The following is a 144,179-nucleotide window of genomic DNA, read 5'->3' as shown; positions in this document are numbered from 1 at the left end:
CCAGGGCTTTGGGCTCAGCTCTTCCAGAGCTGCACATATAAAAACAACAGCTAATAAATAAAGTGTTTGCTATTTCTTTGGCAAAAGAAAGAAAAGCTACAAAGAAAACACCTACAATAGATTTTATTTTTTTTTTTAACGTGGTTGGATGAGAGCTGAAGGTCTGTCACAAAGACGCTTCTTTGGCTTTGATTTGACACTAGATTTCAGTTGGTCCAATGGAATTTTAATGCTATGGCCAAATATAACATCAAATAATGAAAAACTTCAATGGTAAACATTAACACAAACAGGCATCAAGTATATTAAACATCTTTTAGAATGCAACAGGCCAAATCTGCAAATTGGGAACAGGTCCCTGAGCTGGCACACTATAAAAGCAGGCTTCAGTTTGCCATCTCCGGGACCTGTCGATGGAATACAGTGTATATCTGAGTTAGACTCCATTACGTGTTCAGATTAAACTCTGTGTAGCATTGATTCAGCTATTTATTTTGGCTACAAGGAGCCAGTGTTCAAACATGGGTGCCTAAATGGGATGTCCATAGCCCAAATCTGCACTAAGGGGACTAAGTGCTTATTTTGTAAATCTGGCTACTGAGGCCAGCAGCTGAGCCCAAGCCTTGCAAAGCCAATGTTGAAAATGGGGCCAAATTTTTCAAAACTCAGGGCCTGCAGTGTGTGCATGGGGTTTTTCAAAAATGCAAAATCCCTTGCAGCTCCCGCGGGGTGCAGGTGTGAGGGCTGACAGCCGGACCATGAGCAGCGAGTCCCAGCCGGGCTCACAGCACCTTTCCTGCCCTGGGATGGGCTCAGCCCTCAGCAGCTGCCCCTGCCGGGGGTCCTGCCTGCTCTGGCTGCGCTTATCTGATGTGGTCACCCTCAGTGTATAGACTAGAGACTGGCCAGATCACTGACTTGTTTAAAATTTGCCACACCAAAATAAACTCAAAAATTACCACATCTCAAGTTTTGTCCAGCTGAAATGGATTAATTTGTTTCTCTTTGACTGCCTAGGCTTTAAGTGATTGCTACCATGCATTAAGGTTGTAGTCATTAATGGCTAAAAAAGCATCAGATGGGGTTCAGCTATCCTGGTTTGGGGGACACTGCATGGGTTTTGGTGACTGGGAGTCCGATGGTGGAGAAATGCACTGGATTGAGGAGTGGTGCTTCTGCTTTTTCCAGTAAGTAAATAATAAATAATATAATAAACATGCCCCATGAATAAGTCTCTGTCATTAAAATAATTTCTTAGCTATAGAACCAATTCATGCGTGAACCCCCCATAGCATGCAAAGGCACATACGTTGTCGCCTGAGCATTATATCCTTCTGTAGGCAACTGGGCTATATCCCAAATGCCAGCTTCCAGCGGGGTTATTTTCCCCACTTTGATTCATAATTACTGATCACATGGGAGGATGGAGAGGAAAGGCCCAAGGTTTTTTTGTTCCTCGTTTAATAATTTAATTTGTATTCTGATCTTCAAATCCCAATAGCATCATGTGAAGCAGAGAAGCTCGGCAGGGGAGGGGGGAGGAGGGATAGTGGAGGGAGCCAGGGCTTTCTATTTCCATATGGTGAGCCTCTCCTCCTTGCGATCACAGCTTGTCATCTGTCTTCTTTTAAACTTCAGATCCCCTGTAAAAATCTTCCCAGCAAAGAATGGGCCATAAATGTGACACAAAGACAGTCCAAGTGAAGAGATTACCATGGGGTAATCATGAAGCATGATTTCATTAGAGCGTTTCTTTACATGCGGGCGTGGACGCAAGAATAACCCGAGCCACGGGAACCGTGTATTTCTGAAGTGGGGCACAGTGGCAGGAGTCTAACTAATATTCTGGGGAGATAAGCCTGTATAGTCCCCTTTCGTTTACATGGCAGACAAAATGATACGCGTCTTTCTCGTAGTCTAAATTGTGGTCAGATTAAATGGTCAGATCAAATGACCACCTTGATTTACCTGGTTTTAAAATGGATAATCATCATGGCACAGAGGAGCTACTGACCCCACTGCCTCTCCCTGCCAGGGACAACTCAGTGTTAATAACCCACCAGCAGAAGGAAGGAAATTGTTCTAGTTTAGAGACTTTCTGTAAAGTAACAATATTGTCATCTGATGTACAACCATGGGAGAACAGAATAAAACATTGCACCTGGTTTTTCTGTGACCCAAATGCTGCTCACATGCAATGCTTCTGAGCGCCTTTCTTTATCGAGTTACTTCATGCAAACTGTACTTAAAAAAATGAAGTTAATAGTTTATAATCTAATTCAGTGTAATGCAGGCATCTCTGCAGTTGATTTTCGTGCATGCCCCATGCAGTGGGTCATTCGCTGTGGAGTCGGGGGGGGGGAACGAGGGGGACAGGGTTCGCTACAGCTCATTTGTTGTGAAAACTCTGGACATCGTCAAAACAGAACGATTTCTGCGGAAAGGCCTTGTTTTCCTCCTGTGGCTGAGAAGGGTCTGCTCTTGCAGAAATGGTCTGCATTGGTGGTGGGGCAGTAGTGCTGTGGGCCAGGTCCGGTAGCAAGAGGGGAGTTGGGGAGCGGCGAGGGGGTGCACGGCCAGAGACTCTCCCGGGGGGTGAGCAAGGCTGCCAGAGACCTTAGCAGCCATGCCACAGACTGCCTGGGCATCTCACGCATGGGGACGGTCTGCCCAATTCCATTTCTGTAAGGAGGTGAATAGGTTAGGTGAAACACATACGGGAACTCCTGGTTTGGGTCAAGGTGTACTTCTGATTTTAGCTACACCATCGACTGCTGGAGGTCCCTGGGTGCTGGCACAGCTGAAACATGACTTTGTGCCCCACACAAGAGTCCAGACCTGAGCCATCATTTCTTTCTCTCTTTCTCCCATAGACGTGTTGCAGAGAAGACCCAGAAGACAGAAGCAGAAGGTGCAGCAGAACTCTGCTATGGTGAAGGCACGGCACCCAGCTCGCAGCTTGGCGAGGACTCTGCTGGAGGTGGCTCAATCCATCCAGGTAAGGTGGTGTGGATACAAAAGCTCCTGTTGGGAGCTACAGCCGTGCAGCCCTCCACCTACCACTGCTTCTGCCCTCCCATCCCTCCGTGGGACCACACAGCCCCTTGCATTTAGCAGGTGCCTCTTTTTCCTTCTTTTCCCATCTGCGCAGGCTCAGATGAAGATGTCCGGTCACCTCTTTGCAGTACCTGCTGCGGGCAAACCCAGGTCTTCACCCTCTTAGAAACTACACTGGACCTACAGAAACTATTGCAGGAAACCAAGTGACCAGCTGGACCAGCCCCAATGGGCCACAGCAGCTTGGTCTGTGCCAGGCTTTCCCCATATTACCGCTCTGTTCCGATGAAACATTATACAGAAAGATATAGGCAAAGCATTATGCTCACAGCCTTTGCCAACAAGTTATGTTTTAATGTAATTTAACTGTAATCTCAGAGTGTTTTTGTTAGCTATAATTAGTAAAATATGTCTGTTTTCTGTGTTCCTTGAAGACGTCTGAACTCCTGCCAGTTCCCTATAGTTTTCCTGACATGCAGTGTAACAAGCAGACCACCAAAATGTATTTACCAATAACTGTTTATTTACATTCCATGAAATCTAATAACATTTGCTGCCTTCATTCGGGATAAATGCTGGCCAAAGTGTAAAGCATAAAAAAATAAACACTGCCTTAATTTCTAACCCAGTCCACAGAATATTTTATTTTTGCTCAATTTGCCCTGCCTGTTAGCATTTTGGCATTCTGCTGCTTGGAAGTTGAAAAAAAAAGTTGAAAAAGTTCTGTAATGTATCTTCCTGTTCAGTCCAAAACCTTGCAGGGATTTCCTGGACATTTTATTTTTCATTTCTAAAGTCTGCACAAGGCTGGCATTTAATTTCTTTGTTTTCAAGCTCTCACAAGCATTTGAAACCATATTGCAGAGAAAACGTCCAGGGCACTAAACGGCAACGGTGGTTGGTGTCGCACCAGTGCCAGTGTAAAGCACTTATTCTCCCAGAGTCATTGGCTTTGCTGGTGTAAAAATAATCAGAATTAGGTCTGTATCTTGTTACTAACCCGATCTGCTCTTGTTCAAGAAACTGTAACTGAGGGCAAAATCGTCATCTCAAATCTTAAACAGGTTCCTCTCCTCCTGTATCTGGTTTTGTTTATATGAGTACATGCTTTCTCAAAGCCCAGATAATTCAGATGGTGTAGGGAGGAGAGGTCACATACTACAGCTGTGGGCAATACCTGCAGCTGGCAAAATCTGATGCAACCCTGTTGATGTCAGCGATGCCCGGTCCTAGCCCAAGCTGAGGAGGTGGGTTGGTGTTTCTGCCTGGTTCTGTAATGCCAGTGGGCTCACCCAGGAGAGTGCCAGCAAGCGCTTGTGTCCGAGAGCACTGCAGGAGCCAGACTCGTGGGCAGCTGGATGGACTGTGACAGGCTGCGTGTGCATAGCGAGTGCCAGACTTTCACGGTGTCGCTGGTGTGTTGCGCTAAAATGCAGGCAGAGCTGGGTAGAGCAATACGCTTGCTGAATTGAGCAGCAAGATGGGTTTTAGAGTGAACCGGAGCGGACGAGTCGCCTGTGCTGATCTGAGCGACGTGCAGCAAGCACAGAAGCTGAATGCCACCATGTCCCCTCCCAGGGCAAGGAAAGCCAGCAGAGCCCCGGCGGCTGCAGCTGCGGGGTGCGTAAAGACCTCATACATTTGGCTGCCATTGCTGCTCCTCAGCTGCTGTGCCAGCGCCCAGCGCCTGCTGTTGCTGAGCTTCGAGCTGTGCCTGGTGTGTGGAGCACGGAACCAGCACGGTGCTGGCCCTCCACTCTGCAGCCAGCACCGGGCTTTGCTCCTGCCCAAAGGACCCTTCTTTGCAAATTCACCCAGCCCAGCCATCTCTCCCCGGCACAGGATCTGGGGTGCCTGTCACCATCTAGAGAACGTCTCTTCACTAAGTCTGAGGTCTGAGATATCTCGGTCATGATTTGGAGAGACAGTGGTGTGCCTTAGGTCTTGATGGGGGTGATAGTCCCTTTTTCTGGGGTACAGGGTCACTGCTGTGTCTTTGGAGGAACCAGCTCCTAGAGGCACCCCAAACCACAAGTGAGACCATGGTACGGCTGCAGCTTTGGAGAACTCATTTTTAAAGCTGTTCCCTGAAAAGCAACCTCCACCTTTCTTTACATCTGACATAACTGGTATTTTGTTAAGGCAGAGACCATTTGCACTTTTCTAGATGCTTTCAGTTAAGGAGCTCCAGACACTGAATGTTTTAACGAGTTAATGAATTATGCCTCAGATTAACAGAGTTGTCCAGGAAATGCTGAGCAGTCCCATTCTGTGATGGAGATCATAGGACAACTTCTCAGCTACATGTTTCCAAACTGCCTTGGGCTCTCTTGTCTCCATACTCTCTTAAATTGAGAGTAAAACTTTCCCTGCCTTCAAATGAGAGCAAAATTTCAAAGATTTTGGAGGGCTTCCTTGAAAAATTTCAGGCTCAAAGGTAATAAAAGTAAAATTCAAAATCCAGTCCAAGCAAAACCAGACACTGGTGTGGGATGAAGAGCCTGCCCTGTTAGCATCTCCCTCTGCACATGGCAGTGGCAGCACAGTGCTTTTTTCCCCTGACAAATTGCCCATCTACCCAGGCTTCTGGCAGAGCTCAAGTATAGATCCTTTGGGATAATTAAGAAAAAAAAACCCTGAAAATTATAGGTTACCCAGTTTTGGCTTTTCTTTGATTGCATTTCTGGGTTCCTGTCATTTTATACATTCAATTTTCCTGTGTGTGAGCCTTGCTTTGTAACTGGTTAGATGGTTGTGGAGTGGAGGAAGGAGAGGGGTTCAAAATGCATTAAAAATCTCTGAGAAGACTGCTCTCCTGCCGACCGCACTCAACAGACAACACACGCCACAGCATTCCTTCATTGTTCCGGTAGGATGCTTGGTAAATTGAGCTGTAAATAACTCCATAAACTGTTTACTGCTAAAATCATGTTTCCAAAAGCAGAGAGCTTTCAAAACCAAGTGTGTGAAGACACAGCACAATGTGATGGGGATGGAGATGAAATCAGCCAAGATGCGGGCGTGCACGTAGGGCTGGTCCTGCCCGTCCAGCGCCTTGCCGTTCAGCCCGGCGCTAAGTTGGCAGCTGCTTTTGGTTACAATTTAGTGGGTGGTTCATGCTTCGCTAAACCGGGTCCCAGTGTGTTGGACTCAGCCGATTGGGGAGCTGCCATGTGACCCAGCCACCAGCCAATCAGCAGGGCTGGTTTTGAATGTTAAAAAGCTGCTATAAACCAGCCTGGGCAAGTTAGAGGCCAAGAATGTTTTCCAGAGATAATTATAAAAACTGAGAAGCGAGGAAAAAAGAAAAAGAGAAAATTTGGGATGTGCTGACAGAAAGAAAAACCAGAGCAAAGTGCTTTCACCCCGTGTTTATAAACAAGCCATCCCGCAGCAGTTGATGGGCTTAGTGAAGGCATGGCTTTGGAGTGGGAGAGGAAATCATCTTAGGACTTTTGGACCACATGAAAATTTTTTGGAGACAAAGGCTGAAAACAACCAACAAAAACAGCAATAACAAAATCCCTCGGTAGAAGAGATATTTCCTTCATCGTGGGGGAAGATTCACACGGATGTGACTGAGCGCAATCCCCAAGCTGCTAGTCATCAGACACTTTATTGCAAATTGTGGTTCTTTCTCATTTAGGCTGGAAATTTCTCAATTTGATATCTATAAAACCAACAACAGAAACCCATCGTGACAATCTGGGCCCATTGACAGTGGTGGGAGATTTGCCATAAATTTCAGCAGCCCCAAGCTTGTGCCTGTGGTCCAGCTTTACTGATTTCAGCAGCACCTTGGGACTGTCGAGCACGGCAGGAGGCCAGATCCAGTGTGGGGGTTTGTTCTTTAATTTGGGGTTTTTTTATGAAGAAGCAGCACACTCTTCCTGTGAGGTACCTGCTAGCATGAGACATTGCCACTCAGCTTTCTGCTAGGCATTTGTATGTAAATACTGCCTACATTTTAAGGTATTTCCAGAGTATAGAAGTATTTCAGTGCATAGAAACGATTTAAGAAGACCAGCTTTTACACCATTTTAGCTGAAACTGCAACACGGCAAAAAATATAAATAAAGTAGCCCAAGAGCTTGAGTTGTTTTAATTTACTGGGACTCGTTAAAGTAGACTGGTCTACTTTTTTCACTTGAAATTGGGATTCTCCGTGGAGGTGTATGGAGAGCGTAGAACTGGAGGGGCTTGAAAGGTCGCCCAGCTGAGAGTCCCACTGCCCCCAGCCGAGCGTCAGCTAAATCCCTTCGTAAAACACTCAGCAGAGGAGGTGGAAAAAGTAGGTCAAGCTCTGCTCACAAATACACCTCTTACATGTCGCCAATTCTAATGAAATTAGGGAATGAATCAGTATTAAAACCTGGGCAAAGGGGATCAAAACTTGGTCAAACTCGCATAGGGAGAGTGAGTCCAGCTGTAACTACTGACTAGTCCGTGTCTAAAAAAGCTGTAGAAATAAAGTAAAATAGTCCTGTGTGTTCTTAGAGGGAAAAAACAGCAAAAGCCAGGGGAAAAAAACAACCACCTTCATGCAGCATGTGGTGCAGACATGGCCCCGGAGCTTCTCCTTGTCTGTATCCCCACCCCCTGCTCCTTGCTCCCTCTTTCCAACACTCCAGCTATTTTTTGGTGATTTATTTCACAATCAAAAGCTGCTTTGCAAGAAAAAATAAAACAACAACCCAAAAAGCTCTCTGACTCATCCAAGCAGGACCCAGTCTAGTTTGGATGCAAACACTGGGAAAACAGCACGGGGTTAGGGAGCAGCTGCCGGAGGAGCATTTCTGGGATGTCGTTTCAGCCCTGACCAAAGTAACTTCTTCTTTTTCTTTTTTTTTAAAGTACCCTGACAATTAGTGGTAAAAAGGTCACTAGTAAAAATGAGTTTTGTGGTTTTGCAACTTTGCATTAAAAAAACCACCACACTTCTGGCACCGTGTCCCCTGGTTGGCAGCCCTTCCGCAGACCGAATTGAATAAGCGTGCAGGCTGAAAAGCCCGTTCAGATCGGTCCCTCTAGGTCAGGCTTTCGTTACGTTAGCAGGGTATTTGGGAGTTTGTGTTGCACCTGCCTGCAGTACATCTGGCTGGAGAATTAAAAAAAAGCAGGGGTTTAATGTTCCCTTAGTCCCAGCTTCTCACCCTCCGTGAGCCCTGGAATATATCATTTACAATTAAAATATAATGAAATCAAATTGTGAGATCATTTCAAAGTTACTGACCCTAGTGTTTAACAGGTTGTGAATGTTTTCTCAAAGGCTGAGGTGGTAGAAATATTTTATTCCATATTCTTTATCCTTCAGAGACCTCAGAGTAATAAACAATTAAGTTGAATTCAAACTAACTGTGGGTAGCACAAATTCTCTTTTATTGGGTGTCCAATACATCACTTTTTTCTTTGCGCTTTTACAGAACTGGGACCCAGGCTTGAGGTGTTATCAGAGATGATGAAAGCAACTGAAAATTACAGTTCCACTTAAGGTTTTGCAATGAGAAGTGACATCAGATACAGCCTGGAAAGGATCTGTTGCTCTCTAACAATCCAGTATCTCAAGGACTTCGAAACTGGCATTATTTCAGGCAGGTACATTGGGGGTCAGGTGCCTTGTTAATGCATTTAGGACCTCTCTGAAGCTTCAGTGAGCTTCATGGAAGAAGCAACAAGTTGTCGTATGAGGTGTTGAACTTCCAAGCCTAGTTTCTCCTGGGTTTTGTCTTCCTTTTGGTCTCACCACACTTCCCTCTCGTCTCCATGACATAACCCGGCTGCCTCCCTCTGTAGGACAGCCTCAAGTGTAGTTGCGTCAATGGGGTTTCTCAGTAGGATATTTTTACCAAAAAATAACCGATGCCAATGACCAACCCAATCCATCTTTGGACTGGCTCTGGTCTAGAAGTGAAATTATGTTTTCTAAAAAGTTGTTATAGAGATGTAATCCATTTTCTTCCTAATGGGTGGGATGACTTCGGCAACATTTTGATGGAACTCCAGACACATTGGAAAGCAACAGCAGCAGCATTTTTCTCCTTTAACAAACTAGAATTTCATTTCTACACTTTCAGAGAAGGTCATGATGGGATCCATAGCAAAACAATTAAGTAATATAGGCAAAATCCTGCTGGGTCTGGAATCCAGTTGTCAGAGCACACCGAACTGCTGAAATAAAGGCAGGGTGCAAATGAAAAGCCAGCTGCTGGGATCAGCATCCTCAATGTACCTGGCTTGTTTGCGTAAGCCGGGGAGCGGGATTTCTCTCAGAATAACTAAGGCCCAATTTGCCTCCAAGCCCTTGTCTGAAATGCTTGAGCAAGCCCAAATTTTGTCTGTAGTTTTTATAATTTATTTGTATCTTTCTAAAACACGGCAATGCGACATGAGTAAACAGTGATGTATTCCTCCTGTAAGCAAAGCATAACACAAACGAAACACCCAGGGTGCGTGTCCTCCCAGGTACAGCCAGCCCGGGGGGATGTGCACGCTCCAGGACGGTACGGGGCAGGTTGGGTTGGAAACAACTTGAAACACATGCTAGGGTCCGTCACGTTAACAGGATCTGAATTCATGCCGATAGCTGAGCCATCGTGGTTCAGCATCCTCCTTTGGCATCACAGACTGGTGCTGAAATCCCAGTTGAAGCAGTTTGAGTGAAGCTTATCAAAGGAAACAGCTGGTGGGGCTGTAGCCAGTACCAAGGAGACGTGGCTTGGCTTGGCCATTTCACCTGTCACCTCGGGGGAATTGCTTGTGGTGTAGAGATCAGGGCTCAGCACATGAAAAAGGGGGGAAATAACCAGTTTTCTCTCTGGGTGCTGCTCCCTGGGGATGAGCAGATTCCCCCCCAGCAGCCTCCCACCCCACCCAGCAGTACCATCAACCAGCAACTTTCAATGGGGAAATCATTAAAATGTTGAAGCTTGCCCTCACTACCGTAACTGTGGCAGGATTTACAGTGGCATTTTGGGGGAGATTCATGGTGCTGTGGTCCGTCTGGATGGAAGCGCATCGGGGCAGGTGGGGGCTGGTGCCGGGGAGGGAGGGGAGCTCAGGTCGGGCTGTCTCCTCCTGCTCCCAGCCTTGGTCGCTTTTGAGATGCACACTGCTCTTCTCTCATCTCTTGGATTCAAATCCACCATAATAAATAAAATTCTTCCTGTCTGAAAGATACATTAATTTTGGTGGTCTCAAAAGTAATGAAAATAAATACTTGACTTGGCATGCAGAGCCCCGACTGGAGCGAGGAGCAGAATGTGTGTACTTGGAGTTGTTTTTACAAGAACATAAGCTGTGGAAAAAGCTTGGCTTTTAGCTCACGGGCTCTGTAAGTCTGAAGAGAAATGGAGAGATTTGAGAAGTTCAATCAAACATGCCGAAACATTGTCAAATAGAAGTTTTCTATCTTGTTTTAAATGCTTTGAAAATGGCACATCAAAGCTTCGCAGGGGGAGGCATGGTCTGAATTGAGGCAGGATGCTCAGGCCAGCCCTGGCACAGCACTGGCTCTGCCGATGGAGAGGTAGCAGGGCTGACCTGTATTGTTTCAGGCCTTTTTATAACACATATGGGGAAATTGCAACAAAACCAAGATTAACTCAATAAAAGAGAATCTCAAACCACCATTCATTGTAGCTGCGGTTGTAAGAGCCTGATCCTGTAGCCCTGGGGCTGAGTCGCTGGGTGCTGGGGCGAGCTTGGAAGCCGCTGTGCTGGGTTGCGCCCGGCATGGCACTGCTGCAGATCCACGGGAACCACGCTTGGGAGCTGGACAGCCTCCCTGCACTGAAGGCTCATTATTTCAATTAATTTCTTTTTTTTATAAAGGTAATTAGTATCCACTAGCTAACAACTTTGTACTAACCAGCGCTGGCCCCAGCATTGTTTCTGCATAAGGCAGCAGTAGGAAGGGCTGGGAGAATGGAGATGGTACCCTAATAAAGTGAAACACGCTCCCAGCTGGTTGGTATTTGAGTTCATCCTTTTCTTCCCAGGCACCTGGTAGGGTGCCTTGCCTGGTACCCAGGCCGGGGGGTGCTGCCAGCACAGGGAGAGTTCTGGGTCCTTGGGACTTCTCCATGCACAACTCGGAAGGAAAATGTCTGGTTGTGCTCCAGCTACCTGCTCTCTGCCGGTGTTTGCCGGCACGGGGATTTCTGGTCCTCCTGGGCCAGGCATGTGCGCACACACATGCATACAGGCATGTACACGCGCATTTACGCACGCACGTATACATGCACACACCTGTCTCTCACCCCCGTTGTGCCACGCTGAGCCCGTCTGGTGGGGCAGGAGGTGCCTGGGCACTCAAACTTCTCTTCTGGAACTGCAGGGAGTTTGGATGACGGCGTCAGACATTCGAATGTGACACCCACCGGAGGAAGGGAGGAGGAGGAGGAGGAGACAGCAGTGTTTCTGAAGCAAGCACGCACCAAGGGTGAGCTCGGCAGCTAAGTCCCTGCACGGCTGTTGCTGCTGCAGCGATCGAGGTTGCTAAAGCTGCCAGTGCACCCACTAATGCATCTGACCCCGGTGAGAGGTGTCGTTAGCACAGAGGATCCCAGGACAGTTCTCCCAAAGACAATGGGTGCAATAGCCCACATCACTGAAAAGCTGAGCCCATCACACAAACGGGCTTTATTGCTATTTAGCGTGAAAGTGGGTTTAGCAGTCATGTTTCTAGAATAAAGCTTATTATTTGAGAATAGATTAATTGTTTGTCATGATCTGTGCGTATGTGCTATTGCAAATCATATTTCTATTATCCAGAATATAGACAGAAGCTACTGTTAATTTTGGAGCACCTCTGACCTGCTAACAATTATTTTTTCCTTTGTCTAAAAAAGATGTGTGCCTCAGGGTGTGTTTTTCTTGCTCTGCAAGCTGAATAAGACCTTCTCCCATGGAACATACAAGCAACAGGAATGCATTGATGTGACTGGTAGTACAGTGAATGATGAAGTACAAAACTGTGTTTTAATAAGATTTGTAGAAAATATCTGGCATCTAAATGTCATAGAATGAGAAAGACGTTTCAGTCTTGAATTAATAAGTTGCATCACAAAGCTAGCTCTGAGGCAGGCGCAGATATGAATATAAAACAGCATGTGTGTCTTACAAAGAACCCAATATCCTATAAAATGCTACAGCATAAAGATGTTAATAAAAAGCACAGCTTATTTCAGATTAAAGTAATAGTCAGTCTCAGGAATACATCCAGAATTTCTTCTCTCTGTTGATAACCAGAATCCTTAAAGGGCATGTTCTGGGAGGGGAGCCTTGACGAGTGGCACCTACTATTAAAAATAACATCCAGAATCACTGTCAACATAAATGAAGGAGAAGGTCCCACTCTTGCAGTGAGCTGCATGCGTGCGAGCTCTGCTGAAGGTCTGCTGATGGTGGGGCTGCCCTCACTGCAGGTTAACGAGAGACACAGCTACAATTGGGTGAGAGCTGTATACAGGGTTCATTTTTTGAGCCCACTGAGTTCCCTTCTCTGGAAAAGCCAGTAGAGACCATGGTAGACTGGAAACAACAGTGGTTCATTCAACATTTCTGGCAATACTTTCAGCTGTATTTCAATGACTTGTTATTATGATAAACAGCATACATGCCAAGACCTTTCAAGGTGAAGAAGCGCACGGTCAGCGTTTCCCAGAAGCTGCAGCATCACATTTGGATGCAGAGTTCATGTGATTTCATCTTCAGAAGCTGCTTGGTTTCATTATAATGTTGCTTTGTGCTGGTTGTGATTTGAAAAGTTGGCTACTGTGGTGGACCCAACCCATGACAGGGTTGAGAAAGGGTCAGTTTAGATACAAAACATCCAGAAAAACCAGCTGCAGGGCTCGGAGCTCACTGTGTCAGCTCTTTTTAGCACAGGCAGTGCAGCAGTGATGACACAGCACGCTCTTAGCAGAGGGAAAGAGTACTTTCACCAGCAATACAGGCTAAGTCAGTGGTGGTACTTGTCTAACCATGACCAGCCAACTTGACCAAAGGAAGTGACTGGTGGAGACCATCCCTAAATCAGGCATTCAGGCCTCCATCCAGCACCACCAAGTGGTAGCCAGGCAGTGTGGTGAGGGATGTTGAGGGAGGACATCGCCTACTGGCAGATGATTTGGTTTGCTTGTGGTGGGTTGTGTCTCCTCTTCACCTTCTTCCGTCTTCCAATGGTTGCCTCCAAATAGTCAAAAATTGTAAACTACTGTAACAAAAAACAAGCAAAAATGGGAAAGCCAGGAAATAAAAAATATATCCGTGGTACTAGAGAGGTGTCTAGTTGTTGAACGTGCCAGCAGAGCACCGAAGTACGCACTTAGCTTTGAGGACGTAAGGAATTGTACCAACTAAGTGGAGGCTACTGATTCAGACACAGAAAACCACAAGGTCGTCTGGTCTGGAGTTGATAGAAATGCTAAGCTGGGCACAACTGTTACCCACGCTTCTCCCGTGGGAGCCAGGCTAGCGAGGGTGATGCTCGCCTCCCCCTTTCCCCTGTTCTCACACTGCCTCCCAGTCTGCACATGACTAAATGGGAGAGGAGCTTTGGAAGTATAATTTCAGGCAGGTTAATTCAAGATTTCAACAAAGAATTTAGCCCCAGTGTTCTGGGTCAGATGATACTCATTTTTTGTGTTTAGCTTTGGGAAGGAGAAGAATTAATCAGGCTGTAAGTACACTGATGCAAAAAAAGCTGAAAAAAAAATTTAATAAAAGCTACAGCGTTAACAAATACTGAACTAATGACCTTTGATATATGAAGCAAATGCTTCATCCACTAGCCTATACAACGTTTCATTACCAGCCATGGGAATTTACAGGTGTTAAATTAGCTGCAAGATAGCTCCCATATTGTTGCCTGACTGTAATAGAACATATTGAAAAAGTTAATAAGGAATTGAGCATAGGGGCTGCAAAGTTCAAACAAAACCTACTTGCCAGTTCAGTCTGAGGTCTTCATCAAGCTAAATTCCAGTACAAGCTGCAATTTTATGTGTAATTCTGTTTGTTCCCTTTCCTAAGCCTGAAGGACAGCATCCACCAGAGAAGTACCTACTGCCAGAGAAACAAAGCCACAAGAGAGGTGACAGAGAAGGGACCTTGCACTGCTGTAGTCAGATTTAGTACTGACACATCTTCTCTGATGTTTTTTTAACCTTTTTACTACAATCAACAGCTATGAAAAACATTTTAAATGGGAAACCTGAAGTTCCTTTTCCAAAACTGTTGCCATTAAATAGTTGGGCAACTGTAGAGATTGAAAATTAACCCAGACTTTCCAGTTAGACAGCTGTAATCAAAACGTAGCTAATTGTCTCCATCCATAAATTTTACAGTTGTGTATTGAAATCACACACAAAATATATTCCATGTTATTCACAAATCAAATAGAGACAGTGCACTCACATCATTGCTTGAAGTCTTTCAGTGCAGTTGGGGCCTTCCATAAATGTTCTCATGGCTTCCATTGAAGCCACTGGTAACTGCAGGTGTGCAGAATTTCTTTGCCTCATGTCCTATGTACTATGTAGGTTTTTCTGCTGGGAATGGGCTCGGGCTCACTGTTAAGAGTAATTATTTTTTCCTCTCTTGGAGATAAAATTATGTTTAAAAAGCACAATGTATTACAACTGGGGGCAGCAAGGAGAGGTGAAGGGTGGGATTCTACATAAATAGGACTCTGAAACTTCACTATCAATTTTTTTCTTAAAACAAAATTTTGTGTATTCAGAAATCCCTTGGGATGACCAAACCCCCAGATTAAACACTCCATTTCATCTAATAAAATGAATAATTTAACAGTACCAAGTCTTTAATATACATCTCATATACATTGAAAAACATGGACTGCTGGTACCATCAGCGGCAGTACAAATTGTAATAAAAGGGGGGGGGGGGAAACTAGAGGAGGCATTTCAGAAAGCCTTTTTAAAGCCCCAGTGTGTGCTCAGAGCATCCCCAGGCCTTTCTGCTACCCAGACCGTAGAGTCACAGCCCAGTTTTCGTGGTGGGAGCAGGAGATCAGGAGTCAGCTCATACTTCTAGATAGATACTTCGTATGAGAAAGAATAGTCAAACCAAGAGGCTTTGACTGAATTGAACAGAAGCAAAGAAAACACAGGAAAGGCAGGGTAGGGAGAGCAGATCCACCTGGTTATTGCTGTGTCCATTTTTTTTTCTGAAATCAATTCTTCTGTTGCTTAGTTTGCGCACAGAGCTTAAATGGCTTCACCACCAGCGAACACAGTGTGCACCTCTCCAGTGGAGATGGAGATCCCTCAACTGGGCAGTGGCAATGCAGAGTGGATGACTAAATTAATGAGCAATTACAGCTCTAACTTAGGTAGACGAGACCACAAATCAAGGCAAAGGAGCTGGGGTAGGAGGGGAGGGGGCAGCCATGTCCATCTGCTGACATTTGTGTTTGCTGACTTCATACATTCTCCTTGGTGCTACAGGGAAGCCACATGTTGTTCTGCAAATATAGTGTTCGTTTTCCATAAACAACAGTCATACAATTTTAAAGCTAAATTAGCCTATGTGCATCATGCAATGTCCCCCTGTAAAGAGGCAAAAATGTAACAGATGGGAAAATATAATAAAGTAATTTTATGACAGTTGTAACAAGCCAAGAAACTATAAAATGGCAGCAGATAGAAAATAAAATTATAAAATGTATGCATTGTTAGCTCTTTTCACTGGCACAGAGCTGGTTGGTGAAACCTGAAGATAATAACCAGAAGTCCCAAACCCAGCAGCCTCCGGTTGCCCCCCACACACTACTGGCACCCCGGGAGAGACAGCAGAATGCCCCAGATTTGTGAGGGGTGCCACAAAAGTAGATAATAACGAACATCCAAGTGCTGTTTGCCCTCAGAGAGCTTCCAAGCATGGAGGAACTGTTCTGCATTTGCTATTTCCTGCTGCTCGGGGTTGCCTTGCTGACCCCTCTCCTGGTAAATGAAACACCTCTGGCAGCGCAGTGAGTTTGATTAAAAACCAGGAAATATAGGAGGCAAGACGTTTTCAATAATGCCTTCGAAACTGCGGCCTGATCCAATGGCCCGTAACTCACCAAAGTCAAGGAAGAGATCATGTAAGTAAGAGATGTGCGCTCTCGTCCTTGGTTTGCAATGAAATCAGTTTTGGAATGAATCTCAATTGTTTTTCTTAATCTTTCTCCTTTTTTTTTTTTTTTGTTTTAAACAAAAGCTCTATATGATTTTCTCTTACAGTGTCTCCTGGGGGTTTGCGTTTTCTCTGTTCTTTAGCACTGAATCACAGTATCTTACATTTATATGGTACCCGAAGGATCCCGAAGCATGCAGAAATTATAAGCCAAATTTTGCTCTTGGAAGCATGAGCTCAGCTCATACCAAAGTTAATGGGAGGTGAGCACAAACATCTAAAGGGAAGAATTTGCCCTTTCAGACAAAGAGGAATCGTTTCACCCACCGCTGAAGTGCAGCTGCCTGTGAGGCAAAACATGGCAAATGGTTAAAGGTTCAGACCTAGAAGGTGCTGATCTCTATCAGCTCTTGAAGACAACGAGACCTAAGGATAGTCAACACCAGCAGCAGGGTGCTGAGCTGTGCTTCATTTGTCTCGAGGCACTGTCTCATCAATACGCAACTTTCTTGGCTTTTACAGGCTAAAAATTAAAGGGCTCTTAAAATTAACTTTCTTTGTTTCTATTTTGAATTGACTTGGACTTTTCAACTTGAAACATTTCATTTAGGGGCTTTTTAAGGCCAACGTTTGCAGACTGGGAAGCCTGAATAAAGCCCTTTGGCGCTTGTGCAGAAACCATCATGTCAGAGAGCTGTGCTTGTTCCACTTGCACATCTGATGGAAGATTTATTTGTGCATTTAGAAATGATATGTCAATTTTTGGTGGTGGTGGTTTTTTTACTCTAACGACCTTCAGGTGGCACAGGCAGATGATTAGAGAGGGAATTTAAGTTTCCTTCACTGGCACTGAACAGGGTATGACATTAGAGGATGGTGGCTCATGGCACATCAGGCCGGCTGAGGCGCTCCCTGCCTTTCCTCCACTACCTGATGGCTCCAACGAGTACAGAGACAGATCACAGGTTCAGATCCAGAGTCCAGCACATCAAGTAGCAAAGCAGAAACTCCCTTCCCGTGCTCTTGTTTTCCTTCAGTTTTGCTAGCAATGGCTGAATTTCCAACTGTTCTGAGTTCTTTTTTGGATAACCCACCCCCAAGATGCAATCCAGATGCATAGCCAAGTGCCTTAAACCTCTGAACTGACTAAACCAAATTATATAAAATCTTCTGAGTTTGCAAAATTGAGTTGGGAATCTCAAGAAAACAGGCGTGCTTAGGGGATTTCCAGCGTTTCCTCCTCCTCCTCCTCAGGTTGGCAGTATCACAGAGCAGCCTCTTCCCGTGATGTTCTGGCACTCCGGGGCTCCATCCCAGCCAGCAGAGTCATTTGCAAAGATGCCCAGAGTTAAAAAATTATGGGGGGAAAATGTTATTTGGCCTCTTCAGAGCACAGAAAGCTTCTTTTAAGCATGGGACAAAATGATGGCTTATTATCCAGACAGGTCCACCTTTCCCTGACTCTGTGTGATGGTTAAATAAGGAGACTAGTGCTCGAAAGCCAAGCGCTGCAGGGACCTGAAAGCAAGACCAGAAGGCTTTTTTTCTTCCCATTTCACTAGTAGATGGACTTTAACCAAAAGCTAAGAGCCATATTGAAGGAAAATTGGAATAAAGAGCCAGGACCAACTCTCACAAAAGGCCTCTCACTCTTCATCAGCGTAATTAAAACCCTGAGGGCAAACCTAAGTGCTGGGAGCACCTGAAGGAAGCCCTGAGGTCTCAGTTCGTAGGCTCAGCTACCCGGTGGCATTTGCTAGGGCAGTCTGGCACTTTGCTAAATGCAAATGTAGCTCCACTCACATTTGCAGAGGAGCTCTAACTCTCTCCAAGCTCATTGCTTTATTCCAAAATTCAGAACAAGCCAGGAGCCAGGTCACCTAATACATATATGAGCTGCACCCACTCCCTGTCCCCCGACCCAGTTCTGCTCTTGGGAGTGCAAAATACCCCGCTGTGCTTTGAGCGGGGATGTTCAAACTCAAGTGCTCTGAGCTCCACTGGTTAAGACTTATCAGCAGTGTCTGGTAACTGGCCACAGGATTGCTGCCAAACCAGTGCAAATCCACAGGAACTATTTTAGTTCAAATCCTACGGCTGAGATGAATAGGAGCGTGCGTGCACGCACATACACACAGAGTTGCTGTGGCTTGGCAGATGAGCGGCAACTCATTAAGTTGCAATAACTCAATCACCCGCTATCGTCCCAATCTCTAGTCTCTAACGCAGTGGTTTGATTTTTTCAAAGGCTGGGGAGTGCTTGCAGGTCCCATGGGCAGCGATGGGGCTTGCAGGTGCTCCAGCCTTCTGAAGATCAAGGAGTTTTGTACACATGGCTAAATATAGCCCTGTGCCTGGTTCAGGGTGCCCAGGTTTCAATGCCCTGGCACTAACCTCCTGCATTAGAAGCAGCTACAGTGCCTGTGTAAGAAGAACTGGTGGGATAAGCACTTGCAAAGCACAAAGAAACAGGCTTGGTTTTGAATTAGGAAATGCAATACTGGCCCAAATTGTGGGGGATGGGGCAGGGGGGTGCGCCTGACCTCGGTGTGACTCCACAAACCCTAATGTCGATTTATCGTTGTCATTCTGAGCTCGCTCTTTAGGCTTACAAATGCAATGAACCAGTTTCCCTGAGATCATGTTTTAAATATACTGCCCCGGGGCTACTCTTTAAAATTCAAAACATTGGAGGACACACAGAGAGGGCGTTTCGAATCATTTTTGACAAGCAGAAATTCTCCTTGACAACCTGAAAGGTGAGCATGGGGAAGCCCTGAACCACCACCACCCCCCCCCCGCAGTGCAGCACAGCATCAGAACAAGACCACAAAAATGCAGTTTTTCTCCTAAGACACCAACTTCTCATCTACACAATTTGCCCACAAATCTGAACCACGTTGCCAAAGGTTTAGATGCTGGATAACCCTTATGAAGGAGCAGAGATGGCAGGGGAGCCTCTGTTTTACACAGCCTGCTTCAGCAAGCTGAAGAAGCGATGGTGCTGAGATCCAGAAGGACCCAAAGCAAGCTAGGGAAGAGCTCAGATGATGGACAACCTCCCTTCCCATCTTATGCACAGGCCATTCAGTCTACCAGGAATCCAAATTGTGCGCAGGGAAGATACAGGCAGGTAGTGGTCTGTGCCTTCCCGTCAGAGCCCTGGACCTCCATCCTTCTCGGTGCAGGGCTAAGGCAAACTGGCACGGTTAAAGAAATTATTTCAGAGTTCAATCAAAGCTCTGCATTTCTGCCAGCAGCCATCCCAGTGGATGGACCGTATACCTTTAAGTGCTGCTCACTTGCCCTCTAAAAGGGAGAAAATAACTTAAAAAAAAAAAAAAAAAAAAGCTGTTAGGAGTTATATTACCTGCAACAGCTGAATTTAATTAGTACCGCAATCACAACAAATATTTAAAAGGTCTAAAAAGCTGTGAAGGGAAATTTGCTTTCCTAGGAGAGAGACCTGTGCCTCGTGTGCTCCGTGCACAACAGAGCACTGCCATGAATGACTCACGTTGGAGACACTTCACACAACTGTGGATTTTTGTAATCATGGCGTGAGCTGGAGTATGGAGGCAGGAGGTGGACGTTTTGGTACAAATCAGAATTTCCTCATCCTGTTGCCATGCCTTTTCCAACCGCTGGCCCATTTCTAGACACACGGTCTGTTGGTGCTCTGTGTACTCCGGTCACTGTAATCTCTCCCTTAGCTCTGCCTCCAGATGAGAGGAAAGTTTTTTCTCCAGTAAGATAAAACCTGAAAAAACAGAAACAACAAGCAGAGAGTAGAAGTTTTCGTGCTCAAGACCCAAGAGTAGCACAGCAGCCCTGTGGGAGACACCAACGAATACCGGGACAGTTGAGCCATTTCTGTTCCAGCGCTGGGCTTTAGACGAGGAGGGATGGAGAGACTCTCTGCAGCCATCTCCCCAACACCCACATTGGATCAGGTAGAAACCAAAGATGTTTGGCCAGTTGGGTAACACCAACACCTCTATTCTTACCAGGTTTCCGTTTTGTGTGTGTGCCTATGTGTATCTGCTAGACCATAAAAGAGTAAGTATAATGGATTTCTCCTAGAGATGAGCACAGCAGACAACAGCCTCAGCATCCCCTAAAAACCTCATGGTAGGAAAGTATCCCTGGTGGGGAAGGGGTCTCATCACCGCCTTGGGGACTCAGGTGATGTGGGTTGTGGCACTGTCCCAGAACATGAACTTGGAGCATCCAAAGAGTTACATTAGTGATACCAGAGTAGTTTTGTAGCCCTGACTCCAAACAGCCCAAACCCTTCTTTGTCACCGGTCCCACTGGGCTACACCTCCTCATGTGAGCTCGCTCTCCAATATTCACGGCCAATGATCAACATCGTTACTGTACTGTGCTGGGTGCCAAGCCCAGTCCCAGCATGGTTGCTGCATCCAGCGGTACTTTCTCCTTCCCTGAAGAGCCACAGGGCACCTTCTGGTAAATCATACCCAGGATCACAAATAACAGGGGACTGGAGACACATGTCCCTGCGTGGGGAGCATCAGACAATGAGCCTGATTCATCACTCGCTTCTTGCATCCTCCCACCCATCACACCCCTGTGGAAACCCTGCTAGGAGCATCCCTCGTAGCAGAGAGGCTACCATAGGATGAGACGTTGGTGCAGGCAGCAAGGACGCAGTTCTATCAACAGCTGCTTGCTGGGCTGTGTCTCTCAGCACTGAAAGATTTCTCAATACCTACCAGAGCAGACATGGAAACATGCAGCAAACGAGCGAAAGGCCAAGCAGAAAGGCTGGCTGCCCTGGCAAGGAGCAGCGATATCTACTAGCCTGGGATGATAAAAATGAAAATAGCTCCACATCTGAGCAAACAGGAGAAAAAAATAGCGCAAGTGATGAAGGCAGTGTAGGCAGCCTGGGAGTATCTGGTGTTGCTTGTTGCAGCCTCTTCCAGCCACCACCGCATCCGTGGAAAGCATCTCCTTCGTGGCAGCGAGCTGTGCTGAGTCCCTGCGCAGGACCAAGGGAAACCCAGGTCTCTGGGAAGGAGTGAGTGGGTTCCTGCATTCCATATCCTGCTGGGGTGAATTCCTCCCCACGGTTGCCCTCCCATGAGCTTGGTGAACTCGGCAGGTGAGGAGGGAACGTGGATTTCATGCCTGCGCAAGCACATCGCATTGCCACACACAGGCTCGCCGCCCCGCGCAAGCTATCCGGACCTTAGGTCTAGACAAGAAGCAACTGCATGTTATGTCCTGATTTACTTCTTACATCAGATGGGTGAGTAGGAGTGGGGAATTTGAGGAGGTTTTGGTTTATATCCTGCTCCCATTTCCTGCTGCATCTAAGCACATCATGCTTTGCTGTTGATCTAACCCAGCTACTCTCACCTCAGGGCAAGGAGGAGGAAGGAGGACTCAAAGTTCACACTGGAGCAGCATCTCCAGGAGGCCTCCTGAGGCTCTGCATTTCAGTCCTCCTTCCTCGGGGTGCTGTGCCACAGGCTGTCCAGGCAGCTTGGTTGGTCCTAACCCTGGCCAGGGAAAAATGGATATCCATTCTATGCTCAACTAGAGGGTCCCTGAGTATCTTCTCACTCAGTAGTTAGAGCTAACTTTTTAAACGTGTTTAGGCACCTATGCCATGACTTACTTCTCACTTAAGTATTTCCTTTTGGCTGGCTCTAAAATTTCAGAGAAACCTTAACCAACAGTATGCACAGGAGCTTAGGTGGACCTTTGCCATGCAGCTCTGGGCTCTTACTCACTGAAATTAGAAGGACCTCAGTTCCTGGTTACCTTTAAAAACCAGCAAACTAACCCTTAGCTTCTTCAGGTCTCGTGTTTGTGAGGTGAATGTACAATCCTTTGCTATGACAGGAACAGCAGACGCGCGGCGTCACACACTGCGAGGCATTCGGGTATTACAGGCACGTCAGACCTTCAGAAGAAGGTCACAGCTTCTCCCCTCCTCCCAAAGGACTGCCACCTAGCTCAGCAGGAGAAGTTTGCTTTACCTTCTTGGGATGGGATGAGGCTTCAAGCAACTGAGATCCCCAGGAGAGAGGAGTGGCTGCAGTTTGGTACGCCCCATGCCTACCCCCCCTTCCAGTGAGCACCTGGGAAGCCACCCAATTCTGTCGTGGCTTAACACGATTTCTCTGCTTAACACCAGTTTCCCGGTGCCTCCTGTAGAACACCTCTATGCCAGGGAAGGACACGAGAGTCCCAAGCTTGGCCACCTCTGCCCAAACCTCCGGCAGCTGGGGCCGGCAGGCGGAGCAGCAGAAAGCTGAACGCAGCCCCAGGTTCTGCAGCGGGGACCCTCTGATCGTGCCTGTCGGTCCCATCGCCCAGCAGCCCATCCAACCTCATTGCCTGCCTTCTGCCAATACGCTTCTGAGGTGGAGGGGGAAAAAAGCCTGGAGCCAAATACAATGTTTGGAGCACTTGCTTTCCTGTGGGATTAGGAGCAGGCCCTCTGCCAGGCAGGGCTGGCCAGGGCCATAGGCTTCTTCAGAAGATCTTGGAGAGGCAAAGAGCCCCTAAAGCTCCCCCGGACGCCAGGCAGGGCTGAATCCCCTGCCTGCAAATATGTTGGCAAGCCCAAAATTTGCCATTTCCACATGCCCTGTGCCTTTCCCTTCATGAATCTGAGGTTTTTTAGGTGCAGAGAACAGACAACACAGACTTTGAGTTCATCCAGCTAGACTCAGTCACTTGAGAGCAAAAGCCCAAAGTGTCACTACCCAGGCAGGGTGACCATGTGCCACACGGGACGGGGCACGCAGGGCTCCAGCTGGTGCCACATCGCACGTATAGAAAAAGGGGCATTTCTCTGGCACGTGGTTGATGAGATGCTGGGAACTGCCTGATGGACAACTGGGTCAAGGATCTGGGTGGTCCAAATCCTTCCCAAGGTAAGAATCAGGGGTCACTTGCAGAAATGGAAGAGAAAGGGGCTTTTTTCCTGCCCTCTTGTTCTATTTTAAGGAAAATATATGACACAGTATGTGATTTAACATGCTTAACATACCAAAAATGAAGTGAGTATAAAGGAATCATCTGTTTGGGGAGGGAGTCTGCTAAAAAAGGAACCAGCGTGGGGCAAAAGAACCACAGAAATAGTTAACTGAAACAAGACACAGTTTGGTGCAGCTTGGCTCTGTTCATAACCAACACATGGGAACTCTGGGCAAAACCATACAGCACGAGTTACAGACTCATCTCATAGACTTAGAGATGGAAAAGACTTATTAGGTCATTGAGTCCACCTCACCTGCCAGTGAAGGATTGTTCCCTGCAGAATTTTCTCTATTGCTTTGTACAGTCCAATTTTAAATGATCCAAGCAATGTGGTCTCAGCCATTTCCTTGGGGAGACTCTTGGACAGATATATTTTGTTTAACTCAATCCTTTAAATGGTTAACCCTTTTCTTTCCCAGCTCACCTCCCATTTTCATTTTATGTTTCAACTCTCCAAAACATGAAAAGTTTCATTTTATGTTTCCCATGTACTGTACTTACACAGTTATGGCCATACAACTATCACTGCTGCCTGCTCTGAAACAGAGCATCATATCCAATGGCTAAAAACACAGTAATAATGTATTGCAGAAAATAAAACAAATTTGCTTTAACCGTGTATGCAAATTATCTCCTCAAAGCCACAAAACATTCAGGATATTTGAGTACAACACGGCTATCAGAATAGCGTGGATGCTCAGGTATGTTCCTGTTTGGTGGAAAATTAACCAATTTCTAGCTCAGTATAGTTCATCTTCACAGGTAGGATGTAAAGCCAGTATAGTTCAGAGCTCAATAAGGTTTTGAATGCTGGCAAACTCATATGAGATTATTCCTGTTACTTAAGTTCCAAGGGGCAAAATTTAACCCAGGGGCCAGCCTGGCTTGTATTTTCCCCATCTCAATGAAAGTGATTCTTTAAGAAAAATAAAATTCTAGCTAACTACAGGCTTGTGCTAGGTATCAGGAACAAAAAAATCCTGACCTGGCTCCTCATTATTCCTCTGTCTTTCTCTAATTCCTTTCTTTCGGCATTCCACTGTGAAGTGCACCATAAATACTCATCATTAACTATCGGTGCACAGAGCTGCTTCAGTTGCTCATACAACTCAGCTCCCGTGGAAGCATGTGAAAACAGACCTCCGACGCAATGGTGAAGGAAGGGACTGATGCAGGATTCCTGAATGGAGGTTTTTGGGTGTTTTCTTCACATTGAAAAATGCGAAGAAATCCAAGACATCCAGCTCTGTGACTTCAGGAGTTGCAAAGAAGGAGTACACAGAAGGAGGACGATATATAGGTGATATAGCAGCGTTCATCCCTGGAACTCCAAGAACGTTCCAAAGGATGTTGCAATACCTTGCTGGTTTCCCACGTATCAAAGGTCAGGGTTTGCACCATTAATCTCATAATCCATAGCAATTACAGAAATCATGCACTGTACCTTTCTGGAAAGGAAGTTTTGCAGAGATAGAGGTAGTATATTTTATCAGACAAACTGGTGTAGGTGAAAACAACCTGCCAAGCTTTTAGGCCTACTGGATAGATATGTAAAATACTACTTCTGTCTGAAAAGTTTGGGGTTTTATTCCCCCAGCCCATTGTGGTGGGAACACAACTGCTAATGCTTTAGGACAGGGAGTTTTTTTACCCTTTTCCCTTACATAAAAAGCAAACCGGTCCTTCCAGTTCAAATGCTTTTTCCTGTAAGTGAGCATCAACAGAAAGAGCAGAGGATAACCTGCAAGGGGGGCAGCCCAAAGCACGTGCTCTCTCTAAGGATCTGCAGCCTGGTCTGTGTTTGAAGTCTTTGTAATCCACGTGGAAAACTCTCACCATGAACAATTCTGGGCTGGTATTTGGGTTTATTGATACAAAGAGGCATGCATGTTGGGCAAGGGATCAATCAGCCTTGGAAAAGGCACAGGAGCACCAGTCTGTGCAAGCACTGAGCATTACACCAGCATAATTATTTCTGTACACAAACACGCACTTAGGACAATGCTGTTCATACCAATCAAATTTTCCAGCACACTCTGGGCTGTAGATTCCTAGAGGAAAGCATCTGAGCGGAGCATTGAACAGCTCCCCACTTCAGGCAGCAGTGCCTGTAGGGGTTTGATGACCTGACCACGGGAGCACCAGCACAGCTATTAGGTAGCTGCATCCATCCCTGCCAGACACTGACCTATAGCAAAAGGCTAAAGGAAGGAGGAAATTAAAGTGCTGTGGAACTTGTAAAGAAAAGCAAGAGATGGCAGAAGCAACCTAATAACTGGGGCAGCCAGACAGTGAATCATGATGGGACAGTAACTTCAAAGCATTCTATTTGGCCGAAGTTTTCTTCACTCAGGGCTAATGTGACTAAGGTGAGCTGGATTTGTTCTGTTCAGTGAGGCTGCCACTGCTTGTCTCTTCTGTGAAAGCCTCCAGACACGCAGCGTAGTCATGGTGGCACCTTGTCATGCCAGTAGAGTTCCTGAGACTCCCACGTTGGCCCAGCTCTGGAAGCAGAGAGCCGGAAAGCTGCCAGGAGAGACCCTGCGAGGATCCAGAATATGGGATTTTAATATCAGACAAGTTATTTTCCTGAAATATAGTATGTATATACTTATATACATACTAATATGTTTAGATTCTTTTGTTGTTGCTGCTTCTGAGACCTTTTCCCCAGTTACCCAGCTGTTGATCAAACAGTGGAGGTGTCACACCTAAAGACAATTTTAGTTCCTGGGTGTTTCAATGAACATTTTGTCTGCTTCCCAACAGCAAATGCAACCCAGAGTGCCCAATTCATCCCACATTGCTTAAGTTGCTGGAGAACAATGTTCCTCACGTGATGAGCAAGCTGCTTTAATAACCACCTCCAAGTTTTGTTTTCTTTACCAATAACACAGAGCTCATGTCTTGCTGTAGCTCGAAAGGGTGGGGACGGGAGAGGCATTACAAAGCCTGTGCTCCCTCTTCTGCTAGGACCATCTCAAATGGCACGCACCCATGGCTGTGCCAAAGTGCCATGCCTGCCGTGTCCTTCGCTGGCTTAGTTCTGTGCCGTGCATGGCGATGTCTTTGTGCGAAAGGTGGTTTCTCACTCCAGGTAAGTGAAAGAAAAGCAGCGGAAACCGCAGCATTCCGCTGGGCTTTTGTTTGTTTGTTTGTTTGGAAACTCCCAAAACCACAGAGCCTGTTTTTAGAGGGAGGATCAGGAAGCGGTGGAGGGGGAAAGCTGGAAGGTAGGCACAAGGTGAGAGCCGGCGGCGGGAGGGGACTCCCGGCCAGGGATGGAAAACCACGCAAGAGCCAAACAACTTCGCAAGAGCGAGCTCGGCCGCCAGCAAGAACCCGGCCCCCAGCTGCGAGGAGCTGCCGGCGGGGGGACGGGGTGAGGAGGCCAGCGCTGCAGGAGCAAGTGCCGGGCGGAGAAGGAGAGGGGAGATGAGGTCAGGGAGGTACTGGTGGGTGGAGTGGGTCCCAGGAGGGAGGTCACATCCAAGAGTGCAATTTTATATAAGCCAGAGAGAGCGATGGATTGTTCTGTTTAGTGCAAACAGATAACAGCGAAGGAGGCTGAGGCTGTCTCTGACTCAGGTTTCCTTATTCTGAGATTTCTAGAAGATCACCTTTGATTGCCTTGTCTGCAGCCAAGCAAATAGATAAATAACCCTATGACTCTCCCCCAAGCCTTCTTATCATAAGGATGTGAGTAAGCCTTGGTGCCCGGATCCAGATTCATGCTCCCAGCCTTCTGGGATGTCCATCACGCTATCCCATTCAGATTTACCTGCATCCTGAGGACTTGAACGTACCCCCGCCATGGGCTGTTCCATAAACCCCACACGACTTTCCACAGGAGACCTTCTAGGTGTACTTCAGTGAGTCCTCCTACAGTCAGTGGGGCCCCGTGAGCTACGTAGTCAGAGAAGCCATCTATCAGATGAAAGGAGGTTCTCAAGTGTAGCAGGATCCTTCCAGACTTCATATCCAGTTAGTGATCAATTATTAATTCTATCACCGAGGGGCGGAGGTGACCTGGCCGTTGAGCAGTTTGTTGGGCATTGAGCAGAGCAAACCTGCTGCAAAGAACCAAACACTCTTGCGTGAACTCATCACCATTTCAGTGAAGACAACAGCTCTCCCCATCCACCCAGACCCTTCTTGGTTTTACTTAAAGCAGAGCATACGTCAGAGCACTCTCTGTTCCGGTACAAAGGTGGAGGTGCGTAACAGTTAGTAGCAAGACCCCAATCTCAATGGCTAGATAAGCATTTTGAGGCTTGTGAAAGTGTTGATGTAAATGAATGATAACAGTTAAGATTAGACAACCGCAACTGTGTAAACACACTGCTGCTGCTAGCTCACAGCTCTGCGTAGGTGACCCACCCGGCCAACAGGTCTCACCAGCTCCAGGATGTGTAAGCATCACCATCCAGAGCTAAATCAGTGAATCCAGCTTATGGGGCTTCATTACCATCCTCCAAAGCCCAACACGCCTCCTTCCACTACAATCAAGTTTCAAGTCTTTGAAGGTATTTAGCGAATCAATGGGAATTAGGGAGCTAAATACCCTTGAGGATCCTAGCCTAAGGCCATGGTGTTCAGAGAAACATTTAAACCTGTGCTTCACTGTCAGCGTGTTGGTAAGTGTTTTCCTGCATACAGGGACTTACCCAGGCAGTTAAGTGCTTTTCTGCATGGCTTCTGGCCATGCTGTTGGACCAAGCCCTTGAGGGGTCAGCCATGGTCCTGTTACCGTAGCTAAGTTCACCGGGCAACAGTAACCGCCCGGGTGTGCTCTCAAGGGCAAACCCAAACTCATCAGGTCTAATGACCTTCCCAGAGACCCGAGCTGACCTGTCATAACTTGTCAAACCATAGTAACTCCATACGTCTCTGCCCCAAGGGGAGCTCGCGTACTCGCCAGCTGGGTGCACACTCCTGGCCATTGCAAGGCAAACCAGGAGCTCCCTGCAGGGCAGCCGTGGGTCGGCATGGCTCTTCTGGGGGACAGTTACGTGTGCTTGTAGGGCACGTGTACACGGCTAAGCAACCACACTTGCCCTGCTCACCTTGCTGAAGGAAGGTACTCCCCAAAGACATTGCCGCCTGTCAATTTCTGCTTGGCAAAATGAAATCTGCTGGTCCCTTCCATGCAACAAGTGCTGCCCACGGGGGTCTTGGCCACTCCAGCAACCTCCCAGCTGAGCCTGCTCCTCCAGACATAGCATGAAATGCCTCTCCTCTTGTGGAAGTAACAGAGCTACCCACGGGCCACTTTTCCTGGGCATTACAACATATATTTGAGAGGGCAGGAAGAGCTGACTACAATGAGTGTGCTTCCTTGCTCCACCAAACTCCAGTGATTTTAACATGGCTTCTCAGATTTTAACTACACAGAAGCCAATCCCTTCATCTGTACATATAACAGTGCAACAAATGGTGATAACAAACCAATGGATGAAAAGCATGTTGCTCCTACATTGCAAGCGATGAAGTTAGTAAAGCATATATAAAATTCACCACCCTTCAACTGGAATGTACCAACCTTCAGCTGAGATGCAGTAGCAGCAGTTTGGATCCTCCTAGCAGGTACAAACGTGAAACAAAATGGGATACTACCGCGGCTTGGGCTGCACATCACCAGTTGCCATATCTCAACCAAGAAGCCAGAAGTCAGGAGCTCCTGACCTAATGCAAAAAAGTGCCAAATGCTCTTGATCCCTTCCAAAGGAAGCGGCGGAGTCAGCACAATCCTCCCTACACCCGGGCTCCAGCAAGTCAACTCCAGATTGGAAAATCCCATTACCACCCATTGAGACACCGTTAAACAATTTCCCAGACCATGTATGGGCTGCAAGGGAGCCCAGGCTGCAGCAGTGCTTCCACACTTACAGACTATGCCTGCCTGGGTCACGCAGAGGCTTTCCAAACCTGTTAAATCGACCCAATTCACTAACACACCTTTTTGGCCCAGCCAGGCTGGGTGGCGAGTGCTCAGCACCACCTACAACCAGGCTTGCTCCTAATCTGGGATTTTTTGGCCTGCTACAGACTGGGCCATGAAAATACCGAACATACCATGCAAAGTGCTGTGCACCTCAGTGCTCACTTGGCTTGAGGTAGAACTCTTCCCAAAGCAAGTATTCCAGGCTTGCATATAAATTAAAGGTCATAAATCAGTGGAGAAAAAAATCTTCTCTATGGAAATGGCCAACTTGTTAGAAGGGAGTTAAAGGCTACAGACAGTTTTCAATGGAGCCTTGCTGGCTGTCAAGAATGCGCGAGGCAGTGAAGTTGTTTGGGTTGGGAGCTCGAGTCGGATTTTTCTCCCCTCTTTTGAGGACAATGAAATGCAACAGCTTTCCTTCCCCTCCGAGCCACACCGAGCGACCCGAGCCGGGAGACAACGGCACAGATACAATCTCTGGAAATCATGAAGTGACTGAAGAATGGCTGAGGAGTTCTGAATAACTAAATAAAGTCCTCTGTGTTTTCTTTAGCAAGTAAAGAAAATACTTTTAGCATTTTAGTGTGACTTTTGGGGTCAAGGGGGAATCTCAAGTCCAAATACAACAAACCGGTGTGGAAATTACTGCCAAGAGTCTGATAGTTAGGCTGGGAGCTTGCCTTGAGGCTCAGATGTGTGAATACCGCTCACGGAAGGCAGGCTGAATTTGAGGTTTTGCTCAGATCATGGGAATCCGGGACTTGCTGTATGTCCTTGCTTTTAAAAAGCTGACTGTGCTGAGTGCCCCTCAGCAGCCCATAGAAAGGGCAGGTGCCGACGCTCCGTCGCTCTCCGGAGATGGAGGGGCACCCACGAGTCTAGTGTCGGGTCTTCACATCTTGCAGCACATGTAGACGCATCAAGGACACCGAGCACAGAGTCACTATTTTGCAGCCTACAAACACTGCCCTGCCACAAAACGCATCTCCCCCTTGGGATTCTCAGGTCTGCTGCAGTACCCCTGAAAATGAGGTGCTCCCAAACTGTTAACCTTGGGGCAGTGCAGAGCAGCTTGACCCACTACCCGGTGCAGATGACTGCATCACTAGCCAACTCATTACAACATCATTGGTTTGTTAATTTTTTTAGGAAATAGATAATCAGCACAGAGTGATGGGATCAGGGTCACAAAGCATGTTGAAGGAAGAGTCAGGCGCCAAACTCAGACGTAGGGACTGCAGAGACAGAGGTCTGCGGAGGCTGAGGCTGAATATTTTTTAACTGCAGTTTCTGACTCTCATCTTGTTTCTGAAAACCAAAGACCCTTCTGTTTTCACCAGTCTCTTCCCCAAACAGGGCCTTTCAGGTTTCCTTCTGTGTCTGCCGTGATGAGAGCAGCAACAACTGTGACACAGAAGTAACAGTGTCCAGGGAAACACGTGAGCACCAGCACAATATAGAGGTGACCTGAGAGGAACTAAAAGGCTTAATAAAGAAACAGGAAAAGAAGAATTCCTATTTCTTGGCTTTCTGATTTTTGATGCATTTTACTATTGGAATTGCCATCTCTACCCGTGCCCCATAAAGTCTTAACCTTTGTTTGGCTTGCACTGTTAAAACAGGGCCAATCTTCCAGTGCCATATTCCAAATAAAGTAAAGATTAATAATTATAGCTTCAAATATACATTCAAGAGGTTTTTCAAGGGGATTTTTTGTTTGCTTAGGTAGTAAATGAATACTTGTATTAGCCCATCCACCAGAGACACACCAGGCCTGGTTCCAATTTCATTTACCCCGCCTGTCTTCATTGGCATGGGTGGAACAACCCTGATGATACCATAAAGAGAAGAACTGCACTTTAGAAGCACACACCATTTATTTCTTATGCTAGCAGTAGTACTGCTGTAGCCACCATGGGCTTTTGTTAGACCAATATAACTGGAAAAAACAGACAAGCTTTCAAGCCTACAAGGGCTTCTTCTGCTTTTCTGGTATCATTACAGTTAGCCTAATAAAAGATATTACCTCTTTCTTCAAAATGGTCTTATTATTCATGACATGCAGTCAAATGAAATCCAGATTACAAGAAATCGCATGTGTATTTTGTCTTATTTTCTTCTGTTACATTACTGTGTCTGTGAATGGGGAGCACCTACGTTCCCACAGCACGGCCCGTACCTCTTGGGCGGTTACACTGCTCCGCTTCATCACGAGGCCGTCTGCTCTCACAGAGAAAGCCAACATCTGACATACCACGTACCATGAAACAGCCTCCAAAGGACAGTAGTGGGCAAATGATACCCTGCATCTGCTCAGCTCACATTCATTTCTAGCCACCTAAGGTTTGGCTGAAACAGCTCTTCTAAACCCAAATACATATGTTGGCTTAGAGGCACCATAGTAAAGTAGCCTAACAAACCAAAGCAATTGGTTTTAATAAGAATCTTGGCTTGTTTTGACAATGCTCTGAATCTTCATGTTGGCACCAAGAATGTTTTTTTAGGAAAATGTATGCATCTTTGCAGCACTCAGCAACTAAATCCTCTCTTCACTTCATGGAAAGGGTTTCCTGGCTATCCGCTTTCTAATGTATTCCAAGTCCCTCGCAGCTGATTGTTGTCTGGGCTGGAAATACTTTTATATTAAGCTCAACAATTTGACCCCTTTGCATACTGTGTGCGGGCCGGAGAGCGGGGCGTGCGGGTCACAAACTGTGTCCTTCGTGTTTCCTAACGTGCTTGCAAAAGCGTGCAAGGTTATGGAGGCATTTAGATGCTTCCTGCATCACGTTGTGCAGATGTGTTTGTAATAGCTACGGAAGCGGCTGTCTCCTGCTACCCGGCCTTATTACAGGCAGTAGCAATACTCCCAGAGTTCAAAGGCATTTCATGCTCACTGAGCGTTTTTCAGCAAGAAATCTGAGATTAAATAAACTTGAATCCTCTCTGAGGAGAAAGCAGAAGATGGAGGGCGAGGAGCTGACTCTCCGCTGCACAGCATGCATCTCGGTGTACCTTGGAAAACACCCAGGCGAGGTGCACCTCAAACCCACGTCTGGCCAGGACATTTCACTACTGGGGCCAGATTTATGCCTGCTGTAACGCTGTGGATTTTAATGGGTTTGTGCCAAGGCTGCCAACCTGCTCAAAATCTGAAAATCACACAAGAGGTCTTCTAGCCTTTGTCCTAACATCTCTGGGCTGCCTCCTGAGGGGCTTGCTGAGGATAGGATTTACATTGGTTTTACTGCTTTTCTCCCATTTTCATTCATAAAAGGTGATGTTAGTCTGTCACCCACAGAAATATTTAACTTTTAGTGAGTACGGGCACAAGACCCTGTCTCTCTAGAAAGAGTAACTGCTGACCTGCTCTTCAGCAGAAGACCACATTCTGCTCTTGTGCTAAAGAACCAGGGCCCAGGGCACGTCAACGGCTGTGGACAAAAAGTTGACTCTGAGCGTTGCTGATCCAGGATCCAGAGAGCACAAGGAATCAAACTGTTCGATGATTTTCCTCTCCCTAACAACTCTGCCTCTGTGGGAAAAAGAAAATATTTGAGTCATACAACTGACCGAGGTGTCCTTCCCACTGACGAGGGATGTTTACGGAGTCTCGGCTGGTAAAGCACTGCCCTTAGCAAGCTGGAAATGCCATTCCTGGGCACCCTCCGCACCCCAAGCCGGGGTGGGCATGGGCTCCCCAGGCAGCAGCCGAGCGCACACGAGCTGGGACGTTTCGTTTCAGTACATCTGCGAGACCCAGGTCCGGAGGTGAGACCGCTCCCCAGGAGCTGGGGGAAGCCACGCGTTCCGCTGCCTGGCTGGGGCTCGCCATCACCGGGCTCGTAAAGGTGTTTGTGCTCCTGAAGGTGCAGAGAGCTGCGCAGACGTCTCCAAGAGAAGGGGGCATGGAGACCCACACCCTCAGCACGCTCCAGTGCTTAACTCCCATTGACTTCACTGAGACAAAGACATACAATGCACTGAGGATCTGGGCCCAATGTGGTTTGGAAAATCCCGCTAGATACCATTCCTCATCTTTAGGTGACTAGATACTTCCGAAATGCCATCCCAAATAATACCCTCAGAGACTTTGGACAGTCTGCACTAAGTCTTTCCTGGGCTGCCCAGCTGAAGGTCACCATTACAATGCTGGAAAAACTTTCCAGGTTAGGCCTGACCTTGAAAAAGCCATCAAGCTCATAAGTTGAGAATGATGCAGTGACAATTAGCACATCTTCTCTGCTCTAGACAATACACTGCAAGTCTAGGACAAATCTAAAAGCCTGAGAGGCAGACATACAAGAGTGTTATGTCCTCTGTCTGAGAGCCGAATCCCAGGGAGGGTGGAAATAGCAATGTAGGACAGCTGTGAGTATGCTTAGTATTAATATCAAATATAATGGTAATTCAAAACAGAGTCTTTTGGTACAGATCTGAACTGCACAAGCCAAGTTATGAAATGATATTAGCATCTGGATCTGAGAAGCAGCTGAGACTAAGCTGGCCAGCATTTGCCATATGTCTCATCTGCAGAGAATATTTAAATAAGTAAACACAATGAGTTAATAAATACATGAAATAACTTTGCAAGATAAGCACCTCTCTGTGCTAGTGGCATGGCAGCTTGTCAGAACAATCACATCCAGTGGAAAATCTGAAAGGGGAAAGTTTAGATGGCACAATACTGGGGGGGGGGGGGGGGGAGTATTCAATTGACTGAATAGCATAGCCCAGAATGGTGACATTTACGATGATCCTTATCTGCTGGCAGGTGAGAGAATCCTGTTGCTGTTGCCAAAGCCTTAACTCATCAGAAAATCAGTGGTTCTTCTTGGAAACATAAGCTGAAACCTTTCAAAGACCTTCTAGCTACAACCCTGTGTAGGCAAAAGGGACTATCATTTTAACAGCATCAAAGGTATAGAAAGTCATGCTGCTTTCCAGTAATCCCCTCATAACACCTAGAGGGTGAAATAAACCTGCTGGTGGTCTAATCTGAACAGAAGGGGGGGAAAAAATGCTAAATGCTGATTCTGGGAAAGAAATTATTCCTTAAAAACAAGCCAGACAGATCTAGTGTCCTCATTTCATTCTTATTTGTGCATGTATCTAAACGTCTCCAGCAAGGACTTAACCTAGAGAGGATTTCAGGATTTGGCCCAAGAGAAACTCTTGAGGGAACACCAGAGTTCAGTTTTTTTATTAAGAAATCTCTCCCCTTTGAAGAGTGAATCGAAGGCTTGAGCACAAGGTCAATGGCATCCAGTTGCTTGGCCATATCCACAGGCTTCTAAACCCATCCAACCCCCCAGGCAGTTCGCTCTGACTCTAAATCACATTCCTTTATTGATGGAGAAGGGAGAAAACTATTAATTGCATAGCAAGGACTTTTTTACAGAGAAATGTTTTGTAAGCTCAGCATCTCCCTAGAAGATGTCAACAATTTGATTCTAACAGGCTCTGGCAATGCATCATACTATCAGTTTATCAGCCTCAGCTTTTTTGCTTTGGGTGGTACAAAACGTTCCTGAAAATTGACGCTGCTATTAACAATAGGTGCTCAAAGTGATCACGTGCAGTAAGTTTTAGAAAAGTTCAAAGACTGAGTTTATTTTGGCTCGCCAAACTAGAACACATAACATGATTTTAATTTAGAACAGGACCTTGCTTCAGTTCTTGCATGGATGGATACAAAGAGGACTGATCATCTCAAAGATGCACAAGCTGAGTCCTCCTGACTTCGTTCTCGTTTGCTCCCCTTTTCCAGAGGATATGATGAATTGGGTCATTCAGTAGAATCAAACCACATCCATTCAGGTTTCCTGGGGTTTATTTAAAACAGGTGTAAAATCCTTGTTTTACACATGAAGCAGTAATGCCTCTCCCCACTAAGTCTTCCACCACTGAGAAATGGTTACCCCATGACAAACAAGGCAGGAAGGCAAGCAGATGCATAAAGATCTGATACACAAAAGTAGGTCATATCTGCACAAACTATCAATATAACCTTTTCCTTGCCTCTTGCATATAATCTGTGAGCAAAGTTAAATTTTATATAGGCTGATTGGGATGTTTAGTGGATTAAATGGTTATGATGCTTAGTGGATTAAATGGTTATGATGCTTAGAGGATAAATGCTTTAGGATTCAGTCTGAGTGGTAGAAGCTGCACAAATAAATTCAATTGCCATTCCAGCCTTCTTTCCCCATTTTTCTGCCTCACAGGGAGTTGCACATCTGCCAGACAGGTAAGGCAGAAGAGCTCTCCACTGTGGGATTGTACTTCAGTTCACTAGACCTTCCCACTTCTCCTATCTCTTAGGCAATAACATGAAGGCTCCATACCCACAACAACTGACCTCAAAGGTAATTTGCATTTCCACCACCTGAATTGAAGATGCAAAGCACATTGAGTGGGATTTTGTTAGTGATACAGAGAGGTATAAAATATATTCTAGTGCATGAAACAGGAGGGTGAAACGGCTTGAACCAACTAGATGGAGCAATCAGCCCAAGAGCACAAACACAGAGAAATATGATGGGTATGAAATCATTCGGAGCCAATCAGTAAGCTCCCAACTTCTAAAGCAATTTCATAATTGAGTAATGGGACACAGCAGGGTCTGAACTATTGTGTATTATAATCTGAATGGAATGCTGTGAGAAGGCTGGAGCAATCTGATCGCACCGAGCCCTTGCTCACCAGAAATGCCTTTGACATATTTCCTTAAAGCACAGCAACGAGAGCGGAGTAACTGCTTGTTAATGACACCCTGATGGGTTGTCTGCAGCACTGAAACTGAGATAGCATAGATTGGAAAGCATGTGCCTCTCCTTGGCTGGAGTTAACACACCAGCCCCCACAGACTGCCCACCCACTTCAACCTTAATCGCTGGCGTGCCTGTACAATCACCAGTTTCACTTCACTACATATTTCCTCCCCCAGAACTTAGCTTATAAAACAAGAGGCACTAATAATCCAAGACGATACTACGCCAGCCTCCTGTCATGGCTTAGTGCTCTTGCTCCGTGCTGGCTAACCCATAGCTATCTGCACAGCTATGTAGGCTCGCCTCTTTCCCTTTCCTAATTTTCAGTCCCTCCTTGGATATGCATGCATTAACTCCACCAGAAAAAGATCACCTCTTTCTGTTTTTAAAGACATCATCCATTCTGCTTCCTCTTCACCCCTTTTCTTTCCTCTACTTGCAGACAAGCCTGGAAGGAGACAAAAGCTGGGCTCTGGAAGTGTTTGATGGTGATACAGCATGGATGGTTTTGGGTCTGCACTCCAAGATGTGCTGTGGGAGGGCAGCAAACCCCCAGTCTGCTGTGAGGCGAAGGCTGGAACACATCCTTCACGTTCAGATCTGGTTTATAGATGTGGTCCAGTGTGGAAAAGCCTCTTACTGGGCAGCTGACCTTATCCTGGCTCCTGCGCTCCAGGCCAGCTGGAACCACTCTGGGGAGAGGGCGCAGCTTTCTGGAGAGCAAGGGACAGGCTCTGCTGGAGAAGGCTGCGGTGACAAGGGTGGGTGCAGGAGCTGTGGCAGAGTTTGCATCATGAGAGCAAACTGGGAGACCGCTGCAAGATGCAGGAAGCCTGCTTGTGGTGGGGACCAGACTCACAACCAAGCCTCAGAGGTGACGGAAAGATCGGGAACCAGACGGGACTTGTGCAACCCATTGAACAAGCCACTGAACCTTCTTGGGTTGCAAGAGATCCACTTTCCTCCCTCAGAGGTCAGTTTGGTTTTTCAGTTGTATCAAGAAGCAGCTCTGAGAACTCTTGCTCTCATTCAACATTTCCGTGCTCCAAGAAGACATCAGTTGGAAAATCAGGAATCTCCTGGTGTCCTTGCCATAACAAGGTCCTGGCCAACTCAGGCTGGATGAGAGCAGCCTCAAGGCTCGCTCTCAGCACTCCCGTGCTTTCAGAACTGGGTGCTCTTGTTTGTTAGCGGGTGTTGGAAGGGCAATAATGCTGTGCTGCCCATGAACTCATGGGGACTGTCCCTGCTCTGTGACACACCACACACATGAGCATATGGTGCATTAACCTCAGAGTAACCTTGGCCAGGCTGGCTGAGGTCAGCTGTATCCCTTGTGTAGTTACAGCTCCTCTCAGGAGCTGCCATAAAATGTTACCACAGTTGGGTTGTGGGCTGCAAGGAGTCCGTCACGCTCCATCAGCCAAAGCCCAGTTGGATGAAGCACTAGAAATGGGAATAAGGGATATTCTTCAAAAGTGTCTAAGTGCTCCTGGGAACGGTCAAAGGGATTCACACTTGCAGAACCAGACTTTCAAAGGTCCCTAAAGATACAAGAAAACTCCAACCAGGAGCTCATAAATGGGTTTCAAGCCCTTGAAACCAGTGAAACACTGGCCTGGATGTCCCAGGAGCTCCACTCCCAGCAAGTGTCAATACCTCACTGTAAGGGCTGGAACCTGTGGCCCAAACATATGGGTGCCCACTTCCTTCTGATTGCTTCGGGAGAGAGATGGGCAGCATGGTGCTTCCAAGGATTAGGAGTCAAGAATAAGGCCGACAGTAAGAGCTGGAATCGGCAGAACTGATGTCAGAGAATGGAAAGAAAGTGGGAATTGAGCCTCGAAACTGGAAAAGCACTTTCAAAATATTTATCCCGCATAATTTTTGTCCTCTAAATACCAGGCTGTCTTATCTCCTCTGCCCAAGAAGTTGTTTTCACAAAACCTGTTAAAAAAATCTCTTGCTAAATGCTGAGCTTACAAGGATGCTGCCCAAAGCTCACTTGTGCTTACTGCCAGAGGAGTTACTGGACAGATTTTTTCCCTGAACTGACAAATTCTAAGCCAGTATCTCAGCAAGCATGATGGATACCTACACCCAGGTACAAGCATGGGAGAAACCTGTTTCTGAGTACTGCCTGCACCCTTCAAATCCTGCTGCATGGGCCATCCCAGGGCCTGGCAATGCCAGCGGGAAAGCTCCCTCCTACTTTAGACGGACTTTAATCAGGCCCATGTGAGCTGTGTGCATGCATGCAAGACAGTCTGGATTTGGACTATCAAACGCTCACAACAAACAACTCACTAATAAGCTGCAGACAAAGATTTTCTTTTTTTAAGAGATTATTAAAAAAAAACTTTTCCAAATAACAAGTTTCTTTGGGAAAAATCCAGCCTTTTCATACAGACAACTCACATACCGGAAAAAAGGCAGCATTACTCATATAAATTATTCATTACAAATTACTCACCCAGTTCTTGCAGCCAACAGTGCTTTTCCTATACCTGGAGCTGTGGAAAAGCCAAGTTAGCATCACTGCAGAGAGAGGGGAAGGTTCGTTATAATCAATCAGCCATGTGACATCCAACCAGACCGAGTTGATTGTGGGACCTCCTGACGCAGCGTTTGTCACGGGGATCCAGTTTGCCATCAGGATGCGAGGTTGCTCCCCCTTTCCCCTCACCCACTCAAGCACACCTGAGCCAGCAGAGCTGGCTAAGGTAGAGGGGCAGCTCACGCGTTCAACTAAACCAGGCTGGGCGGCTTGTGGGAGATCAGGCGAGAATGCGAGAGCATTGGCAGGAGAAGGCACAACTCTCACATTTGCACTGCGCTACCAAGTGAGAAGGGTTTGACATGAGAGAGAACCTGTGGCTGGGAAAGGAACTAGCTCCACTCTCGGCTGCTTCTCAAAGCTACCTATTTTGCAACATTAATAAAACCAGTAAGTCCATCTTTTGCCATACATGTTCTAATTTCTCTAGCAAACCCAGCAGCAGATGTTCACTCTGAGACTGCGGCATCAGCAAGGCTTCTTCAGAGCTTTTCATCTGCAGAGGGATGAGCAGGTACAACTGAAATAAAAAATAAAAGCAAAACTCACAACACAGACTGCAGAGGCATTTGGTGAATAACTGAAGGTATTGCACAAGATCGTGGAGAAAGGCTTCACCAACGCTGCATCACTTCTGTGGGGTTGAGATGGCCACAGACCAGTGGCAGACTGGGTCTACATCGATACAGAGATGAAGGTATCTTCTGGGACGCAGTGTGGGAGCTTCTTCACTGCTCCTTCTGTGAATCTCACTTGTATAGCAGCTTCCACTGGGAGCAGCTGATCTGCTGCCTTGGGAGAGGCTTGTGGGGAAGGCACAGAGTGCTACTGAAGCCACAGCAGAAACTGGAAGATAGCTGGTGTTTGTCTGTGTGCATGCTTGTACATAGATGCCTTATTTTGGAGGTCTACAACGCATTGCTGTGTACCAAAAATCTCCTTTTTTGCCCAGCAGTGGTTTGCCTGCCCACTTCTAACCTTCAATCCACATCGAGGGGCAACCAGAAGAAGCCATCTAATGTTACCAGCACATCATCTTAAAAAGAAAAAAAGAAAGAGCAGGCAGTATCAAAACAGGTGATAAAACACCTCTTTATTGAGCACTTCCCAAGGGTCAGCGGGAACTTTAAATGGAATTACTGGAAGTGAGGCAGTTGTGGACTTCAGCATTTTTGTTTCAGCTTGCTCTGATGCTAACAACAGAACAATGTGGACTTTCAGACTTACTAGACAGTTAAGATGTGTACCATGGGTGTACATGAAGACCCTTTTGAGAAGATTAAATGTTAGTTTGAACCAGCAATTCCTCAGAACTGATGATCTCCTTCAGCAGAGGCCCCTCCAGCAGAAGACGAGTGCACGTTCCAGTACGTCTGTTCCAGCGAACAATTCTTCTTGCCATCTTCCTCCTACTTTCACATCTCGCATCTGCTTGAAATTTAGAGGCTGATTTAGCAGACCTAACTTTGGCTCCCACCAAGACATTCTGACTTGTCAATCTGCAATGGCTGCTGCAAGAAGCCTTGATAACAACTTGGGTTGTATCCACTCTTAGAAGCCAGCACCTAATGCTAGGCCATCTGGACACCCACAAAGTGCCAAACACTGTCGTTCTTATTTAGTCGGTCTTCCTGCTCAAGTCAAATGCTATTTTGATGAGTGACTACTAAAATGCTCAGGGTTTGACCCTCACATGTTTGCCTCACCATCTCCAGGCCCTTTCCAACAGTGATGATGGTCTGCTCATCAGCTGTTGACTCAGTTTGCAATAGAGCCAGCTGAAAATTTTTCAACAGAGCAATTTCTCATCCAGTAAAGTCTATTCAAAAATCAAAATATTTCTCGGCAGTTTGTCAATTTCAATGAAATTTTACAACAGGAGAATGTCAAAACATAGTGTTTCATCACTGCCGCAGTGGTTCTTTTCAATGGCATTGACATGTTTCATTTCATTATGGTCTTTTTGCTTCCACTGCTTCACATAGTTGAATATTGACTCAAACCTTATACAGATTTTATATTTTGCACTGCCTAATGTCTTCGTTTTTCCATTTTTTTATAATAGGAAACTAGAAACAAAACCAACATCATTTAAATAAGGCTTTCTTTTCCGAATAGTTCCTAAATTTACATTTCACGGGAAACTTTCAAATTTCACCTTTTCATCTCAGTTCATAACAAAAAGAACTGGGAAGTGTCAGAGCTTCTCCTGGATCAGAAATTCCATCTTCTGACCAGCTCTCATTACCACTCGGCCTGCACCCAGCTGAAACCCTTGGCTCTGAAGGAAGGTCCAAGGTAGATCTGATTCACAAGCTTAGCAACAGCCGGAGAACACAACCGGCAAACCAGCCCTTTGCAAACTCAATGAATCATCATGGCTTTGATGCAGCCTGCCCTCCTTGCAAGGAAAATGTACCTCAGCAACAGAAATAAGATCTTAAATCAAATCAGATGCAGCTTGAAATATTTATCTACTGTTCTTCTGGGAAGAGGAATTGTAGTGGAATAAATCCTCAGTTATTTTACTCTTAAGATGGGAGAAAAAAAAAATATCTGGGTGTAGCTTGATCAAAAATGAGGGCGATGATACCGGAATCTGAAGAAATTCAGGCCACTGAAGTAATAATACCATGTGACTTTGGACAAGCGGCCTCCCAGCCTCCCACAGGCTTTAGTTGAGGAGCTAAAACCCACACCAGACCTCACCACAAGCAGAGGAAACCCTTCCTGGAGAGAGTCATGTCATGAGTGCTTGTGAAACACAAGACCACTCGGTGCAGAGCGCTGTATCTGGGTGAGATTTAGCTAGTCTCTCCTCTTCCAAAGAAGCACTACTTTGGACAGAGATGCTCCTTTCTTCCTGAAGGTACCTTCTTGGCTGCTGGAACTCATCTGCCATTGCTCGAGTTTACTGGTTTCAGATGATGTAGCTCCTTTCTGTGTACTTGGTGATCACCTGACAGTGACAGAGGGTGAGTGGCCACACAGGCTGGTGCAACACGGACTTGCAAGATAGAGGAAGCATGAGTTGGCAGGATGAGATCTGATCCAAAATTATGTTGGCAAATCAACCACCATTTTCCCCTTTGCTTTCCTTTGTTGTCCTTGCAGGTTCCACACTTCTCTAGTGGAGCCATCCCAGAAATCCAGTAGTACCCAAGGGAATGTTTGCCACCTTAGAAAAAAAGTATGGACCTGTTCTAAGGGTTAGGGCTGTTTCTAAGATCACTTGTAAAATGACTTCACCTTTTCAAGGCAAACCAAGGGTTGTGTTGTAGTCATAGAATCATAGAGTGGTTTGGGTTGGAAGGGACCTTAAAGATCATCCAGTTCCAACCCCCCTGCCATGGGCAGGGACACCTTCCACTAGACCAGGTTGCTCAAACCCCAAACAACCTGGCCTTGAACACTGCCAGGGATGGGGCATCCACAACCTCTCTGGGCAACCCGTTCCAGTGTCTCACCACCCTCACAGTAAAGAATTTTTTCCTAATATCTAATCTAAGTCTACCTTCTTTAAAATCATTTAAAAACCGTTATCCCTCATCCTATCACTACACTCCCTGTTAAAGAGTCCATCCCCATCTTTCCTGTAGGCCTCCTTTAAGTACTGGAAGGCCACTATAAGGTCTTGCTGGAACCAGGCTAAGCAACCCCAACTCTCTCAGCTTGTCCTCATAGGGGAGGTGCTCCAGCCCCCCGATCATCTTCACGGCCCTTCTCTGGACCCACTCGAGCCATGTCTTTCTTATGCTGGGGGCCCCAGAGCTGAAGGCAGTACTCCGAGTGGGGTCTCACGAGAGCAGAGCAGAGGGGCAGAATCACCTCCCTCGACCTGCCAGTCACACTTCTTCTGATGCAGCCCAGGATACGACTGGCTTTCTGGGCTGCAAACGCACATTGCTGGCTCATATTCAGTTTTTCATCCACTAATACCCCCAAGTCCTTCTCTGCAGGGCTGCTCTCAATCCACTCATTGTCCAGCCCGTATTTGTGCTTGGAGTTGCCTCGACCCATGTGCAGGACCTTGCACTTGGCCGCACTTGGCCTTGTTGGACTTCATGCTCTTCACACAGGCCCACCTCTGAAGCCTGTCAAGGTCCCCCTGGATGGCATCCCTTCCCTCCAGCTGGTCGACTGCACCACGCAGCTTGGTGTCATCAGCAAACTCACTGAGGGTGCACTCAAGCCCACTGTCCATGTCGCTGACAAAGATGTTAAACAGCACCAGTCCCCATACCAACCCCTGAGGAACGCCACTTGTCACTGGTCTCCACTCAGACATCAAGCCATTGACTGCAATTCTTCGAGTGTGATCAGCCAGCCAGTTCCTTATCCACTCAGTGGTCTGTTTGTTAAATCCATGTCTCTCCAATTTAGAGACAAGGTTGTTGTGTGGGACAGTGTCAAACGCTTTGCACAAGTCCAGGTAGATGTCGTCCGTGGAGCTGAAGAACCTTGCCCACTGTTGGTAAAAGAATTTAGAAGATCAGGTAATTCCAGGTTGATCTTGACCAAATTGTTCCAATTCCCTCAGCCTTTGCTCCTACACCCACCCATATTTGGTTGGACCTAAGCTACAGTCTTTGGACTACAGTCAAGAAGAATGTGTCCAGTCTATGACCTGCTCTTCTGTCCACTTTCTGAGGGCTTTACAGCCTTTTCCACTTGTTATCCAACTGGAGATGAGTCCAGTTGCAAAATTACCACACTCCCATCAGAAGAGCAGGGGCACTGAGTTTTTCAGCCCACAGATGCCCACCCCCAGCCAAAGGGTTACAAACTACAAGGTTAGATCATAAGTAAAACAGGGTGGGAACTTCCTAGCAGAGCTAGGAAGCTTCTTAGGGCAATTTCAGTGCAAATAAACAAATAATAATATATTTCAAATGTGACTGATGTGGAGCCCAAAATATTTGAGGCTGGCTGCCCTCAAGCCGAGACCTGAGGACCAGAGGTCCCCCCCGAAGCGCTGTGATGAGAGTGCACTGGCCACGTACGAGTAGGGAGCAAAGAGACGGAGCCAGGCTGCGGTTTCGCAGCTGCACGGCGCTGGCCTGAGCGATGAAATAAGGCCCAGACAGGAAGCAGTTTTCCTCAACAGTAAGCTGCTATTTTTACCCATCTCGCTTCTCTAACCAAAGAGGCGCTTGAAGTCAGTGGGCTGTGCTCTGCTGCAAGTCACGCCAGCACCAAGAGTCGGTGGGCTGTGCTCTGCTGCGAGTCACGCCAGCACCAGCCTCTGGAGGTGTCCCCTTGCCCACTGCGGGGCTGGGCACAGAGCACTCCCGGCTCCCCCCTCTACAAACCCCCCTCTGATCATCGGCATTGCCTCCGCAGGTCGGACCACTCAAGCCAAAAATCCCAGTGGACCTCTCTGCCCTGTGTAAGAGGAGCGAGACGGGTTGTGAGGGATCTCCCATGGGTCAAGTAGCTCACGGTGAGCACAAGAGCCTGCAACGGGGCAGCTGGAGGTGTGATGGAGCCTGCCCCATCGCCTCACCAGCCGCTGACCCTGCCGCTGCACCACCCAACACTCAGCACTAGCCTCAAGGAATTACAGAGGAGGAGCTGCAGGGCATGGATGTGTCCAGTGCTTTCTATCACAGCTGCTATGTGAACATCTCATGTTGCTATTTATACACGGAGGCGACTGTTTCCTAATGCTTCCCCCATGCCCCTGCCCTTGGTCCCCACCCCAAGGGCTGCAGTCCGGTCAGGCAGCGGAGGCAGGCTGCATCTCCCGCTTCATGCAAGGTGACAGCCCTGTTTATTCCCCATTTCTCCTTCTCCACACCCCGCGGCAGCGATGTGGGCTGAGGGAGTGGCAGCACTTCCCAAATCCCAGAGCAATAGATCTGGAGTGAAGTCACAAATAACTGCAGCTTCACGGGAATGAGCTGGAAAAAAGAGCTACGAGGGGGGAACACGCTGTTTATGCCAGAACCGCTTGACATCTAGTAACGCTGAAAAGCAAGAGGGGGGAATATTATCATCCTTTCCTCAAATGGTTTATTTTCCCCCTATTTCAGTGCCTGGGTGTGGGAAATCTGAGCTCATCTGGAATAAGATGGAGCAAGACGAGCAGGGGTTTGCAGCTCTGGCAAAAATGAGCCCCTGGCCCAGAGTCCTGCAGAGGGATGGTCGGCGGAGGCTCCAGTGCACAGCTGAGGCAGCTCGCTGAGGATCTGTGCCATCCTCCTCCTCACTATTCGACATTAGGTGCATTATTTCAGCTCTTTGCAGCCTCGCTTGCTGTATCTGCACGTGCAGTGAGCAGTGAGCAGAACGTCTCGTCACACTGCTGTGACACAGACACTCACTGTCCTTTTAGGCAGGAGATGTTTAGTTTGAGAAAATGCTCTGATCTTCAACGCTCTTGCCAAAGCTTCAGTCCCACTATTGTCTCTCCTGTTCACTGAGGACCCTGCAATGCTGCACACTGCACAGACAAATCAAGAGGCTGAAGACTAGACTTAATGAAAACATATAAATTAACATATGCCTCCTAGGGGGGTTGTTAGGCTTAGCTCATTAGTGGTTTAAAGCATATCCAATGCTCTAAGTTATTTGTTTGTTTGTATTTTTGCAGCTGTCCTTAGTTCTCTTAGGTCAAGTAGAGGTGTGAGGTCCAAAATAGCATTGAGATGGCTGAGCTTATGTTTCCAGCCCTGAAAAAACAATGAAGTGCTAATAAAAAAAAAGCCTTGTGAGAAAGATTTCACTCCAAAGCCCTTCACAAACAACACACACAACAGCATGGAAATGCAGGAGCCTTTGGTCCCCGGGGAGGGGAGCTGCTGCCAGCTACTTTGGGAGGAGAAGGGGAATCTTGGTGGCCTGGGGAGGAAATTTTGGACACAGACACCAGAATAAGAGAAATCACTGGATCTTTGCTCCTTATCTGCAGCGTTGCAGCTCAGCTGAGGGGCTGACATGGGGTCAGAGGAAGCCATCCATCCGATCGGGCTGGTCGTTACCACTGAGAACCTGTTCTGCCTGCACTGGTTCCCCACAGCTCCATGGGAGCATCACCAGGTCCTGCAGCGTGCATGCCTCTCTCAAGCGGAGGTACTTTAGCCCAGGCTCGTTCTTGGCACATAACCTGGTGATGGGGTGCATGCTCTCAAAGTATGGGGACCACGCTCCACGGGGGGTGGCTTTTCCCCAAGACGGCTGCTTTTCCCGCATCACCCTGTCCTTAAAAACCAAGAAGTTCTCGAAGCAGACCTGATCCTGTTTTAAAGTGTTACTCTTTTTTCCAGCTAAGTGCAGCAGTACAGGTCTGGAATTGCATGTAAAGGTGTAAGTAAGGCTCAGAAGCCTCAAAAAATGACGTAGAAATGCTGTCACCCCTCTCTGGAGTGCACTGAGTGCTCAAAGCAACTCCTGTGTGTCCCTGTGCAGTCTCTGAAAGTGAAAAGCTCTGATTTCTACTCTGGCTGGTGATGCTGTAGTGCACCTGCATGTCTCTGCATCCTGAGATGGACAAACATGAAACCGGAGGAGAAGATCCACATTTCTGGAGGGAGCCAGAGCCAGTTCTCCAAGGGGCTTGGTCTTGTTTGGCCGGGTGACTGCATGTCACTGGTTTGAGATCTGCTGGATGAGAAGCAGCACTGTAGGGAAGCAATGACTCAGAGCAGGCCAGGGCAGCAACGAAATGGTGTGCTAATTGCAGGGCAGCACATGGCTCTGCATGGCATATTCACCATTAGATGATATAAAAGCAGAGTGAGTGTTAAGGCAAAGCCTGCAACCAACAGCAAGGTTACGTGAGGACCTCTCCACTTGCTTCGGTTAACTCCATCAGAGATGTGCCATCATTTTTTAGCAAAGAAACTCCACTAAAAATAAATGACCCCTCAGCTCATGATGGACTCTCCGTTCCTGGGTATAAACATTGCTGGGAGGTGATGGAAGAACAAACTGTCAAGCAACACTCCGATGGAAACTTTATCCCCGAAAATTGCCCTGAGCACAGCAGGAGTACTGCTCAGTATCCTGCCTTTGAGAAGAGGTCAGGGAGAGTCTTCCCACAAGATCTTTCTGCTTGAGCTGACTGCTCTTTCTACAGCAGTCATTAAATGCAACCATCTTTGCCATAAAGTGAAAAAAATGCATCTTTAGAGCCTCAGAGGTAAAAGCCAGCCTTCCCAGAGAGGGTTTATGGCAGTATCTAGTGATGGGGTGACTTTTTGAGAAGCAGTGAGGCACTTGGACTGTCCTTTCAATTTAACGACAGCCCTCTTAACAATCAGTCCTCTTCCCTCCCCAGGCATTCCTGTCCCCAATTCCACCTAACAGGTTTAATCTTAAAAGTTACTAATGGTGGATTCAGCCCAGGCAAAGCCACCAGGACTTTCATTTTCTTTGGTGGAGCCAGAACACCACCAGACAGATTTAGGATGGGGCAAGAAGAGGTTCGCTCCCAAGCACAAAGGATGCCATGTGGTTGCAGGAGGAGTTAAAAGAAACCTCAGCCAAGGCACGGTTACAGGCTGCACACCCAGCGAAGGGGCTCTGCCTCTGCAACTGGCTGCTGAGTCCCGTTCCAGCATGCAGGACAGAAGTTGGAAGCACGCTTATCTCACGCCAGTCAAACTCAAGCCCATTCCAGGAGAGTTTTGTTGTTTTGTTCCTTCTTCAAGGGAATGAGCTCAGATGAAACTGAAGCAGGTGCTAATTAAAACCAGGACTATTCTTCAAACTGGGTTTTTAATTACTGTAAATATATGTCAAGGAAAGTTGCAAAGGGGAAGAAAAATAGTAATTTCTTGTGCTACCTGCCATTTTCACTTGATTACCATCACACTTTTCTGCAGAGCAAAAACATCAGTCCTTCATAACAAACTCCTCTCTTGGGGACTAGTGTGAATTGAGAGCTGTGAGGCCCTGCCATGGGTTCCAAAACTAGCAGCATAATGTCTGTAACAGACATGCTACCTAATTAAATTGTTAGGGAACAGGCTTTTATATCTTTAACACCTAATTTACTATTGTTTCTTTGAAAGTGTTTGGCTTCCCTGTGGTTTTTTGGGCCTCCCTTCTCAGTTTTACGATGGCTTTTAAGTTTTTCGTGTGTGTTTCAACTAAATAACCATTTTGGAGGTTTTGTTAGGGTCCCGGCTCAAGTCAGACCAAGGGAAACAGGGGCCTGTTTTACTGTTGTTCATGCTGGGTGACTTACCACTACTGTGCTAATTATGTAATTACCCCATTTTAATAGCTATTGTATACTGCTTTATTGCTAACAAATCTTATTTCCTCTTTCTTTGCTCACTGATCGAACAGTAAAAATATAAGGACACACACAAACATTATACTGTGCTATAAACCGCAATACAAGCCTTGCAAGAGTTAGCAGGGCTCTAACCGTAAACAAGCATCTTCAAGGCAGCAGTGGGTTTATCCAAATCTACATGACAGTAATGATGATATAATTTTTACTTACTGGGAAGACACAAAATTGGATCATTTCTCAAACAGCAAGTAAGTGCTACACTGCAATGAACATTAGTCTCTTAATGTGAATTTATATGGCTTTCACCATAAAAAGCATGGATTATACCTAAGATGTTTAGACTGTGCTGTACCAGAAATGAGTAATGAACACGTTAATCAATTACTTCCTCCCTGATATTTGAAGCAAAATGAAATATTTGGCCCTGGAGAGAAGGGGGAACACATGTTCCAAAATACTCCTGAATTCTTTGTCATTTGGAGTGCATGGCTGACAGGACACGGTAGGATACCGTCCAACACACTGACAATATCAAAATGCAGTTGGGCAGGATGAAAAGGGGGAACATTACCAAATTCCTAGGAGGCATCTGAGCACCACTGAAATCAGAAGATGTGAAGAATTATGCTTGAGGTAGACAAAGATGAAAAGCATTAACTGATGATATGGAGATGAGAGAACAGAATACAGCATTTGTTGTCCATAACAGCATCTGTGCTTGGCAGGTCAAACCAAACCAGCTTGCAGGCTCGGACAACTAGGACAAGAGCTGGAAATAGCTGCTGAAATTATACCAGAGGCCAGCACAGCACAGGGAAGAGTTAAATATCCTCAAAGAAGTTGCAGATATTTAAGGGAACTTATATTTAAGGATATAAGGGATATAATAGGGTGGTGGAAGGGGCACGGAGACCTTCCCAGGGGCTTTCACTTGGGGAGAGAAGGCTTTCATGGCAGAATGCAGCTCAGGCAGCAATCCCACATCCTGAGCCCATTTCCTGGAGCAAGAGCAGAGAACACATCGGGGCGGTAGCTAAAAGGTCCGGAGGGCTGAAATCTCCGATAAAGGATGCTGCGATGTTCCTGAAATGGTACCGGGATGAAGTAAAAAGCATGAGGCATCTGGCATGCACAGTGATGAGAGAGAATCTCTCCTGGATGCAGCACCCAGGACTAGAAGAGGGCAGGTGATTGGCAGGGGTGGAGGGGTTTCACATCAGAGACCCCAGTACGTAGGGCTGAGGAGTGGAACTGAGGGAAGGACATTGTCCAGGGAGGAAATTCACTCCTATCTTGATTTCTGAATGCTAAGCTCTGCCATTATATTCTGTATTTATAAATACGTATATGTACTGATGCTATGATGTCTTAAGATTAAAATAACTCTAGCCCACATGAAATTCCACCATTATAGCAAAACCTTCTTATCCTTCCCTCTCCTGTTTTTCCCCACAGCCAGCTCCAGATCTCATCCCCCAGTTTATCTGAAGGGGTTCCAGTCTCCAGGCAGGTAAAACACACATTGAATTCAGCTGGCCTTTCACCTGCATGACACTGGTGTCCAGCACTGCAAACCCCTCTATCTGCTCATTTCCACTGACCCCGACGGGTCCCAGTGCCCTTCTCCAGCCCACCCTCCGCACCAGGAGGATCTCTGCAAACAGCAGCAAGCTCTGCCACTTCACATTCCTCCTTAAATCTGTCCTTTGCCAGCATATCTACTGAAAAATTGACAGCACAAAAAAATTGAATTAGGCTGCTGGTGTGCTAAGACCACTGTCTATCATACTGAGCAATATTGGCTCATCGTCTCCCTGCGCTCGCTCTCTGTCTGCACCCATCTGCTGCCTTTCCTCTCCTGCTCGGGTTCAGAGCGCTGGTACTGCACGTCGCCTGGGTCAAGGACAAAAGCTTCAGGATGCCGTGGTGGTAGCAATAAAGACAGAGAGACGCACACACACGTATATGTGTACGTGTACGTGTATGCGTCTGTGTGTGTATATGTATATGCATGTGTATGTATATTTCTATAACTATATGTATTCAGTGGGGTCCAGCCTTTGGCAGTCAGTGCCTTGTTTCACCTGGCTCAGTGGGAGAAAAAGAAAAGAATCCCATCAGAAAATGGGACTTCACTGAAATAGAAATATCTGCAGAGCGACCTCTGTTTGAGCAGCTTCTTCCAGCAGGAAAATCAAAGCATTTCGTTTCATGCTGGACCAAGAGATACTTCCAGCCATCACAGTGTCTCTGGAGACACGTTGAGTAACATCAGCGTGCCCTGACGTAGCATGAGATGATGGAATTTGTCTAAGCTCTTTCTGTGGTCAGAAGTTTCAATATTCTGAAATTTCACTGTGCATACCTACCGGCATCTCTTTCAGCATAGATGTCAGGCTACGGACAGGCTGGGCTGGAGACCTCAGGTGTGAGCTTGCCATCATACACCTCCTGCCATCACGAGGTGGGCAGGGGAGCGGGGCAGCCCTGCACCGAGGGCCTGACTCTGCCCTGCCTGCGCAGGACCTGTGCTCAAACCCGCACAGAGCCAGCCTGCAAGCCTGAAGTGTCATTTCATTATTAAAACAAGCTGCCACCATGGAGAGTCCTGAGCAGGACAAAAAGCCCGACCTTGGGCTCTTGAGAAAGCCAGCCTTGATCAGGAAAAATCTTTTTAAAATGAGTTTCACCCAAGCAAGGGCTGACAACCGGACCTGTGGGGCTGGACACAGCTCTACGTGCTTTGGCAGAGCCACTGGTATGGTGTTTGCTTTTCACCCAGAGTGGCTTTTTGCTCACTTGATAACTGTGTGGGTTAAGCTCTACCCTGGCTTGCCCCTCTGACCAGCACCAGAGCACATCAGGAATGGCCCATTATCATTTAATGGCCATTTGAGCCAAAAGCCACAGTGACAACCTGTTAATATATAATCATTAATGATCAGATCTCATTCATGCTGGTATAAATTCAGGACTACATTAATTTTTAAAAGTGCCAGGCTAGCAGAGCAGAAAGCAGAAGCTGATTCTCTCCATCTCAATTTCTGATACCCAGCTCATGTCTCAGCCACTCTCACTGCTCCTAGGACACACTGGTGAGTTTTCAGGAAAAGGTCTGGAGTCTTTTACTCATGGACTGTCTCTTTCATCCAGCCCAGACCAGGTCAGGAATTACTGGAAGCCACCTCTGGAAGACCCCAAAGGCAAGAGCTGGTTCATAAAACCCAAGATCACAATTTTTCAAGTCTTTGGAAGATCCCAAAGGCAAGAGCTGGTTCATAAAGCCCAAGATCACAATTTTTCAAGCCTTTGGCCGGAGGCATCACCTCTCTTTGCTCAGGGTGCTTCTCTGCTTAGCACTTTGCTGCTCAGCAATCTCGTACAACAGCCTTATCAGCCCGTTTTGGTCTGCAGGGCAGCGTTGGCGTCACTGCACCAACAACCATGCCATGAAGGGACAAAGCCCCAGCCGACATTGCACAGCCCGCGTCGCAATTATTTACCCACAAGCATCTATTCTGAACTGATGACCACATATTAATAGTTTACCACTCTTTTGCAGCTGCTGGCCCATACCCTGGGTGCTCCATCCAGGCATGACTCCCTGGACTAGTCCAGACCAGCAGCTTTCCACCAGCTACTGCTGCGAAGACATCGACTGAGACCTGCCTGCGACCTCTGCATTTCAGACCCCTCTTTCATTTCCCAGCCAGGCTTTTAGGATGTCCCTCAGAAGGGTCAAAACCTGATCAATTTGTCACAACCTGTATTCCCAAGAGCTGTATGGATTTTAAGTCTCTGAGTTGAGATACCACCTGCAAAGCATCATTCTCTTTCCCCCTTCTCCTTCACAAATGATTTCCACCGGCTTTTGCCTTCCACCCGCACATACTGCCCTGAAAGAGTTAAGAAGAACTTACAATATTTTTAACTTATATTACTCACTTGTATTGAATTATTCTTGGATCAGATATTAAATGGAGATTTTCCATATAATATCTGTCACAGATGGAAAAAACCCCATCATCTATGGATGAGTGTAATCCATTCATTGGTTTATGGATACAGCCCTCTCCAGGGATTGTCAGAAATAAACACGATGTCCCTGTTTGCCGGATTTTTGCATTTGGATTGCTGAGCTAGCTGAAAAAATGTGTGAAATCACATGTAAGCCGACAGCTCCCTATTGACTAGGCATACGAACAGGCTCCCATGTGTTATTTATTCCAGTAAGCCCACGGACTGTGTCGTGCACATGAAATGCTCGCCCGCTCTGAAATTCGAGGGGATAATAATCAATAATGCTTTGTTCGTAACGCAGCTTTCATCTGCAAAGCTCGGAGCGGTGTCGGGGGGCGCGGGTGCCCAGGGCTTGCAGGGGAGGAAGGTGGCGTTGAGGGGGGGCTGCAGACCCTCACTCAAAAGGCAGAGCTGGAACCAGTCCCTCCAGCCCAGCAAACACCATGGACAAGCTGACTGCTGACAAGGCACCTTTGGCATCTCTCAGACATGCTAAATACATGGATTTTTGTTTGTTTTTTAAGGAAACAGTCTCTGCCAGAGCAGCTTTCCAGTTACCTGCTATGATGTCCTGCAGCGGTTAAAAACGACTTGTTCTTTTGGGAGTTCCCGGGAGGAGTTAAGGATATCAGTGTGCCCAAAGCAAGGGTACAGTGAGGCAGGAAAAGCCAAGCCTATTTCCACCCTAGCACCTTGCTTTTACTCCCTAACGCAGGGTTCGCAGCAGCATCCTCTTCGCAGGCTGGTCACACCGCATCCCCGCGGGTCACCCCGAAACGGCTCACCCCGAAACGGCTCACCCTGCTTTTGCCGAAGCGATGCCTCCACGCCGCCGCGCTGCGTGGCACGGCTCCAGGACACCATCGCCCTCACCGCACAGCTACTGGCTTGGGGGATAATTAGTATCTCCCCCATCTGCTAGTTTAGCTAGCGGAGGGGAGGCAGGGGAGCACTGCCAGGGTGCACTTAACTCTTCCGTCCTCAGGCATTTCTCTGCTGCTCCCCCCAGTCGCAGGCTCCGCGGCAAACCTGGCTGAACCTGGCAAATGCCAGACGGAGGAGGTCTGGGGAAGGTGGCCAAATCCTGCCTCGGGGATGGGGCTGCTCTTGCCTGTGCCGTTGAAGGGGTGCAGGAATGGGTAGGGTCCGTCCTGCTCCCATCAGGGCCACTACCAAATCCCTTTGAGAGCCTGTCTGTGGCAAAATACCCGCGGTTGTGCCCACCACCGGCAGCCCCCGGAGGAGCAGATTTGGGTTCCTCAGCTGGAACCCTCCCTCCCCACCCCGACCCCCTCCAGCCAGCCGCAGCCAGCGTGGGGTCTGCCATGCCCAGGGCAGCATCCTCCGGGCATCGCTTTAAACGGGGCGCTTACGTTTGGGAGACAAGGGAGGATGCTAACAACTGCAGCCCAAATGCAGATGCAGGATTAATGCCGCTCTCGGCAGCAGACTCCTTTCCTGCATTAAAGTCAACACATCACCCAACACTTACTTCACACCCTCCCTGGGGTGGCCGGAGAGTTCCCTTTATAAGGTTAATACCTTCTCCTCCCCCAACCCCCCTAAAGAAACAGGATATTTCCTAGCTAATTTGTATGTGTCTAATTCTCATATCAACAAAACCAAAGTCATGATTCGGGGCTTTTTCGGGTTTGCTTTATTTCTCGCCACATTCCCACTCTTACCAAGTCTGTTTCCATTCCCCTGCTCCTTTCCCAGATTCCAGTATCCACAGGTTTCTGGGTTAACAACAAAATAACACAGGCTGGAACCTGTTCAGATGATTTTTTTTTTTTTTCCAAATTTTATTTTCTTGCTTGGAAAACCTTTTCCCCTCTCTTTCACCCTCCCTGCCGGGGAGTTCAAAGGGACATGTTCGTAAACACGGGCAGCGCTCTCCACACCCACACTTGCCACCTTGAGGGAGGGAGCGGCACGAAAACTCGCTGGTGAACATTTGTGCAAATATTCATTTGGCATCTGCTAATGTCAAGTCTGGCTGGATTAGGGCTAGGAGCTGTAGAAAAGCATAAATGAGTCGGGCAGACAGCAAAAGCCGAGCTACTTCGTTATGCAAACAGGAGCCTCTCGCAGCAGCTCTTGCTGCACAGAGAAGGGGCTTGCGCTCCACCTCATTTCTTTCGTGCTTTGTCCTACCGTTCAGTTATGATGACCTTTCTCATGCAAAGACCCCGGTGTGCTACATGCAGCTTGGTCTCAGTAAACCACAGCCCAAAGCGGAGAGCTTTGCACCCATGCACGAGCAGCAGTGGCACCTGAATGGGGGCTGCTCTCACCCCTGTCCTTGAGTCTGTCTGTTTTATTGCTGTTATTGCCATGTAACTCTGCAAAGTGTTGCAGGACTGTGAAATACACCCTGCTACATGAGCCTTTGGTCCTGCCAGCCCCCCGGCTATAGCAGACGATGCACAGGGCTGCTCTCCCTTGCTTGCAGAGCAGGTAGCAACAGAGGGCTCGCTGCCAGCATAAGCAAAACATTCAAACAACTGCAAATAACCCCACTATCTCAACCCCTGGCATTCATGGGGCAGCCACAGCTGGGTTGCATGTCTCATTAATAAAATGTCCTCAAGTAATAAGGGACCCAGGCCTAGCTACAGGCTGCAACCTGAAAGGCTGGAGTCATTTCCCACTCACTTGCCTGGTGGCAACCCTTCCCTGGGCATCAGTGGGACCTCGTGTGACATGGTTGACCTCCCACAGCCACAGGAGGGTTTTCACTGCAGAAACTTTATCCCTTTCATGTAAATTCAACAGCACCAGCGCAGTGGCTAATGGACCACATGATCTATAATTTACTAGTAAATTAAGTATGACCAGTATTGCTTTCTGGAAGTGATGCCCGCAGCACCGAGCGCACGGGTGGGGAGGGTCTCGGGAAGGGGGTCACAGCACACCCTGCTCTGGGGCTTCAGACACAGACTGTTCAGAAACAGCCCGATGGCAGCAGCTGGGTTGGCCGTGTCAGCACAGCCCTGCTCCATCCAAAAGCTGAACTCCTCCCTTGTGCCCCGCGCTGGATGCGTGCTGCCCCGCCATGGGCGATGCAATGCTGGGGGCAAGAGGAGAGGTCCTGGCACTGTGCTTCTAACCATGGGAAAATTCAGCATTTCCTTTTCAAAACTTACAAACTGAATACTCTATGTTAGACCTGGCTGGAAATTTCCACACATTTACAGATAAGCAAAAACTTTGCATTAGAGGAACCTGTATTTTTGTCAAAAGTAGAAAAACTGGGACCTGAAATGCATTCTTTTCACATTTCAGTATTTCTAGACTTTGTTTCTAGGCTGGAAAAATGCAAAGAACTTTCCAAGAAAAAAAAAAATCGCCTGGTAAAAAAAAATACAAAACTTAATCCTTTAGTTGTACTTTTCAAGGCAAAAAGGACAAAACTCCCAGTCATATTTCACCGGACCCCTAGCTAATTCCTGATTTAATGTTTAGTCCTTGTTTTATCATCCCAGTTCAATCCCAGATTCAGTTCTGGCCTTGGTGAAGGCATCTCCCGAGATGGGTGCCAGCACCAGGCACCAAGCAAGGGCATCGCTGGGTGCACCGCAGGGCGGGAGGCTGCTCCGGGGCCCAGGCTGCCGTCTCCCCGTCCTTGTCCCAGGTCACCAGCAGAAAGGGATGCAGATGGCAGCGACTCTCCCAGCAACCCCGGCTCCCTCCCAAATCCTTTCATGCTGTGCAAATGGGGAGGACCGTGGCAGAGCTCAGAGGCAGCCCGCAGGGGTGTAAAGAGTTAACACAGAGAAACCACCACTTGTTTTCCAGCTTTGCAGAGCTGGGGTGCTAAGGAGCTGATGCCACTAATAACATTCCAATAATGGCATTGGAAAAGCCCAAGAGGCCCACCGTGCTCGGCATGGTGCTGCGTGGGAGACCCCGAGCCAGGTCCTGCGGCCCGTTGCTGATCCCGCTCCCATCCCCAGCGCCAGGGGCTCCAGCATCAGACCCGTGTCAGGAGGATCCTGCCTCGAAGCAGCAGGACACGGCCCAGATGGAGAAGCCCTGGTAGAACACCCAACCTCCTCCAGGGCGGTACGGTGTAGGTGCCAAGCCAAGAGCAGAGGCTGGTCACTTAATGATGCAAACAGCTAACGAGCCCGCGGGGCAGGACAGGCAGATGAGCCAGGTCTCCTGCTCCCGCCTGCCCAAGCATCCGTCCCCAGGCTCCCCGCCGGCATCCCTGCCCACCCCGAGAGCTTCCACCCACAGCAGCAGGGTCTTGGATTCCTGGTTTTGACTGGAAACGTCGGGGAGATGAATCTGAATTCCTTCTCATCAGCCTAAAGACTTCTTTATTATTTATGACTGGGAGTGATTCCCACCAGAAACATGTAGCTGGTTATAATTTAAATGTTTCTTCTAACTCGGGAAATTTCCAGGAAGGTCTAATAGTAAACACAATAATGTGCCCACAAGTTACAAATCAGGCGTCCTGTTTGTTTAATTCATTTGCCCAGAAAAATAATTAATGCAAAACTGATGGTGGTTTTTGTTTGTTCCCTAAAACAATGTTATCAGTACATGCCCTCAGTGCATTTTTACTGCAATTATAAAGGTTTTTCCAGCTGGAAAGTGAGTCAGCTTAACTTTCTTCTTTTAAACTAATGACCATTTAATGTCAGATAAAAGGTTTAGAGGAAAGGATTAAGTACCACTTTCAACAGAGATGGTGGGAGATAATTGACTCAATTTACTCCTGACATCGGTGCAGGGCACCCACGCGTGTGCATGTTGAAATATAGCAGAGCAAGGGACCCTGCCAGAGACCCAGCGCTCTCCCTGTGCAGGTGGGTGCTCACATTTTCCCCTCCATCATCCCAGCACACCCGACTCAACACGTCTAACAGGTGTCCCTGCGCCCTCCGGGAAGACACAGCTATTCCTGGTCTGGAACTACTAACACCCTTCAAACAGCAGAGGAGAAGTTGCAGGACAGATGGGAAGCTGATAATAAACCCCCAAAGAGTAGATAATGAAACAAAATTCTCCAGTTCAGATATTTTCCAGCAGACCCAGGCACAGCCTTCCCCTGATTCTCCAGCCTCCAGCCGCAGCCCCATTTTCACTTGCACCCACCACCACTTCTCTGGAAACTTCCAGACCACGTAACTTTTTCTAATCTTTCATCTCTGCATGCTGCTTTGATCCGTTTTTCCTTCCCTCGTTGCTGCCATTTTCAAGAACTTGGGGTACTTTCTCCTGGAGCGATGGTTTTTTTGCCATTTGCCTGCACGCAGGACAGGATCCAGCAGCGGGACAGGCTCCTCCCGGTGCCGACACTTCCCTCCGCTCACTGCCAAACCTTCCCGGGATGTCTCAGGGGACAACGTGGCCCTTTTTCCTCTGGCTGTGTAGCCACAAGAAAGGCTTTGATTGCTTTTCTGGTGTGAGAACCACTTGGCTTGGGTGGAAAGGTGTTTAATGAAGCACATACCGTAAAGGTATGCACCCCATCACAAAGTCCTGCTCCCAGCGGCATGCGGCACTACACAGAAGCCACCTATAAATTTAAAAGTCATTAGTTCCACCTAAGGGCAGGCTTTTGGTTTATTCCCCGAGTCAGTCCCTTTTCAAAGTTGATCCCTGCCTCCCAAGGTGGCTGTGAGCTGGTATCTGGCTTGTCCCATGCATTTGGCTTCTCTAGGGCTTGTGGCTGCGCTGGCCGCGGTCAGTCCCACCACCCGAGCAGAACCGCTGTCTGCTTGGAGAAGCCACCCGGGAACGGTGAGGGTCTGGTTTTGTTGTCTTCTTTCAAGAGCATGACGTGATCTCAGTTCACACCTTGAAGAGGTACGAAGCAAACATCCAGCCCTGAATCACTTGGCTGCTACAGCAGATCGTAGATTAGAGCACCTTGGGCCGGGTTCAGACCACCTACCACGGCTCTGACGGCAGCACCCACAGCTGGGCTGGCCAGGCCAAACCTGCTCCCCGTGCGGGCGATGGAGAGGACACCCAGTTACTCCGCAGCACCCTGGAGCTTTCGGAGCCAGACTCACCTCCCACCCAGCAGCTATTTCTGATGCTTCCCAGCAAATCGTGCCATGGAGCCGTTCAGGTTCCCGTAGCAAAGGGCCCGCCGCGCACAGATCTCCTCCTGAAATCACGGGAGAAATCCAGCTGCAACATGCCAAATGGATGGGACTTGAACACCCAAATCCTCCGGGCGACGAAAGATCTCAGCCTGAATGTATGCGAGAAGCTTGTACAATCAGGCTGCGAAACACTGAGCTCAAAACTTGCCATGTTCAAGATCAAACGAGTAATCTCAACTTCTCCACCCCCAGAACAGGACCACTTGTACTCAGCTGCCTGGCATGGCTGGTGTGAAAGGCAGCAAGGGCTGGAGAAGACCTGGGTCACCCTGTGAAGGCACAGTCTGATAGTTCTCTTCTCCAACTCCCGCCAGCTGGCAAGGGTGGCCATACAACACTGCCACGTGCCAGTGCTGGCACTGTCTTAATGGTGAGCAAATGGGATGGTGCCTGTGCAACATGGGAAGGACTTTGGGATCCAAAAAGCACCAAGAGAAAATGCAGCCGAGGGTTTGCAAGCAGGGTGGCTGCCACCTGGGCAAAGGTCTCCTTGGGGAGAGGTGCCTGTGGAGCTTCTTGTGGGAGTGGAAAGGTAACTGAGAGAGGACGGACCTACAAGGGCCCTACGAGGCTCTCACGGAGCATCCTCGCTGCTCCTTCAGCCAGCGCCGGACTGTGGGAAACGACAGGCCTATGCGAAAGGACAGGGAAAGGACCCAAAGCACACCTGGAAGTATCTTGTACATTCTTCAGAGCTGTTTAACACAGACGGAACAAGGTTGAGCCACCATGGCTTTCACTGGGTGGGATGGGAGAAGCACCCGTCCGTAAGGGTGTACGCTGCCCAACGCCCTGCCCTTCCGAGGCCAGTCTCCAGGCTCCCATAGTCTGAACCCGAAGGTTAATCGCCATGCCATATGTTAATTTTCCCCAAGTCAAGAACCGCTCTCTTTCACCAGTTTTGAAGTTTGCTGCCTTTCATTGAATTTCCCTGCCTGTGTTAGGAGAGCAGGTGAGCGGGAGATCCCAATTTACTTTCCCTGCAGTCTAGACTATTCATTACTTTCCTGTCTCTAAATGAAGCAGGCGCAGTCCTTTCAATACGTCCATAAAGCATTCCCTCACCAGGCCTCTAATCATTTTCATTGTCAGCCTCTGAACACTTATTATTTCCACTATATCCCCTTTTGAGATCAGATATCCAGAGAGGAGCCTGGCATGTTAGCAAGGGTCTCCTCCGGATCTCTGCTGTGAGCAGGCAGGCTTTCAGGAATATTTTACATCCCTCTCTTTAACCATCCTCATAATTTTTTTTACTTTCCCAACAGCAAAAAAGGAAAAAAGACCCCGGAGTCATTGTGGATAGCTCAATAAAAGCGTGAATTATTACAATTAATTTGGAGCTCGATGACGTGCATGCGTAACTTTTGAATTATTCCTCGCCATGCCTTGCCTTGCAGTTGTCAGGGGTGAATTTTATCTGCCATTGTGCTGCCCATTCACCTAGCTTTGTGTGGTCTGACAATATCTCAACCCAAGGTGGTATATGGTTGCAGGCACTGCCGCTCTCGTTATTTACAATGGCTAATTAAGATCCTGCTACAACCTTCATCCCACCCTTAATTCTTATGAAGCAGCCAACAAAAGGTTTTGATTTCCTTTTTGGCTGGAAGACCTTTTGGCTTCTGCAAAAAGGGGATTAAGAATGAAAGCACATAAAGGTATGTGCACAATCACAAAGTCATAACAGCTCTCCGAGTGCAGTCTCCCAGGAATGAAACGCAGCATTAGCAAGAAGGGCTAATTGGGACTGGTTTAAAGAGTGCACATTGTGTAGCCGAGTCCGGTAACACTTTTGATCAGGCAGACAACACAGCCACAAATTGCTTTCTTCCCCCTCCAAAATATCTGACCCCGCAGGAAATGGTGTTTTACCTTTCCCAAGCAACCCAGACAGACAGACGGGCAGACGGATGGTGCACATGAGCCGGGTGAGCACCGTGGGTCGCACCAGCTGCTCTGCAGGGCACAGCCTGGACAAGCCCAGCTCCCTGTGGGCTCTGGGCAGATGCAGGGTCCTTGTCCCCACGCTTGGCCTCGGGGTCCCCGGAGGCTGGTGCTAGCTCTGGCAGCGATTGCCAATGTCACTGTCGCCATGACTTTAGGATCAGATGGAGCCATACGTGCGCAACTCGCCTAGACTTTCTCTCCAGGGAGTGTTTTGGGCACTGCAGTTGGCTGCAGGTTTCAGAGCAATTGCTCTCCATCACCTCTTTGCCTTCAAGTGGAGGTGGGTGCAGATCCCTGGTCTCAGGCTGCGTCCAGAGAGCCTCCCGATTGCAAACCTTGCTCCAGAGCCTCCCGATTGCAAACCTTGCTCCGGAGCCTCCCGATTGCAAACCTTGCTCCGGAGCCTCCCGATTGCAAACCTTGCTCCAGAGCCTCCCGACTGCAAACCTTGCTCCGGAGCCTCCCGATTGCAAACCTTGCTCCGGAGCAAGCAGCCCTCCCCGCTGCCTGACCCTCCTGCAGGCGGGCACCCCTCGAAGGCTCTGCCTGGGGTGCTTGATCCCCAGAGCTTGTCCCCAGCCCAAAGGCCTCCCCTCTTCGTCCCTGCGTCACCAAGCCAGCTCTGCGAGCCAAGCTTGGGAATCTGGTTTGTTAGCTCTTGGCAATGCCATCCCCCAAAATGTCATGGCATGCACAAATCTATGAAAACCAGAGACCCGAGACATGTGTTTTTGTTTGTTTGCATGTGCCAACATTTCCAATGGCTCAGAAATGTGTGCCTGTGAAGGCTGCGTGTGTGTTATTCATTTAGGATCATTTTCAGCCCTTATAATAGGAGGCTCATTCTATCCTTTTGAAAGCTCGCGAGCAGAGATGATCACAGGCCTAAAGCCTGCCATGGCTGTAAACAACATTTAAGTTCCACATAGTTGTCTCTCCTTGGAAAATAGTCCCACGAAGGAGTGGAAGGGTTTTCACTATGTGCTCGTGTCAGATACATAGATAGATAGGCAGCTCATTCCTCTAGGCTCCTTTGTAAACCCCAGCCAAGATTTTTACATTCTGATTCATGCAAATGCGATCATATGATCAAAGTAACATGTGCTACCTCCCAGGAACTAACGCACTAATCGTTGGCATGCCGCGGGCCATGGCCTATCTCACACCATCGCTTTCCCTCCTTGTTCCTGACACTGCTTCCTCCTGTCCCTGCGCACAGCATCCCTCAAGCAGACAGCTGGCTCTGAACCAGCCCGGATGGGGTCTGCTTCAAGCCGGCTCTCCGTGCTTCACAAAACACACGGAGATCCTTCCCTTGCATCCTTTCTGCTTCACCCATGGCAAAGTTCCTGATGGTGCGTGTCTCCCGGCTACCGACGGATAGGCGGTATACCTCAAAATGGGTGCGTGTCTCCAGATGTCCTAGCTGGGAAATTTTGCGGTGAGATTTCCCAATTACAAATTTCTCCCACAATTTCCATAGCTGCTTTCATTTACTTAGGGTGGAAGTAGAATTGCCTCTTTTGGGAATAAAAAAAAAAAGGCCCTTCCAAGCCTGGGACGGCACAAACCGGTGAAAACGCAGCCTAGGGGAGGAGCAGGTCCTGGATGCCCGGCTGGGAAGGGGCAACTGCAACATCACCTGCGGTTCTTCCTGCCCCGGCCTGGCCATGCTGTCCTTCATCCAGGACATCCCTCAAAATGCACCAGGAACCTCATGACGCTTGTGCTGCTTAACCAAGGAAGAAACTCCCATTAGAGGCTTCGATGCGGTTACATCTTCTGTTATTCCTGGCCACCGCGGTTGTTTTTTTCAAAACAAAGGCAGTGTTTTCTATCCTTTCGGCCCAAGCAGACCAATTCATCTCTCTTCAGATCAGTTTGATGTGGCTTGGGAAACTCAACCAGTCATTTCCCAAGCCCATCGTAACTCAGTTACGCTTCCTGCAGCTCAGCCATGGGTCCCCCAGCCTGGCAGACACCAGGGATGTGCAGACAGTTACCCTTTTGTCTGCTCCAAAACTGGAAATCAGCTCTTGCCTGGGGACGTGTAGGCCACCTTTGGGCTGCTCTGGTTGGACTACAACTTTCCATAACTTTCTGAGTAGAAACGAGTCCCACCCAAAACAAACACAGCCAGGTACTGCAGCAGTCATCACCAGCCCAGAGCTCACGGCTTGGCTTGTCTCTGTGGGTAACCACTAAATCCATGGGTCTTGACTGCTGGGATGACCTTGATATATGCCAGACCTTGCTGCAGGACAGGGACTCTGCAGGTGGCGTGCCAAAGGGGATGCTCACGGTCTACATCTCCTTGGGTTGGCACCTAAGCACAGGCATTGTGAGCTTAAAATGCCATGGGAGAAAGGAAATGGTGGTATGAGCTGTTTTCCTATCAGCAAGGATTCAGCCTCTGGAGAAAATGGGGTGGCAGTAGGGGGGCAGCAGAAATGGATAAGACACAGCCATCCTGGAGGTTTGGGCTCTGGACCCCTCAGCGGGCTCCGGGGAAAGGCGGTGGGAGCTATCATCCAGGGCCTCAGCCAGTGGAGCAAGGTGGTGTTTGCTAAAGAAACAGTAAACTGCCACAGCAGTGGAGTTTGAGAGGGGGGCTCAAATCTATTCAGAGATTTTGAAAACAGTGTGAACTGAGAAATAGGCAGGTGAGAAATTTTTACACATCAAATATTGCTTTTTGCTTTCAAAGTGAAGCCACTTTCTCTTTTTTTTCCCTTTAAAATTACCTGTATTTAAAGAGATGAAGTAAATTGTTAAATAGGGTGAATTAAATGTTTTTGGTAAACCCAAATCTCTTCACCCGGTACTTTGTCTCACTTAAAAAAGAAAAGTTTCAGTTTGACCTGATTTTTCCTCCCTAATTTTTCAGCTCACACCGTTGGATATAACAGAGTCTACGTAGGTTACATCATTCGTGAGGAATCTCCTCTCATCCGTCTCCAAATGAATAACAACAAACATTCAAAAAATAATTGAAGTTTTATATATATATCCCTTGGCCATTCAGGTGGTATGGCTGGCACAAGACATAGGCACTTTAAACAGCTGTTGTGAATCTTAAGTATAAACTTCCACCCTTTGGCATTACACCAGGAAATTATGCATAGGAATATACCTGCTTTCCCTCGCAGCAGACAAAAATCACAATGTTTAATACCTTGAGAGTGCACAGGAGAGAAAAGTGTTTTTTCTGGGGGACACCCATGCTTTGTCTGACCCTTTCTTATGCTACCTTGGACGAGCAGCACCAAGCGGGGCTCCGGGCTGCACTGTGACAGGCAAAGGGCTCGCTTTGCAGGGGGTATTTACAGCTACACCCACACACCCCCCTCCTCCTCCTTCGTCGGCAGAGATCTGCATTGTAGAGTAATTCAGTGCCCTAAAAGAAACCAACCACGCTACACACATACACACTTTTTTCACATATTACAACCTTATTTTTCAAAGGTAGGTATGCTAACATAGCACACTCTTAGACCCAAAGTCACGTATGTTTTCTGTTACACAACCTACCCCATCTAGAGCAACCTCCGCTTGCTCAGAGTCAGATCTTCCTTGGTGGACAAACTCTCCTAGACAAGACAAACTCCTAGACCATCTTCTCCAGCCGGAGTCTGAGGTCCCGGCTGAAATCTCATTCCACTGCTTTTGTGAAAGTAGAAAGACACCAAAACGCTCAGTGAATCCAGGAAAGCTGATGGACATCCACGGAGGAGAACACTGCCCGTACCACTACGCGTGTGCCTGTCAAGCCTTTCTCCAAGAGTTGGTGTCGGCTGGGCGTTTGCTTAAACCAGGCCTAACTTCCACCTTGCCGTGTTTTCACGAGCCAAGGTAAATAAGCTATTGCAAAGACCAAGACGATTCAAGGCAGTGCAGCCGGCAGGTGTGAGCCAAGCTCAGGCTTCATGGTGCTTTCCAGGATCCTCCCCAAGTTCTGCTCTGCTGCCGCATGTGTCTCCCTACAGACACGCCGGCTTCACGGGCACTAGAGCATCTAGCTCATTTAGGCTATCGCCTTAACTCCAGAAGTCATGGACGTAACTGGGTATTCTCATCAGTGAAGCATTAGGGCAGCACCCCTTCCCCAGACCTCATTATTTTTGTGCCAGTTGCTTCTTTCTCACCTTGTCCCATCTTGTGACATTTATTGGAGGAGTGTTTCAGCTACAGTCCTAGAAGCTAATATTAATTGTGTAGACATCATACATGTTGGTGTGTAAGAGATGTAGTTGAAGGGATCAATTCCCCTGCATAGGTAGGCTACACCTTTGGGCAGGTGTGATAACCCCCCGCTTGCAGAAGGGCACAGCTAAAACTGCGAGCGTGGTCCTGGAAGAGGCTTCCCTGCTCTTCACATCTGCAAAAAGTTCATCTCTAAATGTGGGCCAGTGCTATGGGGATGATCCCGAGCTAAAGAAGACTGCAAGGACAGCCCAAGAAAATGAGCACCAAGTTTCATGGTCTCGTGCTCCCAAAGGACGTGTTGCCAGAAGCTGACTGTTGGCAAGAGGGGCAGATCAGGCTCATATGGGGCAGACCAGGTGCAGCAACCGCCTGGCTTTGTGGCACAGAGCCTGCAATGGCACCTGCATTTGCATCAACAAGGCAGAGGCAGAACAAAACTACTTGGCTGTCAAGCAGGAAAGACCACACTAGCTTCAGGGCTCCAGCTGCAGGGATGTCAACTTGGTCAACTGCTCCCGCCCGCTGACAGCTCTCTGGTCCAGGAAAGGTTGCCAGTGGGCTGGAAGACACCTTGCACAGGGACCATGACTCTCTTCGTCTTCTTGGCCAGTGGTGAGCCCCAGGCAGGGCGCAACAATGCCGTGGTGAAGGGTTTGACTGACTTGGACCAGACGCAGAGCCCAGCTGAGCTTTGACCACCAACCCTTCACAATCACAGGAACAGCATGGCAGACGCACCACCCAGAAGGGCTCACCAGCAGTCTGGTTTGTGCAACACACTCAAAAAGTATTGACAAAAAAAAAATCCCTGGACCTATAAAGTTTCCCTCCTGGGATGGACTCACATTTTGGCGTGCTCGGTGGCCCCCACGCCAGGCTTCATGAAAAAAACAACCACAGCATTATCAGAGCGTGCCACTAGCTGATCTCAGCTAGGAAAACATTGCTACAAATCTAGCAGTACTTCTGACACTGTAGCTACAATACGCTTTTATTAAGTCCAATTAAGTAGTGTATTTGTTTTAAAGTGTGCCCACCCAGAGCTCCACACACATTAATGCCATCAGTTGCTTCAAGCAATCACCAAGCGTTACGCCCCTTGCTCTTGAGGTTATTTCCACAATAGTAATTAAATCCTCATTAACAATTTTCAATTATAAAGTAAACCAAATGTAATAGCCTACATGGGGAATCTCAGCTAATATTCAGGGAGCCCGAAGACTTTCTGGAAGGAAGAAACATTAAACACCGCAGACAAGCTTCTTCTCTAGAGTCTGGAGGTCAGCAGAGGAACCTGGCCAATGGGGCTGTTGACAACAACTTGCAACCTCTTGCCTAACCACCAAGCATGACCCAGGTGCAGGAAAACCCCATGCCTGGTGGCTGCAAGCACAAGGCTGCCCATCGCTGGGCACGTGATGGATTTCCCCTATTTCTGTTCATTTCTTGAACATCTCCTCCCCAGAGCACCCTTTTGCCCAACATAAAGGTGCTCTGAAGGGAACCTGGTGTGAATTCTTCTCGTCTTTGCCCCTGCTTTTGTTGTTGTTAATAAAGCCTAAAGAGCAGATGTTCGAACACAAATACTCAACGCACACCATCCTCAGCCAACAAATCTCTCCCATGGCACCTAACCCAGGTGAGCACCGTATCTCCTCACCACACTGACTTTTCACAGCCTGAGGAATCCATCTCACTGCTGTCCAGGAAATACTCTTGTAAACCAACGACACAAGTGCTAGAGGCCCCTACTGCCAACTGCATGGCCCCTAGTTCCCACGTGCCGGTCTCCAAACCCAGTGGGCTTTGTAGGACAGGGAGCAGGTCCTCCCTGCTTGCTCTCAGCCTCACTGGAGATCCCTTCTGCGCAGCCTTCTTCAGCATTTACCGCCTCCACCCCTTCGAATTTCCCCAATGGCAAACAAACCCTGTCGTTCTGACAGTGAAACCACCAGTGCCATGGGCCATGGCGGGATTTCAAGGAGAAAAAAGGCACCCATAAATCCTTTCTCACTCTGGAAATCAACTGGGTTTCTCCTCTTGGAGGTACTAACACAGCAAATCTCCAGCCGCTCCCAATCCTCCACCCCCAGCGCTCCTCTGAACCTTCCCCAAATCTCTCCCACATGAATCAATCTGAAGGCAAAGCTGGCAAAGCCTTCCAGCACCCACCAACCAACTCCACCGTCGTGCTGTCAGGTCCCGCTTCCGTGACGGTCTCTAGGTGCACCAGGGGAGCAGCTCCCAGTATATTCACGGGGAGAGGGGCCACTCGAGTGACCCCCGTGCTTAGCTGGGCTGAAGGCATCACCTGTACGGCTGCCCAGCTTTTCGTGGCACAGTGTGGAGTGACCCTGCTTAGCACTGTTCATTTTTCTCTAGGCTTGCGAGGTTTGGAGATTGGTTCAGATAAGCGTCCTCAAGCTTGCGTGCTTATCTGCGCCATCTCCCAAACGGCTTTGATCTGCAGGATTTGGCTGCAGCTCTCAAAGTTATCTTGAGAAAGCTTGTTCTGGGGAGAGTTGTTCCTCTGATTAACAAGAAAAAGCTTTCTTAGTGGCTTTGAGCACTTTCAGCCCTGGCTGGAATCAGGGAACATAGCAATGTCTGCACACAGAGAGGAGGAAAAAGTCAAGCAAACTTCTCCTTAAAGCTTCACTTGGGCTCAGCTGTCATTTCAGCTAAAATTTGAGGTCAGTTATTTCATCTTGCTTCTTTTTCCCACTGCGTTTAACGCTGTCTCACACCCCCACCACCACGTGGGTCAGTCTGTATATACAGGTTCACGCCTTGCGTTTATGCGTGGCTTTACATCATCCGTATCACATGCAAAACACCTGGGAGGAAAGCTGGCTGGACTGGCCAGGAAACCAAGTCACTAATGGGCTGGGAGAACTACGCAGGGCAAGGGAGAGGGATTTGTCTGGTTGAGGGCAAGTTTTTAAAGATACAATATTGAATTAAATAGCTGAAACAGACAGCCCCTCTCTCAAAACCTCCAGTGAAGGAAACACAAGCCACACGTAAGTACGTGTTAATTGAGTCAGATGCTAATTTTCCAGTTTACCTTCTGCTTGGCCAAAGCTTTAGGAAATATTCGTTGCACTGAAAAGTATCAACTTTAACTCCTGATCTTGAAAAATGCCAGCGTGAACTTCCCCACTCTCAGGGCATCATCACCCCATGCAAGATTTCTTCCCTGTAGGAACATCGAAGGAGGAGGAGGAAGACAGTATTAAGGAAAAGGAGGAATTACAGAATTAGCAATGAAGTCTATAGTGGGGAAACTACCCCGAACATATCCTGCTGCCCTCAGATAAGAGATAAACATGCATTAAAAAAACACTACTCAGGGAGGGGAAAGAAGTGTGAACAGCAAAAATATGTACATGTGTTTTAAATAATTTTTTTAATTGTTGAGGCAGTAATACTTGGTTCATGGAACTGCAATATACAGAGAGGTGAAATAAATAGCTTATATATATATAATATATATAATATAGCTGGTTTTAAAATATTCCCTTATCATTGGTGTACTAGGTCATCTTGTAGTCACTTGAATGTATTTAGCAGCATTCTCCAGAACTGAGCATAATGCAGGATCACGGAGCCGTGACACCTTATGTCGTCAGAAAGGTTACAGAAGATCGATGCGTCGAGAACTCCACGGAAACTCAATCACTGCGGCACACACCATCTTGTCTTGGGCCGGCGTGCAGCAGACAATAAATAGATTACTGCAAAACCGGCACTTTTCGGGGCAGGGTCTCAGTAACTTTGGGAAAGAACTTTGGTTTTCTTTGGTTTTATTTATTTATTTTTAATAATTACTTTTTTTTTTTTTTCCTCTGGGGATATGCTTGAAAAGTTGTCCTTTCCAAAAAAGCAAAATAAGCACCTGTGTGTCATCAACAACAAGAAGTCAATTTAAATAGAGCAGTTCATTTTCTTTTTCAAGTCACAATAAATCCCTAACAGCTTTTCCCCAGCGTTTGCCATCTAGTCTTTTATTAATTTTTTTTATTTTTATTTTTTTTTAAACACAATGTACAAAAATAGAGCTTCTTCCTTATTTTTAATGTAAAAATATTCCTCTGGTGCAGTTTTTTTTTTTGTGGTTTATTATTGTGACACTGTTTTTGTCTATTTTTAACTGGGGTTGGTGGGTCGTATTCTCTTAGTCCTCTTGGTGACTGTTGTGTACTTGAAAGGTTTCTGTATCTCCACTTGCCCCTTTGGGTACCTCTTCATAAAATGTACATCTTGCTGGTTTTCCCGGGTCTTGGGCCCTTTTCGTGGCCTCCCTTTTTTGGTGAATCCAACATACCAGCCTGAATATTTTGCTGACATCAGTGCCGTATAGTTGTTTTCTAGGACTTTTTCAATGAAGACACACTCCTTGCTGGTACCATCAGGCTGAAAAAGGAAAAAAAAAGAAAAAATTTATTATCCAAATGCAAGCTCAGTGACCAAAACCCAATTTGGCATCAATAAAATCATCACATCTGGACCTTGTTTTTGGTTCAAACATTGTTAATAGGAGCAGTAACAAACATCAGCTGAAATAGAAATGATTTAAAAAAAAAAAAAAAAAGGCATGAAAGCATGAGGTCATCTCTTCATTTTTTTAAACACTCCTATCCAAGGAGAGAAAGATTTTTCAAAAAGACAACAGTTAAGTTTACCCAGTCCAGCTCCTTCAACTGCAAGCAAAGCAAGACATTTATCTTTGCTTTTTCCATTAGGAAAGGAGGATGAATTGAACTCATGCCAGGGAAACACCATACTTAATCAGAAAAAATAAAAAGTCAGAATCTCATATGGGCCAAACAACAGTCTTTACCCTTCTACCGCTCACTTTTGATATGTTTTCTGAAATACCTTATGGGCTTGCATCCATAACTACCCAAATCCCACTAAAATCATTACAAGCCTTAGCCTAAGCCTTCCCTGTCCTTTGAAAACTCTCCCCCGCAGCATCCCGGGCACAACACCTGGGAAATAAACCACGCGTGGAGCTCCGGGGATGAGCCAGAGGGGTGCCGGAGGCATCGAGGTCCCTGACCCCGCTCCGGTCCCTGGGACCCTGGAGACCCCCGAAGCCAGCGGTTCTTTTGAAGCCGCACTGCACACCCCAGGCTTGGCTCCCACTCGCATCCCCGAGCGACATCAGCAGCGAAAAGGGCCGTTCCCACGCCGGAGCGGCTCCCCAGATGGGACGGCATCCCACCGGCATCCCGATGCCGCTGCAGCTGGAGGACTATGTGGCAGCAGCGTTCTCAGCCACCAGACCCACCCCAGCTCCGCTGCCAGAGAGGGTGACGCAAGGGCCTGATTTTACACCTCTGCTTGGTTTTCTTGTTTGGAAGAGGGTTTCATTTCTGGTGGCAGAGGGGACGTGGTCCTTCCCCTTTCCCGACCTTTCCGTCTCAGCCTAAAAGCAGCCACCCAAAACTCAAGGACCTGGCTTAGGAAGCCATGTCCCTGAATTACTTTCCTCCTCACAGAGGGAGCCAGGATTAGCACAGAACTGGAGGCCAGAAGCTCCTGAGCATGAGAGCTGCTCCCCAACCACCCCGCAGCAGAACGCCCGCCCTGCTGGGACTCCTTTCCCAATGCAGCTGCTGGGTCGAGCTTTTGGCAAACAGGGCTTGGCTCAGCTTGGAGATCTGCACGAACAGACCCAGAACTGGACTTTGAATGCGGCAGCACATGGATCTCGGGCTGGATTCAGGACTCTAATTTACACAGCACACTCAGCACTGGAGGAAGTTGCAGCATCACACAACAGCATCTCTAAGTCCTTCAGCACAGAGGAAACTCTTCTCACCTATAATCTTCTGCCAGAAAGTATGTTTTGCCCTTTAACTGCTGAGTTACTAGTGCTGCACCCAGAACGTCACGCCGTTGTGTGCACCGGCACTTTGTTATATGCCTCAAAACATATTAGGGAGTAGGTACGGACTCACTTCAGTCCTGGATGTCGTCTCAGCTCTGGGTGTTTTATGGATTCCGAACACAGATAAGCGCAGTGTGGAGCACCCTACAGGACTTAATCTAATGCTCAGCAAAGCCAAAGGAAGGATTTCCATCGTAATACTAGCCCAATCCAACTCCCCCCTGCAGTCAAATAATGAGTTTTTCAGTACTGCAGGCCTATGCCTGCTGCTACACTTACTATTAAACTCTCCCCATCCAAACTAAACACTATCAGACCCTCTCAGCCATTTCACCCACCCCATCCCTGGGGGGGGACAGGAAAGCCACAGCAGCGTGACCAGCACAGCACCTGCAGCGATGCTCAGGGGCTCCTCTGGGCATGATGGCTGGGGCAAGGAGCCCAGCCTCACACGCTTACCACCCCTTCCCAAAGGCCTTTTTCCCTGCTTTTTCCTAGAAGCCTTCCTAAGAAGTCCTGCCCAATCCCAGCAGAGTTTGGTGCAGTTTGTGGGAAGGGCAGGGGATCACGGGACAGGAGGGAAACCACTGGGGCCGAGCTGGCTCAGGCTTCCCCACACCTCTGATCCCCAAATAACTGTGTACGAGCTACGAACGGAGCTGTGAGACGGGAACCATCAGGTACAATGACCCAAACTCGAGTCACGCAGGCAACAACAGGGGAAAAGCTTCATCACCACCAGCCTCCAGGACCAGCCATCCCTCCCTGGCTTAATACCTTTAGCAGAGCTTCAATTCAATCTGTGCAACAATATGTGATGTTTACCCTAAAATCATCAATGCACCATCCTGCCTAAAGGGTTTCGTTACCATGGGTCGGTCTCATTAAGAGGGCACGGGAGATCATGGCAACTTCTGCATCAAACATGCTAATCCAGGGTCCCTGTTCCCTATACATGCCCCCTCTATGGGGGCAAAGCCAGCTCTGCCATAGGACCGGCAATCTCCATCCCAGGCTAGGCACAAAGGCCCTAATTTTATCATCTACAACTGGAAGCTCACAAACGCTTTAATGAACAGCAGAACTGGGCAAAGCTCAGTGGTTCCAGTTCCTGGGGGGGTCGTTCTCCGAGCCCTGGGTTTGATCAAAGCCACATGAGTGGGGAAGGGGGAAATCAGTCGACACCACGGGGTTCCACCAGGTTTCAATGGGAAGCCGTAAAACCAGCCCCAGGTTTCTCAGGGCTCAGCCCACTACAAACCTTTCCCCGATGAATGGCGGATTTTTAAACAATACCATGGCTGAGTTTCAAATCCACCCAAACCCAGGTGCTGATGAACCGACCGGATCCATACCGCAGGGGGAGCAGGTAATTGGAAGGGCTGTTTCCCCCACGCTCGTGGAAAGATCCTGGATTTGAGCCCTGACCTTGTTGCTAGGAGAATTAAGGCATTTTCATGCAATTTGGGAGGTTTCCGTTTGTACTGCAATGTCAGTTTCTCATGGAAAACGAAGACTGGAATGAAAAGAAAACGTGTGTGTAGGAGGGGGAAGTTATTCTATTAATAACAAAAAACTATTTACTTATATCTTCAAATTTGCCGACAGAGCCCAAGACGGAGACAGGAGGTGGAGGAATTACAAGGTGCAACTTCAGGCCAACCTCAGGGCTAATTTGAAGTAAACAAGGTGCATGAGATAAAATAACTTCGTTCTGGAAGAGGAAGAGCTAAATGATTTGATAACATGAAATTACAGTAACATTTACAAGTACCTCGAGATAAATCTGGATAAGGACCTCACTTCGCCAAACAGAGAATTCCTGTCCATGCTAAGACACGTCAGAGACAGGCAAATGATTTTCAAATACTTACAAGATGATTTTACAGCATCTGTTATAAAACCCAACAGAATCACTCACACGCTTTACCCACGCCATGGAGAGCTGGACCTATGGTAATCTATCAGAGGAAAAAGCAATTTATAAGGGTTTTCAATAATTTTTAAGTGTCACCTTGTTTTCACCAGGCACCCATCACTTAAGGTCTAATCATGTCCCTATTTAAATGACAGCAAAACACTCACTGGGTCTGTTACCCATCCCCTCGCTCCTCCAGAGAGAGGAGGATGGAAGAGAAAAAGGACGTGGCTTTGGCCAAGCATGACTCCTTGCTCCAGCTGCCTGCTCTCCCTTCCCCAGGAGCTCCTAGTGCAAACGCTCGCTGCCGATACCGGGCTGCACCCTCTGCCGCCAACGTCAGCCGGGAGATGCTGCCAAGATGCATTTCGTACATACTTAGCTGTCAGGATGCACCTTGCAGAGCTCTCGCCCTTCAAAATGGGGAGGTTTATGTTTTGAACTGATTCTTTAGAATAGAGAAGAGTTCTTGAAAGCCTCGGAGCTGCGCAGGAACCGCGTGGCCTGGTGTAAGGGCACTGCCACGTGGTGGGGAGGACCCGCACCTAACCCCACATCCCCACCAGCCCCACAGAGCAGGGCGGGCGCAAGGGCTTTGCGGCCCCGAGGTGTCCCACGTGTGCTCGGGAACGAGCTGCTCGCGTGTTTTGCTCACCACCATCCCACAGGCGGCATCTCCAGCCAAGCTCCCCGCTCAGAGCAGGGCGAGAGCCATTGCAGAGGCACAACCCTGCTCCTGCGAAAGGCGTGGGCTCTCTTCAAGTCAGCACCTCCTCGTACGTGTGACGAGCAACCCCCAGATTGCCAATTTTGCCCCAGGGGCTGCTGCCCAGCCACGTGACGAGGCTGTGCCACCACGGAGGTGACAACTTGCAGCTCAGTTCTTTGCAGAGAAATTATTCAGAGCATTTTTCGTTTAAATGCACCACTAACAGCCATGGAAAGACGTGGTAGCTGTTAGCCAGATTTCTGACAAATGCCTATAAAATGCCTGATCTAGAGGTCGTCTTCCACAGAAACCCCTCGGGCATCACCCAGGTCTGCGCAGAGGCGAAGGAAAGCGCAGCCGCGCTGGTAAAGCCCGAGCAGCACGATGCACAGGCTGCGGCTGAGCATCTCCTGTAAATAAAGCTGGGGAGCAGCCCCAGCCAGAGCGAGTCGCTGCCCAGGGACAAGGCAGCGGACCCGAGCGGTCCCAGTCCCGTTACTGAGCAGGGTTGAGAGCGGCAGCAGCCATCCGAGGCTCCCCCTCCAGAAAGGGACGGCTCAAGCGCGGGACTGTTTATACGCCACCGGCCAACTCCATCCGTGTGCGGCTGAAGCAGCGGAGCCGAAGGAGCTGCGCTGGAGCCAGGGGCTCTCCGAGTGCCCTGAGCTTACCGAGGAGAAGCACCGGATTGTTTGTGCAGAGCATTTGGCGACAGGCTCTCCAGTATTAAACATGAAACATGCTGAACTGACACTAAAGCAGAATTAAGTGCCAAAGCATTTGCTGCTTCTACAATTACACTCCGGAGCGCTTTGGTGCTCCTGCTCTCCTTTTTTATGACCCAACTTGGTCTTATTGTAGTTTGGCTTTCTTGTTTTAAGTTCTCCAAATGGAAAGGATCAAAGGGCTCTTTGTTGTCGTAGCAGGAGCGCTCCTCCGAGCGAGGCATTCCTGCCACTAACAGCTTGCTGCTCAGGGGGAATTCGCGGCAGCCTCTGTGCCACCAGCCTGAGCCAAAGCATTAGCAGGTGCAGCAGCCGCCTCCGCCTTCTCCCTATTAGCCTGCCACACTAAGCCACCTGAGCAGCTTTTTATGGGAAAGGGAGGCCGGGGCAGGTTTTCTCATTTATGCTTCACAAATCTGGCTCAGTGGGCACCGGCAAATCCAAACTTCACTCGGCTTTTACGGCAACAATAAGCTCACGCAAGCGGCTCGGGGAACACCACGGTGCGGGGAGAGATGCCTCCAAGACTGAAAGGTTTCCCTGTTTGCAAAGATCAGGGTACAAATTAAGCCCCACGAGTGATGTTGTGTTAAGCTGTTGTTAGCTAAGCTGATGTTAAAACACTTCCCCCCCTCCTCAAACGATGCCGCAATTAGAAGCTCTCTGGGTAAGGTGACTGAATGCGCTGTTGATGTGCTGCAAATAATAACAAACACCAAACCATATGAAACACGTCTGTGATGACCCAGGAACGCCGGCATGGCACAGAGCACGGCCAGACTCAACCTTTCAAGTGAGAGGGGGATGACTCTCCTGTCCAATTATCACCTTTCTGCAAGTTCAGCCCCCCGGGCTCGAAGTCAAATTGTGGAGATACCAGCCCTTCATACAAGTGGGAGCGCTTCCCTCTGCAAGGAAAGCAAGCCCCCTCTTCCTAAAAATCCTGGAGCAGGGAAAGCCACCGCTCAAGCAAAAGGTTTCCAAGAGGTGTATGCACCTAGGTTTTTTTCAAGGAAAAAGCCTGAAAAGAAAACAGACCCTTTCTACACCCCTCCCTCCCCCTCCGCAGACAGACAGACAGACAGACAGACAGAGGGGGTTCCCGAGCAGCGATACCCCACCGTGCTGGATCTCACGCCCCCCCCAGGTGCGAGGTACACCCAACTGAGCTCAGCGATTATTTCAAAGGGCGGCTGAAAATTTCCCTCAAACGCTGGCGCTGTTAGATTCAGACACTGCATTATACGGAAGAAATCCTGCCCTGTATTTCCTAAGTTTCGGAGCAGTGAGAGCAGGGAAGGCTTGGGGTTTCAGGAGGTGTGTGGCTCAGCAATCCCAGTAAGCCACTCCTGAAGCATCCCCAGCTGAGGACCAAGGGCTGGTGCACCCAGCAGCACTGATAACCCCTATAAAGCCCCAGAGGTGTTTACACAGCATGTACCTAGTGACCTATGATTTCCAGGAAGCATATTACTTCTCTGTGGTTTTGCACAAGCTCAGCTCAAAGTCAGATGGGCAATGCTCAGAGCCTCCTCCAGACTCACTCCACATGGCTTGGAAAATCCCGAGTGGAAGAAGGTAAGGCAGGAGCTGCGTTCATATCGCGGCTTTTAGCACTGCCGCCTCTCCCGTCACACGTACATCTTCTAAAGGCAGGTGAAAAAGCACGACAACGAGGTGGGTACAGCAGCTGCCAGATCCAGCAGTGCGGTGGGAGACACAACCCCCTCGCAGCACGGCAAGTCCGAGTGCTCTGGCTGCTGGTACGCTGAGCCCAGCCATCCTCGTGCACTTTATAGGCATTATCGGGACAGATCCGTCATAAGCATCCTGATGCTCAGCATCCTGGATTTATGGTAAGGCATCCTGACCACAGAGACACCTCTTGACCCAAATGCACATTCTTGCTCCTAGACCGGGCTGTAAATCAGGGAAGCCGCATCTATAACTGCCAAGAGTTACTCAGCTTCATGCACGCTTCCTCCGGCTCTCTGGCCTCTGAACCTGCACAATCCTCCGAGGAAAATACTTAGGAGTCATGATGGGCAGTTCAATAAAAGTGTCTGCCAGCGCAGCGGAGAGGTTAATTATGTATACAGGACATCTAAGTGCATTCATGAAGCAGGGGAAGTAATACAAAACCCACGCGGAGGAGATTCTCTGAAGAGCGGGCGCGTCTCCATTCAGAGGCCGAGTTCCGAAGTAGCATTGCCCATGTTTGCACCCAGCTGCCTGTCGCACGGGGGGTACATCCCACCTCTCCTGAAAGATGTGAAAATGGGCACGGTCTTGCATACGTGGGATGGGACCTGCAGGCTGCGCAGAGCCCTGTCCCTGTTTCTGCCAGACACAAGCCGCAAGAACCAAGGAAGGATGAGAATGGTTTAGAATTTTTCTTTCCTTCTACATTTCATTCAAAAATTCCTCTTTTCTAACTAAATCTGTTCCATAACCCTCACACTGCCCTAGAAGAGCATTTTGTCACAGGATAAACAGGAGGATACAGCGATGGAAGGAGTGTTTGTAGGGATGAACCAAGCAAGGCTGAAGCTACGCCAGGACGTGCCTCCTAACCTGCTCCTTCCATCACAGGCACGTGTACTGCCAACAGTACGGCAGGAGAGCACATATCCATAATTAGAGCAAACGAGGTTGGCTTCATCTGGAAAGACATACATTTGGTTAATAGAAATTCCTAACTGCATCTCAGAGAGCTACATGTACTCACTTTTAAATGAACTTTATGAAATCAATAGAAAATTTAGGAAACCTTAATTTAAGTCAAAACTGCAGGCTTCCTGCAACAGGAAGCTACTGCTTCAGGAGATCTGAAACTACAGGCAGGTTTCAGACATGACATCTGGGCAGATCTATGGCATCTACCATTACCTGCACCTACCTGACCCAGCTGCACGTATGCTTCTAGGTGCTAAGTACGTAAGAGCTGGGAAGGCATTTTTACCATCCCTACAAAGCAGAACTGTTGGTTAAATGCTCTGCCGGGGTTTGCTGTGTTTCCTTTTCAAGCAGGCATTTTCAGCCTCCACCAAGACTCCACACGCTAGTCCCGAACTTTCTATAAAAGCCAACCAAGAGCAGCAGGATAGTTCATGCAGGCTGAAATTCATTATATAGGGACCTATGCCACTATAGGAAAAATTTTTTAAAAATTGTTTAAAACAGCATGTCTAGATGATGAATGGAGCAAGAACACAGGACTAGAACAGTTGCTGAGCCCATAGCAGGGCTGGTAAATCCCAGATTTATACACATTAAACAAACATACACACTGACTTTTTAAGTTATCATTTCAAACGAGTGCAATCTCATTCAGCCGACATTCTGGTAGTGACACCAGTTTCCCTGGGGCAAGTTTAAATCAGTGGAATTTAGGACCAAGAAAGGCCATTGATTGATTGTCTGCAGAATGGTATTAGTTCTCTTCATGTCAAATTAAATTACTAAGAAAAAAGAGAAATCCATCATCAAATCAAGTGCCATCCATAAAAAATGATCATCCAGAATTGTTTCAGCCTTTGAATGACAAATTTCCATCTGTATACAACAAACTCAAGGCTTTCGAGACTTGTCCTCCCTTAGGAAAACTTTAAGTACCTAAAAGACAATGTAAGAAAATGTCAAGAACAAAAAATGTATTTAAGCAAGATCTACTTTGACCTGAAAAATGGTATTGTAATGGTCATATCAAATGGACTATCTTTTGCTACTATTAGAGCATAGCTTTTATTCTCCACCTCAAAATTAACCTCCGTTCTCACTTCATCTCCAAAACCAAATTGAGAGTCAAGTGGAAAAAGTCCTGAAACAGCAGGATCCCCCCTGACTGTGCACCTCAACTGCATCCACTTGAGGAAGACAAGGCTGCATTGCTTTGTTCCTTGTTGCAAGTAAAATATATCAGTGTATTTGCAAAGTAACATTTAGAAGAAACATCACCCTCATCTTAGAGACACTCAAGACCAACAAAAATTGCACTTGGGAGATAAGATGCTCTGAGGAAAGCAATTAAATTCAACTTGATACTTGTCAGCACAAGATGCATATAGCACACCCTCCCCACCCACACAGGGTGAGGCATGACCAGGGCTCAGGGATCCCCTCTCAATAATTTTAATTAACATTTAACCTTAGGGAACTGAAATACTCCAACATGAGACACAGCTGCAGCCACCAAGAAACACAGGGGACAGGATGTTAGCAGCTTTATGGTGACACTTGCTCCCTGAACACAGAAAGGATTAAATTAAATTATCATATAGCTTTCAAGAAGGTGGTATTTTTTTCCCTGGAAGGGGGTATACAGCTTCCAGCCATGGGATAAGAAAAAGATTTAGAGGGCAAGCTTACAAGCTTGGTCTGCAATGTGAACCTTGACTTTGCAGAACTCCAGTTTGGGAAAGAATTGATGCTTCTTAGGAATATCCAAAGGAAAATGTGAAGTTTGCTAAAGAGGAATCACAAGAAATCTGTAAACTTGTTAAAAGGTCAACACTCACATCCTCAGCTGAGCAACTGCGACTCTCTAGCACAAAACCAGTATCATGAAGAAATTTATTTTTTAAAATAACAGGATAAGGGACCTTTTGCTTTCCTTTAGAGCAAACGCTTAAAGCATTGCAGCTGTGCTGAGAAGCTTAAGTTAACTGGAGATGTTCATACATGGCTAAAAGGTGAGTATGACGACCTCTTGACCACACGGCCTGGCCCATGCAATGATGTATTAAGCACCAGTCCCATCTCGGATGTTCCCACTACGATCCGAAGAAGCCATCCTTGCAGGATTCACAGCTGATATCATGCCCAGCTCCCCTACCCAGTCTGGTTAAAGTAAAACCTCCTGTCCTTGCTCAACTTGAGAGGAGATCAGCATCCATCAGGGGTGCTTAGAAGATTGCAAGAACCGAACGGAGCACAGAAGGACTTAGCATAGACCTTAAATATTCACACTGCTCTTTTAAGATGTTAGGTGATGTCCAACTAACACTGTCACTGTTCTGCCTGGCAAAGCAGCTAAATACAAATCCAACCCCAGCAGAACACTACAGACGTAAACGTGCTTAATGACGTGCTCCATTTATGAAACCCATGATCCAAATCCATCGGACCACGCAGGTAAACTGTACATACAGCACAAACAACTGATCAGCAAAGGGAAGACGTTGGTAAATGCCTATGTGGTGGCATAGGCCTCTCTCTCCATTCAGTGCCATGAATACCACAGTCTTCTGGCTCAGATAGCCTTCAGGGCTTTGGCATCCAAGCTTAGGTGCACACACAGACTCTTAAGAATTGATGCAGTTTTAACCATTTGTGAAACAAAGAGGTCTTGTCCATAGAAGCACGTTTCTTCCATCTCCTCAACCTCTCATGCCACGTGAGCTCAAGCACTGCCAGCGTTCCTCAGCTACCCCCATTCTCTCTGCAAACTCTACCATCTCTCCTTACCAAGTCTTGCAGCCGTTCAGTGTTTATCAGTATCCACCAAACTGCTCTCCCCCTTCTGTGCACAGAGCTTCAAAATGACCTCTACTCTCCCTGCAACACTGAGATCAGCCACCTACTATCCAACACCACTACAAAACAGCTAAACTTCTTCCACAAAAATTCGTTACCCACATTCACATCATTTTCCCCTCTCCTTCCCACCTCCAGAGAAACTTCTGTGCAAAACACTACTGTAAACAAATCGTCACAAACACAGAACCAGGTCAAGGCCCATTGCTCACAGCAAATATTAACACTGCAAAGGTCCAGCGAGCTCGCACAAACTCCTACCGCTTTGAAGGAACCACTGCGGCATCGGAGCCTATCCACTTTTGTGCCAAGGCAGCCTGAGTGCAACAAACACTGGAAAGTAGTTTCACTGGTCTCAACCATAAACGGCTTCTTGGGAATCATTACACGGCCGTGCCATCCAGAGCGAGGATTCCCGGAAAATCCAGGTAATGCTCGGCATCTGACGGCTGCCTCTGCTCAAGGACAGGAGCTGTTCCAGCTGTTCTCCTGCTGGCCAGGGGTGCAAACCAGCACGGCTGTACCCACCCTCGGGCTGCCACAGCTCGTGCCCGTGCTGCCTACAGCTTCACAACGGAGGGCAGAGCCCCCGCAGCCCCTTAGGGAAGGTGCACGATGGGGTCTGGCCAGCTCTTAGCACATTACACCTACCAAGAAGTAACACGGCAAATCGTTGCGTCCACCTACCCTGGGACTCCGTGATAACCACATCCCTACCACAACACCTAGCAAGCCCTCCTTGGGGAATTCTTCTGACACATTTCCAGCACTGTAAAAATTTGAAACTGCAACAGATGAACCAGATGATACAAATTCCACCAGCATGCACAAAAGTTTGAATGCAATGTTTCAGGTTGCCCAGCAATGGGAAAGGAGCAGCTGCGAAAGGCTGCAGTGTTACCAAAAGCCTCATGATATTTGGGGGCTGAGAATGGAGGAGGGCGATTGCTGATTTTAGCTTCCACTTCTGCTTTTAATTTCATGAGAATTTCAGCTTCTAAGTTTTCAGAACAAGAATCCAAAATTTTTTCCACTAGTTGCAGGAAAAAGCCCGATGAGGTGAATGCAGAAGATTCTAATGGCTCAACTGAAAGAAAACTGGTTTTGTCATCTCATTGCTTTTAAGACCTTGCAATCCTGCAGGCCCTCATTCAAGACTTTTGGACACTTGAGGCTGGTTTCGGCTCAGGTCCCTGTTCAAAGTATGACAGGGTCCAAGGCTGCTTGGCTCCAGTTTCCATTGAAGGTGTTTATTTAGATGACTTAAACTAAAACAAACTCACAGGGGAGCGAAAGCCTGGGAACAGTTCACTTTAAAAAAAAGGACCAATCCCACCCTATATGAAGAACCAGAATGCAGTTCAAAATGAGATCTGAGCGAGATCCAGCAAAAGCCATGTCAAGTTTTGCTTTCACATGAGATGCCAAGTCAGAATAGTTTATGGCTGAACATGTCACGGAGAGATCCACGAAACGCACGCTATTAAACCCGACACCCCACTAATTCTGGTCGTGTTTTTGTTGCAAATTCAGCATTCAGCCCTAGAAACTGTTAGGTTTTACAAGCCCCTTTCAAGCAACCCAAATACTGTGGAACTCCGAGAAAAATACTGGATAAGCATCAAAACTCTGTGAAACTCAGAGTTCTGCCCCAAACCCAAGAATGCAGTTAGGCATGGTTTTAAATACACAAGCTGAGGAGTGCAAACACCTCATCTACTGCATCAGAGTTTCAAACTGCAAACCTCTGAGTGTCCCTCTGTCCTCACCGCGCACCTCCCAACATCTTTGCAGCACATTTGGCTGTCGGGACAGATGCCGGCACAGGCAGGCACCGGGAAAACTCGCACCCAAATGCAATGCAGGACTGGGGCACGCAAAGGGCATCAGGCTCAGAGCTCATCCCTGAGTTTCCTTGTCTCGGGCTAACACAGACCCCTGGCCTTATGGCAAGGCACTGGTTTCCCACCATCAGTATTTCAAAGTTAGCTTTTCAAGAAAGCTCAACCTCAGCCTTGACCAAAGTCAACTGATGAAAAAGCTGGTCCAAGTACGCTGATAAGGCTTTGGAGAACCTACCTGGTGTCTCCTACCCAGGTAAGTCTCCTTGTCCTACAAAGGGTGGCTCCCACTGAACCACCAGGAGCTCCTCTAACATAACGTGCTCCTTCTCCCATAAGGCCAGAGGTATTATAAAGGGCCAAGACCACATGGATGGGCCACAGCGAGCGCCTTCACTCTTTGATGCTGTCGGAGTTTTTTTAGCCAACTTTCCTGACTAAACACAAACACGCTTCAAGAAAACCCCTATTTTAAAGCTGTAATGTAAACAACCCCAAATTATTACTATCCCCTAAAGGCTACTGCTGGCAGGCATCAGTGATAAAGCTCTGCCAGAGCAGTCTGGCATCTAGCAACAATTTGTTTGTTGTCCTGCAAAAATACAGAGAGCCTTGCCATATGGTATTAGCAACTTTCTGGTAACATTAAGAAATATATTGGCTTGGAAAGCAGTTATCACACCAGAAAAAATTTTATGTCTGAGAGGCAGGTCTATGCTGTAAGTGGTATCAGCACAGCGGTGCTGGTCGGGGGGGGCCAGCAGAGCCATGCCACCTCCAGCCCCTGGCACAGATGACGTGCCCCTGGCACAGCCACACTTCGGCTGGCACAGCTTTTCCTCAGGAGCTGGACCGCGCTCGAGGGCACAAGCTCAGCACTGCTCGTCTGTGCTTTGTGAGCACCGGGAGGGCTTCAGCGCTACAGACGTAGCATCAGCAAAGCTGTCCCCAGAGAGCACCCAAGTTACCTGTCATCAGTCTGAAGCAATGCCTCGGCCACCCCGACAGGCTGCGGGGTTCCTACTTTCCACTGAACAGCTTTTTCCCACTGTTCACATTAAACACAGAGAACAGAGAAATAAAGCCAAACTCACTAAAATGCTTTTTCAAAAATAATGCACATATACAATGCTTTTTTAAAAATAATGCATGTTTACTATTATGATTTTCTGAGAGTGTGTGTATACCAGTCACTGAGGATTTTTGAAAGAAAACCCAAAGAGATGGTACAAGTCAGCATGTGGATTTGGTGGGAAATCACCTATTGTATAGTGTTGCATGCTCTCATGCTTGAATTCTTAGGAGGAGCTGAACTGATATAATGAACAGGGACTTCTTGGGATACAACTTTACTGCTCTCACTTTCAGTACAGCTGGCAGGGATGATACCCGTGATAGACCCCATTCTGTCTATCGCTTTTCTAACTCTGCCCCTATTTCTGGGCTTTTCTCCGTAGCCACATCCTCCCTCAGGAGAAGGACTTGCCCCCATTTACAGTAGCACGGGAGCTTCCTGCAGACTCGCAGTATCAAGATTACAGCCATATTGCATGGAGCAGCATTACATGGGAGCACAGCACCCAAGTGACAGTCCCACGCTGACCCACGCTGTCCCAACTCAACCTGCACTCTGAGTCCCATCCCACCCCGAGGAGACGGCTCCAGCACCCACCGCCTGCTTCTCCTTCCTGGAAGAGCTGAAGGAGTGACTTAACACACTGAGAGATGGAGCTGTTCTCAAAATGAAACCAACAGGGAACAATACCGCTGCTGGATCTGGAAAAGACGTAACCCACCTAATGCCATGGAAGAACATTAGTGGGACTGCTTGGAGCATCTTCTGAAGAAATTTCTGGATCAAATGAAAGATATGCTTAGCTCTTTCCCCATTCTTCTCAAATCTTCTGGATTCCTTCCAGTCATTACCTACCTTCCCTGTTGCTATATCTTGCTCTGAAAACCGATGTCTCCCTTGCCACGGTCTCCTCTCCTCCCACTTGGCAGCTTTGCAGGAAGCCAAGGTCCGCTCTCCTCTGCCCTTGGTCAGTCCAGAAAAACAGGCCTGTTCTCTCCCTTTATAGTTGGGAGTGCAAAATACTCTCCTTACAGATACCTGCTATAACCTGAGCACTAGTGTCAACCAGACTGCGTGATCCCACGGGTGGCTGGTAGCGAACCACAGCAAATTCCCTGGCAACGGTGCCTGGGGATTGGGAGATGCTCTGATCACCACGTTCCAGCCACTAGCCCTAGCAGCGCAAACAGAGGAAGGGGCAGGGCTTTGGTCATCGTGTAATGGTGCCGACAGACCCAGTTTAAGCTTCACAGAGATCTTGCAAATGCTCTCCTGACGAGGGAAGTGGGACAGGGCAGGGAAAGGAAATCTCTGCAGCCCCCTGCAATTCTAGAGAGCATGGATTTGCTGTAAGCCAGGCTCAGCAAGAGTGGTTAGAGGTGGCCAAGCTAATTAACAGCCACCTGCTCACACCCCAGGCTACTATCCCTTGCTCCAGAGACTTAAAAGACTTACCTTTGACAGCCTTCTACAAACATGAAGTCCCCACTTAGCACTGACATCCTTATCTCAATGCAAGAGATAAGAAAAGCTGAGGCAGAGAGAAAAAACACAGAAGGACTCCCGAGCAGAACCACAGTTAGAAACTCAGAGCTCCTCCAAAGACACAAATATTGCAGAGTTCTTGCAAATATTATATATTGAAAATATTCAGAGTTCTTGTGTTCTAGGTAGCCAGTCACATTGTGCCTTGTCACAAGCGGACAAATCACATTATGCCTCTCCTTGGAAGGAGAGCTGAACCTTTCAGAGTCCCCTTCTCCCCTGTGTTTGTAAGAAGCCTGAGATAAACAAACAGGAATAAAAATTTTAAAAAGACAAAAAGTCTTTAAGAAAAGTACCTGGCATTCCTGTTCTGAGTTTTCATATTTTAATCTCTCTCCTTGTAATATAACTCCACCATAAAGCCTGGAAGAGAGAAGGCTCCAGGGAAACCTTATTGCAGCCTTTCAGTACTTAAAGGGGACCTACAATAAACCTTTTACCAAGGCCTGTTGCGATAGGACAAGGGGCAATGGTTTTAAACTAAAAGAGGGTAGACTTAGACTAGATATAAGGAAGAAATTTTTTACAATGAGGGTGGTGAAACACTGGAACAGGTTGCCCAGAGAGGTGGTAGATGCCCCATCCCTGGAAACTTTCAAGGTCAGGTTGGATGGGGCTCTGAGCAACCTGATCGAGTTGAACATGTCCCTTCTCATTGCAGGGTGGCTTGGACTAGATGACCTTTAAAGGTCCCTTCCAATTCAAACTATTCTATGATTCTACAATAAAGCTCAGTGGTCCATAGAAAACTTCAGCAAAATCAGAAAACTCAAGACCTACAATATCTACATGTGCATACATGAGGCACCAAAAACCCAGAGGCAAAATAAAATACAGTCAGAAGTAAAAAAATAAAATTAAATGTTTCTTGGGCCCTCTTCAACATAATGCCAAGAATCAATGAAGAAACATAATCCATTTTGTTTTCCCATGGTGCTGGTCGCCTTTACCAGAAAGGTCATTCCCTGTACACCACCTGCCCTGTCTCCCATTTTCATAAGCAGCACGTAGAGCATCGGTGATCTCAGCAGTTGCACGCTGTGACAATAAATAAAGGTAGAAGCCTGCCCGAAACAACTCCGAGCCCTTTGGCCAATGCTGGCCGTGAACACACATGCGGTAACAACCAAGCGAGGGAGAAAACACAAGATTTGGGGCTCCTGAGAAAGCTCCATCGGATGGCCTCCAGTCAGAAACGCTGGCATAGGTGCAATTTCTGATAAATAAATAAAAAGACACTAACGCTGCTCTTCTCAGCCCTGTGGGTTAGTGTGTTTGCCTGCAAAACAACCGGCTCCAAGGTGGGGAGCAAGCCCAGTCTGGAGCTCTTGCGTTCATCACCAGTTCCAGCTGAGAACAACAACCTGCTCTGGTCTGTAATACCCTTTGTAGGTGATTATGGGAAACAAAAAGGACTAAATTCAAAGCAGGTTTTCAACTGGGAGGGATCCAAAACTGCTGACTGAGGAGGAGAACAAAGCCAGATGGCATATGCTGGTATTGTTAGGGATTATGCAGTGTAAGGCAATAGGAAATGAGCAGAGAAAAAGACCCGGTTTGGTCCCATGGCTCCTCTCTTGCCAAATGAACATACCGGGGCGACCGTGAAACAATCAGTTTATGGGTTTCATTCCCCTCCACCCCCAGACTGAACTTAAATATTTGTATAAGCCCAGGCGTAACTTTTATCTGATGTTTTCCTTGGGGTTTACTAGCTGTTTAGAGCATTCAAACTAAAAAGCATTCCCTCAAACTCTTGCCACAAAAAGAGCTGAAACTATGATACTAATTAAAACCACACTCTTTGGTATCAAGAAGACATGCTATTATTTTCTTTTTTTGCTCATGAGAAGCTGTTAATATGGGCAACGCGTCTGGAACATTTTCCTTCCAAACGCCATGCTCCGTACCCCCTCCTGCTCAGGTCAGCTGGTTTGTGAACTTGTCAGCAGTCTGGGGTGGGAAGGCTCACATTTACAAGAATAGATTTATTTATTTTTTTATAACAAACCATTTGCCAACTTAACATTATGAAAAGCACATCAAGAAAAAAACAAAAGCTTTACGCTTCATGAAAGGTGACAAGCTATAGAACTGTCCTGCCTTGGTGCCCAATGAGCCAAATCAAGGGATGAATCTTGCCAAAATATACTGTATGTTTTGAAAAACAGCCTCTGACTTTGCCAGGATGCTCCTGGACACTCAGCGCAGACCAGGAAAGGATGTGGGTTGCACTGTGTACCGCTGCTGACCCACCCTGGGGTAAGATCTATTAAAGAAAAAGGTAAGTTTTCATGCTCATTTTACCCCATCTAATTTGAATGCTTCTAAGGTCTCTATTACTGTGGTATCAGCACCTCATAAACATTAACAAGATTATCCTTATAACATTTCAGGGAAAAGTGCTATTATCACATTTAAAGGATGGAAAACCAAGGCACCAAAAAAACCCAAACCCAAAACCAAAAAAAAAATCAAAGGCCAGGTTTGTGTTCAGTGCAGTCTTCAAAAGCATCCATGTGTATCCTGAGACGTCTAAATCCAGTTAAAAAATGAATTTCCTTGCCCAAGGTCAGACAATGGTGTCTCATTCAGAGCAGTAATTACACCACAGAAGTGCTGGAAGCAGAGAGAACCAGCTGCTTTGGTCCAGTCCTCCCAGAGCACCAATTTCCAGGTCCCCACCGATTTCGAGCAGCGTCCCGGCCACTGCCTGCCTCGCCAAAGCAGCTCCGCAGCGGATCAGGCAGGCTGCCACGGCTAGCGGCTGCCTGCGAAAGATCCGGGCTTAGTCTTGACAGAAGCATCCGCACTGCTCGCGAGGAAAACAAAAGTGGCAGGAGGGATCCTCCGGGGAAGGCACTTGTCCCGCAAGTGTCACTCTCGGGACCACAAAAGTAAATAATATTTCATCAGAGCAATTTGGTTTCTGGTTTCTGTTTGGGCATGTGGCTTTTGCTGTGTTGACTCAAAACAAAACTCAGCTTCCCTTTTTCACAACCACAAAGATGCCAGATTTTAATTTCTGGTGGTGCAAAGTGCAAGCAGTGGAGGAGGGGCCTTTGAGGGCTGAGATATTTTTACATTTATTTTTTGGGAATATTTTAGCTTTGAGCAAGCTCCTGCCCAGTTAGCAAGCTTCTAGGTTCGCCAACAATACAGAAGAACTGCCTAAGTTACAAAAACAAGTTAATACATAAAAAAAATGACTTCGGCAAAGAAGTTAAGCTAGATGGGTGAATACACTGTAATTTGTTACATGCCTCCATTGTGCGGGGATCCAAAGAAATAAAATATTCCTGTAATGCTAGAACTGTGACACCCAGTTCCAGTACGACGTTTGGATTCCAGTATTAGCTGTGCCACACCATCCCCTGGCTCACCACTGAAAGAAGCCTTGTGTTGCCTACCTCCCCAGCACAGCACTCCGCGTACCTTTTTATTTTGAATTTCCCTCCAAAGAAAGATCAAGTAACGAAGTTATTGCGGAGGTGGCCACAACACTGGGATGCCGAGATGACATCTGACGTCAATTTAACACAACCGTAAAGCGCAAACCCACCCGCGTCAGACGCACCGTCAGAGAATCCCAGGGCTGGCTGCAGAGCTGGATTTTACGGACGCGGGGGAGGGCTCGGGAGGGGCACGGGCTGCTTTGCAAACCCCACGTCCCCTCCATCCTGCTTCTCATTTGAGGCTGACAGGCAAAGCTTGAACACATCATTACAGCCTTGAGGAGGCTGCTAAAGGTAACACTCATGTTACAAATGAATTAATAGGAAACACTTACCTTCCCCACTAGCTTGCCTTTCCTGTTCATGCAAAGGTAGAAGTCTGTCTCCTTCCCTTTGATCCGGACTTGGCTGCCAAAAGTGTCTGTTTCCACTAGAAGCTGGGCTTGTAAAGGAAGAAGAAAAAAAAGCATTTACCAATGCGGTCCCATTAAGTCAAAGCATTCAAAGCTCATCAGCGCGTTGTCCCATTACCTCTACCTGAACCACACCACGCTGGGATGCTCTGAGAGGCAACAACCCCAGGAACCGCCCAGGGGCTGAGCTCTGGGCTTGGTCACAGCTGCAGATCTGACACGTCTCCGCCGACTCCTGCGCGGACGCTCCAGATTTAACGCCGGTTTAGCGCAGAGTACGCGTACGCACGTGTGCGCTCCATCCGTCCGCACCAACCCCACCACCCCATCAGCAACGTAGAGCTCAATGCTAATGCTCTCCTTCATGCTGCAGGAGGTTCTTGGAGGGTAGCAACATGGATTTTATTCCCATGAAGATAAAAGGTTAGCATGACAAGAATCAAAATCCTTTCCCCACAGCCAGCAGCCCTCAAACGCTGCACAGAAGTGGTCCAGCCACATGCCCGTGGTGCAAAACATCGCGGTGATCTCCTGAAGATCACCACAACAGTTAGCAGGGGAGAAATTCGGTGCTGCTTGTTCTGTGTGATGAACGCCCGCCCTGCAGACGTCCTCTGTGTGTCTAGCTATGTTCCCAGGAGGTCACTCATTGCTTTCTGGCAGTCCAGGTCCATGACTCCTGCTCTAGCTGGGAAAAATATGACCAATCTCATAGTGCCTCACACGTTTATTGAGGCCAGAGCTGGTTTGCAGCATTGCCAGGAGCCATGGTAGAGGACAGATTTCTGCTGCGTCTTCATAAACCACCTGCCCTGACGCAAATGTATTTGCAGAAGTGGCCGAGCTGCCACCCAGATGTGTAGCATGCCAGCATCATCTCGAAAACCTAGACACATTCAAATTCAGCCTTTTATTCCGTCTCTGAGCTAAACATGAATTCCAGTCATGCTCGAGGTTCAGATTCCAGGAATTTCCCTGGAGAGGCAGGAACAGGCAGACTGGACATTTTGGTTCAGATCCATCTCCGATACGGAGGGGGAGAAAGGAGACATGGTCGAAACACAATGCAAGAATGTGTAAGTGTCAGCAAGTGCAAATCCACGGTCCTGCTCTGGAAATACTCATGCTTGTAAGACCCGAGCCTTACCATAGAAACACAGCTTTTGCCAAACTCTGGAGAATGTTTGATCTGCGCTGCAAAAAGTCACATTCTTTTTGGCATTCATATTTCAAACTTTAAAACCCTCTAAGAGCAAATATGTTCACTGTAAGGATTTACCATGGGGATAGAAATAGGAGTTTGTTTCATTTAAACACGTTAATATTTTTCCCACTTGTAAAGTCAGCTTTTGGCTTCTGCAGCAGTGCAAATATCACAAACCTTTAACTCACAAGGGCCCTAAACGGAGTTCTCCCTTTGCAGCTCAGTCACATATGCAAGTTCAGGGTTTTCCAGGTACTAGCTGCTTACATTCATTTAGCTATATTTGTTAAACCTGTTGTCACAGGGGATGTTTAAAGAATAACTTCTTTCTGACAGCAAGTGGGATAATACCTGTATTATAGCAGACTATTACTTGCAATCATGCATAAGTATGGATATTTATCCAAGCCTTTCAGAAATGCACCATGTTTTGGGGTATCTGTGATGCAGAGCAGCTTGCAAGCGACAACTGGGTGCTGCAGGCTTTCTCTCCACACCTGCCAAGCTAGTACCGAACCAGTGACCACTTAATTGAGGAAGGGCCCCATGAACCAGAAATATCCTGTCATAGTAAGGATATCAAGATGAGCCAAGCCAGGACGGGGGAGGATGGCACAGAGTCAAACACAGGTCTTCCAGGGGAGGCTCACCAACACGGTAGATAACTTGGGGAATGCCCACTGCTCCAAGAGGCTGCCCAGATGCAATCCAGCATTAACCGACAAGGGAATAGCCAAAGGTATGGCTACCTTTAAAGAGGTGACCGTGAAAGGTTTTCCCCTCCCATAAGCAGAGGACTAATGGTCAGTCAGCCTCAGAGGTGGAGAGCAGCAGCCTGCACACGAGGGAAGGTTATGGAGCCAGCACAAGACGTCCCAAAGATTGGCCCAAAAACCACGGCCAACACCCAGAACGCCAAGGAGTCGCCCACAGATCTACAGTGTCGAATCCACCCAGGCACGCAAACGGACCCAGGGCCACCCACCAAAGGGGTCAAGCGAGGGCTCCGCAGCTTGCGCACAGGCAAGAACGGGACACGGCATGTTCCCGTCTAAGCTGCAAGGCATTCCCCGACCATTCCAGTCCCAGTGCTGCAACTAAAGCTGCTAAGACTAACGCTGAATAATAGACACCGGTTTTGGCCAGCCAGAGCAGGAGCTAACGTTGATAAAACACTCCAATGCGAGAGCCTGGAGCTGCGGTCCCGGCGGACAGTCGGCAGCCCACACCTCTCCGGCGCAGGTCCCCGCCGGCAGCCTGCGCTCAGATGGACAAACACGGGGCACGCCGGCCTGCGTCCCCCACCCCCTCGCTCTGCAGCCAGTATGAGTAATATCCAAGCTGATTTTAATTTGAAAAATATCACCTTAAAAAGATGCCGGTTCCCTGCTGTGAAAATTAAAACCATCTGGATGGAGTGATTTCAAATAATTAATCTAGGTCTCCTTTGACACCGCTACTAATTAAAATATGATACCTTCCTCCCCCTCTTTAAATAAAGAATTTAAATAAAGTTTAAAGATCTAATAAAATAATGTCATAATTTAGAACTAAATGGAAGTCACCTTTCCTGCGGGCTGTAAAGGTTATGCCGGTGCTGAGATCCCTCCCGGGCTAGTGCCCAGCCCGGACCGAGCAGCAGTGGATGGGCAAGCATCCAGCGCAACACCCACGCCAGTAAATACACCAGCATACATACCCTAACGCCCCGAGGAGGCTTGTGAGCCCCAGAGATCATCCTGCACCCAACGTCCAGGAGCAGGGAGCAGAGGGAAGGAGGTTCAGCAGATGCTGTCTGCTCCCCGCTGTGACCCGAGCTGCCGAAGTACAGGCTAAGGCCACCCATAGGCACCCACTTCTGAAAAATCTGAGTCTTGGGATGTTGGAAACATGTTCTTATTCCTAGGGATCCTTGACCTCCTTTCCTACAAGAGAGATCAGCGCAGCTTTAGGGTTGGGTTCATAACCCAGTTGGCTTCCAGCCTAAGGCACCCCTTACAGCTGATTCTCCTTTTCACAACAGGCATCTCCCTAAATTCTTTCAGGAGCCCAGACAGGGACCTTGGACAACACATCTGTCAGTTAACATCCGCTGGGATGAATCCCAGCCCTGAGTGCCGCAACGAGAGTTTCTGGGGGATGGAGGCCACCCCACAGAAGGGGCTCCTGAGGTCTCCCCACCCCACTCGCACGCGGCAGGAGAAAAGCTCGGTCACCACCAACAGGATTTAAGTTAATGTAAACTGGACTTGGCTTACTGTCTTGTCTCTATGATGAAGATGCTATGGCCACAACGAAAGCACCAGGGAAAATCCAAGAGAATTTCCCTTGAGAGCGCAGGTAAAATGAGTCCCACCAAGCCGGAGCAGTGTCCCCACAGCAGTCTGCTGCTCAGGACACCTGACTTCCAGCTCCGTTAGTCCCTGGATACACCGTATGGAGATTACAATCTTTATTTTCAAAAGCCCTGCACTCTAGCCTTCAGATCAGGTATTATTGTTTAAATTCTTTGACAGCTAGATATTCTGATATATTTTGGGGGGGGGGGGGTGGACGAAAGAGAAAAGATTTCTTCAGAGGGTGAGATCTTCTGCTACATGCTTTTGCCTTATTGGCCCATTTAACCTAAACCTTCCTGAAAACTCCCACTGGAAGAGATTGGAATTCCTGACATGTCTAGGTGAAAAGGATTACATATATATATGCTGAAAAGCTATCTTCCAGCTAAGAAAACATGAAGTCAGGGAGATATGTGAAGGTGGCAGAAAATATGCCAAATTATCTTTCAAATATTTCCTGGGAGTGGGAGGACGGCAGCCAGAAAAGCATGGGGAAAGAAAGGAGGAAGAGGGCACCTGAGAAGTGTAAGGTTTACATGTACCTATCACAAAATCCTAAGCGCCAGCCAGTTTCAGATAAATAAAGAGATAAAGGGGAAAACACAAGGAAGGTGCAGGAGGACTGGATACTTTGAGTCTATCCACCATTGCTTTTTTCCCCCCCCCCCCCCAGGTAAAAATCCTGCAAAAGGAACTGCAGAGAGAAAGAAACTACAGCTGCTTATGCTGCCCACAGGCATCTTGAAGCAGGCCAGCTAAAACAGATTTCCTGGGGAAAAGGGTCTCGGAGAGGACTGAGATTTTGTCACTTTTATTGCACTTTTTTTCTGATGCAGTTACAAAGTCAGGGAAACCATTCTGAGCACTTGAAACCACTTCCAGTTAAGGAAAAGGAAGGATGTACAGATACACCGAGGCTGGGACCACAGCGCCTGTGATAGAGAGCGGCTTTCCAATCTAGTTACTCTGGTGCTATGAACCGAGACAAAGCGCGTTTCCATAGTTCACAGCATATATCGCATCTTGCTCTCTGGTAAGACTGAATCTTCCAGTGTGAACCCCAGCATGGCCAAGGGTGCTTAAAATAGTTGAAAACTGTTCAAACACGGCCTACCCCCTTACCAGAACCACGTGAATCCCTTACATGACCACAACATAGGAGAGAATGACCCTGTCTCCGTTTCACATTCATGATGTAATGATGAGGGAATAACGCCAAAATTAGGTAAAGTCTGGAGGGTCTAATAAAGCCCGCAGGCTATGAACAAGTGAGAGAATCTAGGCTGCATCCTCACACTTTGTTTGCGCTCCAAAGTGTATCATTTTAAATAGTTATAACCCATACAACCCAACTCCCTCCTCAATTATTCAGGTGCAAATCAGGAGAAACCACCAAAATCAATAAGGCTGGTGCTCAGAAGGGCAGCGCTCTGACCCACATACCACTGCAATTAGCTCATCGACTCTGTCTTGAGCGAGCATAGGATATGTATGTCAAATTATTAAAAGGGATGGTCGTGGGGAGGAGGAGTAAAAGCAGCTCTAAGATCCAGGCTCCAGGTATTTTCTTTTTTAAGCCACCACTTTGCACAAGCTAGGGAACTACCCGGTGTTAGAGCAGGGGGACGGCACAGGGAGCAGCGCACCCAGGCTTCACCCAGGCTTTTAAAAATGCTGTTTCTCTAAATGAGGTTTTCTTTTAAACATCATATCTTTTACTTGGTCAGCTAACGCGGTCAGGGAAAAGGACACGATTTGGAGCACATAGGTCCCTCAGAGCATCAACACATCAATATACGCCACGGGCCAAGTCCCCTGCGGCATTCTCCCTGCCTGATTTTGGGGCAGGATGGGGAGCAGGACCGAAGGCTGTGTGTGAACAAAGGAAAGACTGCAGAGACAACCTGCCACCCGCGTAACAGCCTTAGTAGCTCTCAGGAACCAGACAGGTTAAATATTTGCATGGGAGACATCAGAAGAAAATCTATAATGCAGCAAAGACCTCAAAGGCACTTACGCTGCAGCAACCTGATCCTGCAAATACTTTCACACAAAGGACTGGACACACATCGGAAGTCCCTCGAGTGCCGATAAAGACCCTACGGGGCTTCAGGGTCCGCCTCTGCCACCGGCCGCACGGTTGGACGCGCGGGGAGCACGGCTTTGGACATGAAGGTTCCCCCCTTCCCCAGCCCTCTGCAGGGCTGCCTCCTCACCCTGCCTACCCACGACCACCCCTAGGGCTCGACGCGGTCGACAAAAGCGCGGGATCACAGCACTTTTAACAGAGAAACAAGGGCTAATGTTCCCCTTCCTGGCGCGCTCTGGGACACCTTCCTCTGGGTTTCGCTTCTGCACTAGCTGAAGCGAGCTTCAGCCTCCGGGAGATGCTTTCGGGCACTCTCATCTGCAAACAACCATCTAACTGAGAAGGCGCCCTGTCCCATTTCCAGGATGCTGAGCTATCCCCTCGGTGCTCACTGGGCACGTCTACGTGACATGGGGCCAAGACATGCGGAAACATCCACACTGGTGCCAACCACGCCAGCCTGAGTACCCAGCCCAGGACAGATGTGCAAGCATGACGCACTGCCGCAGCAGTTAACCCCACGGGGTGCACAGACCGAGATATTCGCGTAATAGAACATTGCTCGCACACTAGTGACACCTCCACTATTTAAGCCTGTCACACCATGACAGTCATCTCACCTGTAGGGATGCCCACCCAAAAAATTCCACTACCAGTTCAGCGGCGGCTAGCAAAACATGGGGAACGATGCTGAGCTGCTGGTGTTCCCCGAGCATCTCTGGGACCATCTCAGAAGAGCCTGCCTCCCCACCCCCTAGGAAATGCGTTGCTTATGCCAGAATGGCAATATCGAGGAAAAAAGGAGATCCTGAAACAAAGTAGTACTCTTCTCAGGACTGCCCGGGCTTCTGAAGGATGACAAAGCTTCCAGACACAATCCCCATAAACTAACTCTGTTCAGCACATCTTGGGAAAAGCTTAAATGAAAATTCACCAGTTTGAGGTCTTTTATCAGTCCATGCATGTGAAAATTGTTTGATAGCTTAGCTGACATAAGGCCAGAATAAATACCAAGGTAGGTCTTAGAGATTCTGCCCAACTTAAATAAAAATTTAATAAATCCCTGAATCTGTGATTCTGTGGGGAAAAAAAAAAAAAAAAAAAACCAAGCAAAAAAATATCTGAGGACAATATGAAAATTATAAGTACCATATTACTGGCCCAATCCTGCATTACCCAGTGTTGGTCATCGTTTACCCACGTGAAAAATGAATGTAAAATACTGTCATTCTGACACAGAGCCATTTGCACCCATTTGTAGATCTAAGAAAACAGGATTAAGCAGTGGGGAATCAGACTTGGCCTCTTGCAGATGTTTTATACATAATGCACCATAAGAGACACTAAAAATATTTTGGCAGTTGCTTCTATGATGGTGAATAAGCTTATTTAGACAAGATTCAGTAAAACTGGAGGCGATAGGTTGTGTGCTTTAAAAACGCCTGGGCAGGGAGTGGCAGCGAACAAATTCTGCACTGAACTTTGCCACCTGCAAACTCGCAATGACTAAGAAGTAGGCCTGGAAAGAGAAACGTTAAAAATGTTAGCACAGAAATTCCTCTATCTCACCAGGGTGTCTTGCTGCCTCCAAACACAGCTCAAGTGGACAGTATTTCTACAGAGGCAGGAAAACTGCTTGACAAGCTGCCAGGCTCCGAGTCTGGAATTAGTGAAGGATGAGCCTCAAAAAAGTTCAGAAGCTCTGTTATGCTTGAAAAAGCAGCTAAAATGAAAAATAAAGGGCCAAACCCTGATGTCTTTGATCATTCTCATTTGAGTAAACTCCTACTGACATAGTCAAGCCCAACAGACAAGGACCTCACAACCTGGCCCTGAGCGCCTGGCTGAAACACATCCAAAGCACTGGAGTCTCTTGGGTCTGGAAATAGCGTGAACCTTTCCCATCCCACAGAGGGTTAGAATTACCGCATGAACAAACCCTGCCGAAGTTATTTTGACTCTCATGTTCCCAGTCTCAGCTGAACCCAATAAAAATACTGATGTACACAAAAATAACAATAAGCAGAGAATGACAACTATGGGAACCCCATGTACTCTTGCTTCTCCAAAGCTGCTTTATTTGTGGCCAGAAGCACAGGACAGACCACGTTTACTCTGAAGCACTCACCCACCTCTCTTGGGCAACCTGGTGGTTGGCTGCTCATCCTCAGCAATGAAGTAGGTGTGATGTTAGCACCACCATATCCTCTTACCAAGGAGTCCCAAACACATAAAATCTTTCCTGTATGCCAACACCATGATGGTTTCGCATACTCCAAAAGTTAGTCCATCCAGGCTCCGCTGTTGTATTTGCGAGTGCTCCAAAATGGGGCTAATCAGGAGAAATGCATAAAGCGTTTGCAGTGTTAGTCGAATTAAGATTATCAGCCGTGCCTGATATACAAAGATGTTAAGTTCTACCGAGCAGGTTTCTTATTCCGTGCCAGTCAAAGTTGAAAATACGACAATTCATTTTACGCACAGGAATATAAGCATGCTCGTGCATTTTCTCAAAGGGGCTCTTTGTAACTTTTCCTTCTTCCAGCAAGAAAAAGTATGCTGAAAATAAAGTTGCAGGATGCTCCAGTATTTTCAATGGGATTCTTGTGGCTCTGGAACCCAGAGGAGCAGAGGCAGCAGCGCAACCTACCAGAAAAAATGTTCTGGCCCATAGGGAAAATTCCTCTATGTTTTAAGATTTTCAGCAGGGCTTGCTCTTACAAATGGATGCAAACACAATTTCAAAGATATCTGACTTTTTCAGAGATATCAGCTCCTGCTCCTGAAGCTCGCTTTTGCCAAATAAAAGGTCACATATTATTAAATGAAGTATAGAAAACTGTCACTCAGATAAGAATATGAGAGTGTGACTATTTTGGGGTAAGGGTTGAAAGAGGTGGACAAGAACTGACCTTCGATAGCACCTGGGGACACACATCCTCCGGAACCAACTGCAGCCAAAGCAAGTCCCTCAGGTGAAGCACCTTGGAGGAGGGTCCTCTGCATCAGCCCCTTTGAAAAGGTCTCTCCCTACAGACCTAGCACAATTCTTTTAACTATTCTCAGAGCAGCAGCAACAGAATTAACAACAAAAATTCAGGCATCACATTAACTCTGCCTTTAGCACCTTTGGTTTCATATATTTATTTTTGGAAACACATTCAGCGCAAGGCTTTTCTTAAACTATTACCCCCAGTCCACAGCATAGGTAAGACTATTTACTTGCCTTTTACTGCATTTTAATTGCATTAGAAGTTTTTAAACTTGGTGGTTGTTTTTTTTTTCCTGGAGTCATTTGGGACAAAAGGCATCTGGCACTGGGTACTTAAATAAGACCTGTCAGAACTGTAAAATTAGTTTTATGTTTTAATAAAGGTACTTTAAAAATCTCAAATATAATTCTGCATTCAAACCATAAGCACTTGGATTAAGAGAAGGAGATCCCATGTTAAACCTTAATATAAAAAGTAAATCAAGTACAGAACTAAGCCAGTCCTCATCCACAGCATTATAAACAAGAGCAGCAAAGAAAAGAGGCAATACCTCTAATAGATTATTTTGGGGTATTCTGGATTCAGAGGATCAGCATTGACAGTGTAAAATCTGTATTATATTACTTGTTACTTATCCCAGTTTCAGTTTATTTAGAGACCCAGGTCACCTACAAAGCTCAGACTCAGCCCCATGTTTCCATCCAAGATTCTCTCAGCCCTTTTCTCTCCTCCCCTCCTCTCCCCACCCCGGAGGCAGTGGCCCCGTGGACCTGCACGGGGGACGGTCCCCTGCGGCGGTGGGTGCCGCGCTGGAGGTGATGCTGTAGGTGCCCAGCCTGTACTCGTCCGAACACGGACACACAGAGGTCGCTTAGGTTGGTGGGCTCTTTGGCCAGCTCTTTAATCAGCACATAATTCACTTTAAAAATCTTCAGACGTGCAGACAAAGGACAAAACCCAAAGGACAAACCCTCCTTCCAGCACTCGCTACCCCGTGCCGGTGAGCACACCCCTCCTCCCCCTGGGACACCTTCTTACTCTCCTATTTTACCTCTCTCTACGGTCTTTGGAGCAGATGGGAGAAGGAAATTCCCCACCGCTATTTACACGTAGCGGACTTGAAATATTTACAGGGCGGTCCTGGTGGCCGTGCCAAGCCCGAGGAGCGGGGCTGCCCCTCACCTCTGCCACGGGAGGACGGAGCCACCTCAGAGACCGGCCGAGGCGGCCAAGTCACCCCCCCTTGCTGCCACCCCCCCAGCTCGGACGACCGCTGCCGCTGCCGGAGGAGCTGCCGGAGCCACCGGCACGAAGGAGCCCGAGGACGCGCCACACAACCCACGGTGCGAGGGACAGCCCTTGGCAAACAACACGCTGTACGCAAGGGCTTTACACCCCACCGCAGAGTTGCGGCCACCCCGGGACTGACCCGCGGCAGAAAAGTTATTTCTCCCTCCGGGACCCCAAAGGAGCGAAGGAACCGGCTAACTTGAACTAAGGAGCTTCTGTGCAAGCTCCTGGTGGGGAAAGCAGGCGGCTTTCCCTAAATCCAGGTGCCCGCCGGGCCTGGCCCTGCACCGAGCTCACGAAGCGAGCGGAGACCCTCTGTAGATGAGGGGACGGGAAGGGACGAGCCGCAGGCGCGAGCAGGATGAGGCCAGCCGCCGGCCTCGCCGCCGTGCTCACCGCGCTGCCCTCCTCCCGGCCGCCCCGACCTGGCGTTTCACCGCAGGTCCACCTCCGGTGCGAAGAGTTAAAGCTCATCCCCCAACAGGCGGGAATGAAAGAAGGAGACAAAAAAGCAGGATGCTGGTGAATGACAGCCGTGGGTGGCCGGCGGCCCCTGGCCGGCGCGCTCTCGTACAACAGGCACAGCCAAGTGTGTCTGGCACCGGACAATGGTTTCGCTGGAGGCGCGCGAGGCGGGAGCGCCGAGAGCCATTCTCGCGGCGAGGCAACCAGCCATGTCGGCTAACAAAACCGCTCGCCGGGAAGCATCCCTCTCATCGCTCCCATCTCCTCACCGGGGTTTGGGGTTTTTGGGGGGTTTGGTGGGTTTTGGGTTGGTTTTTTTCTGTGTTGTCCTTCCTGCTGGGGCATTTGAAGCTCTGAAAAATAAGTAGGTCAAACATCCCCAAATGGTGTATTTAGTGCTTCCCCTCGGGTTTCCGCGGCTTCCCTGCCATTTTCCTACTGGACTTGGGAGTGCAGCAGTATTTATGGGGTAGCAAGCTGACCCCTCGGCTGCGGTGGGCGAGAGTGCCTGACGTTAAGTGCTGCTAATGCGTTTTGCATTTGTGCTCGGGGGCAGGAAATCTCAACTTCCAGTGCCAAGGGGTTAATTATAATTTATATAGCAAGATCTCAGGCTGTGGGGTTTTTTTCTCCAGCTAATTAAGAGGTACAATTACCTTTGAGAATCAAAGGGATATTTTGGTACCCAGCTCTTAGAAACAGATTACAGGCACTTAAAACACAAGGACATCTTTGCTTTTCTACACGTGCTTAGTTTTTGATTTAGATCATTAACAAGAAACTGTCATATTCCCGATCCACCATCACAATGTACCGGAGACCACCTATGGAAGCCACTGCAATATGGTAACATATAGCATTGCTGCTTTCCCAGAGACTACCTACCTTTCAAACGACATGTTTTACTGATATATCAGCTGCTGCTCAGGGCTCTGGCAAATCTTTCTGCTTATTAATCAGGAAAGCTTCATGATAACCTTGAGGTGGGTAATACCTAAACAGACCAGTCTGTGCTCAGACTGCAAGCCCAAGACTACTTACTCCCAAGACAAGTAGCAGGTTGATGAATATTATTGCTGTGTTAGTAATAATTATTACTAAATCGTCCCAGACAGCATGGCAGCCCCTCTGCATCACCCTCTTCTGCCCAATGGCCCAGTGCAAACGGGGGGGACCACTCGCCATGCAGGCCTTGGGAACTGGAGCCGAGGGGTAATTAGCAGCGCCGGTACCGGGGTAGACACGAGCACCTAGCGTGGCTGGGCAGCTGGGGAGGCCGACGGGCAGCACCCGTGGGACCGACCTCCAGCAGCTCCAGCCATGGGGCCGCGCAGGGCAAACGGTGCTGGGCTCTGCTGGGCAGCGCTGGGCAGGCTCACGCCCTGCCCGGGGCTGGGGATGGCCGGGAGCAAGGCCATCACCTTCCACGGTCTCCATCCACCGGCTCCTTGCCTTCATGTTTGTGCAGAGGTTTAACAGTTACAGGTCGCTCTTTCTCACCACTCTCGGAGGCGTTCGCTGAGCCATTTGCAAAGGGTTAATGTAATTGAATATTCAGATTTAGGGAGAGGGGGGTTGGGGCTAAAGACAGCAAGAAAAGTTCTAGGGAACCCTTAAAGTCCTGCTCCGGGGAGTCACTAGAGTTACACACCCAACACAGGCTGCAACCTCAGCTTGACTTGGCACAGGCTGCACAAATACATCTTCCACCATTATTTTTTAGGGATGCAGTGGGCTATTACTGTCTGGGAAATTAAGCGCTTAAGTTAGAAACTGACGCTGTATAATTGTCAGCAGACCACCTACGTTGCAGGGTCTCACGCATCCGTACCAGCAGCCTCCACCCTGCCCCAAAACACATCTAGAAGCAGACGTGAGGCTGGCAATGGCAATGAAGACCAACCCTTTCTCTAAAGAGGGGGTCACAGCATTAGGACCAAGAGGAACGTCTGTCCATGCGAGTTAGAAATGAAGCTCATGCTGCCAAAGCCAACAGGGGAGCTCAGCAACTGGTATCCAACATCAGCAACCCTCTGCCTACAGCCTGATTACACCACGGCCTGTTTATCAGGCCCTTTGATGTGCCGACAGCAGCAAACTTGCTGTGTTGAATTTGCCACAAAGTGGGTGGAAGCATACAAACCAAAAACATGCCGTGTGAAGCATTATTGTTAAATTAGGAGGAGATAATGCAGTCAACACCTCAGCATGGAGAGATGCCGACTGGTACTCCTCGTCGCAAAGGAGCTCTGAGAAGTTTGTTTAGAAACCTGACAATCAACACATCCTACAGGTATTTCCATCCCTTGAAGCCACTCTTTGATAGGCGTTTACCAGAGGAAGGGCACATCAGCTGTCATAAGCCATTTTACAAGAACATCTACAAAACTATGCAAACCTGTACTGAGCAGAGCATTTCCAGAACTATGGGAGTCACCAAACAGAATATTCTGTTTCACTGCAGGAGGCTAAGCACAAACCAGGAAGGTTTTCCTATGTAGAGGTTGAGAATAATCAGGGTAGAAGAGGGGATGGTATTTTTTAGAGGGTTTATTACTGTGTACAGGAAGGCGTCTCTCTCCTCGCACCAGGTATGGCAACGGGTGCTGGTGCAGGCAAGAGGCTGGGAAAGGACCCGGCTCAGCACTGGAAAAAGCAAGACAGCGATTACAAAACTTGCCTGTAGTCCCAGCTTAAGCCACTAACCTGCATGATGTTCAGTGAAAAGGACTTGTAAATGCTTAATCAGCAACACGACTGAGTTATATAAGAAAGAAAAAGAAAGGTAGGGCAGATCCAGAGGGAAATACATATATATAAGCACTACCTTTCCCTACAGCTTGATATTTATTGAAGAAGCAGCAAAAGCTCCAGTGCACTTCAGAATACAAACGCTGACATGGAAATTCAGAGCCCTGAACCGCTTCCAACAGGGAAAATATACTGACCGCAGTCTGTTTGGAGGTCAAACAAAATCAATAGCCTTTCTCTTCAGTCTGTCTCTAAACTAAGCTTCTTTCAAAGACATCCAGAGAAAATGGATCATCTTTTGTTGTTGTGTGTGGTTTTGGGTTGGGCTTTTTTTGTTTTGCTTTTTTTAGGTGGTCAAACATTCATACGAGTATAAGAAACTCCTTCCTCCCTCAACATACTGAAAGGATTGTATAGAGGTCAAAACTGCCCATCAGTTTTACTACACAATAGATGAGTTATCCAGTTCTTGGGGAGGAAACCAAGCTGGAAGCCGCTTAACACTCGGTAAGAGAGGAAAAAATAAATCAATGTATTTGCTTGATCGGGGTACGTTTAAAGCTGGTTGTCAATTAGTTCAACACAGTTTGCTGTTACAGAGCACAACAATTTAGCCCCAGGAGCTGAAGTTTGCTGCGTTTCCTCAGATTCCTCCTGCTGAGAGACAGATACTGGCTGCAGCCAGGTCAGGCACCAAGGAGGAAGAGTGAGGCTGGAAGTCACAGCCACAGAGCAGGAGCTGGCAAAAGGGAGCCTGACATGGGATACAGCAGGACTGGGGACTCCTTCCTTCCACTCAAAGTACACAGTAAACCGGATTCATGTCCAGAAAGGAGTAGAGATGATAACTGGTTATTGCACTGGTACAAAGTGTGCCTCTCCACTCTGCAGCACACACCTTTTAAGATAAACTACAGTTTATATACCCTTGTGCAGATGGTACCATCTTTACAGACATAAGTGGGTCACCCCAAGCCAAAGGAAAGGGCAGAAGGACTAAAGTGGTAGAATGGAAAACTTTGTCTACATCCAATTTTTTAAGTAATGTAGATTCTTAAAAATCTCAATACAAAAATCACGAGAAAAGGGAGGGACAAACCACGAAAAGACACTTCCTAAGGGTCCCACCGAATGGCCCCAAAGGAGAACCAGTGCCTTCAAAGCAAAGGGTCATTGATGACTTTATCTGCCAGTTCCTTTCTGACAATCAGTGTTGAAAGACACTCACCGAATCACAAAATAATTTAGGCTGGGAAGGCTCTCCAGAGGTCATCCAGCTCATCCCCTGGTTGTTCTTCCCAAGAAAGCTGACATCCTTGTCTTGATTTCAGCACACCTAAGGGTGCATGGTCACTGCATCAGAGCTGTGGCTGGAGAGGGACAGACACATCCGCAGCTGACTTGGGCCCAGCACCAGCGAAACTGAGAGCAGACCGCAGCAGGAGCGAGCTGCCACGGCCACGACCATGAGCTGTCCCTGCAGCCACAGTCCACGGAGCCGCACTGATCCATATTCACCTAATGAGCAGCCCACACCGCTGATGTCTGCTGCTGTCGGTACCTATACTAGCTATATTAAAGCTACTACGTGTCTCTAACTCCCCTCCCGAGTGCAGCACACGCAGCATGCGAGCACCGGCAGCGACACGCATCCTGACTCATCCGCCGCCCCGCACTCGCATATGCCGCAGGAAGAAGGGTTTGTTCCACCAGCCTGCCGTAAAGGGCACCTCACTTCTGAGCGAACAGATTTAGCATCTTCTAATTAGGATCTTAGCTTCGTCTCGTACCCACACAGGTCGAATAGTTCCAGCACTAGAAAATCCTGGTGAAGCTCAGAACAGGTTACAGCAATAGTGACCATCAAATGTTCACCCAAACTCATTATGGTTGCAAGAAGAACCAAGGCTAGTAGCTAGAAATGAAAGTGCAGTTTCTCTGCAATGCTTTTTATCTCCTCTCCTCCAGTCCTCCCAGGTGGAACAATTTACCCAGTAACTATACAGCTCTGACATTTGCTTGTTAGCACCCCCAAATTAATAGATGTAAAGTCAATATCCTTTTGCCTATTTACTTGTAATGACTCACCAGTCAGAAACTTGAAAAAAATGGTTACAAATGCAGATGCAGAAGCAAATGAAATAAAGCAAGGATCACTGCTGAGCAAATGTTGCACAAAGGCAAGGGGCTGGGCACACCACGCAGCACCCTACCATTGTCACCGGATAAACCTAACAGCTTTGATTTGCCTCCCACCGGCTAAAATGGTTTGAAATGCAAGGTCTTAACAAAGGTGCAAGACACAGGAGGAATGGGAGGCACTGCTGGGCACTTAATCTCCTTTCAGTCTCACACAGGAGCTCCAGGAATGGCTCTGCTAACGTTGGTGGAGTTTCATGAGTGTAAGAAAGAGGATAATTGGGCCTCAGTTGTAACAGAGCTCCAGCCCTGTGATCCCTCCATGCAACCAGCAAAAACATTATTTGAGATTTATACTGAAGTTACCTTTAGGCAAGCTCCTTTGCTGCTGGAACCTGGGACAATGTCACTGATCCCAGCAGGACAAGACCAGCTTTCAGCAGCTGCAGAGTTCACCCTCTGCCTTGACACAAGGTGAGATGGGACACTAAGAACCCAAAGCACCCCTCAGCCTGCTTCAGCACTCACCCCTGCAAAAATCTGCCAGAGCAGTAACAAGGGTTTTGCGGTGATGCCCATACCACACGGCAGGGCACGGACACACTGGGAGCCTCATGGCTGTCCCTGGCCAAGCATTGAGGCCAGTTAGACATGATTTTTTTTAGATTTATCTGGTGTTTACATGCCATCCTATTCTTAGCCCTTTCCTGCTGCTTCTCCACACTGAGGTCTTCACCACCTCCAGCAGCCGTGGGTGATGTCCCCTGCTGCTAGAGCTCCCCTCCCACATCTGACCACCCGTTTCCTCTTCTGCTTGTCCTTCCAAAAGCACTTGAGAACATCAGTAGAAACCAAACTATACCAGCCATGCCAACTTGAAGCCAGGATCCCAAGCGTATGTCGCCTACCATATGCTCAAATGCCAACGGCTTGTGTCACCATCACGCTGCTCAGGCGCAACATCTCCTCCTCCATCCCACCAGCCCAGCTCTTGAACGAGGAACAGAAGCAGCCGAGCAGTGTCAGAGAACAAGTACTCCTCTCCACGGCTCTACCTGGGGCCAGATCCTTCCAGCCAGCACAGCTGCCATCCAGTTGTGATCGCTGGGAAACTGCTTGTTGGAGAAGAACCAAAACTCGTTACAGCTAGAAGGCGGCAGGGTCACGGCAGATGGCAGGGGTTTTTTCTTATTGCTCTGGGAAGAAAGGCGCCCTTTTTGGCAGCTGTGAGCACAGAGGAGGAGAAGACCTTTCAGGCACTCATTTCAGCTCTCAGAGATGAGGGTAGAATAAATCTGAACATTACCCAGTGATTCTTCAAGCTCAACTACTCCAGGCAACATCAGCAAAGGACAGGAACATCCCCAAAGTGACTACAGCAAAGTCGGGGACACAAAGCTCGGGAGACATTTAGAAGGTCTCAGCTTCTACGTCACCATGAAAGCATGAATTGTCTGTTATGGGCATTCTGAAAATACTTAAAATTCATCGGGGACCAAAGCGTGCACTATTTATTGCTGGCACAGCTCATTAAAAGGGATGCTTACAGAGTGCAGCCTCGCGACCATCTCCCTCCAACCCCAATACCCCCTCTCCTCCTCACAGTAAGAAAAAAATAGGGGTTTTTTTACGGGGCCTTCTCACTCCCTTAACTTCCAGCTCGCCTTCCCCTTCTTGCGAGCGCTGAGACCGCAGACGCTCTACACGTGTTCTCCTCTGCATCCGACTGGCAAGCAGTCTGGAAAATGCCAGTATTGGAACGGCCTGAATTCAGCGGTTTCTGAATGCTGATCGGACACTATTTCGTTCAAGCCACAGATAGTCATTTTTTGGGGGGTATTTTCAGCTCACTATTTGGACTCTTCCAGATTTCCAAGCGTCATGCATCAGCAATTTCTCTTCTTCGGAGCTTCATTATTTTTCACCTTTCCGCTGAGCCTGAGGCTCGGTGCCGTTTTGTAGGGGACCGGGCTCTTCCCTCCTCTTCCAGACGGCCACGCAATGTTACTGGCGTTGTTAATGTTTGCTGTGCTCCACCTCGCAGCTGCGGAAATTCCTGACTATCTGGTTTTTAAAAGAGCTGAGGTGAAATCTGAGCGATTAAAGTGCCTTATTTTTCTATAAAGTCTAACACCTTTCTTGAGGAAACCCCAACCTGAAAACAGGAATGGTCTCACAGCATCTAAAAACACCAAATAATTACTTCCAACCAGGCTACCAATGTGGTCTCCATTACCACCGTCTCTTCGGCATCTCTCCATTTGCAATGCTTTTATCCTGACAGCACACATACGAGGTGAGGGAATGGTGCAACCCTTGTTTTGGAGATGAGGGAGGGACACACGAGGAGATTGAGAGGATGAAATTTGTGCCACTTCATTATACGTGAGGAGCAAAGGTCCTTCTCTTTCCCCTGCCTAGAGTCCAGCCTCAGTGTCCCACCACCTAACCTGGGCAACGTGGAGTGCAGGAGATGCTCCAGACCAACACAAAGTCTCCAGCAAAGCAAGCTACTGACTTTAGGTCTCTCAAACAGCAACCTGGAGAGATCCCATGTTATCTTCAAGCAGAAGTGTGCTCTTTACACACCAAGCTTTGATTCCCCCCCCACCTGTCTCTAATTAGGCATGTTCTTAATAGATTTATTTACATTTTTCATTTCTCCAAAATGTTTCTCATGAAGGACAAATCTCAGCAGCCTCCTGACAACATGCACAGTAATGTACACCAAAGCCAAAATTTACAAGACAATTTGTTGACGATGTTTTCCTTCCCCCCTCTCCAAAGTAAAAGCAATCAAAAAACCCTTTCAGAAATATAGACTATTTGCCAATTCACAGGGTACTTTTAATTGCATCCCAAGAATGGACTTGAATTCACGGCTGGCCGAATGCTTAGATATGGGAAAACCTCAGATACCACAATAGCATTTGTGCACAGAATCACTCATGGCCTAGAAATATATTTAAAATTATGCAAACTTCTTCCAGAACTTCATCATAAATCATAAAATCATAGAATGATTTGGGTTGGAAGGGACCTTAAAGATAACCTCCCGGTATCCACCCAGCAGTCCACAGGTACCAATTTCAGATAAAAGTAATCTTTGTACTGATATGCACAGTGTGTTTTTGGAGTCACGGAGGAGAAAGGGAAGCCCTAACTTTGTTTCTGCGTTATTTCATCACAGCCAGGGAGGAACATTTAGCAAAGCAGCTGCTTGAGCTTCATGGGAAAAAAACGTAATCACAGCAAGGCAGGAACAGATAATATCATATTGACCTGTCTTCAGGGTCTGGCATTCACATTTTCATAAAGTGTCTCAGAAGATAAATCACTATACTAATAATATTTGTATTGATTATCTAAACTGAAGCAGCAATCGACTCCATTGTCTCACTTCCTCTTAAATTGCTCACAGATGGGATCCTATTTCCTATTCTGCATTTCTAATGGGAACACTTAAATCACAGCACAGAATTATATACACACACAAACTGTTAACAAAAACCCTTTTATGACTTGCATGAAAATAAAGATTTTTCACTTTGTAGCTCACTTTCCACTCCACACAGAAATTAAAAATGACAAATTATCAGCAGACCTCTAAATTACTTCTCCTTGTTATTTCTGGGTCCCTAATATTTACTGACAGACAGGCCTATGTTTTCCAAACCCTGATCGGTGATTATGGAGACCTGAAGTTTGGACACAGAGCTTAAAGATGGTTTGTTTGGTTTTTTCCTCCGTGAAAGTCAAGGCTCTCTAAGCTATCTCAAGGTCCAATAGTAGGGAAATAAAAAATCACTGTAGTGTCAGAGGAAGAATAAACAACAGCTGCTGCTGTTAGTACAGGTACAAAACAGAGACCACTGCAGAAGGAGCTGAACTTCAGGTGTGAAGCTGGCCGCAGCGGGAGTTTGGAGTAGCAGGTATCAAACCCAAAAGTAAAGGAAATTGGCAACAAATACATCATTTGAAATAGGTTTGTCACGAATACAAAAGCCCAAGGCTTGGATTTTTCTTCCCAAAGTTCTCATCCCGCCTAAGCAGAGCTTTCCCCGACCCTGACACAGGCGCAGAATACGGCAGAACAAAAACTAAAAGTGTCTTAAATGTACAGATGGTTCGTATAAGATGCTTACAGCGCATTTCAAATGGCTGCCGAACCTTTCAGAGTCGCCGGGAAGGTGAGGGCAGCCGAGGCTCCTCACCGCCCAGCGCAGCCCGGAGCTCCAGCCGCCCCGCGCCTGGTTCAACAAAGCAGCGAGCCAGCTCTCGCCCTTCGGTTCATCCCCGCGTCTGCTTTCAAAGGAAAACTTTGCCACTGCCCCACTGCAGATGAGAAGCGGAGACATTTTAAGGGGGAAAAAAAAAAAAATTAAAATTAAAAAAAAGCAATCAGGGGATGTTGAGCAAGAAGGCGAAAAAAAAAAACCAGAGCCACAACACAGCAGCTGGACGGCGAAGGCTTCTCCGGCTCAGGCCAGTCCCCAGGACCCATATGACTGTACAGCTGCCATGGTGAATGATCATCCCTTACGCTGAGGTCAGCTCTGCCCCTGGGCTAAGTAAGTGAAAATAAATGGTTTAGAAGATAAAAGGTCTTTTAAAAAAATTATTTGTCTTGTTGTCATGTCAAAACTGTAATGGGAAGAGACTAGAGGCAGCGATACATCGTTTAAATAGGAAACAGCCATCCTGATGGTTCAGCGGAATAAATTATAAAGCAAATCACAGTTCACGCGGGGTATCGGGCTGAGCTGCACCAGGACGGACAGCCCCTTTGCACATACCTGGTTCCTGGGAAGAAAAGCAGGTTTCTGAATGTCCAGCCTGTGGAAATACAGCTATATTTAACTAACCCCAATTACTACTTGGGCTGCATCTCCCGTCTTTCTGGCAGGTTAATTCTGCGCCTTCCAGCCACAACGAGTTTAGTTTTTTCTTCCCGATCTTCCCAGGAGGGGGATCAACATTTATTTTAACTATTCTAGGAAGGGAAAGGGTTAATCAGGTTTCCCAAGGCAGCTTGCTGTTAAGGTGCCAGAAACACTGAGGGGAAAGAATGACTTGCTAAAGATGGGACAATGGCACTGGTATTTTGCATTTGTTTCCAGGCTTTGAGATAGAACAAATGGGAGTCATTAGTGAAATGAGTTTAGGGAGTTCTAAATTAGCTGTCAGGCTGCCAAACCCGAAGAAGTGCTATGTCAGCTCATTAATTCTGGAGAGCACAGGATTACCCAAACCTAGGAAGGAATCCTGCAAAATTTAGAGTCAATTAAAGGAGGCTATTTTGCTATAATAATATTTTCCACACATATTACACCTCCTCATGGAACAGAGCCCACTTCTACCACAAATGAAATCTCTGGCGGGATGGAGTGTGGCTGATGTCTAGACAGCTGTAATGTGCTCTCCGTGGGCTTGTCCACTGGCATCTCTGGGAAGCTCCAGCTAGAACAGAAGGCGGGGACTGCAAGCTGCAGAGCACATCGCCCAGGCTGGGGTGGCCCCAGGAAGGAGGAACACGTCTCCCCGGGCTCCTCGCTTTCCCCGAACCACCCAAAAACGCACATCTGTACAGGGCGTGACGTTCTGTACCGGGAACGCCCGTGACACGTGGAGGTAATGCCTGGCATCGTGCAGGCGCACCACCTCTTGAATTTGTTTTCCTCCTCGGTCCGCCTGACCCCAGATTTGTTGACACCCTGCTAGCAAACCCACGCTTTGTTAACCTCCCCAGACCTCCCGTCTCAGGGGCATCTCTTGAGTCCTGAGATAAAACCCGCTCAACTCAGGGGGAGTCTGCCAGAGGACTTCGCTGGCTCAGGGTCCACCGCTCGGGGTGGCTGGGAACGCTGGCGGCGCTGGGAGGCTGAGGAGGAGAGATGTCATACCTGTACGCTGCCCGTTGCGGGGTGTCCTCGAACAAAGCCTCCCATGCTGTAGGCCAGAAGGTTTATAAACGAGAAGGCAGGTTTATAACCTTCTAGGGGACCCAAGAGGTTTTTTTTTAAAATTGTGATAGACTAGGTCAACGGCCAAAATACCCCTGGATAGCAACCTGGAACGCACTGACTAATAATCTACCTACATATGCCTCATCCCGGCCGTCAGGACACCCAAGCGCTCGCCGCAAATAAGAGTTACCTCCACAGAGAGGGCAAGCCCGAAGAGCTCTCACACCCCCCTCGCCTCTCTCCTGATGGCTATCACCTCTCATCGCCCCGCAGGACAGCAGTAGCCGGGGACAAATTAAAACGAAAATCACATGGCTGTGAAATACAAATGAGGCAAAAAATGCCTTCACCCAACCAAGAGAGCTCTGTCTCCCCAACTGCGCCGGATACAAAGATCGTGAACAAACAGGATAGAATGTCTTCTGCCTTTTGTGAAATGAAAATAAATGAAAGGATCTAAGGTTTCAGGTCACTGATCCCTCTCTTCCCTATCTGTACCATTTATCGGAGGTAGAATATAAAGGTTCCAGGTCCTTTTCTTTTTTTGTCAGCACTTTAATGGTTGTTTTTTCTCCTTCGCCCTTTCATTTTCTGAATGAAAGGACCACTTAGGAACCTGTAAAGTAATAATAAGCTTATAACAGGAATATTGTTTTTCTGGGCCAGTGCAAACTCCTTCTGAATAGGTTGAAGAGATTAAAGTAAAAATGCAATCTGTAAATAGATCAGTCTTTTAATTAGTTTATAGTCTGTTAAGAGATAATATTTTGCTCACATAGATCGTCTGTTATCTAAAGATCTCAGAGCACTTTAGGAACATCAATTAAGCCTTAAAAAAAAAAACACAACCTTGGGAGATAGGTAAGTGTATTTAGATTAATTAGTGTTGCTGTGAGCAGCAGGCATTATTATTAGATTTAATTTAGTCCAATAATTGACTTATCTGTTAATGGATTCTAATTCATCTGAGAAGGGAACAGATCCATCTGATTAAAAGGATTACATCGACTCAATTAATTCTATTAACTGACTTAATTTGCCATTTAATAATTTGACACATGGGGCCAGATCTTGGCCCTGAGGAATGCATAAACCAAAAATTATATACCAGAGTTATTATGCCAGCAAAACTATGCATTGCAGAGCATGTATTTTTCCTTGCACATGGCATTTGCAGACCCGTATAAAACATTCAAGGGGGCTTCCTCCAGCCAGATTCCCCCAGCCCTGCAGTATCTTCTCTCCCTGAACCAGGGCTGGCTGGTCATTTTGCTGTATTCACGGTGGCTGCCTGGAAAGGAGCAATTCGGTGCCTGAGATCTGCCACCTCCCCTCTTTTCTGGGCATTCTCTTCCACCAAGAGGTGAGAAGTTTTACAGAAGTCAATAAAAGCTTGCAATAAAACTAACCTCCCTTCAAAGGCAGGACAACCCTCCCACACCAGCCATTTGGAAGCTGTGTATGTGCAAGAAAAAAAAAATAAAGGGGGGGGGGGGGAAGCATCTCTTCACTTGGACATTTTTTTTTAACCAGTTTGTATGGGAGAAGAGGGGAAAGAGGTGCTAAAATGTTATTAGCTCCTCCATCGTCAAAACTGGCTTGTGCTAATTGCTGGTGATGAGCACTGTGGACCTTAGCCAGAGCCACACCACTGGACAGAGCTTCCCACATTAAGACCGAGTGGGTGCTGCCCTTGCCTAAAGTTACTTTCTCTTAATGGGACTGAGTTGTTGGGAGAATTCAGGGCTGGAGCCAGCTCACAGGCACCTCTTCCCACATCTCTTGCCTTTTCTCAGACATTGGCTCTTGCCCACCCTCCCAAGGCCTTCCCCACGCTGTAATCCTTAGGACATCAACCCACATCACCTCCACCATCACCTGCCCTGTCAGTGGGACAGGGTTAAGAAAGTGGAGAAGCTGTGGGAGTCGGCACCGTCTGCAAGGGTGACATAGCCAAGAGAGGAGCTGGGCACTCCCCCGTGCTCAGCCTGGCTCTGACTCACCGTGCCAGCGCGCAGAGGCAGTAAGAAAGGGAAGAAGAGAAAAAGGGCAGGAGGAGAAACAGCCATCTGCTGCAGGAGAGGGAAGGTGTCCTCCTTCAGAGGCAGATCCGACCAGCAAGACGGGAGATGTGGATCAAAAGTTTGCAACTGTTGAGATCCCCAGACCTGGTTTAAGCCTCTCTCTGGTCTTGATCAAAGGTTACTCCATAATAATGCCTCGGGGGGAGGGGTTCCCGGCACATAATGAATCCTGTGTCATTGCCTTTGTATCCAGTTTTGGCTGTAACACAGATGGTTCTCACTTCAGTAACTCTGACATCTCTCCCCCCTTCATTATCACAGCTAGGAGCTCTGCGTGGTCACATCCTGGACCTCCATGTCCCACCTCACTGTCTCCCCGATTATCATGCTCTAAGTGTTCCCGCGCCAAGCAAGATGATGAACAGATTTCCATAACCTTTCAGCACGGCTAGGGATGGGAAGGCTTTGCAGCTTGACGCATCGAGGAGTTTTATTAGGAGGCGCGGGGGAGGGAGCAAACGGGGGGCTCAGCAAACGGCCTCCACGGCCAGAGCACTGCGGGTTGTTAGAAGGACGCCGGCAACCAGGGGCGGAGAGGATTTGGTGGCGAGCAGCGACACAGGCACCGGGGAGCTCCCCGGACGGGAAATCTCAGGCTCCGCAATTGTGCGGCATCGCCACCGGTCACGAGCACGCTCCTGCGCGAGGATTTGTTGTTCAGACACGATTGCATATGTATGAAGGGGACAAGATGGGCTTTGACACATAAATTAGCACTTGTCAGCTGCTCACGGGCACACTTCCCTGCTGCACCCCACTGTAAATGCTGCCTTCTTTTATGGAGAGGAAAACCACATCACGTTACCTGACAGTCACTGCGGGCAAGAGCGTTTCCTGGGAAGCCAGCAGCGAGCACGCAGCGACTAGTTTACATATCAAACCTTAAGAGGATGAATGCAATAAAATGACACAATAATTAGCAGCCAAGTGGCACTTTCCACTCCTGTTTTATCTGGGAATTTGGGAATGACAAAGGACAAGGTTGATGAGACCTCGGGCAGGGCTTTCTCTGAGAGATTGGGTGACTCTACGCAACAGCCGCGGGGGTTCATTTCACTCCAGCCAGGGGCTTTCAACGGGGGTTCATTTCACTCCAGCCAGGGGCTTTCAACGGGGGTTCATTTCACTCCAGCCAGGGGCTTTCGAGCCGTCACCTCCCACGGCACAGCTCACCCTGCTCCTCTGCCCGCGTTGGCAGCAGCGGTAGCTGCCCTCCGTGCTAGGCACGGCGCGCACCTCATCCTGCCCGAAGTTCCCCGAGGGAACAACCGCTCCTGGATTTTGACCTCCCATCATCGTAGCCCACCACCACCTCACCAGGGCTGCACACGAAGGCAACCTCACACGAACGCGCATGCTAGCCAATGCATACACACACCTCTGCAGCCACACATGAACGCACGGGGCTCTACATCCGTAAGAGAGAAAGGACCAGTTCTCTGAACAGCCCTAAAATCCTTCCAGCGACCAGCTTGAGCAAAAGTACCTCTGCCGCAACCATCTCAAAATGTACCAGAATTACAGAGTTTTTTCATAATTCAGCCTGCTAGCAGCATTTCTAGCATGTTGCTTGTGTGCAAATCACAATGAGAATAGCTGAACATGCTGTTATCCCAGGGGAAGTTCAATTATTTGCGTTCCTGCAGGATCTACGTGCCCCAAGATTCAATTTAAGCTCTGGGGTACTCTCAAAGCTCCAAAGACTGCTTAGTTTCAGCTCAAGTCAAATATCTTCCCCTGCCCTCGCCTTGAAAGATGAGAGTGCTTCATTGAAGCGCTGGATTCACCCAAACTCAAGCCCATAGTTCCTGGAGAAAGAACATCCCCAATCACCAACCTGGGTATCATTTATGAATTACAGCAGACACACTGCGAGCTCATCCGTTGGGCAGAAAAAGATTTTTCTCTTCAAGCACCATCATACACTAACAAATTGGGGCATGACACTACTGTGGGAACTGCCTGCAGCTGGGAGCCAGGCTGACAGCAGGCTCCAATACAACAAATCCCATGTTCTTAACCTGGAAAGGGGTTTTTTTTCCCCTTTTATCCTGTTTTTTATTGCTGCTCTTATTTTTATCCCAAGAGGTTCTCAGCCCAACATGCAGGATTAAAGCCTTTGACCTGGAGTCTGGGGGAACCCAGTAAATATTCTTACCATATTTATCTCCATCTTCTCCTTTGGCACTGATCCTCCTGCCGAGCACTTGGATGTGTTTCCCACTTGTCCTGCTGTAGAGCTGATAGAGCCGAAGCTGCTTCCTGCTCACGTCGTCCCTCGCTCGCGTCTGGTTCTCCACGTGTATCCGAAAATCTACATTCTCCTCGGCAGCAAACATCTGAGAGCGGATGGGGAGCGGGGAGAGAGAAGAGAACAGGCCATGAAACAAAAGAAGCATCTTGGACAGAAAGACTGCACGCCAACCTGCCAACGGGCATGTGGCGCAAGAGGACTCGGATTTGGCTGCCCTTTACTTGACAGCTGCGGCCGCGGTATCAGGCACTCAACATGTAATTCTAGCCAGAGCTGGCTCTCAACAGTAAACCAAACCTGGGTTTTTACAATCAAACTCTGGGGGTTTTTTGAGTAAAAACTTCTGCTCGGTCCTGCTTTGATTTAATCCCGGTCAGCCATGCTGGCCATAAATCAGGCTCTCCTTTGCATATACGTAACCTCTACCAGGTTACACAGACATGTATGGGAAAAAGGGGATGGACAACTCCATTTTAGAGAATTCGTGCTTCACCTTCAGCAGCTGCATTGATTCCCTGGATTAACTGCAGGGAAGAAGTCAAGGGAAAAATCTATTTATGCTGACATTAGCAGACTGGACTCTAGCTTTGCACAGGCATAAAATCTACTACAATGAAAGTGTCATTTGTACACGGGCACTCTTCAGCCTAACTTTTTTGCCAGCTCTGCTTTTCAACGAAGCCAGTTTATTGGTGGCCATCTACGGATGCATCTCTGTCCGCCTCAACAGGGCCATGGCTTGGGGAGAGATCACGAGGACCAGCGAGAGCCAAACCAGCACATCCAGCTGCGAGGCCATTATCAGCAGGGGTCTGATCGCTAGAGCCACTTCATCTGTTTTTTTCTGGCCAATGGATTAAATTAACCGTAGTTCACTACAGCCTTCAAATATTACCAGAAACTTTCTTGGACACATCTGCCCTTCTCTGCAGATCTTGTTTCCTATCTTAACTGTTCCCAAGAAACACCAAAACAGGATTCCTGCTTTTGCTTCCAGAGTCACCCATGCCTTGCCCAAGGCCAGAGGACCAGACAACCCAGGCGTTCTCAAGATGCTCTCCCAAAGGGGAGCCTGGGCAGCACGCGCCCAAAAGCACTTCACACCCAAACAATACAAAAGGCCAGAAATTGCTCCACGATCTGTCCCCGGGAGCATTTGCACCACAACATCCACGCTGCCCACTCCGAGCTGACAGATGGACAATATTTTGGTGGCAGGCTCCTCCCTTCACAGGACAATAAATCATTTGGAAACCAAAAGATTATCGAGTGGCACACACACAAAACCACTGCACAACTGGCAATTTTTAATTTGACCAAGACAAAGGCCATTCAAAGTCTACTCATTGTTGGTGAGCTCTAATGCTGTGTACCACTTGCGTGTAAGAGACAAAATAAGAATCACATGGGAATGCAGTGATGCCTAGGTTTGGGACTGGCAGAGGAACAACTATGCCTAGCAGAGTTACTACTTCTTCTAACACGTTCCCACTACAGCATGCTTTTCCCCCTAGCCTGCAAGCAACAGTGTTCTGATATATTGATGTAGGGATGGAGCTGGGAATGCAAATGAAAAAGGGTCAATAAATCCTCATTCAGGTCAATTGCAGGCTAAAACACATAAGAGCAAGTGGCCACAGAGCGCAAAACAGCCCCGCTCCAGCCTCCTGCATATGTCGTCTCATACCAGCAAATGTTTTGAAGCCAAATACTCCCTGAAAGTCAAAACCTCAAAAGAACTTTTTAGCATTTCAAATTATCAAGTAGACACGCAGATCAGCAGCAGGAGGAAAACTTCGGGCCGGCAGTGCTGCTTAGCACCAGAGCTTCACTAAGCAACCCAAACAAAAACATTATATTCAGCACAGTGGCAACAGCAATGAGGTTCACAGGGATGTTGTGGGATCGCCTTTGCTGCCCTTATTAAATGCTGGGATTATGCTATTTGAATCCCAAGTCCTAGGAGAGAAAGCAATTTAACTCTCTTCTTTTACTGTCAGAAGTCAGGAGGAGACTGCAGGAGCTAACCGCACAGGCTGAGCAAAAGGAGACTCGGGGCAATGCTGGGTCTAAACAGACATTCAAGGTGACGACAGGGGTGACAGACAAGAATTACACAATTAATCGTAGCAACATTTCCCGCTCTCAGAAAACCGTGCAGCAAGAAGCCGTGACCCAAAGCTGAGGACGCGAGAGGAGAAGCAGCCGCGGCACCTGCCGGGAGGGTACCGCGGGATGCTGACGGAGCTCCTGGCTGTCACGGAGCCAGGCTCTGCTCGCTCTCCTCTCCCAAGGCACCGCAGCTATGTCTGACAACAGCAAGCAGGACTTGGCTTTTGGCACGAATAATGTTAATTTCTTTTTTTCTTCCTACATCTCTTCTTGCTTTCAAGTGATATGGTTGCGAAGCATGCTAAACGACTAAAAACAGAGATGTTCAAGTAATGTTGACAGTCTGCCTCATACCCACAAAAGCAAGGCTATTTGCAGTTAAGATTCCGGCTCCATCATTTTAAGATTTAAAACAGATTTTAAATCAAGATGACGTCATTACATTGCTTTCACCACATGTTAATGAATTTCACATTTTTCTAGGAAAAAAAAACAAAACAGGTGGGATCTGAAGCGGGGGGAAGGGCAGGTTGCTTTGCCTTCTTGGAAACTTCAAACAGAAAAGGCAATCTGTTTTCCAAAACATGTTTTAATTCTCTCTCTTAATTGCCTCTTGAGCACTCACACCGCAGCAGCCCCAGCCCGTAGCCGCAGTGCCTGCGTGGACTCTGGAGCGCCCATGGAGCCATCTTGCACCGTGGTCAGCTCCCAACATGCCACAAACCCTCCGGCGCATGTTTGTCACGGTTCTCCTGCCCAAGGTCAGCTAACGCAGCATCTCCTCCCGTCGCAAGACGGGCACGCTGCAGCCCCGGGGGATGATGTCTCTTCCTCCCCCAGCCGAGGGCCGGGCTGGCGTCACCCACAAGCCCAACACCTTCTCCAAGCCCAGCAGCAGCCTGACGCGGGGATCGGCAGGGGACACCGACTCCTGAAATAAAGTCACACCGAGCACGTATCACCCCATCGCTTCCGCAGTGACAGGTCCAGCTCTAACCCAGGGAAAGAAATCCTGGAGGAGGAACGTGCTCCAGGTTCCGCTTGCAGCTGACCTGTCCCCTGGTCAAGAAGCCGTGGTCCAGAGCAGCAGTGAAACCACCAGGACTTAGCTGCCTGCTCAAAGATAAGCACACGCTTCACCACTCTGCTGAAACGGGATGCTCTGCTGGAGCGTGGCCAAGGTGAATTAGCTGTGCCAGCCTGGGCTGCATCTGGCCCGCAGCAGAGAGTATCAATACTCCAAAATAAAATTTCATGCGGTGTCAATTTCACGAGATAAAACCTATTTGATCATTGCTGAAATCCATTCTCACAATATCCCTCCCCTAAAGAGTATACTCCTTCAAGCAGATAACTTTACTGAGATAAGAAAGTCCATTTATATATACCATAAGAGAGACTCTCTTTCATAAATCTCAAAAAAATTAGTAACATATGCCTCCTTCGGTAACTGATCGCCAACACTCACTCAGGAAGGTCACCTAAGACCAAGTCCATCCACCCCCAAATACACTTCCGTAACAATCACGACCACACAAAAATGAATGCAGAAACATCTTTAAGTTCCAGCCCCACTTGAAATCTTAAGGGCTTGACTTCTGTTCACCAAAGCAAAAGGAAATCTTTTTTTTTTACTATGAATATGTTATTACCGCATATAAAAATATCATACACAAAATGACCACCTTTTTTTTTTTTTTTTTGCCTTTCAATCTGATCATCCACGCATCCGTGCTGTAGGTAGTAAAACCTACAGACTCTGGATCCAGAGTTCAGCACAACAGGTCCTCAAAATGAACGGCTGGTTGCACCTTCTAGCTCCCGACCAGCAATGTGCCCTGTGGGACACTCTCTAGGGACAGGAAAAGGATTTCCTGCATTACTTTATCTCCTCCAGCATTTTCGTGAGATTTGGGGTTGCATTGTGGTCTATTTTGCAAACCTATCCAACTGGTATAGGCCACTGTCTACGCAGGACAACTTCAGCAACTCAGGGTAGTGGGTTTCACAGAACTCATCTCATTCTTTGCCAATGGTTTATAGTCTGCAAAATCACCGTTGTTAAAACAGAGCATCAAATTTGGTTTCATTTTTATTCTTCCCCTCTTTGTCTTTTCAATCAGTTCCTCATCCATTTATTATTTATTTATCACTACATCTTTCAGTGATGATATACAGCTACAAAGAGATCCTAAAAATACAGTTGGCAACACAGAGCTTATGCAAGGTAATAACCACCATTCCTGTTAAAAACAACCATCACCTCAAGCAACTGATGCACCAGAAATGCCTCACTGAATGCATCAGAAATGCCTGACACCTGAAAAAGAAGAAGTTCTCCCTCCTCTCTGTGGTACTTGCCCAATCATTCAAGGTAGGTGCATTTAGTCCTACTTCCTTTCCAAAGAGCCACAGAAACCAGAAACGACATCTGTCTTCAGAGTGCCCACACTGGGAGATTTTCAAGTGCTTTTTTTGCCAAATGATTCTCAAACAATGAGTGGATTTCATTTTAAATGGCTTTACAACGATCCTGCAGCTTAAAGAATGACTCTCCTATTTGTTAAATCCCAGATGGAGGGCAAGGGAAAGACCATTTTGCTGATGCAGCCTAAGGTTTCACCATTAAGTAATCCAAGAAATGCTCAAAACTGCAAAAGCCTCTGACAGCAGCACTGCGGTGTTAGTCCTACACAAGCTTGTGACACACGTCTGCGAACACCGATACCTGGCTGTCAACGGAAAGCAATCGCAGCCCTGCCAAGGTCAATGAAACCCTCGCGGTGCCAAGCCATGTTTACGGGATTTGGTTTTCCATCCAACCAACCTCTACGCACTTGGAATTTTCTATTTTGAGCTTTCCAGTAAAAGGGGATGTTAATCTGTTATTGTTCATGTCATAAAGCGTTACAGCATGAGATGTCCAAGGCCCACAGCATGGCCAAGTTAGCTGGGAGCTGGACTTCAGAATTTCCTGGTTGTTTTCTTTTCATCCTACAGAGCCTCCAAGCCTCATTAGAGAGCAAATCATATGTCATTCCCAAAACTGAACTAGGAATACAAAATCCCTCTCCTTAAGGGCCGTACCGATTGCAAAAGATAAACAAATCAAGCTATTCAAAGTCCTTTCAAACCCCATCTGATAAGCAGGAAATACTTATTACCTTTCAGCCATCAAATCAACCAAATATTAATGATTTTCTCCATGACCTTCTAAACACATGAAAGTTAACTCAATAAGGTCAACAAGAGGATATCCAAGACAGATCTCTCTCAAGTCCGCAAAGGCAAGTAACAAACCACTTTGCTTCCATGACTTTGGAAAAATTCCTCTATGCCAATTACAGCAGGATTTGCTAGCTCACCATGACAGCCATCCTCAACATACAGTGAAACACAATGCACTCGTCTGCTGCTTTTTCCTCCTCTTAACTGCAAAGTCAGTCCATCGCCGGGATATTGTTACCTTCAGGTTACAGAGCCTAGTTCAAAGCCAGACAGAAATGGATGTGCGCTGCTTTGACACGTTCACTTCTTTGGCCTTAGAAGCACATTCGGAAATTCATCTAACACAAAGCGGCTCTATATTCAGATGTGCAGCAGGAACCTGGAGCGAAGGGAAAGGGTACTTTGGAGTGAATCTCTATGCATCCAACGGGAGAGAGGCTATGGCATGACAGCGTCAGAATTGCACAAATGTAACTGAGCCTTTCAAAATAACAGAACTTAGACCTTTGTTGTGGTGTTTGTTTCTTCCTGCTCTCCACAGAAAAATATTTTTTCCTTGAAAAATAAATATCCAAAAACCTAAGTTGCACTCTCAGTCTTGGGAGATGTCACCTTGGATGATGACTGTGTACCCTCCAGGACACACTGTGAGAAAAGGCAAGACAGTGCACCATGGAAGTGGTTGTTCAAAAAGATGCAGACATGAGACTCCGCAAAAGACTCCACCAATGGCATTTACAAAGTATTTCACTTGAAATGCTTTTTGATATTATATTTTGGTGGGAAAAAATATTTCATTGGACAAGCATGAATGTCCTATTTAAAACCCAAAATGCCAAAAGATCTCGCTCCACAAGAGCTGTACCACTCTGTAGCCCATTCACAGATCAAGTCATGAACCATTTTTTGTCTTTGCTTCCTTAGAATGCTGTCTCAGAAACACTTCCCTAATATTCTCTGCCTTAATTTTCTACCTTGTATATTTACATCCACTTTACATCTGTTTATTCTTGTACCAACAGCGTCCTCCAGCTTGAATAATACTTTTCCCCCTTGTGCTTCTTCTTGCGATGTGTTCAGGCTATTCCCTGTCTCCCCTCTCTCCCCAGCCTCCATTTCACCATGCTGGGAAAGGAAGAAAGCCAAGCACCAGACCACCTCCACCTCCCCTTCCACACCCGCCCTCGTCGCAGAGGAGCTCCTGCCCGCACCGAGGATGGGTGCCAAAAGCTCTCCCTCGGCTTGGGCCCACGCAGGAGACATCAGCCCACCACAGGGAGAAACCCAGAGCTCTCCCCACTCCTGCAGAGATACGCTCTGAAATTGAGCCCCTCATTTCTTTGACTTGAGCACTTTCAAGTTGCTGCAGTACGTGAAATTCAAGGAAGTTTGCTCTTTGTTTAATGCACTAAGTGAAGTGCATATAGGGATGGAGCTGGAAAGGAGAAGGAAACGGGGTGACGAGGGGGTCGAGCCTGCCCGTCCCTTTGGATTTCAGAAATGTTAAACAAGACCCAAAGAGACGATGTTTCCAGGGCTTGGAAGAGGGGACATACAGCTCAGCGAGGTGACACATACTTGGATCCAAAAACTGCTCTGCAAGCGGAGCCTCCTTTTCTCCAGAGAGCTGCCTGCTGCATTCAGAGAAGCCATACATTAAGTCTCCTTGGGCAGCGTCAGACCTTCGTTCTCTCCGAAACACACGGCCCCTCAGAAACAGGGCTCTTGCTCAGCCAAACTCCCCAGCATCTCCCCGAGATCCCGCCGGCTTTCCAAGCCGTGTACCACTGCTACCCAGCTCCCCTAAAGCAACGTGTCCACCGACCCTCGGATGGCAGACAGCACTGTTACTGAGCCTGGTATGAAAAACCATGAGGAAGGCAGGAGGGAGTGCCAAAAAACTGGAACCTGAGAGAGCTTGAGGAAACGAATGTTTTATGGCCCATCAGTCAGTATTTGGCCATTTTCTAGGGAAAGATGATGCCGCCTTTGAGAAAACCAAATTTCTCCTTTTGATGATGGAGTGAGCCTCAGCCAGAACTGTGAAAACGCACCATTTGTGAGATGGTGACATTTTAAACTTGTTCCACCCTGGGAAATGGTTCAGTCTGGGGAAGAGCAGAGTTTCAGCCTTGATTAATGACTTTTAAAACCCCAGCTGTACTCGCGTGCAACCAGAGGAGGGGAAGGTACCTCCAGCCAGCGCTGCCTGCCGGCGCAAAGCCCGGCACGAGAGTGTTGCTGAAGCGCTGCAACGCAGCTCTCTCAAACGGGCTCCGGCACCCCGTCCTCCGCATCCCCACCTGCATCTGCCCATTCTCACCGATTCAGAACCAGGTCACTGGCTGCAGCCCCCAGGTCACATTATTAATATCATTACCATGAGCAACAGCAGCTCAGCGGTCTGCAAGAGGGAGCCCACCCCTCCGGCGTCCACCTCCCCTCCCCGCAGGAGCCTGCGTCGTGCCGTGGTGCAGCAGCACCGAAGGGGCCAGGACCAAGCCACGTCCCAGCACCAAAAGGCACCTCTTTCCCAGTGGGACAAGCTCCCGCTACCTGTGCTAACCAAAGGAAATCAGCCCCGTGCATCTTGGCTGCAGGGGTATCTGCAGGACGCTGCCTCTCGCCACGAGCTCTTGACAGTTTTGATTCTCCGGAAATATAATTCAGACCTTAATTCTTTTTCTTATTTTTTCTCCAGTTGCATGTATCTTTTTTTTAAATTCAGGGATGGTATTATTTTACTACAGCTATCAATCAGGCAACGAGCAAGCAGGGCCTTTTCTTTCTTCCTTTCTTTCTTTGTCATTCTTTCTTTTTAATGCTTGTTATATCTCTGCTATATACTTCCTCTCCACACAGAAATATCCCTTCAAAGCTTGATATTATTGAGCAGCTTTCAACCATGCCCAGCAGAGCCATGTATTCTCTGCATTTGTCTGGCCTTTGTTTCTAGGAATGAAATACCAATGGCTGAACAGTGTGACTTCATTTCACGCCTTCATTCCAATACTTGTTCTATTTCTATCCCACTGGGCCAAACTCACCTATTGTGAGACCTCACCGATTTCAATTACATCAGGGATTAATTTGTTCCATTGCGTTGAAGCTGTTAATACAATCCTTGCTGGCTCTAGATTAGAAAAGGCACGGTGGAGACCTCCCTCGCAGGCAGTGTGTTTAACAGCGGTCTTGATCTTCATTTTTGTTCAGCGGTGGGGTTTTTTTTTTCTTCCCTTTGTGCCCCTTTGCCCCTCTTTTCACAATCTTCCCCTTCCTTTCTAAATTGCCCTTATCAGAACTGGGTGGTCCACTGCGACTGGCAAAACGTCGCCTTCCAAAGCCGCTGCCCAGGGCTTGCGAGGGAGGTCGGCGCTGGAAGGAAGGTCCGGCCTGAAGCCACCCGACGCCACGCAGATGTGACCACTCCAGCCTTGGCACCTCATCTCCCCCAGGACGATTTCGAAGGGTGACTGCAGGTCCACACACACCCAAAGGCATCTGCAGGTGCTCAGTTCTGCAGCTCCGACCGCTGGCCGACCATCAGTCGACCGAGGTCTCGAGGGGAAAACTGGGATCCTCCATGTAGCAGATCGACCCGTTGCGACGCACATTTGACAAGTAACTCTGGTTGTCCTTTCTGGGGTTCCCAAACTGGGACACAAGATCAGGACAGAGCTTTAAAATGTCCAGCCCTGTGGTCTCATGGGATATCTGTGATACCAGTTCAAGGCGATCTCAGCAATCCTGACTCAAAGTTGTCATTCATCCATGTGATTTTGTCTCAGGAAGAGATACTGGACGCAGGAAGACTGAGGGCCCATGCGGGTGCAAAGCAGTTTTGCTTTGCTCGAGTGCTATGGCTCTATCCCACAAAACCCACTGCTTGTCCATTTTAAAAAAATCCAACAAGATCTTAGTGAAACTATATTTTTAGGAAATAGTGTGATGATTCCAGAATAATAAGAAGGGGAGTTTCAGAAAGATAAGTAGGGGAAAAAAACAGAGGATATTAAAATAAAACCAAACAAACAGCTCAAACAGATTCCTCCCTTGCTTACCAAAATACATTAAATTTCCATGGTGGTTTCATGAGGTCACCTCAGGCTTTCATGGGGCATCTCTGTGCAGCCTGGGCTGCAGGAAGTTGCAAGGGTTAATGCCGTAGCTGTCAAATTGGCCAGGCAGAAGTTGGACATTCTGTGTTTCAGGGCTCCAGATTTCTTCCCATGTTCAGCACCCGGTTTTCCAAAATGTACAACAATCCCATTTACTACTGCACTAATTATTTTTATTTTTATTACTGCAAGAAACCTAGGAATAAGCTGAACTAGTATCACCCAACTGTTTATTTAGCTCTGCCACTCACCGTAGACCTTGGCGGAGCCATTCAGGAACAGGGTGAAGGCCCCACTGCCCCACCTGCCATCTCCCACTCCAGCCACCCACTCAGGTCTCATCCCCTCTGGTGCCAAATATTGCCTGAACGGCACTGCCTTGTAACTACACGGCCTGGACCCGGGCAGCGTCTGACCACGGCAACCCAAACCTCGGTGCCAGCAGAAACCCTCGCACCTCCCAGGACCAGGACCTCACTGCACATACGTTGCTCTGGACACGTCCTACCACGCAGGCCAAACCCACCCTGAGACACACAGCCCACGGAGAGAAGACAGGATCGGCTCTGGAGGACGTGTTACACTACAACAGCCTTCACAACAGTCCTGATCTGCAAAAACCACTGCTTCCACAAGCCTAAGCTTTCCAGAATATTCCCCTTTACACCTGAAATCTCCTACCGTGGTTTCTCCCCAGATGGTTTTGCTGGGGAAGAGCTAAGCTCCCACCATCGCCACTTCACCACAGGTATTTCTGACACCGTCAAGTTCAGTGACGGCAAAACAAAACCCAAAACAATTCCCCCCCTTCCCACCATGCCTCCCAAGGCGTGCACTCTTTGCATGGGGGGGCGGGGGGGGTCAATATTCGTTAATTCCCCACAACATCCTTCAGGCTTCGCACGGGCCATGCGTGACTCACATTCCCTGCATGTCTCTGTGCTACTGCCACCGCTCCTCCCTGCTAGCACCAGGACGTAAATATCTTTCAGAAGTAGTTTCATGCCGTGTCCCTCCTCGTGGCACAGGTATCGCTGCAAAGAAAACTGCAACAAGGCTTTGCAGAACAGCCCCCAACCAACCCCTGTGAGATCATGGATCCACAAAACCAGCAGTTGGATTTGGGGAGCTTGGCATGTTACAACTGCCTTCACTACCTTAACAAAAGAAAAAAAAAAAGTTTCTCTTCTTTATGCAGAAAAAACTCCTGCTGAAACAAACTGCCCTGATACGCAGGAATTAAAACCCTTCAGCGATTCAAACTGTTGCAAGTAGTTGTCTATTAGTGTTTTTGAGCAGTTGAAACAGGCATTCAAGAAAGAAAACCTCGAGAGGAAACCGTAAAGTCTCTCCAGCCCAAAACACACTAAGAGCAAACCCGGCCTCCGACGAGGCAGCAGCGCAGCAACCCGTGCCTGAGCACGTATCACCCGCGCGGCGAGCTGCGGAGGAGGTCCCTTTTGAAGCAGACCCAGCAGCAGCAGCCAACTTGCTCCCCCACAACTTAAAAGCCTTCGTGCAAAGCACAGGGAGCTCCGCAAAGGTGAGAAATAAGGGTGAGGGGGCTGCCCCTCCCCTATCCCCGCTCGTCCCTGGGGTGCTGCCAGCCGAGCCCACGGTTTGTCCCCATCGCCCGCGGCTCCTCACCCCACTTCACATGCGGCGGTGGAGGAGCCCGGCTTGGCCACCCCGGCTGGGTTGCAGCAGAGACCGGGGCAGTCCTCCCAGTGGGGTGCTCCTGGGACAAAAGCTGCAGGCACCCCACTAAAAATACTTACCAGCAATTTGTTCATCTCTTCAAACGAGACCTGAGCCCAATTACTGAAAAACCTGCCAGGTTCAAAGCACTCCCGACCTTTTCTCTCCTTCCCTCCATCAGCAGCAGCTTCCTCCCGGGGCAGATGCTCCAGGTGCAAACCCGTTTGGCCATGGCAGTAGGGCAGAGCGGAATCCCCAAGCCCACTCCCCTGAAACCGCTCAGGGGTTTTCCAAATCCCGGGAAAAAGGCAGAGTCATTCACCCCTAGGACTTACAAAGCCAGTTTAAAGCATGGGCCCATCAGGTCCAAGGTGACATCTCTGGCTCTTCTGCTCGATACCAGCCCAGCTGGGACCTCCACGAAAACAGGAGCAAAAGCACAAGACATGGGAAACCCAAGCGATTCCCGGGAAAACACCACCATCAGAAGGAGACAGAAGGTCACCAGAGACCGCTCTCCCCATAAAAGAAAAACATTTGCAGTGACAGCACTGCAGCAGCGAGCCGATATTTACCCCTGTAGCTCCTTTCATCCCAGTCCCCTGACATTGTCCAAGGAACACAGAGTTCCCTGCTCCCACTGCAGAAAAGCAACTCCCTCTAGGGTAAAACATGGCAACTGCCGAGCAGCGCACATGAGTTCAGGGCAGGATTTCCAAAACACCTTTTTCCATTGCATTTGCAAAGAAAACAGAGACGTGGCTAACAACTATCTCCCTGGACGGTAGCTCCCAAGCGCTGGTCTCACATGAAAGGTGGCTTCTCCAAAAGCACACAGCGGATTCAGCAGAGGTGCCTGGAGACTCTATCGAATTATCCCATGCCACTTTTCTTCTGTCGAGTTTCCTCTCTGGAAACCTTTTACTAAGCCCCAACTGGTCCTGCTCCTGCTTCTTCTGGCAAGATAACACCTAGTGACCCTACACGGGAATGGTGCCGAGGGGAAAGGGACTTCCTCAGGTGTCACCGCTCACGCATCCCGTGATTTGGCAGCCTCTACACAGTGCTGGGATATAAGAAAATGGTTGTGACCAAGGACAGGGAGGTTAATCCATCGAACAATAACTGGAGGCCAATCGGGGGATTTATTGAAATGGCAGGAATCATTCTGCTGGGAATGCTTGTGCTGCTGATACCTCACTTCTGCCTCGCGTTCATTCCCACTAGCCTGCCTCCAGTTTTTTCATGCCTGCTTTTAGGACTGGCTGACATTAGCTGTTTGAGACCCCAAATCCCTCCGACAGCTTGCACCCTCCCCTCCTACATTTCAAGTTTGTCTTCTCCATCGTTCAACTGAGCATCTTCTTTACTCCCACCATCTCCAACGGCACCGCTCTGAAGGGAGACGTTTGCAGGTTCAGGGCAAGTGTCAAATCCATGTTACAGAAACTACCAAAACATCACTGGAAACTGGTAAATACACAACAGCCTCAATGGTTACATGTGTCCTGAATACCAGCCTGCTAATATCAGTTATTGAGGGGGAAAAGTCCAGTCTCTCTGGGCTGATCTCTCTTTCAGAGCCTAATTACAACACCCGACGGGGATGCCCAGCCTGGGGGACAGCGTCTCCGGGCTCTTCACCCTGGCCCAGTGAAATAAAGCCGGTGACAGCAGGGCTGGTGTTGCTGAACGTGGCTGACGCGTGGCAGCATTACGAGGGGTCACTGCGGACCTGCCCTTCCCCAAACACCAGGCTGAGCCGAAGCTTTGTGTCAAAACAGGAAAAGGACTTGTATGTGAGGAAGATCTCTGCAAACTTTAAGCTGTGATTCACAGAGACGGTGACTTCTCCTCAGCTCTAAAAACCCAATAAAATACCAACTACCACTGGGCATTTCCTTTTCTCCTTCCAGTTCCCATGTGTCAGTGATGCTAGCAGTATGTAATGACATATTCTCCGTCCTTGGACTTCACCCACCATATCCAAATAGTCAATCAGACGAGCCCTGACTTGGGGTACCGTTGGAAGAGCCAGGGGCACAACCCTTGCTCTTTAAAAAGCAAAGTACACAGCTATATCAAAAAACAAAATTCACAGAAAGGGGACAGAGGGGACGTAAGAGTCACGTGCCCTGTTCACGCAGGGGCCACAGATGCCCAGCGCTGCTGTGCCACAGGAAGGCTTAGGTTGGGAAATGCCACTGGAGGCTCCTGAACAGGAGAGAGCAGGGAGCTGGGACAACAGCACAGCACAATCTAGCAGGAGACCAGCTCCCAGGAAAAAGCCACTGCAGCCCTCTCAACCCACTGGGACTTGTTAAAGGCAAGGTCCTGGGGTAACAGTGTTGAGGAAGAGCGGTCAGGGTGAAAAGTGGAGTAGGCCAGCAAATTACCTAAAAATAAAGGGCAATTTGTGGAATCACAGCCATGGAGATGAGCACCCCCTCCCTGTCCTTCAAACAGCTTTTCCACATTTCAGTTGCACACTTTGCCAACACATTGCTGATGAGTCTCCTTTTCCTCTCGCCAAGTTACCATGACCAAGCACCTGCACTAGTAGAGTTGTTCCTGCGTAGTTCTCTTCCCATGTACATGAGAAACATCTCTATTTACAAAAGTCTTGCAAGCTATTTCTGGAACGGGGCTTTCAAGAGATGATTTTGATCAGTAATTCACTTATTTGAAACATAAGAGGCAAAATTTCCTTCGTCTCTGCAAGGGAGGTATTTTCTTTTGATCTCGCTTTAAGCTTTGCTTGCCTTGCAAAACCTATTTCATGAAATGTAAGGCAGGATGGAGCTCTCTGGATGTCCTCTGAACCCCAAATACATCACCATGGGAGCCCTGCTGACATAGGAGGTGGACAGAACCAATTTCCATCTGAAAATGTGCTACTTACTTTAAATAAATCTCTTCAAATCAACTTACCTGGGCAGACCCACTTCTATTTAGCAAAACTCAATTAAAATCATCATTAACAACAACCTTTTCCATTTCCCATCATTTCTCCAGGGTGGCCCTACCTGAAACCACGATCTGAGATGCCACACAGTACCATGCTGCAGAGCTTCCAGGAGCCATCAGCAAAGCACAATTTCACACCGAAACCATCCCCAGTGTAACACCAAGACGTTAGAAAATGGCTTAGAAGTTCACGTTCAGTGAACAAAACACACGGCCAGCTCCAAAAGCTTCAAGGGAAAACACAAGAGACAGGAACCACCTCTTTCTCGGTGTGAGCACCCAAGATGCTCCTCATCAAGCCCAGCGCTCTCGCAAGCCCGCGGAGAAGCTGCCAACCCGAAGGCGGTCAGCAAAACGAGGACTGAGAGGGAGGCGAGCCCCGAAGCTGGGCATCCCCCGGCCCCTGCCCGAAGGCGTGTTTGAGGAGTTATACTCCTGCACCTCCCAATTCACTGATGCCCTCCCCAAAACAATGCTCCTGTACCATCGCCGCTGCTTTCAGCCTGCCGCATGCTGCCACGCGCGGTGGCAGAGTCCCCTCAGCCACACACGGTGACACGCTGCAAGAACTGCCGGCGCCGTCCCGGAGATGGGAAAAATGGCTTTGGAGCAGTAACTCAGTTCTGCCAGTCACACCAGCTTGGTACCTGCTAACAAAAGAGTCGAGCATCTATTTGGCACTCCCGGTTTCCCTTTATAAAAACCCGGCTGCCACAGGGTCCCCTTTCTGGGGAAGCCGGAGGTACTGCATCGCTGCCTGCTCCCGCTCGCAGCCACGTGTCTGATCAACTTAAACAAGTTACCCCCACTGCAAACCCCAGCCTGCTCTCTTGGGCTAATGGGCTCCACGAGCACTTTCACTCTGACTTACGAACTCTGCTCCAGGTGGCTCCACGGAGCACCCACAAAATCCATCAGCCGTTAAGAGGGAGCAATAAAAAATATCCCGGCTGGGTTGGTCTGTAAAGGCTCTTCGTCCACCACAGCCAGCCATCACCCCATACCTGCCAAGAGCCACGAAACTTCTCCTTCCCTAAAAGTTCTTTGAAATACATTCTCAAGCCCTATTATCTCTCCTGTTTATACCACATTATCGAGAAATCTCCAAGTAATTTATAAGCCCACAAGCTCCTGTGCTAACAGGGCAATAAATCACATTTATATACCCCGTCGCCTACTGTTCGGAGGGCTGCGGTGCCGAGCCTGCTGGCCGGTCGGTCGGCCGCGGGGCAGCAGCCACTGCCTTCCCCAAACCCTCCACCCTCCGCAGCACACGATTTGTTCACAGGAGACGGCAGTTTTGTTCCGCATCAGCCGGATGTTTATTTTTTAAGTACTCAGAGAGGATTCCAGCCTGCGTCCTACCTCACTGTGTTTTCCCCATCCGACACCGATACAAGCACACAAAAGAGGGTTTTCTTTTTACAAAATCAAACCAAAGGAGGAGGATGGTTTTGGCTATTTTCCTCGAGGAAAGAGGTTGCCCATCTAATAATCCCTAAATGGGCAGTGGGTTGCTGGGCTTTCATGTGTGCCTCCGAGCCTCCCCTTGCCATGCCAGGTCACTGGTTTTCTTTTCCACGGAGTTGCAAAACCCCTGAATAACAAGGTTTGTGCATGGAAGTGCTGACACAAACCTTAACTACAGCATCCTGAACATGATACCAGAATAAGGACGCTCCCTGTGTGGCCCAGCATATGGATAAATAAAGCATTTCAGCAGCCAGCGCCGACAGATCATAAACCTCCATGAGCATAAATACCAACAACAACCCAAAAAGATTAGAGGGCTTACGGGCGAGGCAGGCTGGGATGATTTAGAGTTGGGGTGGAAGGGTCATTATTGCTGAATAGGTGGGGGCGAGCGGGCCAAGGAAATCAATAAACCATTCTGCTCCCAGAGAAGGAAGGGGCCACACTAATTGTGCAAACAGACATTTTCCGTTTGAGGCTGGAGATCTCCACCTCACCCAACACGGATGGATGTAGGGAACTCACACCATCTTGCTGAGAAACAAGGACTTCAGCCCGAGACACGTGCCCCGGGAGCTCCATCCCTCGGAGGAGAGCTCACTTAGGCACCTCGCTGGATGCGACTCGCTGCCAGAGGCAACTTCAAATGAACGCAGACCCAGGCAATGCTCATCTCCAGCTCATTAATTTCATTTTTTGAAGTTAATATATAGTTGGGATAAGGATCTCGGTTGCTTTCAGCATCACCACCAAGTCAGAGCTTTTCTAGTGTCTGGTTCTAGCACCAAACAACCAACTGACAGGTCCTGCCAGCACCGGTTATCTTCAAGGGTCAAAGACAAGCTTTGGGACCAACTTCACCCCTGATAAAATAACCATGTTTGCGAGTTGCCACGCTTGCATCGGAGGTGGAGGTGGTCCCAAAATTAGCCACAACAGATTGCTGCATCCTACAGCGAGAATGGACACAAAGCTTTGCAGCCGGGTGTCCAGGCACACAACTGCTGAGCCACAGAGTTCAAAGGCAGCAAGCAATTTCTCCTTTGCCTCTTCGCTCTTCTCCTTCCGTCCTCCCCATTCCCAATTCTTCTACCTTTTTTCCCCACTTTCTTTCTAGGGAACAGAGCAATGGCAAGAGACACCAGCTTCAGGGAGTGAAGACCCTTTATAAACAGAATAAATACATACTATACAAATAAATAACTATTTGTACCTAATGGGCCAATGTACCTAAAAGCCCATCTTTGGGACATACCATAGGAGGTCGTTCAGGGAACCAGCAGACAGTGGCAATGCCCGTTATTCCCGTGAAGAAACCCAAGTTCACAAGCACATACAGGTGCAAACAGTGACAATCTTCATTCCCAGCTAACCAGAACTGTGAGCCGATGCTGGTGGTAAAAGTACAGGAACCTGCTCTGGTCCCTCTGCGTGAGCCAGTCTCCTCCTCTGCTGCCTTTCCAAAGATATTTAAAGAAAACGCTCTTTATATCAGTTAATGAAATAGCTCAAAACCTGCCCAGGTCATGTCAAGCTTATTGCCTGTTGTTAATGGCTTTCAACTTTACTTGGGATCTTGAGAGTTTTTAAAATCAGTAATTTCATCTTCCCTCCAGAAATAAATTCCTCAATAGTTTCACTGCAAAAGTATTCCTAGGAATGGACAATTCTGATGCTCGTGTACTAAAGACCGCACACACACAAAAAAATCAGATTAATATTGAGCCTTATCAAAAGCATGGCATAAACCATGCGTTGAATTTAATCCAAACCAAACTGTCAATCTGCCTTCAGGATCAGATATAACAAACATGTGAGCCTAGGGCCAGAAATGAAAAGCACGGTTTGTTTTCTAATAGAAGATTTGTACTGATGTCTATTAGCTGCGCTCCTGTGTGGAAATCTTCACACTGCAAATGCCAGACAATTAGGATTTCTTATCTTTCTGCTTTGCTGAGTTAGGGAAAAGTTTCATTTGGTTTTAATTAATTTAGATTGCAGGTTTCCCATTTTCAGGGAACAACTCTCAACAGTTTTGGAAAATAAATCCTTTTCTGAAACATTTTAAATAGGGGAAAAAAGAGGCGTTACAATCACTAAGGCACCTTCCGAGGTTTGGGCTGCTGCAGCTTGCAGGTACCAGGGAAAGCCCAACACGCTTTGCTGCATCCATCACCAGTCACCAGCAGTGGGGAAAAAATGCCGCCAGGGGGAAATTCAGGCCAGCTGTGGGCAAACACAGACAGGAGACCTTACAACATGAAGCTGGAGATTCCCCAACTGCCCTTTCTTTGAACCACCGGCGTTCACGCCTACAGCACCAAGATGCCATAAAGCACCGTGCCTCGGTCCAGAGCCTCACGGGCACCTGGCACACAAACGGTGCCAATGAAACAGTACGACCGGTTCCCTGTTTGGTCTGGGAACGCCTAGAGCTCCCGTTTGGTCTGGGAATGCCTGGAGCTCCCCACATCCCCAGGCCCACCACCCAGCTAACAGAGCAGCTTTGCGAGCTCAGCCTTGCTGGCCCTGTGTCAGAGAGCTAGCACAGATTTCCTTTAGAAGTGAAACCCCGCAACTTAACCTAGTGCTGTTCAGCTTCTCGGCATGCACGGCGATGGTGCACGCAGGAAAAGTCAGGCTCCTAGAAAGAAATGGAAACTGCACAAATAAATTCAATTTCTTCTTTGCTAAATTCAAATGGCAATTAAATTCCTACTACCTACTCTTGCAACAGAAACAGCACAAAAGCAAGACCGCTCCCCCTCTAGCAGACTATTCCCATTTATTTACTCCCTCTCCAAATGGGCAAACGCAGCCCGGCTGACCCAGGAGCTGGAGGCTCCGCTGCGATGGTCGTGCTCGCGGGGTCAGGAGCGAGGCTGATGCTCTCGGGGTGCCTCAGGGGCAGCCCAGTCCCGTCCCCCACCTTGCCAGTGCTTTGGTGGCTCAGCTGCTCCCGCGCAGGTTAGGGGGGCAACCCCAGCAAAACACTGGAGCAGGCACCTCATTCACCGCATCCACGTCTGCGGGCATCTGCACATCTCTTAAAAATTCAGCCCTGCAACCTAGCTATCAATTTTGCCACAAATGGGTCGGTTTGGCTTGCAGGTCAGAAGAGTTCTCTCGTAGCGGCTGAGATAATGCTATGTCAAACTCACAAAATAAATACACAATATAACCGGGGGGGACCCTCCATGCCCGCCCCGCAGACCACAGCTGGGGCTGGCCAGCGCTACCGGGCAGAGCTGCTCTCACGCCTCCCTTCCAACCCGAGAGGTACCAGCTTTGCCGATCACTGAAAACCCCGACGTAGAAACACGCACGCGCCCTTTTCCACCGCAAAAGTTTCCGTCCCCAATTGCCCCGTGGTTAGGCTGGCTTGTTGCACAGCAGAACACCCAACACGGAGTTCCACATCTAATTTCAGGCAAAGTTTGTAGAAGAACCGCTTGTTCCCCGGGATAAAAATGCCATGTGTACACAGCATCAAACATTATTCCTGTAAAAGGCCCCAACAATCAGACCTGCTGGTTCTTCTATTGATTGCTGGGGGGCTGTTTGCTATTCTGATCTCAGCTGGTCGGAAGTCTCCCCAATCACCGCAAGGTCGCGACCACGGGGTCAGAAACCTGCACTACATACATCATAATTTATTTTACAGATAATCAATACCACCCTGCACCATGCAATCTTACAGTACAGCCTCACATTGAGGGACTGATGCTACTCATACAGGATTGTAACCTTAGGGCCTGGCAGCTTAAGGGGTTCAAAATCAGCTTTCGTTTTATAGTTGGAAATCATGGCTGGAAGTAGAGTACGCACCCCACTCGCTGTTAGCTCGTACATTCATACAACTGAGTCAAATTCTGCCTATGGTTTTAATCCAACTCGGGAAAATAAACACTAGTATCTCTTGAGGTTCGTACCTGACAATTGGACAGAAGGAGCAGCATGGTTAGCGGCTTGCCCAGGGTTTGCAGGGAAGGAGGTGACCCCAGTCCCACCTGCAGGTGGGGGAACCCCTGCGATCGCAGTGCCAGCTCTGCAGACCACCCCTCTCTTCAAATGGATTAAGAGCAACAGAGAAGCAGCAAAATGTCCTTCTATCAATATCACCCTTCATCCCATTTTCTGATTTATATTCCCAGGGTCTCCTAACCTGCCAGCCGTGCCCACGGTCACCCAGCACGCACGCTGTCAGCCCAGTTATTTACCAGGCTCGCCACTGCTCCCTGCATTTTTCTGTTAATTCTGGATTTCTGCAGAAGAGGAGCTCGGGGTATTCCAAAAGATACAACAGCTTTTTAACAAGCTGTCCTTAAAAATGATGCCAAAGATAGTATTTTAGCAGGAAAGAAAGGGATTTGAAATATGCAGCAGGAGAACAAGGAACCAGGAGGAATAAGGAGTGCTGGAAATGCCTTGTAGGAAGAGCAATCCGTTAATTAGTTAATTGCTGCATTCTGGTATTTGTACCCATGCAATATGCAGCTCCCTGGGACCTTCACCAAGGTTTAGCATTCATCAATCTCAACGCGATTTGGATTATAAAACGTTAACGGGGGAATCGCAGGGCACGCCCAGCCCCTCGCCACTCTGCTGCCCCTCGGTGTCAGCCCCCCCCCCGTTGTTTGCAGGATCCGGCCCCTCAGCCTGGCCATCGCTCGAGGCTCTGCCCCTGCCCCAACGAACCCAGGGAGAGCGCTGCCTCACCTTCCACCGCGGCCGCGCTCTGCCTCGTCTCCCATCATCACCAGCCACACGGCGCCCAGCGGGACCTGCCGGACTGTTCCCCACCGCCCGCTTTTTATCCCGTTTCAACCGCCCCCCAAGGCAGGGGCTGCGATCACCCAACACCGCAGCCTCGCATCTTCCCCCTTTCCTCCCGGCTTGCCTCCAAAGCAAAGTTCGCCTCAGCCGGCATCGCCAGCGGCTGGAGGGGCACGCGCTCAGCTGCAGCCACGAAGCAGGAGCCGCACCACGCCGAGACGGGAGCTAGGGGCAGGAGGATGCTGTCAGAGGCCGTTATTGCACTCCGAGGTCAGTATGTCAAAGGCGTCGCGGATTTCCCGGCAGCACGACCCCTTTTCCGCTGGCTGCAGCGGAATAAAGCAGATAACCTCGTGAAAAAGCAAATGCGTGCAGGGAGCAGGGTGTAAGCGGAGTTTGGCAAAGGGCACGGCGCTGTGCCGGGGGAGGATGTGCTGTCGCTACGTGGAAAACGCTGCCCTGTGGTTTAGCTTGAAATCCAGCTGTTTGTGCGGGCAAAACAGGCAGGGAGGTGTCAAAGCGCTGCCCGGGGAGCCCAGCCCCGTGTCGAAGCGAGTCGGCGAGCCCGACGCCGGGGGCATGAACCCCACAGCCTGCCCCTGGCCAAGCGGGGAAGATTGGCACGTCGGCTCCCACCCACCGCAGCCCCCGGCACGGGAAGGAGCTCACACAAAGGGAAACACGCAGACCATGACAGGCTAAGCCTCCTCCTTCCTCTCTGTTCCCCTTTCTTTCTCTTCATGCTATGGCGAGGCTGCTGAATGCCAATAGGAAAATACTTTGGCAGAGCCAGACAGTCTTTTCTATTTTGGGTTGGGTTTTTTTTTTTTTTCTTACTTTCCCTCCAGCTGCTTCGCTGGATGCTTAATCCTCCATGGACATCTGGAGAGGTACCAGGACACAGAAGCGACATACCAGGTAGGCAGCGTAATGCACAGCTCTGCATAATTTCTGGTTGTACCTGCTGTTATGGCACAGCAGGTGATCAAAACACAAAAACCCAGGGAAGGAAAGAAAAAAAAAGTAAAGTTCGGACCTGTCAGGGCCGGAGATTCCCCGTGAAAGCCCCCCCGGTCTCAGCAGCACAGCACAGGACGGTCACGCTTTGCAGCGGAGCGTCTCTCTCGGAAGCATCCTGGGGGCTCCTGCCTGCCAGCCCCATCGGGGCCGTGTACTGGGCTCACAAGCAGGAGGGAATTTAGGTGCTTCCCTGTGCCCAAGGCTTCCATCCCCCCCAGCACGCATGGCGTGACCTACTCCAGCCTTCCCAGGACCGGAGCAGTTTGCAGAGACCCGAGGCAAAGGCCCCGGCAGCAGGTATCCATCCTCACATACCCCTGCCCGGGCACCAAGAGCAGCCACTCCTTTTTTTCCTTTTTCAAATCATGCTGTTCCCTGAACACACTTTTCACCTGCTCTTATCGCAACTGATATCTAAAGTGTCCCTATCTGGGGAAAATCAAAGCGAAAGCAGCTATTGCACAGCGAGGGTGGAGGGAAGAGACGAGAGACCATGACAGGGGTTTTCCCAGCTCCTAAGGAAAGGAAGAGACCCATAAAACTACTCCCAAGGATCCAGGAAGTAGCTTTATAGATCCAAAAAAATTATTTTCAGCCCCAGGGGAGTCTTTCTCTTGAGCTCAGACTCCCACAGCAGAGGGAGATATCCACTTGCCCAGCCGACCAGCTTGGCACTATCAGCTTACAGCAAAATCAAATATTCTGAGTGGCCACCTGAGTCTCCTGGATGCCGTTCGTACTACCTGAGCCCCCAGAAGCCCTCAGCAGCCACCCCACCTGCCCCTCACCAAAGGACCCGCCACCAGCTGCATCACCACATCCCAAATGCACCGCAGGGCTTGGGAAGCATCACCCTTTCCCCATCCCGCTCTTTTCTTTCCTGCCTCGGTACGCTATGGCCAGGCTGCTCTACAAGCAGAAAATAAGTGGGGTTTGAGCGGACATCCCTCCTCCAAAACCCAGCACTGCTCTAAACCCAGCATCGCTCACCTCCGTCCAGTCTTGGACATGCCAGGTGCAATAAGGAAAGCAAAACAGAAATTAAATATAACAACCACAATGCACTCAGCTATCTCGAACAGGGGAAATCTGAACCCTGCACCTACTATACCCTTCTACGCGCTCTCCTCAACTCCTGAGTCCTTCTCTGTTTCTCTGAAGCATCTTGCACGTCTCTAGAGCTCTGAAAAGACAAACCGCAATACATGCGGGTGTGCGGATCGAACCCTCCCAGCAGCAGCTCTGCTTTGCTGCCCATTGCCACAACACACCCAGAAAACGCCAAGCCCCCAAATGCTGAAGGAGTTCACGTTTGTTTCTGCCTCACTGGGATAGCCATCTGGAAACCAGCTTTGTCCTTGCAAATCTTCCTGCTAACCAGGTGTTTGAAGGGTCTTCTGGCAGAGGACCTTCCCCAGCACATCGAAGGGCTGGGGACCGTGGGAAGCAAAGGCAGCACGTGCCCAGGGCGGGCAGCCGACAGCTGCCGGGGCAGGGGGCACGGGCTGCATACCCCCATCTGTGTAGGAGCAAGACCCACACCTGCACTCAGCCCACCCTAATCTCAGTCTCGCTTTTCCCATGGGAGAACCGGAGCGTGCACCATCAGCACAAGCGCCGGGCCGCTGCCGGGCTTCCCCGCTCCAGCCCACGCCGCTGCTCCGACGCGTCTCCTCTTCCCCCACGAGCCCGAGCTCTCCAAAGGCCGGGAGGCAGAAGCAGGGCATGAGGGGCAGCTTCAGGACACACCACTTCATAGAACCGGAGCAATGAGTCAGCAGGGGGGAATAAAAATCCCTTGTGGCAAGCAGCATGGTTGTTTCCTGGAGAGCAAGGGGGTTTTAAACAGGAAAAAATGGTTTAATACGCAACCAAGCCCTGCCTCTGCGGGGCGCAGACTAGGGGAGCCACCCGAGCAGGCGCTGCCTCCGCTGCCGCGAGTCCAGCAGCAGCGCAGACCCAGAGTCGTGGACCATCTCAGCCCGCGATGGGGTCACGCGCTTCATCAACATCGCTGAGCTCCTCCTCCTCTAATTAAATCAGGCTTTGCTTACGCAGTTTCTCTTGTCTTCTCACTGCCTAAAAATTAAATTGGCTGCGATCAGAAAAATCAACAGAAAACTTCCCAGCCTTTCCCAGACCACCTTTGCCATATTCTGTCCTTCACAGCATCACTTGTACAACCCGTGCGTCAGCAGCCCCGCACGAGCGCGGGGTGGGCCAGCTCAGGCAGGTATTGCAGCACGGCAGGAACCACGGTGAGACGAGACTGGAAAGCAGAACTCGCTTCAGACGTTTCCACAGAGGAGTGCTACCTTCATCCAAGGGGGCTCAGACACCCTCGCGGAGCAGGAGGCAGGCGCCGGCACGGGGACGCCGTGCCAAGGACTCGGTGGTCCCCGTCCAGGCTGAGCGGAGAGGGCGAGCGCAGGATCTCCCACCCTGGCTGCCGCAGGGGCGCCGGACCCCGCCGAGTCTCGGCACGCAAGGGCTTTGCCGTAAGGAGCGGGGCGGTACGCCGCAGCGAAGGAGCACCCGCGCTATCCCACGGCGTGGGCTTCAAGAGCGACGCAGCGATGCCCGAGGCGCGGAGCCTCGATCCCTGGCAGCACACGCAGCCGCGGCCGCCATCTCGAGAGAGATGCTCGTGCCGCCCGAGGAGGGCGAGGGCAGGGCGCGCGGGGACCCTCGGCTCCGGCACCGCTGCGCACCCGCAGAAGGAGCGGCCGGGAACCCCAGGGCGAGGGAAGCCGGGCGGGCCGGGACAAGGACCGCAACGGTGTCCCCGGCGCCGTTCGGTGGCACTGGCGTCCGACCGCCCCCAGGGAGGCCGGCTGCAGCGGAGCAGACGGGGAGAAGGGAAGGAGCCGCTCAGCAGGCTCACGCCTCCGACATGTGCTGCGCGCAGCTTCGCCAGACCGCAGGATCTGGCTCACTGAACGTGTGGAAGCAACACTTCTCTGTGTCTCACTTTACAAAGCCCCAAACAATAACTGTCTGTCGCTGCACAGGAGCTTAAGAGAAACATAAGTTGCTATTGGCATGGCGCGCAGCAGCCTTCCTCTTACACAACACCAGCAGATGTGAAAATAGCCCGGTGCTGCCTTGTGCGCTCCTCTGACCTCCTGTTTGCTTCTGGATCAGATTCCAAAGCTGGATCTTAACCTACAAGAGCCATAAAAGCAAAGGATTTGGCCCTATCAGGGACCTCTTCGTAATCTAAGACAGATGCGCTTCATGTAGAAGAACACGCCGAGGTTTATCAGGGCAGGAAAGAGGCTGAGGCAGCATCAGCCTCCGCTCTACGGCATGGCCGGGGCAGCCCATGCAACCATCGCCCCGTGCTCTGGCTGACGATGCGCTGGAGACGGCCCTGGGGCAGAAGAGCTGGACACTCTTGCAAACCAGGGCAGCACCCAAAACCTCGCATCCTGCTGCTCATTCTACACCGAAGCTGCCTCCAAGCCCCCATGTGTGCTGGTGAAGGGGGACCTGTGAGCTCCTGAGGTCCCACAACCCCGACCCCGATGTCCTAAGGGCCACTGGGGCTGCCAGAGCCAGCACAGCATGGGAGATGCCCTCCATCCACGCAAGGTGCTCAGCACGGCATGGGAGATGCCCTCCATCCATGCAAGGTGCTCCTCGGGTTTCTCGCCCGCTTGAAGAGCAGGGACTGACTCCAAAGCCAAACCCAACACCGCTCCAGGACATACAGAGCGGAAAAAGCACGTGGAGGACAAATTGCCTCTGGAAGTGTGAAAAGGCAGCGGGAGAATTAAACTGAAGGATGCTAAAGACGAGCAATAGAGGGAGAGTTTAGTAACTAGCGGTGAAAGGGCATCCCTAAGAACGACCTGCATGAATAAATTAGTCTCTCCAGTGTCCCCAAGGATATCCCGTGTCGCTGCTGCCTTCGGGACTGTGGCAACCCCAGGCAGCAGAGGAACTTCCCAAGATGCAAGAGAAGAAAACAAGACAGGGACATTGCTGCCACGGGGGAAGGGACCGGAGAACGAGCTTTCCTCCTCGCAGCCCTGCAAGGCACAGGGCTGCTCTCACGGCCGTGCCGGCGCGCAGCCGCCAGCACCCATGGCCCACACTCCAGCAGCGCTCCTCTCTGACCCACCGCGTCCTATTCGCCGGTGTCCCTCGGTGGAAATGTCGCCCGACAGCAAAGCCCTGGAGGAGTCCGACTTGTCCGGGAGTCTAAATCCTGCTTCCAAAAACTCCGGTGCCTCTGACCTCCCCACGGTCCAGGCTGGGAAACGCCTCTCCGGTGCTGCCACAACCTGCCCACGGGTGATGCTACACCCGACCGGGTCACCTACGGGCGGCTGCAGAGGCGGGCGCGGGGTCTACGAGAAAGCTTTTAGCCAGCAGCTGAGCTACCATACCACCGAACTGCAGGCAGCTCGCACGTCAACGCACCGCAGTCTTTGTACACGAGTAACTAATAGAAGATAGAAAATACCCGAGCCATGGTATTTTGGCCCAGAATACCTCCAGCCCCAACACACGCTGGAGGGATTTTTACCTTCGCATGTGGAGCCACAAGGTAACAGTCAGCAGCAGAGGAGCGTAATTCTAAGACTAACACGCAGGACGACCCGCTGATCGTGGCTTGCAGGGGAGGGCGAAAGGCAGCCTTAGAATATAATCCATTTCAGGCGCTCTTAAATCTCCCCAATACAACACAGAGCCCTTTAAGCAAAACTAAACAACTTCCTTTAGCCTAAATAAATATTAAACCTAAGTGATGCATTAATTTACTCAAGTTCACCAAAGGCTAACTCCTACCCAAACTGATCATTATAAAAGAAATCCTATAATCCCTCGCTCCCATTCAGGCTCAAAACATGTAATCCCGTAAATAAATCCAGAAAGAAAGTGTAACAAAATGGGCAATAAAAACTTACAGCATTCACATCTTTTCATCTACCATTAATACTGTAAACACTCACTCGAAGGCCCTTGAGTATGACTAATCTAATGTTTTGGCTCCCAACGCTAATCGCCGAAAGAGCTCGCCTCTTGGTGTAACACCCAGCGAGATCCGCCACCCCTCCGGCCGCGGCCCAGGACACCTCCGCAGCACCCATCCGCAGCAAATCCCCGCCTCAAATCCCGCAAAATGCTGCAAAATCAGTACGAAATGGAGCAAGTATGGTTCTAATAGCACCAGAGCACAGAGCTTTTCTTTTGCTTTTTTTTTGCCTTTTTTTTTTTTTTTTATTATTTTATTGCCTTGGAAGCCTGCAAGCTCCAACTGTATAAATGCCAATAACTTCCCAAGTTTTAAGGCTGCTGAAGTAAGAGATCAGATTTTAGCAAGTGCTTTCCAGGCAGCCAGCCAAACTTTTTCTGATTCACTAAAAGCACCGAAGGGAGGGGGAGAGGGAGGGGGCTGGAGGACTGATTAACTTCAGTTACCGCACAAGCGCAAAAAAATGTCTCCCCGCTGCAAAGGGTGCCGTCGCTGCGAGCCCTCCGCAGCCTGTTATTCCTCGGGCTCAAAAAAAAAAAACCCCACCAAAAAAAAAAAAACACAAAAACCTGCACCGGAGAAACACAGCAAACGCCTTCCAACCGCAGGGTAATTTACAGCTGTGGATCCTCTCCTGACGAGGAGGCTGCTCCGCCGAGGGGAGGCTCTGCTGGTGTTAGGTTCAAGCTGCAGTTTTCAGAGGGGATGAGAAAAAAAATGTGACCGGGGATTTTTTGAGGGATGGGCGAGCAGGGGATGGGGCTGGTTTGGGGTTTTAGCTTGGCCAGAGGAACGGAGCCCCCTCCAAGGCCGCGGCTGTGCTCATCCAGGACCATCCCTCGCCGCCGTCGGGTATCTGCGAGAGGCTGAGCAGGTGCAATCGCGGCCAAGGCACCGCGTGGGGCCGAGGGGGGAGCGCGAGCGGCCCCCAGCCCCAGCGGGACGGTGGGCCGGAGCCGCTGGGGCAGCGACACCTGCTCTGCCTGACCCCGCAGGTGGGTCCGCTGCGGGATGCCCGGCTAAAAATCCCCATCCCAGGGAGGTGCGCGGTGCCGGGGCTGTCGGGGGGCAGCGGGCGCCCCGGCACCCCCAGCCGCCGTCCCGGTCCCGCGGGCGCGCGGGCTGCAGAGCCTCGCCGCTCAGGGTGTTCCTCCAACGGCTTCATTCCTGCCGAGGCAGGATCAAAGGCAGGATCTGACTTGGACGGTTTTCTACTGAATAATGGGGAGGGAGCACGCAGCCTCCTTCTCCTGGCTAGGGAAACTCGTGTTTTTCAAAGTATCAGTTTTTGGGAGTAAGTTCCCTAGGAAGGGGAAAAAAAAGAAGGGGGGGAAAAAGAGAAAAAAAAAAAAAAAAGGAGGGCGAGCAGGAGAGCGCCTGCTCTTCCAAGGCAAGTGCATCAATCAACATTGTGCAAGGAGGAGAGTCCAGCACTCCCTCTCACATCATTAGCCAGGCTAATGCACTCCAGAGGATCCCGCTACGGCAGGCTACCGGCGCACCCGCCTGCGCCCCAACCCGCACCGGGCGGCCGAGCACCCGCGGCGGCTGCGCCGGTGGGGCCTCGGCGCAAGCGGTCACCGAGAAGGAGCCGAGCGAGAGGGGCAGCCCCATCGCAGGGCAAGTGACGCTCCAGCATCTGGCGCGGGGATCGGTTTAATACGGCTATAAAAACTAGAGGGGAAAAAAAGTGAAAGCCCTAGCCAAAACTGCCTGGCACTCCGAGGTCAGCACGCCGCCTTTGTTTCTATTTTACAACCAAAAGCGAAAGAGGACAGAAAGGACACGTACCTGTACCTGAAAGCACAGCAGCAGGAAATGTAAACATCTGGAGAGGAGAAAAAAAAAAAGCAACACAAGATCAAATGATGCGGTAAAATGGTTAAAGTTGATTTTTTTTTTTTTTGCTTTGTTTTTGTTTGCGATTTTTTAAAGGGTGCAGAGCGATGCTCTGCGTACAGAAAGGCTCGGGTCCCGATTACCACCTGATTGCGAGGAAAACGCAACCGGAGCCTCCAAAAGGAAAGTTTAAAAAAAAAAAAAATAAAAAAAAATCATACAACCGGTAAAAAAAAAATTTCAAGCCACTAACAAAAATATTTCAAAATATGCCATAATCCTTACAGGCAAGTGCAGGCTGAGAGCAGTGAATACATCGCTGGGCGAGGAGGGGGGCAGGTCAGCGGCTTCACGCTAGCGGAGTGCAGTCCCCCACCGCCGCCCTGACATGGGAGCGATCCGGCCGCCCAGCTCCGCTCCGCGCCGCGCCGCTCCGCGCCGTTCCGCGCCGCTCCGCGCCGCCGAGAAGTTGTGGTACCGCCCGCTTTGCCTCCTCCGAGTGACTCGCTTAGGCATCAGCTCTCCTCTCCCCCTGTCTCTCCTCCTCCTCCTCCTCTCCCTCTCTCTCTCTCTCTCCGCCTTTGGGGGGGATGAAGGTGCTTATTGTCAGTAACTTCCGATCATCGGCGAGTGCCCCCCCGCCGCCCCCCCCGGGCCAGCCCTGCGAGGCGGATAAAGCCTCTCGGCGGCCCCGCGCCCGCACAAGCGCCGCGCCCCGCTCCGCGCTCCGCTCCGCGCCGGCGGCATGGCGATGCGCGGGGCGCGGAGCGGGAGGCGGGGACCCGCTGCGGGCAGCCCCCCGCGGGGCTGGCACCGCCTGCGCGGACGGGGCACCGCCTGCGCAGCCCGGCCGGGAGGGCAGGGGCGGCCAGGAAAGGGAATTTATTTTTTTTTTTTTTTTAAGGAAAAAAAATAATAAAAAAAAAGGCGGGGGGAGAGGGGGGGAAGCGAGCGGGGCTGCCCGAAACGCGAGGGATTAAAGAAAAAAAAAAAAAGAACCCAACACCCCAACCCCCCCCACCCAAAAAAAAGCCCAGCGGACCGGCTGCCGACACGTGTCAGCCGCGGCCGCCCCCACCCCGCGCTCGGCCGAGGCGGGGGGCGCCGGGGGCCCGGCCCGGTCCGCTCTTACCTCCGAGCGGGCTGCAGCGCGTCCCGTCCCCGGCGAGCCCCGGGCGGGCGGCAGCGAAGCCCCGGCAGCCCCCGCCGGCCGGGACACCCTCCCCCGGCCCCGCCGCCGCCCGGGCAGGGCAGGGCAGGGCAGCGCCCGGCCGGGTTCCATGAGCCCGGCCCGGCTCCCACGGCGGGGCTATTTACACCGGGGTCAGGTTGTCGGGCTTCGCCCGGCGCTTCCCCGGCCGGCGGCGGCCGCCGCTGCCCGCCCCGCTTCGGCACGCTTCGCCTGCCCTCCAGCGGCCGCTCCGCCGCTCCGCACCCGGCTCCCTCCTCCGCTGAAACGCTCGGGCAGCCCGGGGGAAAACCGGCCGGGCTTCCCCCTCCTTGGTTTTTTGCTCTAGGTAAAGAAAAAAAAAAAAAATTCACACGCTGAGAGCGTGCGGTTGCTCGCTCTCCCCCTCTCCGAAAGCTCGTTTATAGCAGACAAAATGCCAGGAACTGTTAACCTCCACGCATAGTCTAACTCTCCGAAGAGAGCCGAGCGTCAGTTAACACCTTATTAAGCGAGAACATAACCATAGCTCATAACTGCGAGCTTTCCAAATTCTCCACTCGAACAACAGCGTGCACCGGTGCAGCGTGCCGGGCCCTGCTGCTCCCACATCCGCGGGGACCGGAGCACTCGCTCCCCCCCCGTTCTCAGCCACGAATCAAGCAGCATCTTTACTCCCTAGAGCTCATCACCGGGGGCCCTTCGGACACCAAACCACAGTGGTTTTCAGCCCCTAGTTTCAGGCCCAAGAGGCACAGAAAACGTTAAGAAGTTTGAAAACAGTGACCAAAGCAAGTTCTTAGGAAACCTCCAGCACTAACACTCATATGTGATATAAGTGGCCTTCACACTTCTGGTCTTACAGAGCCACAAGTCAAAAAAAAAAAAAAAAATCCAAACCGCTGCAAATTACTGATGCCACCGACATCAGTGGCCCCACGTACCCCCATCACAGCGGTCCCACGGCACCTTGCCACAGCTGAAGGCTGTTTCCAAGGTTGGCCAAGACCATCAGAGCCACTTTCCCGAGCCCTGCAAGTTTTGCTTACCAAGATGCCCACGAAGAAACGGTACAAACAGAATCTGGAGACTTGTAGGATGAGAGCATTTAGCTTAGATGTGAAAATATTCAATATATTTCTAATCATCACCAATGTCTCTTTTCCCTGAAGCAGTTTGGGTGGGGAGGAACCCAGCCTACGCCACCTTGTGCCGTCAGGCACTGCTCAGCCACCCCCGGGAAAGGCACCCCACGGCATGGGGTCAAGCCCAGCGTTTCCACATGCACCAGCCCATCACCCCGCTAAGTCCAGTGCCTGCCGCCCAAGGAGACCTTGCGCAACGCGCACGGCAGTTCTGCCAAGCCAGAAGGCAATAATTCCTCCCTAACACTCGCAGCCGCTCGTAGTCACCTGCGAGCATGAGGTTTGATCGCTCCTTCTCGGCTTTCCTGACCACCGAAACTCAGAGCAGTCAGAAAATTAATCCGAACTGCCTCAGAAACAGCCCCAGGGCAGAAGTCGGGCCTCGATGGGTTTCTTTGGCCCTCCTTAGGTAATTTTTTTCCCCTTTAACTCTTCTTTAGGCACAAATGCAAGGCCATAAAAGCAACCTGCCATAAATGGCATGCGGAGGGTGGTGGAGGTTGGCTGTGGGAAGCCTGCATGGCCTCTCCGCCCAGCGGAGCTCCTGGAAAGGCCACCAGGTCTCCCACAGATGGCCAGTGCGCTGCAGACCACACCAGACCAAGGATGTCATCCTCAGCTGAAACCCGATTTCTCCTGCTCCCCCAACAGCCCATGTCACCTTTCTCTCTTGCCAGCCCCAGAGTTATCCCTGAGGAAGCAGGATCCATGCAGAAAATAGGTACCTGAAACTTGGTCCCCATCCTTGCCGTGATGGTGCCAAGCTGCTGCACTGTCACCATGAGGTTCCTCCTGCAAAGTCTCAAAGCTCAGCCCTTATACGGGTGACATTTTGTGCCAGCTGAAAGCATCGTGTTTTCCTCTTCCACAAGAACATAAAACACTCTGCAACCATAATATAGAAGTCAGGATTTCTT

General features: G+C 48.7%; 1 protein-coding gene across 1 annotated transcript; it reads right to left on the bottom strand.

The window, feature by feature from the left end:
* Positions 1 to 67,989: 67,989 nt before the first annotated feature.
* Positions 67,990 to 142,322, bottom strand: FGF18 (fibroblast growth factor 18). The gene is made up of 5 exons (XM_075056697.1): positions 142,082 to 142,322; positions 140,902 to 140,938; positions 112,639 to 112,819; positions 87,083 to 87,189; positions 67,990 to 68,461 (listed from the first exon to the last, which is right to left on the bottom strand). Exons 3-5 carry the CDS (start codon positions 112,817 to 112,819, stop codon positions 68,195 to 68,197), a joined length of 555 nt encoding a protein of 184 aa, XP_074912798.1. The 5' UTR covers positions 140,902 to 140,938; positions 142,082 to 142,322; the 3' UTR covers positions 67,990 to 68,194.
* Positions 142,323 to 144,179: the final 1,857 nt, after the last annotated feature.

Source organism: Buteo buteo, chromosome 24 (genome assembly GCF_964188355.1).
Source record: "Buteo buteo chromosome 24, bButBut1.hap1.1, whole genome shotgun sequence".
NCBI lineage: Eukaryota > Metazoa > Chordata > Aves > Accipitriformes > Accipitridae > Buteo > Buteo buteo.
This window is presented reverse-complemented; position numbering and strand designations above follow the sequence as displayed.

What these genes read in the sequence shown, in the direction of transcription:
- FGF18 (XM_075056697.1), bottom strand. Translation starts at nt 112,819, where the DNA reads ATGTTTGCTGCCGAGGAGAATGTAGATTTTCGGATACACGTGGAGAAC. An exon ending in AGAAGATGGAGATAAATATG is followed by an intron (nt 87,190 to 112,638) that starts GTAAGAATATTT and finishes TTCCTTTACAAG; the next exon opens with CCCAGCTTCTAGTGGAAACA. An exon ending in AAGGCAAGCTAGTGGGGAAG is followed by an intron (nt 68,462 to 87,082) that starts GTAAGTGTTTCC and finishes TTCCTTTTTCAG; the next exon opens with CCTGATGGTACCAGCAAGGA.